Source organism: Borostomias antarcticus (assembly GCF_949987555.1).
Source record: "Borostomias antarcticus genome assembly, chromosome: 5".
NCBI classification, from domain to species: domain Eukaryota; kingdom Metazoa; phylum Chordata; class Actinopteri; order Stomiiformes; family Stomiidae; genus Borostomias; species Borostomias antarcticus.
In genome coordinates, this window is record NC_140238.1 from 17,642,720 (window position 1) to 17,785,457 (window position 142,738).

A 142,738-nucleotide genomic window follows, 5' to 3' on the forward strand; every position below is an offset into this window, starting at 1 on the left:
GATTTTGAATCAAAAGAGAATAAACAGACAGAAGTCAAATCAGATCTCATAGTCATCCCTGTACTGTACGTGTATCTGTACAGAACCCCCTCTGGTCACTTCCCCACCGATAGAGGGCAGCAAAGCGCTTTTTTGGGGCCAAGTCAAGAAAGAAGAAGAAAGGAAGGACCTGACGCTGTTTTGTGTTTTGACTTGCTCACTCTTATGTTCTTTTATCAGATGTGCATGTTTACTAGTCAGCACGTATATTGATTACCAACTTGAACTGTATTCATTGAGGCTTGCTTGACAATATGATCAGGCCGTATGAGGTTAGCTAGCCAACGTTGGCTGGTAGCTCATTCCTACATTACCTAAAAAGTCAGATGTGTTCTGTGGAGATAACTTCGGACGGGATTACTTTGATTTGGTGAGTAACAAAGGCCAGTTAGACTGATATCTGTGAGTGGATCAGTATAAAAGATGGAGCTAGTATAACTGGAAGTTATGTAGTTTTTGACGTTCATAACACATGATGGCAAATTGCACATGCTCAAAGGTGATTGTCCTTTCAATTGATGCACAACCCAGTGATAATGATCACAAGCATTACTAACCAGTTCATCATATTGTCCTCCTAACAGTTAGACCCACCATTGCTGCCAGTGAGACGGTGGGATGGAGTACCAAGAGGAAGACACAAACCCAGTTTCACCTTTCACCAGTGTAACATGGCCTAGGCCTACCTTATAGAACAAATCTGTTGGAGTTGTGGTGATGATGTCTTTTCTTGGAATGACTGAGTCCATGGAGGAGGAGGATAGCAGGAAGGATGAGGAGACCCTAGATCACTGTGTAGAGCAGACTGATAACGGTCCAGTTCCTCACGCGCCGTTGACCGGCATGTCAGAGCTCCTCCAGCGGTTGCGTTTCCATGGCTGCAACCAGAAGGCGGGCCAGAGCGTGTCGGGCTTCGTCTCCGAGCTGCGGGCGCTGGTGTCCGGCTGCGACTTCGGGGCCCAGCGGGAGTCCCTGCTGAGAGACCGCATCCTCTGCGGCGTGATTGACAAGTCACTGCAGAGGACCCTATTGGCTGAGACAGAGCTCACACTCCAATCCGTGGAGGAGATGGCCCTGGCTTCCGTGGAAGGGACAGCTAAGTCCCGCCCCTCCACCCGCCTGTCAAAAAGGAAGAGCAGCACCATTGAGGTAGAACTTAGTGATAACGATGATGATGGAGTTGGTGGTGCTAGTGACACAGGGTATGATGATAATGAAGTCGCCGGTGATGAGGAGCCCCAGATCTCCAAGAGGCGACATTACTGCTCCATCTGCCAGCGGAGCTTCCGCGGGGCCTCCAAGCTGGCGCGGCACAACCGGACCCACACGGGGGAGAAGCCCTTCGCCTGCCCCGACTGTGGCAAGCGCTTCAGCCAGACCTACCACCTGAGGAGGCACCAGCGCAACGCCCACGACCTGGAGGGCGTCTACCCGTGCCCGGACTGCAGGGAGTGCTTCCTGGCCTCCGCGGAGCTCCGTGCCCACCAGGCGCTCCACACCCAGGAGAAGAGGGGCTCCCTCCGCTGTCAGCTCTGCGACAAGACGTTCCGCTCCGAGACAGAGCTGGAGAAGCACCGGGCGGCGCACCAGAAGAGGAACAATCAGAGGAGCTACGTCTGTTCGGACTGTGGCAAGAACCTAAAGAAGATGTCCCACCTCCGGCGCCACATGAAGGTCCACGGGGAGAAGCCTCACCGCTGCTCCGACTGCAGCATGGGCTTCTGGGGGGAGGAGTCCCTGAGGAAGCACCAGCAGCGGCACCAGAGGACGCTGGAGCAGAAGCCCCACCTCTGCTCCCTGTGCAGTAGGAGGTTCAAGTCGCTCGACGGGTTCAGGAGGCACCAGCATCAGAGCCACGGCTTGGGCTCGGAGAGACCTCGTCGCCACCACCACTGCCCGACCTGCGGGAAGGCCTTCGCCCGCCGCGACAACCTGAAACTCCACCTGCTGGTCCACATCCGGGGGCGCGCCTTTACCTGCCCCCACTGTGACAAGGTCTTCTCCTGCCTGGCGGACTCGAAGGCCCACCAGCGCTCCCACCACCCGGTGGAGAGGCCGTACCGCTGCTCGGAGTGCGTCGGCAGCTTCACCACCCAGGCTAAGCTGACCTCCCACCAGGAGGCCAGACACGGGAAGAAGAAACCCTACGCCTGCTCCCGCTGTGACGAGAGCTTCTCCAGCCTGGCGGAGCTGACGGCTCACGTCCCCGCCCACCAGGGGGAGGGGCTTCTCAGCTGCGCCGACTGTGGGCGGAGCTTCCTGAGCCGGAGCAAGCTGCAGAGGCACAGAGAGCGGCACCTGGCGGCGGGGAAACGCCACCTCTGCACCGAGTGCGGGAAGCTCTTCTCCTCGGCGGCCATGTTGAGCTCGCACATGCTGGCCCACAGCGGGGAGAAGCCGCACCTCTGCGCCGAGTGCGGCATGAGCTTCTCCACCAACTCCAATTACAACAGACACATGCTGAAGCACCGAGGCTCCCAGCCCAGACACGCATGTCCCGACTGCGGTCGGACGTACAGTCGGCGGTCGGACGTCCACAAGCACCAGAGGGTGCACACGGGAGAGAGGCCCTACCAGTGCTCCTGCTGCGACAAGCGCTTCCACACGCAGTCTCGTCTCACCATCCACACGAGGACCCACACCGGGGAGAGGCCCTACGGCTGCTCGGTCTGTGGCCAGAGCTTCACCCAGAGCGGAGACAGGAACAGGCACATGAGTAGGAATCATCCTGAAGCCACTTCAGAAAAAAATTGAGAAACGTTGTTACTACAGTTTGCAGTATGCTTTCCAATGTGCAAATAATATATCATCCACAACGGCCACAATCTGTCATGGGACGTTTGAACTTGGTATGCAAGTGCTGCTACCGTATGTCCTTTGTAAATCATTTATTGTTTTGTTCACAATAAATGATGATGGTTATTGAATCTAGACTTCTGAATAGACTGGAGTAGCTGATCATTTCACCATGATGGTTATCTAGTGGGTTGTGTGTCTAATCTAACAGTTCATTGAGCCGTTAATGAAGAGACTCGTAATTTCAGACTGTCCAGACTAGATGAGGCAAATCTGTTCGAGTTGTGAAGTAACAACATATCTGGTAACGGCTCAGCCAGGTGCTAGGAATATCATGTGTCTGAATGAAGTCAAACTAATGTGAGCAACAAAGTTAGGAGTTGGCTGTGTCTGAGAGAAGTCTGGGACCAGGATAGGTGGTAAGCACTGTTCTGTGAGTGTGGTCTGTGATGATGCACATATTTCTATTTTTTTTCTAAATATTTCTTATTTTCTTGCTAAGTTAATGTAGAGATTCACTCCTGGTTTCTGTAGCATTCTGTCATATTTTAATTAGGTTCAATTCAACAGCAAATAAATCCAGGTTGACGTATTATCACTAAACATTGCTTAGTTTCTTCTTTTCATATTCTGTCTGATTTAGTTTGGACATTTTTATTAACAAAATATTATATAAAAATTATGATTAAAATGTTTTAATTTGGGATTGTGAGGATAAACATAGAGAGGCCAAATCAGATCTCATTAATGTCCTAGTCTTTAACATGGTCTTCTCCTTAATAGAACTGTAATTCTGCATGTCGGTCATATGTCGATAATACAGTTGAGTAGTTGAAACACAAGTACACAGCTACTGTTGAAATGGCAGTCCACGACACCAAAAGTCCTGTTTTCCACCATCTTCTTTGTCAGACTGTTCAGAGGAAGGCAGTGATGAGGTGATCCAGAGACGAGAGTAGGGGTGTGGGAACAGTCTGGTGGTACTCCTGTCGGAGGCTAGACTAGGGGGCGGGGGTCTCTGGGAACTGGCCTCTGTTTGTTTGTGTGCGTCTTATTTCTTCTTCGCTGCCAGCAGGTTGGGGGCCGACACTTTGACCTTGCCTGGCATGTTTCTAGACAGGTCTGTATCCTGGAACGCAAGAGGGCAAAGGAGGTTAGAACCAGGCTAGGATCAAAGGATACTATGACACACGGGTAAGAAAGGGGAGGGGGAATGGAGAGACGAGGAGAGGGGAAGTAGAGGGGGGTGAGGGGCAGGAAGGGTAAAGGAAGAGGACGAGGGGTCTAGGTGTGCTGTTCTGACTGGTGGTGTCCCTACTGGTGGTGTCCCTACCTTGACGCTGCGGAACAGGTCCTTCTCCCTGGCCGACGCCTCTCTGGCCTTCATGAAGCTGAACACCGCTGTCCTGGCAGCCTTACCTTTCTTCTGAGTCCCCGGGGTCAGCTTCACCTTGTGTCTGACAGGACAACAACAACACAACAAAACACACACCTAGTCAGCCAACCTGAATAAGAAAGACAGCAACTACAGTGTATAGTCTCTCAAATGTATAGATGATACCACAGGTGGTACAGGTTGTAGGCAGTAGACAGTCAGGTGCACTGAGTAGATTGAAGGTAGTGTGGAGTAGTAGTATGTAGTGTACACACTTGTAGTTGGAGAGGGCGGTGTAGGGGGCACAGACCGGGACAGCAAACAGCAGCACATCTTCAGGGTGGGGCTGCCCTGTCAGAGAGGTCAGCAAGTTCTCCGCCTCCTAACAACAACGGAAAACAATAAGACAGGTGTGATACGACCACATTAACATCCAAAACAGCAAACACTAACACAGGTCAGTTGCATAGTTGTGCTTAGACAGTCGATGCAGTAGTCCAGACTAGTTAAGGTTAATCTCTAGATGAGTTATAAAGTAACAATATAACTGCAGCAACAAGACGGTGTAGGAAGCGCAGAACTGCGCTGCAGGTCTACACAGCGGACCACAGCGGAACCCACCTCTGCTCCAGGGTTGTCTTGGTCCACTTCATCTCCATCCTGGAACAGAGAGAGCACAGCAGTCACACACACATCTCTCTCTCACACACACACGGTCACACATGCAGCACACACCGTCAAACACACACAATGGCACACTAATCTCAACTTTAGTGAGCTAATGAACACGGATTAACACACAGACACAAACAGTTACAACAGGTAGAGGGTGATGTTAACAGATGATTTGGGTTAGGTGTGTGTGTGTGTGGAGGGGGTGGTGGGGTGGCTATCTAAGCAGTTTGACATCCCTCGATGGGTCAGCCCCTCTCCTACCTTGTCCTCCTGCTCGGCGGACGCCACCCCCCCCCCCCGCCTCTCCCTCCTCCTCCTCCCGCCCCTCTCCCTGGCGCTCCGGCCTCTTAACAGCGGCGGCCTCCTGGGGGCAGGGTTTCTGGGGGGCTCTGGGAGGGGCTTTCCTGACCGGCTCCTTCCCCTTCTTCCCTTTCTTCACCTTCACCTCCTTGGAGCCGACAGACTGAGGAAGGACGGAGAGATGGAGAGGTGGAAATGGTGGTGAAATTGTAATATACAGGACATTCCTGGGTTAACGTATGGGTACTGTATGCTTCCCTCCTCTCCTCCTCATCTTCTCCTCCTCTACCGCTCCTCTACCCTACTTCTCTCCTCCTCCTCCTCCTCCTCTACCCCACTTCTCTCCTCTCCTCCTCTACCCCACTTCTCTCCTCCTCCTCTACCCCACTTCTCTCCTCTCCTCCTCTACCCCACTTCTCTCCTCTCCACCTCCTCCTCTACCCCACTTCTCTCCTCCTCCTCTACCCCACTTCTCTCCTCTCCTCCTCTACCCAACTTCTCTCTTCTCCTCCTCCTCCTCTACCCCACTTCTCTCCTCTCCTCCTCCTCTACCCCACTTCTCTCCTCTCCTCCTCTACCCCACTTCTCTCCTCTCCTCCTCCTCCTCTACCCCACTTCTCTCCTCTCCTCCTCCTCCTCTACCCCACTTCTCTTCTCTCCTCCTCCTCCTCTACCCCACTTCTCTCCTCTCCTCCTCCTCCTCTACCCCACTTCTCTCCTCTCCTCCTCCTCCTCTACCCCACTTCTCTCCTCTCCTCCTCCTCCTCTACCCCACTTCTCTCCTCTCCTCCTCCTCTACCCCACTTCTCTCCTCTCCTCCTCCTCCTCTGCTCACCCCCAGCAGCTTCATCCTCAGTTCACGGTCCTCCTCATCCTGGTCCTTGTACTTCTCTTTGATCTTCTTCAGCTTGTTCTGGAGAACATGACAGTCACAGACAGAACAACGGACAGAACGACAGACAGACAGACAGACAGGTCAGACAGACACCAGCACAAACATGAACACTTCAAGACTGAGTACTGGCAGCCTTTAACAACTACCACAAATTGTACAAGAGGACAGCCACTTATGGGCAGTCAGTCACCATATATTAAAAGCTGGTATTTTGAGATTGTCTACTGTGTGTCTACTGTGCCGAACACACTGCTCGCTTGGCTTGCCAGCTACCCTCAGAACCCTGGCAGCGTGTAACGGCCAATCACGGTTCAGATGATCAAGCTGTTTACCTTCTGGCCTCGCTTCAGTGGCTGCTGGGAGGGGCCACTGCTCCTGGGGGCTCCCTGATTGGCTGCAGAGGGAGCAGACGCATCAGCGTCCTCCTGAGGTTCAGAGTCGTCCTGCTTCTGTTTCCTCTTTTTCTCCTCCCTGTGGATGGACGGACACACAAACACACACAGAAACGCACACAGACACAAACAGACAGAGACACGTCGTATACAGTAGGTGACAGAAGCAGGTGTGACGTGATGTTGGCGAACAGTAATCGTTCCTGCTTCATGAAGGTGTGTGGGAGGAGTCTCACCTCCGCTGTTTGGCGGTCATGTGCTTCCTCCCCTGGGCGTCAACCTCGGCCTGGAGGGACATGCAGGTAGATCAGGTGTGAAACACACAACGCTGTAGGCGACATGCTCTATCCAGGTGCCACACCACTTAGATACTGACAATTCTATGGGGAAAGACAACCACCGCCTACCTGATTGGACACTTCTGCTTTGAATCCAGCACTCTGGGTTATCCTGGAAAAAGAGAGAGAGAAAGAGAGAGAGAGAGAGAGAGAGAGAGAGACATCCTGATCCTGGCCACACTGGGATGTAGGGAATGTTCAGGCCCTATACCTTAGAATGCCAGAGAGCGATATTACACACGTCCAACACGGGTGCAGACAGACTGACAGGACAGGTAGATGGACAGACAGACAGATGTACAGAGAGACAGGTTTCCAGGCAGACAGACATGTGTACAAGCAGACAGACAGGGATACAAGCAAACAGGCAGGTAGACAGACAGACAGACAGACAGACAGTGTTGACAGACAGACATGTGTACCTGGAGGAGGACTGCAGGTGAGAGAGGGAGATGGTGGTGTCTGGGAAACTGATCTCAGCACTCTCTTCATCACTCTCCACCTCTGCTTCCATCCCCTCCTCCTCCTCCTCCTCCCTCTCTCCTTCCTCTCCATCTTTGATACTGTCACGCTCAGATGACATAGTCTCCGGGTCGTCTGCGGTCTCCTCAGGAACGCTGGCCAGGTTTTTACCCTCTTCTTCCTCCTCCTCTTCCTCTAGCATGGCCTTGGACTCTTTCGTCTCCGTCTCTCCATTCTTCCTTCCGTCCCCTTGTCCCTGGTCCTCCCCCTCTCCTTCATTACTGCTGTTGTCTCCTGTGGAGGCAGAAGACCTGAGTTTCATATCATTTGACCTTCTCTACAGGCAGGCATGTGTGTGTGTGTGTGTGTGTGTACCTAGGAGCTCCTCTCCGTCCTCCAGAAGCTCAGCAGTGCTGGATGTGACGTCCTCCATGTCCTCCTCAATGGTTTTCACCTTCCTTTCTCCACGGTGTCTAAACACACACTGTTCGTCCACCTGCACACGCACCAACACACACACGCACACATGTTAGTCAGAGACAGAAGATGTGGGTTATGGTTAGAGTGAGGAGGGTTATGGTTAGTGTGAGGAGGGTTAACGTTATGTTACGTGCACAGACCCTCCTTATGCCTCCCCTGCCCTCTAGACTGGGTCAGACAGACAGACAGACACTTTATTGACCCCCAAGGGGGAAATTTGGCATTTCAGCAGTTGAAATTACAGCAAGGTTGGAAAGAAAAGGACACTAGATTCAGGAATGCCATAGCAGGGGCAGGCAGGCCTGTTTAAGTATTAATTAAAATCATTCATTTCTAAAATCCATATTATTGTACATAATTGTAATAGTTTATTATTGGGTTCAATTAGTAATGCCGGTGCCTTTAAGATCTGTGAGTGGGGCGATTGTCTCGTGAGCAAGACTCACTCACTAGAGGCGGAGACCAGAGAATGCGGTCAAGAGTTTGTGCTAGGGAGCAATGGGTTAGCTAGACTCACAAGTCAGTCTCTAAACGCTGCGCTCAACTAGGTCTTTCGGTGGCGGAGATCTGGAAAGTCTGGCATCGCGAGACTATGGGTTAGCTCACCTGGGGAAGGAGCGCTGGACCACTCACGGTCTGGACCAATCACGGTCTGGACACTCACCGTCTGGACCACTCACCGTCTGGACCACTCACCGTCTGGACCACTCACCGTCTGGACACTCACAATCTGGACCACTCACCGTCTGGACCACTCACCGTCTGGACCACTCACCGTCTGGACCACTCACCGTCTGGACCACTCACCGTCTGGACCACTCACCGTCTGGACCACTCACAGTCTGGACCACTCACCGTCTGGACCACTCACCGTCTGGACCACTCACCGTCTGGACCACTCACAGTCTGGACCACTCACAGTCTGGACACTCACAGTCTGGACACTCACAGTCTGGACACTCACAGTCTGGACACTCACAAAGACTCATTGACCTCATTCCTGAACATTTTCTTAAGTGTCTTCTTACAAACTTCGTAAGTCCAACCCTAAGATCGATCCCCGCCGGATTCATAAATGCGTGGAAATGTGTTCTTAAGCCGCCTGTTCTCAGCTGTGCTCCCCTTCTTTGCATGTGATGTTTTATTCGTCATTTTATTCATGCAACATACCAGTAAAATGAGCAGTGAATGTTTCTCCGCTGGCTCTTACAACGTGCACACTAAGCTTAAGCATGGGCCGCGTGGGCTGTCAGCATGCAAGGTAAGCCATCCTGTTCAGTGTCTTATCAGGGTTACTGATAAAACAAAAGCAAGGTTATTCTTGTAACTTTGACAGGTAGGAGGACACTGTGGTGCTACAGATCATCCCCTGTAGACAACATAGCCACGCCTTGTAGTGGGTTGAGAGTAGCCAGGGTAAACTCCTCAGCCACCTGTCACATTATAGTTAGTGTGAGGAGGGTTAGTGTTAGTGTGAGGAGGGTTAGTGTGAGGAGGGTTAGGGTTAGTGCGAGGAGGGTTAGTGTTAGTGTGAGGAGGGTTAGTGTGAGGAGGGTTAGTGTGAGAAGGGTTAGGGTTAGTGTGAGGAGGGTTAGTGTTAGTGTGAGGAGGGTTAGGGTTAGTGTGAGGAGGGTTAGGGTTAGTGTGAGGAGGGTTAGTGTTAGTGTGAGGAGGGTTAGGGTTAGTGTGAGGAGGGTTAGGGTTAGTGTGAGGAGGGTTAGTGTGAGGAGGGTTAGGGTTAGGGTTAGTAGGGTTAGTGTGTGTTTACCTTGAACAGGAAGCTGAATCCCATCATCAGATAAGAGGGTGGCAGGAAGTTCTTCTTCCCTGAGAGAAGAGTAGAGGAGAAGAGAGGAGGGTTAGTCTGTAACCACTTATAGAACTATAACATACAGAGATTATTTGCATGTTAGTCACTGATATACACTATATGGACAAAAGTATTGGGACACCTACACATTACACCAACAGTACAGGAGCTTGTATGACATCCCATTCTAAATTCATAGCCATTAATATGGAGTTGGATGTCATAAAAGCTCCTGTACTGTTGATGCAATGTGTAGGTGTCCCAATACTTGTCTATATAGTGTATATTCTGCTGTTGGTCTTAAAGCTCAAATGTGAAAGAGACCTCTGATCATGAAGCTGCCGGTGGTCAAGTACTCTCCTGTGGGGGCCGTCTTGGACACCTGGACACAGATAGGGGAAGAGGATAGGACCAGGGTCTGGGTTTGGGAGGAACTGAACAGCAGACAACCATCTGAACCCGAGGAGAGGTCTGTGTGTGTGTGTGACGGTAGTGATCTCTGTGTGTGTGTGTGTGTGTGTGTGTGTGTGTGTGTGTGTGTGTGTGTGTGTGTGTGTGTGTGTGAGTGAGCGGACTGACCTGGTGGTGGTGGACCCACCAGGCGCTTGTGACCACCTTGGCGTCCCAGGCTGCACTGTAACACACTGCCATGGTGCCCGCCTCAGTCAGGGTACGGGGGGGCACAGGGTCACCTGGGGGAGTGGAGGTAAAGGGGGAGAGAGAGAGAGAGAGAGAGAGAGAGAGAAAGAGAGACAGATAGTGAGAATGAGAAAGAAAGAAAGAAAGAAAGAAAGAAAGAAAGAAAGAAAGAACAAGCAGTGGAGATAAGAGAGAAAGGCTTCTCAGTTTTCCGTCAGGTAGTGTACAGAAGAACCAAGACAACAGTTTCTGGATCCTTAATGATACAGTAGTTAGTTACAGGTCCAGGGTCAGTGTTAGTTAAAGGTAGTTAGTTACAGGTCCAGGGTCAGTGTTAGTTAAAGGTACCCCAAGGAGTTTATTTTTGGTTACGAAACAGTCTCATTTTAATGTGGGTGAATCTACATTACCCACACCTGTTTATGTGTCCATTTTCGACAAATGTCGTTCCTTGTATGTAGTTTATTTTTAGATTATTATTCTGTGGTCGGGTCGTTCAGAACTTCCTTGGAATGACGAAACGATTTACTGCAGTAGCCTACGCCGCCGATAAGACGAAGAATAATTTAAATATGACCGTTATATATTGTCAAAAGTAACGTTACTAGTAAGACCTATGTAACTACCTCGTCGATGGCCATCGTTCCGTCTTCAAAACACCCGCTCAGTTAGCTAAGGTTTACGACAGTGCGGGGGGAGGCTCATGGGAAATGTGGTCTTTTTGGGCGGAAAACACTTCCGCTTCCCGAAACTCCTCGTAGGGCCTTTAATGGTAGTTAGTTACAGGTCCAGGGACAGTGAGCCAGGTGTGGTTGGTGACAGTGTTAGTGAGTGGTAGTTAGCTAGTTACAGATCCAGGATCAGTGTTCGTTCATTACAGGAGGTAGTACAGGATAGTTCGTTACAGGTCGTCAGCTTTACCTTTGGGGTTCTTGATGATACAGCTGGTGGCTCCGTGGAGATCTGCGTGGACGTAGATGTCACCTAGGAACAGACATATGGAAGACAGGAACAACACACAGCTTTGAGGAGAGCTGGGACAAAGGTTGTGTGTGTGTGTGTGTGTTGTCTATGTGTGTTAACAGTTCCAGATCTGATCCCTTACCTGCCCTTTGGTACCGTTTGACGATCATCTCGTTCTGCTGCTGGTCGCGTCCCGCGATGATGAGGTAGTTCTCTGAGCTGACGAACCAGAGGAACTTCTCAAACCTTGATGGAGCAGAAGGGAACATTTAATCCGAACGCGCCTCAGAAAAGAAGATATGCTCCTGTCGCAGGCCCAGCTGAACATGGAGGGATTAGAGTCCGTGGCCGTCTCACCAGTACACCTTCCGGGCCTTCTGGATGGTGGTGACAGTCTGGACCTCCTTCAGGGTCTGCTTGGTCTTCTTCTCCGCCGACTTGAAGGCCTGAGGGGAGAGGAGAGGGCATGAAGGCGCAGCGGGCTCCTAGTGAGCGTTCTCCTCCTCAGTAATGAGGCTGACGAGGAACTGAGGGCCTGCTGACCTTCTGCGCCGCCTCAACGGTCTTCTGCTCCTTCTTAGCAGCCGTCCGCTTGTGGTCGTAGTACCTGACAAAGACACGGGAAGTTTGATTCACGACTCAGCACCTTGACACGTCTAAACCCTTAAAAAAACATCTAAACATCTTGTGTTGTCGGTCTGCCCCGTCTGCAAACTGTTTATGAAGGACTAAAATGAGCGCCCTGTTATGTCATATTATATTATGTTTAGATTTGTTGAAATCCAATGAAATCCAGTAATAATAATAATAATAACAAGGGAGGTAGTGGCCTGGCTGAGGTCCCGCCTACTTCTTAGCATTGGCGTAAGCCGATAGGCTGAGGTCCACATCAACCAGCATGGGCTTGTTCTTCTGCAGCTTGGCCTTCTGACCGCGGTCTTTCCTCCCCTTCTTCCCCTTCTGCACCTCCGCCACCTCCTCCTCCTCCTCGTCCTCCTCCTGCTGCTCCTCCTCGGAGATGTAGGGGTTCCTGGGTTAAATTCAGCATCAGGAAACAACTCAGATGGTCAGAACACTCATTGTGGACAGGAGTCCTGAAGACCAGCCAGGTTCCTGTGCTCTCACACATATCTGACCCAGCAACATGAGAGTGATCAGGTGTAGCAAGGCAGCCTGTTGATTCAGGCTGGGCCAGCTGCATCACAGCGTATCAGTATTATAGCAGAACCGTCTATATGTCCCACAAACCCAACCCCTTACCTGACCAACACAGTGATGTGATTGGTTGGTACCTTAGACCAGGCATTCCCAAACTGTGAGGCGGGCCTCCCCTGGGGGGCCCCAAAGAAATTCAGGGGAGACGCAGAGGGATGGTTATGAAAAAAAAGTTTTTTTTGTTGTTGTTGTTGAATTTTCTATGGTTTTTATGAATGAAACGTGATTTTAAAGGTCAGAAAATTGAAATAACTAATGGGAGAGATGTATACTAAATCTGTGGATAGTGCAGAGAGAGCCTCCCCCGCAGGCATTAATGTATTGTGCTTGTGTTAACTAGCAACAGGTGCCACCGAGCTAACTTAGCTGTGTAACGTTATGGGCTATCTAACGCTGCCTTGCAAAATGGACACATTTGGGGGGGGCGCGGGTGTGTCAATGTTTTCAGAGGGGAGGCCCACATTGATGGAGTTTGGGAACCCATGCCTTAGTGGTGTGACTGGTCATGACCCCAGAGCAGTGATTTGATTGGTTGGTCACCTGAGCAACATAATGATGTGACTGGTCCTCCTGACCTAAACAAGAGCTTCTGATCTGGTCCTGACCTGAGTAGCATGGTGATGTGATTGGTCTGCAGCTTCAGCTCCTTGATGCTACAGGCCACGGGGTCGGCGGCCGCCTGAGCCTCCTTCACGATGAGGCCGATCTCCGCCCAGTCCACCTGATTGGCCAGCGCGCTGCGCACCACCTGGAGCGCTCGCTCCACCACCTGCAGGTTCATCTCCACCAGCTCCCCCCTCACACGGTCCACCTCCTAGAGTACAGTACAGTCGAGTACAACTATTAATCCGTCTGCTGTGTGAGCAGAGATTAGAAAAGATTGAAAATGTCTTACAGTCCCTCTGCCCTCAGGATCACCTCCAGGGAGCAAGGAGGGAGTTGTATTTTCAGCTCTGTTTTTACATTTTCAGTAAATGTAGAGTATTGCAATTTATTGCAATATGTACAGTATCGCAATGTATCGTGACAAAATCTTATCGTGACCCATGATTAGGGCTGGGTATCATTTCAAAAATTACGATACCAGTACCAATACCAGTACCCTTAAAGTGATACCGATACCAGTTGAATACTTCAATCGATACTTTGAATTTCTTTTCTGCATTTTTTCCATTCCATAACCATCAAGTGAATGGAAGCATTCAGTTGTGTAAAATGCCATCAATCCTCCCACATTCAAATACTTTTTACAAGAATACATTTTTAAAGTGTTTAAAAGAGTATCAAACTGCATTTATTACAATATAACTACTGTCAGTGACTGACAGTGACATCCGTGACCTTGCAGCTAGTGAACGGTGTGTCAAGGCTGCTGCTGCAGCAGTAGCAATTGTGGTGGTAGTAGGCCTAGGGAGGTCTTAACATAAAGCATAACATTAGTTAATAATGTTAGCCTAAACACATTTCGCTGCTACAGAAGTTAAAACTACCACTAAGTAACCAATGCACTAAGCAATGCATTACAGTAGGGTTGCTAATGCTAGCTAGCTATGGGGGAAATCCGGGTTTTAAGCATTTATTTTTACCATACGCCATAGGCGTGTAGTATAACCATACCTTTGAGCGTTTTGGTGGCATTTCCTCAGCGTGCTAAACTGTGTCAACAACTCGCAGTTGCAGTCGATTTCACCAGACGGATTGTAGCTGTCTGCCATAACGGGCCAATCACGCGTCGCATTAAATTGAAGAACGTTTGCGGTGATTAGACCATATTACAACGTCTTTTTTTCCTAGATCTCAATACAAAAAGGATCAAATGAAGTACTGGTTTGACTGAAGACGTTTCGATGCTAATTGGTATCAGTTTGTTTCGATCCAGTACTACAAGGTATCGAGTACCGATACCCAGCCCTACCCATGATATGCATTGTATGGTGCGGTCCTTGCCAATACCCAGCCCTAGTGAGGATATTATTCTGCAGCATCAGACTGTCTGTTCCTCTATGCATGTACGGTCTGTCTAGGGTAATTACCTGGGCCTGGTGAAGAGCCACTAGTCTCTGCTCGTGGTCCCTCTTTACGTTGTCCAGCTTCTTCAGAGCATGTTTCTCCTGCTGCAGGGCTTTCACGTCGATCTTCTGACTCTCCATCTTGGAGTAGAACTCATCCACTGCCTGGAGAGGCAGAGGGCAAAGGTCACCAGAGTTACTCCTACTATCTATCTATCCATCTATCCATCCATCCATCCATCCATCCAGAAAATCAAGTTCAATACTATATGGGCACCGTAATAATCAGAATAGATATGTGAGCCCCTTTAATGAAAGAGGTTTCAAAAATTGGTTATAACATGACATTTTTGCATTTTATGTAACCTTACTTCAATGACAAACATCTCTCCAGGGAAATCATGAAATCATGTTTGAAGAGATTGATAATCATAATATGCTTTCAAAGCAATATATTGAATATTATGGCAGATCTGACCAATTTTGTTCCAGCAAATTATGATCCTCTGTCGATGCAGTGAAGAATGTAAAACTATTTAAACAGTCACCTTATCAAATGAATCAAACTCCACATAGTGGCTTCTGGCATGTTGGGCGAAAAGGAAGGGATGGAACTCCTCGTACCTGGAGAAGCATAGGAATCAACATCAGCTGACAGTGTACATACTGTACATACTGCTCGACAAACATCCGCTTCATACTGACAGACATACAGCTGGATTAACATCAGCTTCATGTTGACAGACATACAGTACAGCTCAACAAACAGTAAACACAGCTAACATCAGGCAGACATAGGCACCCTAATAGCACACTAGCTAAACCAGTCTGGACCAGTCTACCTAGCCAGCTGGAAGGTGGGCCTGCTGGCCTGGCCTGAGCATCGAGATGACAGGCGCTTACGTGAGCAGCTCCTGGTGGGGTTGGTCTGGCGCGAGGCTGGGCTTCTTCTCACACTTCTGAATGATGTAGCCCTTCAATGGACGGGAGCAACAACGATTACTCATGCCACTTTCACTCAACTTTCAACTTGTCCGTAGTGGCAACTGATTTTAAAGCAAGTTTAAAAAAAGGTACTTTTCCACTGAAGCTGCCAGTCTTCTCCATATAATCTTCTGCCATCTTTAGGGCTTCCAGGATCTTAGGTGCACCTGGGAAGCCATATCAATCCTCTCAATTGACACTTCATCCCTGATATTTCATTTATTATTTATCGATTAATTCATTTTCAGTGACAGCGTGTGTGGTCATCCACCATTAACAGGTGCCAGGAGGACTACAGCCTGGAGCGGATCTGTTACCTTGTGCAGCGCTGAACTGGCCGTCCAGCTTGACGGAGCCCGATAGGCCCACCTCCAACAGACAGTGTTCTATGAGAGTGGCACCGTAGGCTGCAGGGACACAGAGGACGCACAGCGTCACAAACAGTGGACACACAGGATCACAGTCTCAGAGGACACACAAGGTCCCAAACAGAGGACAGAGGACACACAGGGTCACAGAGAAAGGAAACACAGCAGTAACATACAGGGACAAGGTCACAGGCATCTCATTTAAATGGAGGCCGTGTCTGTCTACGACCGTGTCTGCCTACGTCTCTCTGTACCATGAGCCCTTTTGCCAAGCTGCAGTGAAACACCAGTGGAATAGTAGTAGCTAGGTAAAGTAGCTTTATGTCCCGCCAGTCTCATAATGAACCGAAAATATTTTTTACTTCACTCCCAATCTAGGGTGACTATAATTTTAAATCCACAAACCGGGACACCCCATCCCCCCATATATATATAGATAAGCTGTAGGCTAATATAAAATTAGTATTAGTATTGCACTCATAACAAAGTATGAAAGAAAATAAAACATATAAGGTGAGCTTATTATCTTTTATGTCTGCACTCCCACCATGCGTGATAGAAAAAGTGATCTTGCAGGGTCTGCAAAAAGCAGCATTTTCATTGCCTGCTACTTCTCGAACAAAAAGGGGATACGTTTTCTTTAGAAAAGCTTTTTTCTCATGATGACAGATTCTAGAACGCTTAGCAGCGTGACAGCTGTCAGACAGCCACAAGCGTCCACAGCAACAGCTTTGACAACGACAAATTGATTGACACACATGCAGACAAATCAGTGAAATTCAGACGCGTGGCCTCAGGTTAACTCGGATGACAGCTAGATTCTAAGCAACAAGCGTCCATAGCAACACAAGTTTCAACTCGAATCGTGGTGAATCTTTTATCTAAACGGGGTTGAAGCGCCGAAAACAAGTATATTGGTATTATTATTGTAAAATTATTCTTGTAAAACCGGGACATTTTAGTGTCCCGACACATATGGGTCGACTCGGGGCAGCCAGAATGAAATCGTGACTGTCCCGGTCAAATCGGGACGTCTGGTCACCGTATCCCAATCACAAAATGTCCAAGAGCCGTCATGCTAATTTTTATGTTCTACTACGTTCCCTTATGCCAACAACGTTAGCGATCATAACAGTAGGCTAGTAGGTGTTGAATGAGTTGATCAAGCAGTCAGTAAAATCGACTAAATGTCAAGAGGTGGACATCACTGGATTCCTCTCGACATTCCTCAGGTGTTGTGAGTAGCTTTATATACATGTGCAGCCCCGCAGATTTTGCTGTATGGGTCACAGATTCAATCTCACGGATATTTGATAGACAGACAGATCTGGAAAAACCCTCGTGGATAGCTGGTTGGCATGAGAGAAGTCAGCCATGAAAGGGTTAAATTTGTTGTGTAGAGGAGGGGCTTCTGATCGTCATTTCACTGAAACGAAACTAGCGTGGCTCAACTGGAAGTCTACTTTATTCAATTTGAAAACGTGGACATTTTATGTAGACTGAATAGAGACATAACCACAACACAAATACAAACAGGTGAACAGAGAGAGAGAGTTCACACCGACAAGTGAAATTTAAACTCAATTGTGTATCACTGTTTCCCGTTGTCTGATTTAACATTCTTTGTAGACGATTGGTCAGTTGGTTAAAGGAAAATGATCTGCTAGTTAGCAGTAGTAGTAGATAGTTCTCTCACAAAGCGTTGTTGACCACTCTGAATCTAGAGGAGCTAACCGATTTTAAATGATTTAATTTATTAATTTCTGGTCTTTTGGTCTCTGTCTAGATATGGCTTCCTGCAGCAGTCTCCTGTTTGAAGAGCAGTTCCAGTGTTCTATCTGTCTGGATATATTCATTAACCCAGTCACCACTCATTGTGGTCACAACTTCTGCAAGGCCTGTATCACACAGTACTGGGACAGCATTGACCCATGCCAGTGTCCCATGTGTAAAAAGACTTTTGATAAGAGACCAGATCTCTTTGTCAATACTTTCATTTCTGAGCTGGCTGCTCCTTTCAGGAAGTCAGTGCCAGTGGAAGCTGCCAGCAGCCCAGACCAGCACCCTGCTAAACCTGAGGTGTCATGTGACTTCTGTACTGGTACAAAGCTCAGGGCCCTGAAGTCCTGCCTGGTGTGTCAGACCTCTTACTGTGAGACTCACCTGGAGCCTCATCAGAGAGTCGCACGCCTGATTAAACACAAACTGATCGACCCAGTGGAGAACCTGGAGGACAGGATGTGTAAGAAGCATGAGAGACCCCTGGAGTTGTTCTGCAGGTCTGACCAGATGTGTGTTTGCCAGTTCTGCACTGAGACAGACCACAAGACCCATGACATGGTCTCTCTAGAGGAAGAGTATGAAAAGCAGAAGGCCCAGTTAGGAAAGAAAGGAGAAGAAGTGCAGCAGATTATTCAGGAGAGACTGCAGAAGGTTCAGGAGATCAAACTCTCAGTAGAGACCAGTGTTGAATATTGTTGATTTTCAGAGAAATGCCTTTTAATATGATCCTGTTAGCTATTTCCTAATTATGATGATTGACCTCTGAGTATGGCTGTCGTTTTGAGTTTTCGGTAAGAAGTGCCCCTCTTCCATAGACTTATGAGATAAAGACATCCATGTTTGGTACACTCTGGGCCAAACGCCATTGTTGTGGTTAGAGATAAAGGCCTGGGCGCCGAGGCGGCGTAGGTTAATGGGACAAAGCAAGGCCACAGAAGAGACCAGAGAAACAGTCTTATCGGAGAAGAGACGAGGGAGGGGGGACACTCAAACCACATAAGAACGTTGCAACAAGGGCAATGCTTTGATTTGGGTTCAGACAGCATACAGAGAGGTCAACTGTACATTAGGCATGCCATCGTCTTTTGTATGTAAAACCTTCTGGAATAAATCGCTTTTGCTGAGGCTCAAATCCCGTGTTGGAGAGATTCATTTGAACACCTGAAAGAGGAGTCACTGGACTGTGGTATATTAGAGATTGGGAGTCCGTCTTTTATTGGAAACAAGAAAACACAACGCAGAGCTAATCAAGGACAATAATAAAAGACAAAGAGATTCATCACCAGCAAGAGAAAGACGGAGAGAGAGATAGCAGACTGTGTGGAGAACTTCACTGCTCTGGTGCGCTCCATAGAGAGAAGCCAGGCTGAGCTCATTCAGGCGATTGAGGAGAAGCAGAAAGCAGCAGAGAAACAGGCTGAAGGGTTCATACAAGAGCTGGAGCAGGAGATCACTGAGCTGAAGAGGAGAAGCACTGAGCTGGAGCAGCTCTCAAAGACTGAGGACCACCTCCACCTCCTCCAGAGCTCCCCATCACTGAGCACCCCTCCACACACCAAGAACTGGTCTCAGATCAGCGTCCACAGTAGTGTGGAGACAGGGTGGAGAGCTCTGGTTCAGCTGGTGGACACTCTTATAAGTGAGATCATGACGTTGTGTGATGTTGAACTGAAGAGGATTCAGCAGTATGCGGTGGATGTGACTCTGGACCCTGATACAGCAAGTCCCTCCCTCATCCTGTCTGAGGATGGGAAACAAGTGAGAGATGGAGGAGTAGAACAGAATGTCCCTGACAGCTCAGACAGGTTTGATGAATGGCCTGGTGTCCTGGGAAAGCAGGGCTTCTCCTCTGGGAGGTTTTACTATGAGGTGCGGGTTGGGGGGAACGACTGGGATTTAGGAGTGGTCAGAGAATCTATCAACAGGAAGGGGGAGATCACACTGAGCCCCATGGATGGATACTGGACTATATGTCTGAGGAATGGAAATGAGTATTTTGTGGATGACCCTGCTGTCCTCCTCTCCCTGAGAAACAGGCCCAAGAAGGTGGGTGTATTTGTGGATTATGAGGAGGGCCAGGTCTCCTTTTATAATGTGAATGCCAGGTCTCATATCTACTCTTACACTGACTGTACATTCTCTGAGAAAATCTACCCATTATTTAGCCCTTGTTATAACAAAGGAGGTAAAAGAACTGCCCCTCTGGTCATCACTCCTCCACTCCTCTGGTCATCACTCCTCCACTCAGCAGCTCAATTCCCTGTCACTCCGAGGCTCCTGCGGTCGATCGACACGGTCACGGCTCTTCTCTGTCGTGGCCCCGCAGTGGTGGAATGAACTGCCCACTGATGTCAGGACAGCAGAGTCGCTGCCCATCTTTCGTCGCAGGCTCAAAACTCATCTCTTCAAGAAGTACTACAACAATCCTCCCGCCTAAGCACTTATTGTATTTTATTGTATTATATTATATTGCACTGTACTTTAGATTGCTATTCTTGCACTTTGCCTTCAGCACTAGATTATGCTCTTAGTCACTTGTTTTAGAGGGAAGATGCACTTGTGAGTTCTAGCAAGTAGTAGTACATTGGCTCTTCCTACGTTAAATGCAATTATTGTTAGTCGCTTTGGATAAAAGCGTCTGCTAAATGACTGTAATGTAATGTAATTCAACTTGAATTATAGAGCACTTTAAAACAACCACAGCTGAAACAACAACACTGAGGACCACCTCCACCTCCTCCAGAGCTCCCCATCACTGAGTACCCCTCCACACACCAAGAACTGGTCTCAGATCAGCGTCCACAGTAGTGTGGGGACAGGGTGGAGAGTTCTGTCTCAGCTGGAAGACACTCTTATAAGTATAAGGTGGGTGTATTTGTGGATTATGAGGGTCAGGTCTCCTTTTATGATGTGGAGACCAAGTCTCATATCCACTCTTACACTGGCTGCACCTTCACAGAGAAACTCTACCCATTATTTGGCCCTCCTCAAAATGATGGTGCTGAAAACACTGCTCCTCTCATCATCAGTCCTGTCAACCTCTAATCATAACTGACCTTTCAAAATAAACTGAATGCTCAAAGCCAGGATGATTCTGAAGCTGTATGCAAACTCTTTATCAAAGACACATACCTTATCCTAGGTGTGAGGTCATTCAAATTATTACATGTAGCATTTTGAGGTGTACACTGTACTACAATATAATAATGTGTTGGATGATCCAATATTCATGACTAAGGCACCTGCCTGTATGCACATCTTAGGTTTAAGTACATAAACAACTGATATAGCTAACAATGGCTAACATAGCTAGAACTGGTATTGCTACATTCAGTTTGTAAAATGGCCAGTTCACTTTTTCTTTTTATGTATCGGTGTGCCTTGTTTTGTCATCTTTAGTGGGCACTCTTTTGTTTGTGTGTGTCTGCCTGTAGTACACATTTGGCCTCACCGCTCCTGTTGTTGTAGTTCTTACCTGGGCGTTGTATAATGCCCCCATATTAATTGAAACAAACCTATTCCACACTCCTGGTTTCTTCAGTCTTTAAATCTTTAATAAAGCTTTATTATGAAAACCCTCCTGTTCAGCTGGCTTACGTGAGTGAATTCAGCCATGAAAGGGCTGAATTCCCTTTGTTGAGGGAAGATCACTGGGGGAGAGGAGCTTCTAATTGTCATTTCACTGAAAGAAAACTAGACTAACTACTGAAATAGTTCTTCTTTGTTTCATTTCTTAAGTCATCTGTGGACATTTTACATGGAATAAAGAGAGCACTGCAATACAAATACAAACATGTGACCAGAGGGTTTTACACTGACAAGTGAAGTTTAAACAAATTTTATAGCAGTGTTTCCAGTTGTATTATTTAAATGTACTAGTGTTTATATAATGGTGCATTCCAGACAGTTGCCCCGGGAACTCAGATTTTCCAAGTCGCCCAACAGAAATGCAATCTGGAACGCCTTCTGAACTGGGATTTCCGTCTTGGAAACTCAGAGGAACCTCACCAACCCCGACCTGACCCGCCAAAGTCAACATGGCTGCTCTGCGCATCAATAATAAGTGAAAGCTGTAGTAATACTGTTTATTAGCACTTCTGTCTTATTTATATCTCATTATCAACTTGCATTGCTAACAATGGCTAACTTGGTTAAAACTGGTATTGCTAACAAAGATCAGGCTAAAGTGGATTTTTTTACTTGTTATTTCTGGAACACGGTCAACTCAGGTGTGATGTCATTCCCACCTCTAAATTCCTACTTCCTAGGCAACTGGAACGCACCATAATACCAGGAACGACCACTGGTAGAACACTCTCAAATGACATCTTAAAGCCAGGTTCAGATACAGCAGCAAACTGCTGTTGTCAAGATTCAACAATGTCAAATCTTATGGAAAGACGGGCATTCTTAAACTTGCTTCATCTGAACCCAGCTCAGGCAAACATCATAGAATGTTATATCAGTGCGTTGTAGTCTTGCATAGTCAAACCTATCTCGACACTTTGTTTACTGGAGAAAGGTCTGGCTGGACTCATTACCATTCGGGGATAGGAGGCAAAAATGCTGTATTTCTTTAAACTAACCACACTCGTCTTGGATGGTGCGGTTGCTAGGTTGTTGTTTCAGATAGTCTGGAATGAATCTGATTGGGCCGGGAATCAGATCCATCGCCACTGATTGGGCAGGAATAAACAAATGACAAGGTTTATCCCCAAAACCTACATCTGTTGAGTCAGACTAAGTGAGACGCCACTGTAAGATGCCAGTTGTCTGAGGAGAAGTGGACTTACGGAGGTGTGGATTGAGGACTCTCTTCACCTGCTCTCCGCTGGGGGCCTGGGACAGGACCTCCATCAGTCTGTATGGGACAGAAGCATCCGCAGGTTGAGGTAGAGACACCACAAAACTAATATCAGTTGGTCTTCCAGACTGTAACATCCTTCATGCTTACTGGTTACTCTGATGCTCTTCAACCCATCCCTGATCTGAAAAGACCCCCTCACTTCCTCCAAAGCCTGTCTGCTTCTCAGTAGTTTTATCTCCCCAGTGCCTCTCTCCTGTCCCCTTGTCTGGTAGGTTAGTTTGATGACAGTGTGAGGAAGCTGACCCAACACTTCAGAGGTGCTGGGGGGTGGGGGTATTCTCCTTCGGTTCCCCCAGTCCTTGGTCCTGTATCCCCTGCCCAGCCCCTAACCTGGTTAAGACTTGATTAATCCCCGGGAGGGAGGGAGGGGGGGGGGAGCTTTGAGTCAAATATAGGCTACAAGTGAAGCATGCGAAGGAAAAAATAAATATAATAATAGTATAAATATAAAAACTGTTACTGCCTCTACCCCTGTTACTGCCTCTACCCCCGTTACTGCCCCTATCCCCGTTACTGCCTCTACCCCTGTTACTGCCTCTACCCCCGTTACTGCCCCTACCCCCGTTACTGCCTCTACCCCGTTACTGCCTCTACCCCTATTACTGCCTCTACCCCTATTACTGCCTCTACCCCCGTTACTGCCTCTACCCCTATTACTGCCTCTACCCCGTTACTGCCTCTACCCCCGTTACTGCCTCTACCCCCGTTACTGCCTCTACCCCCATTACTGCCTCTACCCCCGTTACTGCCCCTATCCCTGTTACTGCCTCTACCTCCGTTACTGCCCCTATCCCTGTTACTGCCTCTACCCCGTTACTGCCCCTACCCCCGTTACTGCCTCTACCCCCGTTACTGCCTCTACCCCCGTTACTGCCTCTACCCCTATTACTGCCTCTACCCCCATTACTGCCTCTACCCCCGTTACTGCCCCTATCCCTGTTACTGCCTCTACCCCGTTACTGCCCCTATCCCCGTTACTGCCTCTACCTCCGTTACTGCCCCTATCCCTGTTACTGCCTCTACCCCGTTACTGCCCCTATCCCCGTTACTGCCTCTACCCCGTTACTGCCCCTATCCCTGTTACTGCCTCTACCCCGTTACTGCCCCTACCCCCGTTACTGCCTCTACCCCGTTACTGCCCCTACCCCCGTTACTGCCTCTACCCCCATTACTGCCTCTACCCCGTTACTGCCTCTACCCCCATTACTGCCCCTACCCCCGTTACTGCCTCTACCCCCATTACTGCCTCTACCCCTATTACTGCCTCTACCCCCGTTACTGCCTCTACCCCCATTACTGCCTCTACCCCCATTACTGCCTCTACCCCCATTACTGCCTCTACCCCCATTACTGCCCCTATCCCTGTTACTGCCTCTACCCCGTTACTGCCCCTATCCCTGTTACTGCCTCTACCCCCGTTACTGCCCCTATCCCCGTTACTGCCCCTAACCCTGTCTTCCCACCGCTCAATGTCTGTGTTCTTACCTCTCCAGACTGATGAGGGGTTCCGGGGGGCGTGCGTTCTCCACGGGGTACCTCTCCCTCACCGCGATCTTCACATCCTCCGCCTCGGCTGTCCGGAAGCGCAGCAGGTTCAGGATAGTGTACTCATGGTCCGTCAGGATGATGTTACCCTGCACAGACACACACACAGGGCTGAGGATGGAGATGAAGTACACTGGGAATCTATGATGAAGAAGAACATGTCAAATTAACCATAGAATATTTACTCTCACTGCTAATGTCAAGGTAGAGGACAGAGTGAGGCAGAGAGATGGGGGTAGAGGGAGAGTGTTTCTCACCCTGTCATAGAGCTCTACTATTAGATGGTAGGCAGCCTCATCAGAGCCAAACTGAATGTCAACGATCCTGTCGATTCCCAGCTGCTTCACCTGCGTCAAGCGACGCGACTTCAGATGCTTCCGACACTATGGAGGACAATGACCAACTACAGAGTCAGTTATCACACCAGCAAGGTCAGATACATATGGTATTGATTAGACAGCAGGTGCACAGTAAGAATAGGTTGATACGTGACTGAATATAAGTTGATAATCAACTGAGCATCAATAAAGGTAAGATAGTAGCCACATCCAATGTGGCTTCTGTCTTACCTTCATGGCGAAGCCGGAAGGCATCATGTTCTTGGGCCATTCGAAGTCTGTGGAGTGAATACGGAGTCCAGACTCCACCAGCAGTACAGCTTTGGTATCAGGCCTGGAACAGGAACAGAACCACGTCAGGCCTACAGTAAAGTCTGGCATTGCCAGACCATCTCCACATAAGGGCGGAGCAGTTGATAGGTTGTTGTTGTTTCACGTAGTCTGGATTGAATCTGATTGGTCGGGGAACAGATTCCGCCTCCACTAATTGGGCAGTAATAAACTAATGACAAGGCATATCCCCAAAACCGGTGAGTCAGACTAGGCTTACAGTGACGTCTATAACATGGCAGCCCTCAGGTACACAGTAGGCTACTGCAGGTTCAACCTCAGTGCTCAGTCTGGCAATAGCAACACACACAATACTGAGAGCTGCAAAGCATAGACTTGTGATACATCCAGATACAGAGGACTGTTATCACTGTAAACTGTGGATACTCTATTCACCTGTAGCTAGCAACGACAGGAAAAGTGCTACAATTATAGCCAGATAACTAAGGCTGGTTTAATAGTAACCCTAAGGAACTGACAGATCACCTACTTTTGCAGACGGATGAGATAGGTCTTGTTGTCGATGTCATACACGTTGTTGACTCTCATGCCAAGGTAGCTGAAAGAAGAGAGTAGGGGTGAGTGGATGAAATAATCATCCGTCCATCCATAAACATTGCACAAACTTCGTTAGCATCTGGCTAGCTAGCCTTGCCAGAGCTGCAACAAAAACTCACTTGGCATTGATCTCGGCAATGACTGCCCTTATATCCACAGTATTAAATCTGGTTTTCATGATTAATTTATGAGTAGTTCTGTAATACGAGTGTAGAAACCAGCTAGTGGGAACTCATCATCAACATCTGTGCAACACTGGCTAGAACAGTCTACCAACACAACATGCTGACTGCGAATACGCATGAGCGGACACTACGGAAGCCCGGAAGCCCCTGGAGCAATAATACAACTGTCATCGAACCAAAATTTTGCTCCCATCCTCTCTCTCTCTCTCTCTCTCTGTCTCTCTCTCCGCACACACACGCACGCACCCATGCGTCTGCGCAGATAGCGTAAAAGATGATGGTGCTTTATGTCAAAAATGTTGATATGGTTTATTTGCTTATGCTGCTAGGTGACGTGTGATGCTGTTGCCCGTCCGCTGAGCCAGAGGGAGTGTGTCCAACTACTGTTATCATAATTTCGCACGGCAGACTTGAATAACAGTATTACATCCAATATGTCCTCTGTCATATAATGATGCACTACTCAAATTGGCTTATTGGTGTGAAAAACAGAGCAAGTATTCGGCAAATATGTCAAACGCCTGACATCGAATGGAGAAGCGGGAGTTCCGTGGACAACAATCATCCACAGCCTCGAAAAAGATCTGCTGTTTCGCTCAGCAACCATCTTTGGAAAAATGGTGAGACCATTGCAAAATATGCATACACGGAAACAAAATGTAGCTAATTTTAATTCACAAAATGTGTTTTCTTCGGACTTCTGTGTGCTCTTGGGACAAATGGCGGTATATGCACGAAATTTATTCTGTATTAGTTTTTTTTTTTTTTTTTTAATCAATCAATCAATGTAGCTAATCATTGTTACATTACAACTATCACAGACGCTCTCGTTCCCATCTCGGGTCAGAGTTCAGGGTGAGGCGTGCCTGGTTACCAAGGTTACGGCCAGCTAACATGGCTAGCTGTCTCGGCTAGTGCTAATAAAGGCCTGTTTTTGTGCCTTTTACGAGTAACTTTTATCTAGCTGCTCGATCCCCTGCCATAACAAGCTTATGCCATTGAAACCATCGTAATGTGTTTTTCAAAGGTATCTATTATGGATAATCTACTCCTTAACAGTGACCACTTTGAAGAATGGATAGTAAGTGTTAAAACCCAACCGCTTGCTTTACCTTGGGCCTAAAGGCTATAGACATGTGTTCACAATGTGTCATCGACATCATCATGATTCAGGAACCGAAGTGATATTTTAAAAGGCCTATACGTTACTACACTGTCTGTAGCACTGAACATTTGCCGTGCTTATAATGCATGTTTAATTCTCATCTCTGTCGCGCAGATTACAAAATACTAAAGAAAATCGGAGAGGGTACTTTTTCCGAGGTGGTGAAAACTCAAAGCCTGAAAGATGGGAAGTTTTATGCGTGCAAAACGATGAATCAGACGATAAACAGGTAATCGGTTTACAATACGTTGCCCTGTGCTGTCTTGATCACCAGGTGTGCTGTCTTCCAGTCTAGGCTGCTTTACCTTCTTTGTGCACTATTGAAACTTGAACCAGCACCCTGTCACCCCTGGCCTTAAGTAGCCTATTAGATGACAGCCTGCCCCTCCCGTGACCTTGTGCTGGTGAAGTTGAAGTCAGGTCGGGGGCAGCCCTAGCCTTTAGTGCACTGATTTGAATCTAAGTTTGGGGTTAGGGTTAGTTACATCTCTTCCTTATTTTTCACTGGCTGTCTGTGTGCCTTGATTATTGAATCATGATTACAATGTTGACCTTTTCTTCCTCTTGTAAAGTTGAGGAAGGCAGCTTCTCCCCAAAAGATGCATGTATTTGGCCAACCTGCTTGACAACCAGCCTGCAGGGCTGAGTTTCCCAGAGGCATCGTAGCGCTATGATGAACGCCATAGCTTACAATGAACGTAGCGCTACGATGCCTCTGGGAAACTCAGCCCTGGGCCGGGTTTCCCGAACGAGTTAAGAAGCACTTAACTCCAAAGTACTTCTTAACTCCCATACAAAGGGTTGCTTAAGAAGGGTTCTTTAAGAAGGTTCTTTATCGGAAATGCAGCCCTGTCTTCTCTGCCACAGTCTGGAGCAGGCCAACAACTTGCGCGAGGTCCAGGCCATGAAGAGGCTGTGTCCACACCCAAACATCATTCAGCTGCATGAACTCATATTGTGAGTCTGTATTACACTACAATGCTCCTCTATCTCTCTGTTCCATTGTTCCTATGAAACCTGAGATACTAGCCTGTATGAGAGTATTGTCTGACCTGCTGCTCTGTGTTCCAGTGACAAAGAGACGGGAACCCTGTCTCTGATCTGTGAGCTGATGGAGATGAACGTCTATGAGTTCATACGAGGTCAGTGGAGCGGGAAGTCATTGTGGGTTTAGTCTTCACAACTCTAACCGCGCTGTATTCAAGGTATTCAGTTACTGTGTGAATGGGAAAACCTACATTAACAGTGAATGTTTTGCTTGTGTCACCTCCCCAGAGAGGCAGCATCCGTTGCCTGAGAATAAAATCAAGCACTACATGTACCAGCTCTGCAAGTCACTGGATCACATGCACAGGTAGGCGTGGTACCCTGCATTGAACTCCTCTGGTACATGCCCCTAGGTGATTCACTGTTCTGTGGCCTTTTCATAGAAAGGTAGTTGCATATACTGGAGGATCTTCATAAAGACACAAACAGGGTTCAGATACATCAGCCAAGACAGTTCTAAGCACTTTAGAATCGGAATTTGATTGTAACCTAAGTCCCAATTTAGGACATTGACAGTTCTAAAGTGGGAGTTTTTCAAATCTTGAAAAAGAAAGGCTAACAATGTGACTAACATTCTAAAACTACGGCTGTTGTGTGTCTGAACCTTCCTCACTCATGATTCTCCCCTGGTTTTCTCCAGCTGTGGGATCTTCCACCGAGACGTGAAGCCTGAAAACATCCTGATCAGAGTGAGTGAGATGCACAGTTGCCTCATGCTGATTGGCTTACAGCACACACAGTCACACCTCCCCTCACGGAAACAGATTGAGGCAACAAACTCATTTTTGTTTATTATGGCCAGTACATGGATACAGGTCATTTCCCTGAGAACATTTCTTGAATGAAATCTGTTGTTCTTTTATTCAAAAGCTAACATGGGTCCAGATGGAGGATATGTTACTGTGAACTGGAGCACACCAGTACAATATCTGACATGTACTGTATGCATGTGTTGTTGTCCTGTATGTGACGCGTTGGCCTCGGAAGCAAGACGTGCTGAAGCTGGGAGACTTTGGCTCATGCAGGAGTGTGTACTCCAAGCCCCCCCACACAGAGTACATCTCCACGCGCTGGTACCGCGCACCCGAGTGCCTGCTGACCGACGGACACTACTCCCTCAAGATGGACATGTGGAGCGCTGGCTGTGTCTTCTACGAGATCATCAGGTACCTGCTCTACCTGTCAGAGGAGAAGGACAGAGAGCGGATGTACTTAACGCTCTGCATATCTGCACAGTACTCTGCACTGTTCAGCACGGTACATCTGTTAGTAATGGTCAGCGGCTTTATCAGATTAAGGCATTATAATGTTTTCTTTGTTGGTCTGATGTTGTGGTCTTGCTTATGTTTTTCATATAGAATGTAGACTCTTTTGAAGTGGCCTGATAAGTCAGCTCAGCATCAGACTCATTGTAGGTCTGGGAAATTGACTTTGTGTATTGTGTATCTTCAATCACAGGCAGCCATAGACAGATACTAGGTTGATATCCTGGCTGTGATGTCACAGGCCGGGTCATTATCATATCATTATCATATCGTTATCATATCTGTGTTCCAGTCTCAGCCCCCTGTTTCCAGGGACCAACGAGCTGGACCAGGTGGCCAAGATCCACAAGGTTCTAGGAACACCTGACTCCAGCCTTCTGCAGAAGTTCAAGCAGTAAGTTCCTGACATGAACATAATGGACGTACACAAACTTGTGCGGCGTGCGCACATGAATATGTTCCAGGGTTTTGAGTGTCTCTCCTCTGCTGTAGGTCCAGTGTTAGGGTGTGAATGTGTTGTGTTGAGGTGTGTGTGTGTTTAGAGTTGTGTGTGTGCCCTTTCCTTAGTGTTTCCATTGAGGTCATGTAGGTCCAGGGTTAGGGTGTGTGTAGAGATGTGTGTGTCGTCTCCTCAGCCTCTCCTGTGTTGTCCTTCAGGTCCAGGGCGATGCGGTTCGACTTCCCGCCTCAGAAGGGGTGTGGAATCTCCCAGCTGATCCCCCACTGCCCCGCCCCCAGCCTGGCTCTGCTCTACCAGATGTTGGCCTACGACCCTGAGGAACGCATCAGTGCCCGCGCTGCCCTGCAGCATGCCTACTTTAGGGACCTGCGGTAGGATGCTACAGTAGTACCCATACACACACTGTTGATATTACACACACACACACTTTTATTGACATTACACACACACTTCTCCCCCCACCCCTACGGTCTGCTGTCTCAGTAGAAGCTTTTAAAAAACAGTTAAGACCCATCTGTTTAAGCAGGCATTTCTGTAACATGCCACCTCTGCCTTCTCTGCTATGTAGCATGCTCTCTTATTTTTGATGCATTCATTTTTCTTGTTTTCTTTTTTGTTGTGTTGTTGAGCAGGGAGGGGGGGGGGGGTTCTATGCTCTGCTTTTTTGTTCCTCTGTTTTGATCATCTCTCTGAAGCATTTTGTTACCATGTCTGAGAAAATCACTTAAATAAACTTAACTTACTTACACTTTATTAACATTACAGCAACACCCCAATACACACACACACACACGCACACAAAATGCAAACAGAAACCGTTTGCACTGCAAACATGTTGTGCCTCCTCTCCTCATGCTCCCTCCCCCCCTGCGTCTGTAGGCTGGCAGAGAGGAGGGCTGACGGTCTCCGCAGGGCGCTGGGGACAGTGGAGGGAGGGGAGAGCAGCAGGACCCCCAACTCCGTGGACCAGCTGTGGCGCATGGCCAGGCAGGGACGGAGGCAGGTGAGACGCAGCTGTCATCCAGTTACCACGGGGACAAGGGCTGTGTCAAATCACATCGTCTGGCAAAACGTAATGTTCCTGGCAACCACACCGTTTTATCCACGGTGTTAGGATAAAATGCGATTGTTCCATAACTGCTCGTTTGAAATGTCGAAGGTTCTAAAACGGGTGTTTGTAAGATTCAGCATCAGTCAAATATTACGGAGAGACTCGTCACGGCTGTTGTGTATGCACTCAAATAATAATAATGATTCACTTAATTAGTTTGTGGATAGTGTTTCCAAATGATTAATATGTTTCAACATGAAAATGCTGATTTAGATCATTTAATTGTGTTCCACTAATATGATCAAATCAATTTGATTAAATCAGCTCAGATAAATTAATTGCATGATCAAATCATGTGAATAAAACACTGATTAATCATTAATATCAGCAGACAGCAATCTGGCCTTCTGCATGTTTTTGTGCGTGGCTGGCCAGCCGTGCAGCTAGTTGTGTGGCTGGAAGCCAGCGCACCTAGTATAGCGTTTGTCGGGTTATCACTTCCTCCCTCCCTCCCCACAATGTTGGTCTGCATCTCTCTGTTGGCACCACAAGAGACAGTAGTCCCAGCACACCAAAATCAAGTAAGCACAAGTAGAGTAGTGGTCAGAGCATTGAACTCCCACCAGGGAGACCGGAGTTCAAGACCCGGTGGGGATGACTTTATGGGACTATACCCCAAACCTCCACATGTTCATCCTTTCACTCCAACCTTTACCCCTTGCCTTATAGGTCAGATCCTGTCCCAACCCTTATTCTAACCCCAATTAATGTTATGAAAGCTGCTGCTAGTTGTTGTGAGCTCATGAGCTAACTGGCTATCCCGCTCTTATTGTGCTGGATTGGCATAGGAAGCATTGGAAGTGATGTGTCCAGGCGACAAGACCTATCTTAATTTATCAGACATTATTTCATGTCATTTCAATTCACAGCTATTTCAGTGGCATGACTAGCTTCCGTCCTACCAGTCCTGAACAGAAGCAAGCCAGCCACGCACATAAGCCAGGCTGGACATGGTTCATATTGGGTTCTTTATGGGGGAAACCCTTGTGTACATGTGAAGAACATGCAAACTCCACACAGAAAGTTGACCAGACTCTGGAAGCTGGGATCAAACCGGGGACCTTGTGATCCCTAGCTGGCCACTCTACCTCCTGAGCTACTTGCTGTGCTGTCCTATATTGTGTCAGCAAGCAGTAGTAGTCGTTTTTCTACACCATCCTCCTGCCCAGTAGTAGTCGTTTTTCTACACCATCCTCCTGCCCAGTAGTAGTCGTTTTTCTACACCATCCTCCCGCCCACTCTGGCATTCAACTGACTGACACTCAATTGACTTTGCTTACTGAAGTTCAACAATGGATCAACTTGATGGTGGTTTTCTCTCCTTCACCAATGGCAATGAGTGAGTTTTCAGAAGCGCAGAATATTTGAAACAGCGCCCCGTTTCTTACAATACATTTGATATGACTAAATTGGTTAAATTCAACATGAATGAATCAGGTATATGTGAAGTTCTGTCACATTCAGTGACGAATGTGAAACAATTACTTTGTGACAAAACACAAATTCATTGTGCAACATTAACACATTATGATAAAGTAAAATTGAAGCACAGAAAAAAAGTTTTGAGTGTGTGAACACGGCTTTAGAGAACCATACTTTATTAGAACAGGTTTGTCCTCCAGTACAGAAAGTGCTCCGACACAAGTGTCTGATTCTCTTTTTTGTTCCTCAGCCCAACATCAAGCACGTGGCCGAGCCCCTCCTGAGATGCAACTACAAGCTGGAGCTGCCCAAACTCAGCGTGGTGCCCGCGCCGCCACTCTCCTACCCCATCTCCACCCTGCCTGCTTTGGGCATCTCCCACCGAGGATCCCTCCCCGCCATCACCTCCAAGAAGTGCCACTCACGGCTGGCTAAGGTGAACACACACCCAGGCTCGCATGTACACACTTGGGGTGTTGAGGCCGGGACGTGTAGGCCGGGGCTTGACCCCGTCTGTCTGCTCTCCTCCACAGCCCCGGGAGGAATCCCACCGCTCGGCCTACAAAACCTACTACATGCCCCCCCTGGAGAGGAAACGTGGAGGTTACTGAGAGCCAGACCCCCACAGCTATCTCTGGGGAACAGACTGAAATGTACCTCACTGTTAATACTCTCAATCCTACTTTATTTTGAGATGTTGAAGAGAGCACTGCAGCCATTTGACGAGCAGAGATAGGGCACAGGGTATTAAAGGAAGGACTGCCGTTGATCACCGTAGAAATACCTACTGGGGATACTGATTTGTAGCCCTCAGAGTGAAATACAGATGACATACAATGTGATCTTAAAGGTACAGTATAATGGATTGTGTCTTCAGTGTTGGCTCCATGAGATTCACCCAGCCTGAGACACCAGTGCCAGTGTATCACAGGTACCCACACGCTTTCTTCACAGTCTGAACTGACCACCTGGGCTTTCCAGGCTATAGCCCTGACCAACACAGCCCCCACGGGTCCAGTCTGGGCCCTATTTACCAAAGATCTCAGAGTAGGAGAGCTGATCTAGGATCAGTTGTGCATTTGGTATGAAATGGAATGAACACACATGAACTTGAACCCAGAACAGTACTTGTCCTCTGAGATGCTTTACAGGCCCTGGACCCACATTAGCCTTGTCCTACACTAAAAAGCAGGTGAGTTTTTCCACTGAAAGGACTTGGAAGTCAGTGACCATGTGGTAAACCAGCTCATGGTGCTTTATTCCTCCATCACACGTTATAAAGGCACCAGTGAATGAACCCTCAGATCCACCTAAAGAACTTAATCATTCTCATCACATCATTCACATCTGGATGGAAGAACAACAGAAACCAATGTATTCAAGATTATTTTAATATTATTAATATGTATATTTTCTGCCTTAGAAATATAACTATTTCCTTAAATGATGACAAAACATCCACTAGAGTAATGATTGGTTGCTTTTGCCCCATCAAATCACTGAATTACAATATTATACATATGATACAGAGCAGATTTTAATCTGAAATAATATTAAAATAAATGCTCAATAGATACAAATGTTATAACATCATTGTTCGACCTAGAAGTTGTCTGAGTTCTTGCACACCCAAAATGTAAAGCCATTTTCTTCTAATAAACTAATTTAAGTGCAAACAATTTTTCTTTTAAGAGACTATGATTGCAGCATCCAGCTGTATAGATTCAGATTCAAGACCGAGGATGTCAAAAGCTGAGTGCATCAAGGCAGCCCTCGCACCGCTCTGCTTTTTGTTCCATTATAGCAGTTACTGTACAAACAAAACATCAACAAAACTAACAAAATCAGTGCAAAGTTCTCAAGGGGGAGATTTTAGTCAAGAGAAACAAGATTGTGATGAGTTTGGATGGAAGCAAATCTTGGGTTGCCCATAGGCTTAGCCTTAAAGGGACAGTTCACCCAACTCTGAAGTATCTGTAAATCCTGACCTATGGCCTACATCCAAGGTAGGGCAGGCCAATGTACTGTAGTGTGACATTTGGGTGAACTGTACCTTTATACTCAAGCCACATGACTGGTTTGCATCAAACTGAGCCAAGTCTGAATTACACAGACACAAAGATGTGAAAGTGGGAAAAGACAAAATCTAATAAAACTTCTTAAAATATTCCAGAGAAACGGGAAATGTCATTGCACCACACCCCTTCTGTCCACCCGTGTGTCAGCAGACTTCCAACATACACTGATAGGCCATGATAGGCCATGCCAGAGAACCACGACAGAACAGCAGATAACCAGACCTCAGTCAGCTACTATTTGCAAATACTGTCAGAGATAAAGGTGATACAGATATAAAATAAAAAAGTAGGTTTTAGAAAGGTGTGGAATAAAATTATAGCTTTTCCCCCCAAAAAAATGATTATGAATTTATCATTTAAAAATGTTGATGGGTCTGAATTCTCTGAAATGAAAGTTTTGTTTATCTCTGTCTGAGATGTCTGAGGTTTGGTTCCCACCTCTAACAAGGCTTGTGAGCCAATAATATTCCGACCACGCGGTATCTGTCAGGAGCGTTCAGGAGAACTATTGTCTCACAAGCCTTGTTAGAGTTGTTAGTTATTTTTAACTATTCGATCTACATAAAAATGTTCTCAAGCACCTTTAAGGTTGAAGCTTGGTTTATGTCACCCAGTGCAATGAAACCAATGGTTCAGTCCCATAACTGTGAGTGAAATCAAACTGCACTTCAATTGCTTTTAAATACAGCAAGTAATCAATCGGTGTAATTGGCCCAGGCCTGCAGATAACAGAGAGGGGGGAGAAAAGGAAAGAAAGGAAAAAGAACAGAATCTTGCAGTGGTTTGCGGGTGGCGAGCAGAGTGGCCTGTCTGTGGCTCTGGGTTGCAGCGTCTTTAGCAGCAGATACAGAGGCTATACTACAGTTCCACTGGGAGAGCTGGCTGGGTTTTGGGATGACAATAACCCCTGGAAAAGGAAAACAAGGGAGATTTGCATTGGGAAAGTTTGACAATAAAAGCAACAACTTCATCGCCCTTTTCTCCTCCTCCACCTGACTCCTTATGCTCCTCTCTCCTTCTAAAAATGCCCTGTGTACCGGAGTCAGACTGGACACAGTGACTGAGGATCCCGGAGACTTTAGAACAGTTTCCTTCAGACTCAGATGAAGGCCAGTCCTGGACTACAATGTTCTTACAGTAGAGGAGCCCACTACAGGTGCAGTCTAATCTAGAACCGGCCTCATATTTACCAAGCATCTCAGGCTAGGAATGGATCATTTGTGCCTTTCAAATAAAATAAGGATACAGCATATATGAACAGGCCGGGAGCGGATCCAAGACCAGCACTCCTATTCTGAGACACTTGATAAATATAGGCCCTAAGCCTCCATCTGTGTCCAGGACACCGACCCAATGTGAGCCCTTATCAGGCTTGTGAGGAGAGTCGACAGGCTCTGTATACGCTGGGCCGGCTGAGCCTGAAGCAGGAAGGCGAGCGGACGAGCGGTGTGGCTTGTTAGGTGAAGCTGCTGTGCACTGTGGGAGCGAACCCATCTACTCCGCTAGGGTCCCGCGTCTCCTCCCCGCCGATAAGGAGGCATTCTGTCAGCTCCTACTCTTCTAAACAGTAGGCTACGTTTTTCTAACAACCTCATCTTTGTTGTTTGAACGAACAACATGGGGTGGGTAGAACACACACACACACTCACTCTTCTCTTTCACACCACTCACACACACACCGACAGTGTGAAGCACGGCTCGTGCAGGACCAGCCCTTCCTTGTTTACTACGTCTGCCTCGTCTGTCTGCGGCATCTGGTCGTGGTCACTCAGAGGGCCTCCCTGCCACAGCCAACCGGTTTAGCCTACTACGGGGTTGGGGAGAGGGGGGGGGGGTGGGGAGTTGCAGGGGCAGCAGGGGTGGGGGGGGAAGCTCCACTCCTCCTCAACACACGACGTCTCATTCAAAAGGAACTTACCACTTTGCCAGGCCTCGCCCATGTGCAAATAAATCCCTCCTGACAAGCAGTCACTATGCAGTCCTCTAGAAATATTAGTACAGTCAGCCGCTCGTGCGCAATCTTTTTACAGACGAGGGGCTCTAGCTGGGGCACGTCCTCCATGCGCGGGCAGAGCAGCGTGCCCAGGGTCTTGGCGGGGTCCGCCTTGTTGGTTTTGGTCAGCACGTTGAGCTTGTCGCTGCTCTTGCTGCTGATGTGGCCCATGCTGTGGTTGCGTTTGTGGTCCTTCTCGTGCTGCCGCTCCTTGCGGTCGTGGAGTGAGAGCGTGGCGAATTTGCTGACGCCAGTGGCGATGGCGCCGTCCATGACGCCGCCGCCGCCACTCCCTCCTCCTCCTCCTCCTCCCCCCCCACCTCCGCCCCCTCCCTTGCCGCTGCTGTTGGCAGCGGAGTGGGGCAGGCTGTTGGAGCGCGGCAGCGGCGTGGTGGCTCCGCTGGTGTTGCCGTTAGTGCTGGGGTTGGTGGTGGCGACGAGGGCGCCCCCTGGGGGGCTGCTGGCGTTCATGACGTTGGTGTGCGTCCGTGTCCTAGAGAGGGGCAGGTGGGGGAACAGGATGTCCTCCGTCAGGTCCCACAGGCACAGCTGGGTATCCTGGCCCACTGAGCCAAACCGATACGTCACGCTGACGGGCCGGCTGTCCGTGGAGTTCCTCTTGGAGAGGCGCGACTGCGTGCTGTTGGCCCGGTCCCGGCCGAACTGGACCTGGTCCTGGAAGTCCTCGTCGCTGCCGCTGAACTCCATGGGGTCGCAGCCCTCCTCCACGCTGGTGGTGTAGTGGTCGAAGGCCACTACGCTCACCCAGGACTTGTGGCCGTGTCCGCGGGCGATGACCCGGCAGTCCAGGAAGGACCAGACCGTCACCAGGTCATCCTCACCGCCGGCGACGATGTACTTCCCGTCGGGGCTCCAGCACACGCACAGCAGGCCGCCGAAGTAGCTCTTCATGGTGCCGTGTAGCTCCACCGCGTCGAAGTTGAAGACGCGCAGGAAGCCGTCCTGGCTCACGCACGCCAGGAACTTCCCGTCTGGAGAGAAAGAGAACTCATTGAGCGCGCCCTCGCCCACCGTCCACCTCAGCAGGGGGTTGCGCGTGGACTTGCTCTTGCAGGTGTGAACGGCGTAGTTCTCGCCCTGCTTCAGCAGCTGGTAGTGGGGCGCCGTGGTCCCGCAGGTGTGCTCCACGTTGTACAGGTACATGCCCCCGCTGGCGTGGGACACCAGAAACAGGCTCTCGGAACCGGGGACCCATTTCACACACGTCACCCGCGACTTGTCGATCAGTCTCTGGGGGAGGGAGAGAGGGACAGGGAGAGGGAGAAAGACGGAGGAGAAACAGAGGGGAAACAGTCAATGTGTGACTGTGAATTCTGACTGTTTGGCAACAGGACAAATCCATGGTTCAGACTCCCATCTCCAACCAAGCCTTAAGCCCCACCTCCTGTGACCTTGTGGACATCTGATTGGATGAGACTCATCTACTCAGCAAAACCTCTGGCTAGAACTACCATCATATCACTTCTACCTGTCCTGTCCAATCTCATATCCACAGGTACACAGAGGGCGGGCCATAGGAGCCAAGCTCCAGACTTACTTCCTCGTTGAAAAGCTTGCTGGTCTCCTTCTTGATGGGGTCTATGAGCTGCACTTGACCGGCGGAGAAGCCGACCAGCAGACACACACTCTCCGCTGTGGCGGTCAGGTGGTTGAAGTCATGGCAGGTGGGTTGCGTTCCCTTGTAGATCCGCTTGTCTATGGGCTTACTCAGGTCTGCAGCCTGCAGGAATCAACCCCCACACGTAGACACAGGGACCCGGACCGACGGACATACACACACACACACACAGTTAGCACAGGGGAGAGCAGTTAACTCTTCAGGGGAGAGCAGTTAACTCTTCAGGGGAGAGCAGTTAACTCTTCAGGGGAGAGCAGTTAACTCTTCAGGGGAGAGCAGTTAACTCTTCAGAGTTTCGTGATCTCTCCTGAGGAGCTAGACAGGATACAGCAGCGATAACAACTACTGACACAAAGAGAACAGTGCAACATACTGTTACCTAGAGTAGAAGCAACCTAGAGTAGAAGCAAGAAAGACAAAATACATAAAGCTCTCTCCAGAAAGCTATGGTGCTAGTCTTTCAGATCAAAAGCTTCAGATTTGTATCAAACAAACCTTGGAACAGCAATGGAAAAGCCATAGGAGTCCTTATATTTAGACCTCACAGTCTAGTCCTGTTAGAGCTCAAAGAGCCATATTATGACATGTTTCAGAGGGGTGCTGGACACCGCTGACTGCCCTCAACAAGAGCTCTGCTGTCCAAGGTGAAACCAAAATAAGGGTGAACACAACAATTTTCCACTGGGTGACGTTATGAAGTCTCCATCCCCCTCCCACCCCTAAACATTGTTTGGAAATGCCACACTCACAGAGAATAGGGCCTTTACCCCATTGACACAGCCCTGGACCTGACAGGTGTGACAACCTCTTCCACCCTCCTTCACCTGCGGTGTCATCACACCTGACAGCCGCTAACAAGATGCTTTGCTGCATTTAGATCAGCTGAGGTCACCTGGCTGGCTAACAGCCAAGTATTGCCAAATAGCACCGGAAGCGTTTAATGTAAGTTTCACAAATATGACACCCTGTAACTGTTCTTGCAAAAATAAGGGAATCATGTTAGTAGTTAGTAGCTAGGTGGGTTTATGTGTGCCGCAATTTAGCTGGTTAGTTAGCTAGCTAACTAGTTAGCTAACTAACCAGCTAAATTGCGGCACACATAAACCCAGCTACTAACTACTACTACTAACTAACTAGTTAGCTAGCTGCACACCTGCCGTTGCAAACATGTAGCATATAGCCTAGCCGGGTCCCATCAGACCGGGGCATCCCCGTTTCTTCTGTGCGTCGACCACAGTAACTTACAGCGGAGGTCACTCACACGTATATCCACGCGCATACATTCAAATGTATTGTGAATTCGGCACCTGTCAATCACGGGGCGTGGACAGGTGTTCCCATTCCCGAGCTGTCAACATCCAGCTACAGGCTAACCTAGCTAGCTGTCCGGCTGGCTGGCTAGCTTATTGCGGTGCATTCGCTTAACGTTACATACCACAACACTTCAGAGTTAGCTAACGTTATCTTAGCTAACAAGCTAGTAGCTAGCCACTTGTGCTAACGGAACACAGTAGCTGTTGCAAGCAGAACAGAAAACCTGTGGTCACCAAACATTTGGTTAGGTAGGACAAATACGTTACAAGAATGTTTTGGTAGCATGTTTACCTTCCTAACGCCTTTGTAGATGTAGAAGTAAAGCTCCCGGCCCACATTGAAACAGACTCTGTCGCCGTTGCCAGACTGGTCATTGACGTTGACGAAGGAGACTTTGACGGGGTTCGAGCCCTGCGAGTTGAAAGGCACCCTGTTGGGTCGGCTATATTCGGAGTGAGTGAGGAGTTTATAGACACCTTCCCGTGTGGTGAACTGAGTTTTAATTTCGTTCATCTCCTTCCCTCCTCCCTCCGCTGCCATCTTTGAAATTAACATTCATCCTTCCTCGAGCCCGGATCTTACGCAGTGAGCGTGCGCTTTCCCGTTCACCAGTGGAAAGTGACGAGCAGAAACCCCGGTGGGTGGGTGCTCGCTGCTATGCCTCCTCAGCCCGACTAGACCAGAGTCCCCGCCGCCTATTTTACTATCTACTAGCGTTACTCGCATGAAACATTTATTGCAATGCATCCCGACAAAAACACAGCTGTCAAATTTCGCACCTTGACCTGCCATACTATCAATCAGGCCAAACCAATCAAATGCATGTGCGGCAGGATATTGCAGTAATTTGAAACCACTGCAACTCATGTGAGTGAAATTAGCAATTAAGTTCAGTTACCAACCGCCTCTCTCCAAGCCACCTTCAAGACCAATGAGCTCTAGAGCAGAAAGCACATGTTATCTGCACCTGCAGATGAAACGGCGTAAACAGCATGGAAATGCCGAGGCGACAGCGACGCCACTCAGCTCAAGGTAATGGACTGAAAAGTATATAGGCTAACTTTATGTGAGTGTTCCTGTTGCTAAAAAGAACGCCACACTGTTTGAGCATACGGTATGCGCTCTAAGCACAAACACATCTTTTGAAATTCTTCATGTGATTCTGTAGTCTGCCCAGATAGAGGAAGAACTGTTCCAAGAAGCGACCCTAGCAATGTGGATAAACTGGCATTCAAATATATGGTGAGGAAATCACATCAAAGGCTATATCATGCATCAATAGCATCATTAGTAAATCATGTGAATTTCAAGCCAGGACATGACTTCTTGCCGTGATATTACTATTTATAGACCTAGGCTACAATACACTGTTAAGAGTGCCAGCGGGCCTATCCGCCCTCTTCTCTTTCCTCAGGAGATGTGTAAAGTGGAGTCCAGCACCGATTCAGAGTCTGACGTCAGTCCCAGATGGTCAGACACCAGCACCATGGTATTACAATGGTAGCATACCCAGTTAAAAATTAACTAGCTACTGTGTCTTTGGCCTGGTCTTCAAGCCTCTTCAACCTGTAGGCTATTCAGGACAAGTGTCCCAGAAAAATCCTGAGAAATGCCATGCACAAGCTCACCTGACCTGTAGGATAATTACACAATCAAACCCCTAGAGGTCCTTGTGCCATGTACTGTCCTGTGTAACTATACAGTGGCCTATCATGCTGCTCTTTCCAGGGCTGTGGTAGCAGTGCAGCAGAGAGCAGGCGAGTCCCGAGGAGACACAAGCCCGCCGGACGACATCCTCCGTGTCACTCACTGGTATGTCGCTGCCTTCTCTTATTCTCAAACTGTAGGATGTGTCCTGTTCATACAGATCTGTTCGTTCTGTTCTATATTGGAGATATGTACCGTTTTATTTATTTTATTTAACCAGGAAAAGGGGTCTCATTGGGATAAAAAATATTTTACAAGAGAGTCTTGGCCAAGACAGGCAGCAGCACAATTACAGGATTTCAAACATAAAACGAGCATATAACAATTAAAAAAATGAAAGTTACAGAATAATTTGTCCTCATACAAAACATCTGCAGACAGATGTAGGTCCTACTTGATTCCATATTATTTAAAAACATTTTAAAGGCATCCAGTGAGACCAGCTCTCGAAGGCACAGGTCAGGTTTTGCAACTGATTCTAGGATGCTGTGTCATCATAGTCGTTTCACATCGCACTCGTTGCGCGTCGAATTGGTGGGGTACCACAACCTTTTAGGGCACTCAACGTGGTGGCATACGATTCCGGGCGGAGGGAGTAGCATACCTGAACGCCCCTTTTCTCAGTTCAGTATGGACTCGTGGGACAGTTGGTAGGAATAAGTTCTGTGAGCAAAGACAATAACTTCCTGTACCTTTTTGGAGGATGTACAGTACAGTTGCAATCAAAATGATTAATTCCCCATTGCAAATTGGGTGTAGCCTATTGTTAAAATTTACTAACTTTCAGCTGTCTTTATTATTTAGTAGAGCACCCTTTTGCTGTGACCTGCAGCACACATGATGACCAGACACCCACTTCTGGCAGCGTTCCTGAGGAATCTTGGCTCTTTCCTCATCAATGGCCTCCATTTCACAAATAGTCTTGGGTTTGCATGCTGCAACTGCCTTCTTCAAATCCACCAGAACTTTTCTATGGGGTTCGACTGTGACGGCAACTCTAGAATCTTCCAGGACTTTTTATGTAACCAAGCCATAGTGGAGTCTGAGGTATGCTTGGGATCATTCATTGTCCTGTTGGAGGTTCCAATGACACCAACGTTTCAGCTGACGTTTTCTCCTTGAATTTCCTGATACTAGATGAGGAATGAACCAAGATTACTTAGGAACACTGCCAGCAGCGGGTGTCTGGTTATGCATCACGTTTGCAGCACGTCGTACCAGCAAAAGGGTACTCTACTAATTACTAAAGACTAAAGGGGTTGAATAATTTTGAGGCTGCAGTAGTCATTAAAAGTGGCATTTTGTGTTGAATTTTGAGAAACCACTTGTAATAGTTGTTTAGCTATTTAAATTGTTCTTGTTTAATTTTTTTTATTGGAAAACTAAAAGTAAATTTTGCCAATAAACCTATTTTGCAATGGGAGTTGAATGATTTTGATTGCAACTGTAGATTTGTAGGTAAGCTGCGAACAGACCTAGAATGGCCTTATGTTCTCTCATCCTGCTGTACCAGTGTGTGAGCACCTGTCTGTCTCCAGTCCTTAGACCCGTACGACGGGAGTTCAGAGGACTCATCCGACACATCCGACCCACCGGGGTTCCCCCGGAGACAGAGGCAGCCGCAGGGGGCGTGTCGGTTCTGGGGGAGAACAAGCCGCCAGGCTGGCCTTTACGCTGTCCCCCCGGTCCTTCGAGACCGGGAGAGGGACCCGAGCAGAGCTGTCGAGCAGAGAGACGGAGGTCCAGCCAACCAGCGCTACCAGACCCTTATCGATGTCCAGATGAGGTCAGGGAGCGACTCCGATCTGTGGGGGTGTGGTATGGAGACCCCGCCATCCTGCCAGGTGGGAGACGGGCAGAGGGAGCCCGAGGGTGATGTCATGGCTGTGGAATCCGGACCGCATACTAGATCCGGGGACTCTGGGATGCACACAACACCCTCCCCCTTCAGCCCTGTGGAAGGAACCCCTCTATACCTTCCAGAGAGTTCCTCTGAGAACTCTCCCAGCAGCCCCTTCCCTCCCAGGTGTGTGTCCAAGAGGAAGCTTGGGCTGGTGGTTGCGGCGGGAGGAGACGGGGGGACAAGGAAAAGGCTGTGTGTCACCAGGAAGGAGGCTGGAGGAGAGTCCCCCCTGGAGGTGAGTTTGAGCTGGGCCTGTATTCATCAGATGTCTTCAGAGTAGGGAAGCTGGATCTGGGATCAAGTGCCTGCCTGTGTGCGCAAATTCAGTTTGAAAAGGCACAGCTCAGCCTAGATCAGCACTACTACCCTGAGACGGGTTTAAATTCTCTAAAATGCATCCATCCTTCCTTCCCTCCTTAGGTAATCTCAGATCTAACATGATTGGATGGGTGAAAGCATGTGATCCTCTCTACAGCTGTCACCAATCCAGTCATGCCACATCATATATTTTCCCAGGAAGAAGGAATGTTGCCTTTTCTAACAGGGCCTCTATATAGAAGCCTGGGAGCGAACAGAGAGCTTATGGACCAGCAGGGTTCAGAACCAGGTATTTGCACATGTACTGTAACACCACCCCCTTCTTAGGGAAACTAGCGAGTCTTCTAGTCGACAACTTCACTGATGCACTTTACTTCTACCTCAACATTTAAGCAGCTCTCTCAAATGCATTTAGTAAAGAATATTACACATGTAATATTACAAATATAAGATATTTTTTTGTTGATGAATTGTATTCGTTTTGGGATGAGAAATTTCGGGCAGTAAGTTCTATTGTATTGTTACTGTATGCCCATACATCATGCACTTTGTGAGAACCAGTCTTGTAAGACTGTGATATGAAATAATAAACACTTGTTCTATAAAAAAAAGTTTTGTTCCATGTCATTGGGTGTACTGCACTGTGATTATAGTCCAACAGGTAGACTATGAAATTACATCGCAGCCAGAATTAGACCCTCTATGCCACCAGGGATGTAGGAGGCTGATATCCCTCTGCTCGCATGTTGTCAGAATACTGTGTTACAGTATACAATCTGTAACTAGTCACACATGAGACTTGTCGCCACACTCTTTGGGACTGGTGCCATTTACCTTCAAGATCTCATTCCACCTGTCCCATAGTGAACATTAAGGTTTGTTGCAGGCAAAACACTTTCAGCATGATCAGGTCTTGCACACTACAGCCAAGAGACAAACAAGCATTTGAGTCATGTATTTTATTATCATTCAGTTCATTTCATGCACTTTGCTATTCCATCTTAACATACAGATTCCTTCATGAAAACCCCTTTCTCATCACTTCCCCCTTCACAGACTACATTCTCAGACCTTCTCCCTTCACAGACTTCATTCTCAGACCTTCTCCCTTCACAGACTACATTCTCAGACCTTCTAGAACTTTTCCTAAAACTATCAATGGATACATAATTGATTAACTTAGTTAAATGACTCCACTAAACTACCATTCAGATTTAAGAAATTGGCCTAATGGTCTCAGATTAGGACTACACTACAGTATGTTTCATAAGTAGACTACACTACATAAAAAGTAATTAATGAACAATAGATTTTATTAGTGGATTAAAATGGACTCTCCAGTTTTAGGGAATGAGAATGTGTGCTGTGTTTACTCATTGCAGAGCACAGCCACCCCACGCTCATAGAAGTTGTGGGGATCCTCTTTGGTGGCGATGTCAAAGTCCACTGTGAAGATCAGGTCGGCTCTGGTGAAGTTAAGGTAGACCGGTAGAGTCACCTGGAAAAGAAACACATGATGAGGAAATGCTGGTTTGTACCGTTACAACACAGTCATTTAGCAGACTTACCCTAAGAGACAATAATTGCATGTTTAATGTTGGTAGTGTACTACTACTACTCGCCAGAAAGTACATCTTACTCTAAACAAGTGACTAAGAGCGTAATCTAGTGCTAAAGCCAAGTGCATGAGTAGCAAAATATGCAAAACATCCATTTATTGCCACATTCTAATTGTTTCATTCTCATGTCTAGAGACGTAAAACAGCCCAGTCTCCACGGCCATTCAGGCTACACAGGGTATACAGGCCTGCATTAAGTACTGTACTGTATTAAGTATTGTGTAGTACTTAAGCTACAGGCATGCTGGTATTGCTTAGCAAAGGCTACACAAGCGAAACTTGAACGAAAGGCAGTAACTAATTTCATTTGTAGAGCGCTTTTCAAGACACTCAAAAAGATGCTTCCGGTCAAATACGACTGACGGAGAGAGGCTGCTAGTTGCGGTCGTACCATGTGCCTCTTCTCAGCGCTGGACTGTTTGATCCAGCGAAGCTGCGTGAGGGGCAGCTCGGTGGAGATGGACGTGGACAGAGACAGCTTGTTGTTGGCGCAGGTGGCTCCCTGCAGCTTCAAACCTGGAGGAGAAGCAGGAGAACCACGTTCAGGACAGATCAACTAACTGCACACTGAAGACTGACAACTAATGGTAAATGGACTGCACTTATATAGCGCTTTTCCACCTTAGCGGCACTCAAAGCGCTTTACAATGGCCTCTCATTCACCCATTCACACACACATTCACACACCAATGACGGTAGCTGCCTTGCAAGTTGCTAACCTGCTCATTGGGAGCAATTTGGGGTTAGGCGTCTTGCTCAAGGACACTTCGACATGTGTCCCTCTCTCACTCTGAAATGTAATTTAATGCAATGTATTGCTTTATAAATGTTCTTAGCCGGTAGACAAACATACTCCTGGAGCTTGCTCGATCGCCTTGTTGAGAGGGGTCAGGGAAGAATTTTTACAGCTCACTTATCTGGCCCCCGGGTGATTACTGTTTTTTTGCTTCCCTCTGGAATATGTAGAGAGTGGGTCGTATGCCCACCTCCCTTGTTCTCTGTAAAGCGCATTGTGTTGCCTCTGGGTATGAAATGCGCTATACAAATAAAGCTTTGATTGATTGATTGATTGACAGTCGGAGCTGGGATTCGAACCACTGACCCTTCGATCATTGAACGACCCGCTCTACCAACTGAGCTACAGCCGCCCCACTAATGAACACACAACGTGTCTAAAAATGAAAGGGGCAACACATCCACCGTCAGTCTAAAACTACCAGTACAGTGACTCGGGCTCTCGTCTGCCCTCTGCTACAAACAGCCTGATGATGATGATGATGAAAGTGAGCTGACCTTTGATGCCGAAGCTGCAGGCGTCGAGGGCGGCCCCCTGGGCAACGGTGACGTTGACCTCCAGACAGAGCTCCTCCAGAGACCAGCTGTTGGCCTGCGCAACGTACTGGCGGGTGGCTGTGATGTAGGCCTCCGGTACAAACAGAGCGCCCAGACACACATGGATGTTCTGAGGAGGGAGAGGAGGAGGTCAGGACAGAACACACACACGTGTCTGAGGTGGGCGTAACTGTGGTGGTATGTGTGTGCGTGCGTGTGTATTGGCAGTCTTGGCTACAGGTGCCAACTCATCGTGCTGATCTGGCAGCCTTGGACATAATACTCAGGATGGGGATTGTGAATGCAATTTGTGGATTTAAAAGTGCAATGTGCAGAGTGTAGTGGCATCTAGTAGCAGAAACTTGGCAGAAATGGAATATAATATTCATACGTATGTTTTAATTAGTGTACAATTCCATGACAACAAGAATTGTGTTTTTGTTACCTTAAAATGAGCCCTTATATCTAGATTGGGAGCGGGTCCTTCCACGGAGGACACAGTGTTGCACCATGAGTTGGTTGCAATCTGCAACCTCACCACTAGATGCTGCCTAAAATCACACATTGCACCTTTAAATAAAGCATTTAAAATGCACGTGTACACAGTGCAGTGTACCTTGAGCTCCTTGGCGCCCCCGCTGGCGGCTCCCTGGGAGATCTGCTGCAGCTGCTTGATCCTCTCACTAAAGTCCGCCACCCACTGGATCACCGTCAGGGAGGCGGGAACCGTGTAGCGGCACCAGCTGCGAGGCAAGATGCCTGGACGTGGACACGGGTGTTTAGGATCACAAGATACAGAGGACATGAGTGTTTGCAGTTGTACTGTATTAGGGTGTATTGAGCTTGATGGCAAATCTCGTGTGTGTATGTGTGTGTGCACCTTTGACCAGGTCGTTGATGAGGGTGCGCAGGTCGTTGGTCTGCTTCTTCTTGCCCTCGCACACCAGAACCACGTCACTCAGATCCTGCCTCACGTCCTGCAGCATGCGGCCGCCCATCTTCACCTCGCGCTCGAAGAAGCGGAACAGGGGGTCCTGGAGAGGAGGGGCGTTAAGATCTTCATCTACACCGGTCCGCTCAAGTCCTTATCTGGTATGTGTGTGTGTGTGTGTGTGTGTGTCGAATAGCGTAGATACCCTGAAACCTTCCACCAGATGCCCCGGGTCTATAGGACGGATGTGTACCTACAGTACCACCGTCTGCCTGACCTCTGACCCCTGAATGCCCCCTCCACCCCCCCACCCCCCCGGTACCTTGATGTTGTCGACGGTGCGCTTGAGCGGGTTGACTGTCTGGGGGATGAGCTGCAGCCAGTTACTGGCGGTGGTGCGCAGCGTCCTCATCCAGGCGGGCTGGGTGTCCGAGGTCGACGCCGTCCGCTGCTTCTTCTCCGTCTCGTAGGCCAGGTCGTCCTCATCCTCCAGCATCTGCATTTTCAGCATCTTACCCATCATGTCGGTACCTGAGGCGGCCAGCAGGAGGGGGGCGGGGATGGCCGGGCGCGCGGGGGAGACAGCCAGGCGTGGGGGAGGAGGCGAGGAGGAGGAGGGGGGGACACTCCCGTGGTGGGGGGAGGGAGGAAGAAGAAATTAATGGTGGACCAGGTACGCAGCGTTGGGTTGCCTCAGAAAGTGTCGATATCTTAAGAAAGGTTGTTGTGTGACAGACTCTGGAGGGATCATTGACAAAAAACAGAACAGGAGATCATGCAGATTTGTTCTGGAGGGACAGGTGAGGAGGAGGGTTCCAGAGGAAGGGAAGGATGGAGGGAGGAGGAGGAGGAGAGCTGGCTGGGTGGAACTGAAAAGTGGTTGTGCAGCCAGCATATCTATCAGGGGACATATTGTGCATCAGGGATGATGACCAGGGGATGAGGTGTATCTATCAGGGATGAGGCCCAGGGGATGAGGTGTATCAGGGATGAGGACCAGGGGATGAGGTGTATCTATCAGGGATGAGGCCCAGGGAGGAAGCGACCTGATGGATGTGAAGAGTACAGCTGCTGGAGGGTGAGGACGCAGACGCGCCCCCCCTGACCCTGCTCTGGACAGAACCCCCCCAACCCCCTTCCCCAAGGCCTGCGGCGCTACGGCTACCACATCGCTATGGCTACCACATAGCTGACCAGAGAGCTGGGAACATGAGTTCCCGAGAGCTGCCAATACGCATACTATACTCCAGCCTCCAGGACCGCTGTGTGTCTGGACCTGACTCAACATAACGCGTCTCAGACCACAGAGCTGCAGGAGTGGAGGAGCTCTGCCCAGAGCTAGTTATCAGCCTGTCAACCCTGTATGAGAGAGCCTGGGGAGATGAGATCTGTTAGAGCTGGAACACACGCACACACCAACGGAGCAATGAGAGCCAATGAGAGAGAGGTGGAAGAACCAAACGAGGAGGAAGTAGAAACAGGAAGTCTCCCAAGTCACGTGACTACTACAGAGGATCCCACAGATGGACACGCCCCCCAAGGCGTCGGCGAGGAGGGACGACTGGCCGAAGCGTACCCTGAGTAGTGAGCAGGACCTTCTCCGCGTTGCTAGGCAACCCCAACCAAGATGGCGTCTGGGTGTCAGGGAGCATCTCCACCCAATGCATGAACTCCTCCCTCCTGGAATGCGCACGCGCACACGCACACGCGCGCGCACACACACGCGCACACACACACACACACACACACACACACACACACACACACACACACACACACACACACACACACACACACACACACACACACACACACACACACACACACACACACACACACACACACACACACACACACACGTACGTTACTGGGATAAAACGTGGTTCAATAGCCATCAATCTCCGTCCGTCCAGGCTCTTCCCAGTCCCTCCCCTCCCCTCTGCTCGCCAACTGACCGTATCCCGTCGGGCATCTTGATGTCCTTGTGTCCGTCCACCTTCAGGGCCAGCTTGAACTCACTGTCGAAGCTTCCTGTGGTGAAGATGCGATCCAGGAAGGTGTTGAGCAGCCGCTGGTCGAACTCGTTGTCGATGCGGCCGCCGTAGATGGACTGGGCCATCAGGGTCTTCAGCGCCGCCCAGGGGATCTTGTCCGGGGAGATGTTCTGACGACCCTGGGGGGGAAGGGAGGGGGAGGGGGGGCAGTTGAAAGGTGGTACTGTGTAGAGTATTAGTGTGGACACTGGTACAGATCCCAAGTCTGTGGGTGGAGTAGGAGTAGGTGTGTGTGTGTGTGTGGGGGGGGGGCGACCGCATGCGTGTCTCAGCAGACCTTAGCCGTGTCGTCGAGCCAGGTGTCGATGGTGTCGCAGGCGGACCGCAGGTCGGACTCCCCGAACTCGTACTTCTTGGACCAGCCCAACGGGGCGTAGCGAAGACGCTCCTGGATCACGGCATGGAACCAGGCCAGCAGGAAGTAGAGACGGGCACGCTCGTTGGGCGACTAGAGGGGGAGGGAGGTGGGAGAGAGAGAAGGGAGGGAGGACAACACGGTATTGGAGAGAAGACAGATTATGCATATTGAAGTGTGTGTGAATTAGTGTGTGTATTAATAAGCGTGTAATTGAATACATGGGTGGGTGTGTGTGTGTGCGCGCGCGCGCGCGTGTCTGTTACCTTGCACATGCGGGCCACGGGGATGCTGCTGAAGGTTCGCAGCATGTTGGCCTTGACACCAGGAGGCGGCTCGAACACAAAGATACGACCGGCCCTCAGCAGGTTGACTGGTACCTGGAGGAGGAGGAGAGACCGTCAGCCCACAGGCCGGAGGGAGAGGAGGGAGGAGGGAGAAGGGAGAGAGGAGGAAGAGAGACCGTCAGCCCACAGGCCGGAGGGAGAGGAGGGAGGAGGGAGAGAGGAGGAAGAGAGACCGTCAGCCCACAGGCCGGAGGGAGAGGAGGGAGGAGGGAGAAGGGAGAGAGGAGGAAGAGAGACCGTCAGCCCACAGGCCGGAGGGAGAGGAGGGAGGGGGGAGGAGGGAGAGAGGAGGAGGAGACACCGTCAGCCCACAGGCCAGAGGGAGAGGAGGGAGGGGGGAGGAGGGAGAGAGGAGGAGGAGACACCGTCAGCCCACAGGCCAGAGGGAGAGGAGGGAGACAGACCTTGGGGTTGATCTCCATGGTGAGGAAGAGGCGGAAGCTGGCGTGAGGCTGCATGGAGTGGAGCTTCTTCTCCAGTTGCATCAGCCAGCCGGGGGCCAGATGGACGTTCTCCAGCATCACCCACCTGCAGGATGACGACACACGACACACATGGTCTGTCCTTGGTCTGTCAAGGCTGTTCTGGTCTGTTCTAGCCTGCCCTAGTTGGTCCACCGGTCTGTCCTAGCCTGCCGTGGCCTGCCCAAGTCTTCTCCAACTGACCTAGCCTGTCTTGGGCTGTTCTTGTCCATCATAGTCTGTTGTACTCAGCTCTGTACTGGCCTATTGTAGCCTGTCCTGGTCTGTTCTAACTGCGTCCTGGTCATCAGTAGCACCCACCTTCCAGACTTGACTGCAGTGTTGATGTCTCTGTCTGCCTTGTTGAAACCCTCAGCAGAACCTGGAAGGGGAGAGAGAAAGAGAGAGAGAACATGTTTACAACGCCATCATCTCTCTCATACTGGAACAGAATGTGTGTGTGTGTGTTCTCCTTACCAATGGAGATGGAGGTGATGTGTTTGTTCTGCTCGGCCGCCAGGTCTCTGACCAGGCCGCTGGCGTCGTAGCCGGGCACGGAGCACATCAGCACTGGGGTACTGGGCTTCACCTGGAGACAGAGAGAGGGGCGGGAGAGTGAGAGAGAGAGAGAGAGAGAGAGAGAGGTCAGAGAGATACTCAACAGTGAGACAGGACCAGCAAGAAATCTGTGAGGAGCAGCAGGGCGATTCTAGTTTAGCCATCGTACACCGACAGGGTGAAGTGCAGCTGTACCTCGCTGTCCACAATGTTGGCCAGGTCCAGCGGCTGATCGATGATGGCCATGAAGCTTTCCCCCAGCACCTTGGACACGAAGATGTGGGACATGGCGAGCAGGCGGTCGAGACGGAAGGCCTGGATGAGCAGCAGCTGGTGCACCGCCTGACCAATGGGAGCTGAGCAGGAAGTAGGAGGGAGGAGCCAGCAGTTGAGGTTAGAGGTCACATCTCTGCCTGATGCCTGTCTGAGCATCTAGGCTAAGGAACTGCTGAGTGTGTGTGTGTGTGTGTCTGTGTGCGTAAAAGGACGTCATCTTCATTTCTCTCATACATACTGGTACATGGTGTGTGTGTGTGTGCGTGTGTGTGATGGCGGAGACTTACTAGACTGTTTCTCCTCGGTCCACAGGTACGGTACAGACAGCTCTGGTGAGTTGCTCTCGATCCACATGAAGAATTGCTGCATTCAAGGGAAAGTCAGTCAACCCAGTGAGACACTCTCTCATGGTTCCACCATGTCTCTCTCTCCATCCATCCATCCATCCATCCATCCATCCATCCATCCGAAAGCAAGGCTTTCATGCATCTATCCATCCTTCACTCTTATCCTCCCTCTCTCCTTCCATCCATCCCTCCCCTCCCTCCGTACCTCGTCGGCCTGGACCTTGTCCACCAGGTCCTTGAAGGCGGGCAGGCGTCCAAGGCGGATCATGGCCTCGCTCTGCTCCGTGGTCAGCCCCTTCACCTTGGGCACCGCGGTCCCTGCCAAGACGATCTCCTTCCCTCTCAGGAAGTGCTGGAACTCGGTGTCGTACGACGGTTCGCTGGGAGAGAGAGAGAGGATGATGAATAAGAAGAAAATGATAATGCCCATTGAGGAAATTGCGTTTGTGTGAGTGTGAGGGTTAGGGTTAGTGAGAGAGATCAGTAGTGGCATTTGTTTGTTTATCTGACTGTACCTGGTTATGCCCTTGAGGTTGATCCTGGCCAGCAGCATTGCAAAGGTGATGTGGTCCTGATGAAGCATGCCTCGAGCCACCCTGTTAAAGGCCCCCTACACATGTGCGCACACACACACGCGCACACACACACACACGCACGATTGGCATTATTGATTTAATTTTACTGGACCTACAGAACCAGAATGTTGTTCTGTGGAAGATAGCATTGGAGAAGTGTGTGAGTGGTTTTGAGTGTGTGTGTTACCTGGAAGAGGTCCCTGGTGATGTGTGTGAGGCGCTGTGTGTGGTCGCTGAGGCCTTTCAGGTTGCTGTTCTCATACAGGACCGTGTGGTAGATGTCCAGGAAGAAGTGCAGGGAGTACTGGTACAGGAAGTGCATCTGCAGGACAGGAAGTCAGGAGTTCAGAGGTCAGGTGACAACTACAGGTTGAGAAAAGGGAAAGGTGTGTGTGTGTGTGAGAGTGTGTATGTGAGTTAGAAAGAGTGTGTGTAAGTTTGTCTCAGTATGTGTGTGTGTGTGTGCATTGTGCATCTGTATGTACAGTATGCGTGCATCTGTGTATGGAGTGCGTGTCTGTGTGTGCGTTCACGTGTGTGTGTAGAAGCATGTATATGTGTGTGTGTAGAAGCATGTATGTGTGTGTGTGTGTAGAAGCATGTATGTGTGTGTGTGTGTAGAAGCATGTATGTGTGTGTGTGTGTAGAAGCATGTGTGTGTGTGTGTGTAGAAGCATGTATATGTGTGTGTAGAAGCATGTATGTGTGTGTAGAAGCATGTATGTGTGTGTGTAGAAGCATGTATATGTGTGTGTAGAAGCATGTGCGTGTGTAGAAGCATGCATGTGTGTGTAGAAGCATGCATGTGTGTGTGTAGAAGCATGTATATGCGTGTGTGTAGAAGCATGTGTGTGTGTGTGTGTGTACCTGGTTGAGTGCCTCCATGGTGAAGTAGATGCTACTGCAGGCAGAGGAGAGGGAGAGGTACTGCTGAGAAACCGCCTCCACCTCCGCCATGATGATGTCAGTCTCCTCCACCTTCCTTGTCACCTCGGCCGCCTCCTTCTTCAGATTCTCCAGCGTGGTGATGATGGTGTCGTCGTCTAGGATACGACCCTTGACCTCGTTGAGGGCCTGCAGGAGGGACTTCTCCAGCTGGCGCAGGCGGAGCTGGAACTCACCTAGTGGAGGGGGCAGGAGAAGTAAAGAACTAAACTTTGGGGACAATGTTGAACCAGGAGCAACAAGCATAATAGAAATGTAAGAGCACCTAATAGGCTAGTGTTATCATAGCCGCTTGAATGAGAAATGTAGAGATTCTGGCTTGGAATCTGATCCTATTGTTAATCTTTGTAAGAACTTTCCATTCTCTCTCCAGATAAATTATCAAGAACACAACAACATAGATCATTCACAGACTCCTTCTCTGTAATCAATGTGTGTCCCTTACCACAACTCTATAAAACCAGGGAATTTCCTTAGGCTAACCTCGGACCCAAACAAGATTGACTTAGTTTTCAGTGTATACAACCACATTTTGTCTTTGTGGGAAACCATCAGGGCAGCACGGTGGCTCAGTGGTTAGCACTGTCGCCTCACAGCAAGAAGGTCCTGGGTTCGAATCCTGGTCGTTCCAGGTCCTTTCTGTGTGGAGTTTGCATGTTCTCCCTGTGCCTGCGTGGGTTCCCTCCGGGTACTCCGGCTTCCCCCACCATCATAAAGACATGCAATGTATGAATGTGAATGAATGTTGGTGGTGGTTGGAGGGGCCGTAGGCACTGATAGGGGCCGTAGGCGCAGTCTGCCCCAGGGCAGCTGTGGCTACAGATGTAGCTTACCACCACCGGTATGACTGTGTCTGAATGAATACTGGGCTCTGTAAAGCGCTCTGGGTATCATGAAGGGCGCTATATAAATCCAACTTGATTGACCAGCGTACAGGAAGAGATTACATGGACAAGCTGATCTAAGGTCATTTATGGAAAGAAGGAAGAAGAGTGGATCCAGAACACTCCCCTGTGGGACACCACAATCCACGCCCCCAGAAACATGGCTTCTGTCTCACCCTGCAGCTTGAGCAGAGAGAATGACTGAATGTTTCTTAGTGTGTGTCTCTCTCTCTCACCCTGCAGCTTGAGCAGATCGGAGCGTTTCTCGTCCACGTCGGGCCGCTCGGCCTTCAGCACCTCGTTGAGACACTGGCTCTGCAGGCTGGAACGGGTCACGGTGAAGTTGACGAAGGTCACGCGAGAACACAGGTCTGGAGGGAACTCCACCTGGACCGCAATCAAGAGTTAGGACTAATACCACTACCACCACCACCATCATCATCATCATCATCATCATCATGCCTCTATGGGATCATCTTCAGATGGGTTTTCTCATCCGGGTTGAGGCACAACAGGGCGAGCGCAAAATCTTATGGCATTTAAACGTTTTCTGACTCGCTACTGTTGAAGGACGGCCAGCACAACACAGAGTTACCATGACTACTGCTTGACTGACATATACAACACCAGGATGAGTTAGGTCGGCATTGCAAGTGCTCAACTGTGGGGATCTCGTAACTAAGGAAGGGCTCACCGAGGGATCTCGTGTGGACAGGAAAATTACGAAGGAAGGCGACAGGTCGATGTCCTGGTCGCCCAAGGTGATGAGGACTCGTCCACCGGTCCTGCGCACCTCTCTGTTGAGGACGGGGTTGAGGATGGGGTCGTAGCTTTCCACGTCCTGTCGGGGGTGGGGGTAGAGAAGAGATTCAGGAAAATATAACGTGCACATCGAACTTACATGGGATGGAATCAGATGCATAGATCAGATCTTTTTCTGGTTTACTTTCTGAAGCACAGGGGCTTTTCCAGGTCAAAGGTCAGGGTTACCTGGACCAGCAGGGGGTTGCCGAAGCGCAGGGCGCTCTCCAGGTTCTTGCGGAAGGCGTCGTCCAGGAAGCTGGTCCTGGTGATCTTCCTGTCCTTGTACTCGTTCATGATAAACTCTGTGGCCTGGCCAGACGGGTCGATGATCAGGGGATATCTGGGGGGGGGGTTAGAAACTGCCATTATCACCTGCTCTACACACATCTGGGCTGAGCCGGGTTGAGTTGCGTTAAAGGAGAATGCTTGTTTTTGACAACCTGGACCTTATTTACGGCATATTATAAGACGTTTGACTCACAGAGATAACTTTGGTGTAATTCGGAGGCCTGTAGAAGAAATGTAAAATCCAGCGCGAGCCAAGTATATCCAGTATAGCCAAGTATATCCGCCGCCATTACATGTATATACTTGGCTCGCGCTGGATTTTCAATTTCTTCTACAGGCCTCCAAATTACACCAAAGTGATCTCGGTGAGTCAAACGTCTTATAATATGCCGTAAATAAGGTCCAGGTTGTCAAAAACAAGCATTCTCCTTTAACGCAACTCAACCTTCGGAGGGACCGCTCTAGAACAAACGTTTCCCTGAGAGGAGAGCGCCATACACGGGGGGCGTCACAGTGTCCAGACATGCGGGGGGTCGTCACAGTGTCCAGACTGACCTGTTGAACCTCTTGAGCATGATGGCGTTCTCAGTGCAGAGGTCGTCGGCGGGGAGGGAGCTGGCCTGCCAGCGGAGACGCTCGTCCGCGTTGGACAGATACTCCGTCCTGGCAATGTCTGTACGGAACTGAGGGGAGAGCAAGAAAGAAAGAAAAAGCGAGAGAGAGAGCGAGAGAGAGAGAGAGACGGAGAGGTGAATTAGCCATGCTGGAGGAAGGAGCAGCAACTATCCAACCATGGGGGGTGGGGTAGGAGGAAGTGAGGGGAGGGGCTAGTGGGCAGGGGCTAGGGAGTAGGATGCTGGAGGCCAGGGAGCAGATTGCAGAGGGGCTGGGGGGGTCGGAGGTAGAAGGGTAGTGGGGTGGGGGGGGGGGTACAGTTTAGGGGTGCCTACCTGTATGTTGGCCTGCTGCAGGTGGTGCGACCAGGTGGTGAACAGGTTCTGTCTCATCTGCTGCTCGAAGTAGCCGGCGTAGGCGATGAAGGCGGCGGACAGCAGGCAGTCCCCGGCGATGGTGCCCATCTGGTTCTTGAAGGTTTCGCTGGTCTTCTCCCAGCGTTCCCTCTCAGCCGACAGGCTCTTCAGCAGGGCGGTACTACGGTTCACCTGAGGGAGGGGGGCGACTGGTCAGACCCTCACACACGTGGATGAAGAGAAGGATGGATGGACAGTTGATGAAAATGGATAGATGAATACTGTTGTGAAGGTTAGTTAGTGGTCTAACGGGGCTAAGGTGTGTTTGTGTTACCTTTGGCGTACACAGTGGCCAGTTCGGTCTTGCTGTGTGTGTGTGTGTGTTGCGTTACCTTGGCCTCCACGGCAGCCAGGTCAGCCTTGATGGCCTGGGCCTCGGAGATGAGCACGGCGTACTCCTCCTTGTAGCGGGCAATGGACGCCTCCAGGTCCCGGATCATCTGCTCCACCTCCTCCGCCTTCGACTTGTTGTCCTTGGCGTCGTCCTCCAGCTTCTGCAGCTCGTTGCGCAGCGGCTCCACGCGCTTCAGCATGTCAGCGTAGTTCAGCTGGGGGGACAGAGAGGGGGGGGGGGACGACAGTTGAATATTGGCGACCGACCGCCTGGCAGATACGCGGGTACACCCCGGTTTTGCTGGTACAAAGCAACGAGCAAACTCAAACTTTATGTCTCAGCGTGTATTCATTGATTATCTATATGATCTTTTTTTATTTTAAGGAAAGATCATGAAGGGAAGAGATCAATATGATGTTGTATTGATGAGTATTATGGTCTTTTGCTGAGGTATTTAACCAAAAATAGGGCCCCTTAGTGAATTGCATAAGCGATGCTAGTTGAGCAGGGCTGAAAATTAAACACCTGCCACCGGCCAAATGCAGGTAAAATTTCCAATTGGCGACTAGATTTCAGAAGGCTATCTGAAAAAATATATATACTTGGCCGGTCGATTTTTTCATCTACAGTCCCCTTGGCAGGTGACTCACCGTGAGCCAAAAAGTTAATTTTCACCCCTGTAGTTGAGGTATTTGGGGTTTGGGCGCGTTACGGCCCCAGCAGAGGGGTGAATGGAGGGTTAGGGGTTCTCCAGCCACCTACCTGGGCAATGGCCCATTTGACCATGGGTCCACAGGCCAGGGAAGCGCGGTTGACCTGCTCGTAGTTGTAGCTTGGGTTGGACATGTAGTTCTTCTTCATCTTCTCACGGATGGAGTCACTGGAGGAGGAGGGGGGGGGGGCGGGTGAGAGGTCAGCACAGGACAGCAGATGCACGTTCAGGAACTCAGAAATCGCCATGATTGATTTTCATACCCAGAGTGGGTGTGAAAAAAGAGGATACCTCTTCATGACAGGAAAAGGGATGGGGGGGGTGGCGAGAAGAGTATTTTAGATGTGATTAAGTCCAGATGGACTTTGGGTGGTGCAGACTTATGAGAGAATAATGAAATTAACGGTTTATATATAACAATTTGTTCCATGGGTTCCAAATATGGCTCCGGAGCCACATGTTCCCGACCCATTGGTCTAGACTGATGAGAGAGAGGTTCAGACTAGACTAATCAAACACCTATGGACGGAGATCCCAAGTCGCCATCTGCTGGTCAGATCTGAACAGTGTGCCATAATTACAGGAGGAGAATCAAGCAAGTTAGAATCAGCAGACCGAATCATCCGGTCAACCCATCCTGATTATCTACAAACCCAGCCAATAAACACACAACGCAGTAATCGCAACTGCGAGGTCGATCGATTAATCAATGAATTGGATACGGATCGCCGTCTGTGGATCGCTGAGGCAAGAGGCCTGGCGGAGTCTACCTCATTTCCTCTGAGGAGAAGTTGACTATGCTGCTGATGAAGTTGTCTCTGATAATAACTTGTCTAATCTTTCTCCAGTCACTGGTCTCCTCCCCCAGGAGAAGGCAGATGGACTCTAGGGCCAGCTTGACGGCCGAGGGAGGGTTGGTCATGGAGCGCACCTCCACCAGGTGCTGCTTCTTTATAGAGCTCACCGCTGGGAGGGGGTGGGGGTGATGGGTTGGGAGGTATGGAGGGAGGGGGGGGCGGAGAGATGGAGAGAGGGGTACAGAGGAGGGGAGGGAGGGTAGGGAAGGAGGGAGTGAGAGGGGGAGGGAGAGAAAGAGAAGACACAGTTTAACGGATGAACCATGTGGGCGCGCAAGTGTTCACCTGATCTCGTCAGCCGAGAAGTTGACGATGGTGGGGATGAAGTTCTCCCTCATGATGATGGACCTAATCTGCTTCCAATCGGTGGTGCTCTCGCCCAGCAGCAGACAGATGCTCTCCAGGGCCAGCTTAACGGCCCCGGGGGGGTTGGCCATGGAACGCACCTCCACCAGGTGCTGCTTCTTAATGGACTTCACCGCTGCGCGCCACCACCGCCAACCACGGGGGGGGGGGGGGGCAAGGCCGGGGGGGGAGGAGGAGGAGTGGGAGGGGCCGATAAGTGAGCAGAAGGAGAGGAGAATATTGATAAACCTCAGGAGACTGGAGAGAACCAGGTAAAAAAAACTTGGGAGGAGGAAGAGGAAGAAGAGGAACGACAGATCAGCTGAGAGAACTGAGAGGAGAGGAGAGGAGAAGAGAGAAGAAGAGAGGAGAGTCTCCATTCGCTTTGGTCATCAACAGCAAGTTACAGTAGACACAGTATGACCGACCATCAACAGCTAGCAGATAAGTCGTAGTGAGGATGTTGTAGTTGCATGGTTCTGATGTGACAGCTGTAGCTGACGGTCACAGTGTCATACCGTTCTGGGCCTCGATCACGGCCGGCTCCACCTGGTCCAGGTCCTCCTTGACGCTCAGCTGCTTGTCTTTGATCTTCTCCTGTTGCTTGTACACCGATTCCTGGATCTCCTGGCTCATCACCTACAAAATCACGCAACACCCAGGTGTGAGAGGATAGACCTAGACCTGGGAGGAGTCTAGTGTGTGTGTGTATGTGTGTGTGTGTGTGTGTGCGCTTGTCTGTACCTTCTTCTTCTCCGCCTCCTGCTGGTCCTTGACCATCTTCTTCAGCTTGTCATTGGCTGCGGCGTTCTTCACTTCCAGCTCCTGGCTCTTGATTCGCAGGTCGCGACGCAGCTCCTCCACCTATCAGACGCAGCAGAGGAGTGGGGGGGCGGGGTCAGACAAAAAAATACGCGTGCGCAAAACACCACGGCACGGCAGCGTTCCGGCGGGCGGAGTTTCTGGCGTTACCTGGTCGACGGTCTCCTTGATCTTGCGCAGGCCGACGTTCAGGTGCATCTGCTGCTCCTCCAGCTCGCTGCGTTTCTCGTTGAACAGGTCGGCGTAGTGGTTGATGAAGTCCAGGTAGTGGCGCGGCGTGATCGCCATGGTGCGGCTGCCGCGCTTCGCCAGGCGGTTGTTGGCCTGCGGCGAGAGACGGATCAGAGAGCGTTATCAACCTCTGACCCCACCCCAGTCGAGGTCTGGGAGGAGGGTGATGTTTGCGAACACAGAACCTTATTATCAGCCGTCTCGTCAGTGCTAATAAAGTTTCGGCGAATCAAACTGAACGGGGAAGTGGCGGAGTACCTGGTGCAGCGTCTGGTGGACGAACACGCAGCCGTTGACGATGGCCTCGCGGTGGGTGGGTGGCTGGGGCAGCTTGTCGTAGACGATGGGCATGTAGTCAGGGACCTTGTAGTTGGGCTTCTCCAGGTCCATCTTGCTGGTGAACTCCTTCCCCACCTGGTACAGAGCCTCCGTGGACCAGTCTCCAAACCAGTTCAGCACGCACCTGGTGGGGGGGGGGGCAGGGAATGTCAATATGGAACAGAGTCTCCCATGTGTTTGGAGTGTGTGTGTGTGTGTGTGTTTGGAGTGTGTGTGTGTGTGTGTGTGTGTGTGTGTGTGTGTGTTTGGAGTGTGTGTGTGTGTGTGTGTTTGGAGTGTGTGTGTGTTTGGAGTGGTGTGTGTTTGGAGTGGTGTGTGTTTGGAGTGGTGTGTGTTTGGAGTGGTGTGTGTTTGGAGTGGTGTGTGTTTGGAGTGGTGTGTGTGTGTGTGTGTGTGGAGTGTGTGTTTGGAGTGTGTGTGCGTGTGTGTTTGGAGTGTGTGTGTGTGTGCGCACACCTATTGAACAGTGCAGGGGAGGTGGCGGCACGGTCCTTCAGGCCCTCTGAAGAGGGGTTCATGGTGAAGACCACGTGCAGGTTCCTGATCACCTGGCTGTTGAACCACTTGTAGAGCTCCTCGTGGGTGTCCAGCATCAGGCCCTCCTTCTGGGCCCCCTCCTTGCACTGGGTCATCAGGGTGGCGTACTCGTCGCCCTCGAACAGGCCTGGCACCTGGGGGGGGGGGGGGCGAGGAAGAGGTATATCAGTCAATAGAGCTCTTGTAGTGACATTGAAATTAAACAGTGCAGCCATGTTTCAACACGTGATGAAGCTGTGCGTGTGTGTGTGTGTGTGCGCACGTCTGCCTGTTGTTGCCTATATATATGCCATATAGTGTGAGTGTGTGTTACCTCTCCGTTGGCCAGCAGTGTGTTCATGCGCTCCAGGAAGCCAGAGTCGAGCACGTTGGACTCGTCCATGATGAAGGCGATCTTCTCGTTCTTACAGCCGGAGCGACGCAGCACCGTACGCAGATCCTCGTCGAAGTCCTCGCCCGTGTACTTCCTGTGCACCTGGGAGCCCAAGAGCAACACAGCCTTGTTCAGGACTTTGTCATCTTACATCTTCTGTAAATAGCATAGCAGTAGCACAACATAAAGCCTGTCAAACATGCTAATGTGTTCTGCCTTGTTAATCTCCTGCGTGATTCTCCTACAGCTAGACTACTGTAATGATCAGCCTGTCTGTCGTTCCATCTGTCTGTCTGCCCTTCTGTCTGTCTGCCCTTCTGTCTGTCTGCCCTTCTGTCTGCCCACCTTGATCTGGTAGACACTCAGGCCGTTCATCCAGGCCACGAAGCGAGACAGGGTGGTCTTCCCCGCTCCGCTCACACCGATGAGCAGCAGGTGGCCCTGGGGCTGCCGGAAGATTCTGGAGAGGAGACAGGTGTCGGGCAAGAAGAGTAAGAGAAACATTCTCTATGGGTCCGCTCTCAGAGGACAGTTTAGCACTCTAAAAGTATTGACTAATCTGCCAACTCCTCCAGCTTTTTGTCGCAGGGGCGATTCGTCTTAAGGAGGAGGAGGGGGAAGAGGAGGAGGAGGGGTGCGAGGAAGCTCTCTTACCGGTCGATTCTGAGGACGTGGTCGAGCACCTCGTTGAAGAGCACCAGGGGAACGTCCAGCTCCTCCTCGTAGAAGACCTTCAGCCGGGCCTTCACATAGTCCCTAAGCTCCTCCTGCTCCACTGGGATGTAGTCCTGCAGGGGGACACAGATGGTCAGTCAGTCAGTCAGTCAGTCAGTCTCACTCACTCACTCTTTTTGTTAGTACATCTACTGTATAGAGATCTACCGTTTTGTTTTTGGTGAACTACTTTTGTTTTGTTTAAGTTCCAGACAAAATAAACATTTGGTTTATTTTAAACATCTGCCCCCATGGCCTACTCATGGCCTACATCTGATTATTTTGCTCCCCCACACCCCCCCCCACCACCAATGGCCTAGCTCATCTCTCAACCTACTTTACCACAGACCACACCATCACAATATCCCTACATGACACGTCACACACACCAACACACTGTCAGACCTTGGAGAGCCAGTTGCTGTAGAGGATGGGCCTGGCCAGCCCCTTGTCCTTGTCGATGTTGGGGAAGTGTTTGAGAGCCACCATGTCAATGTTCTCATCAGTCCACCTCCTCTCCTCTCCTTCCACCAGTCTGCAGAGGCACAACAGCAAGTCAGATACAGCGCGCGCGCGCACGCACGCACGCACGCACACACGCACGCACGCACGCACACGTAGAGATGTAACGGTGTGAAAATGTCATATCACGATTATAGTGATCCAAATTATCATGGTTATCAGTATTATTGCGATATTGTAAAATGTGCTTAATTTTCTAAAACTACCGATACACACACACTATAATAATTTCCCCAAGTTTTATATTGAAAACCACAAATAAAATTAGCAGCACTATGCACTTCTTTTGCATTAACATTAAAATAATGCGTCTTTGAGACTGTTGCTATAATAATTTCACCAAGTTTTATATTGAAAACCACAAATAAAATTAGCAGCACTATGCACTTCTTTTGCATTAACATTAAAATAATGCGTCTTTGAGACTGTTGCTAGCTTTGGTTGATGCTGGACAGTATTTAGTGAGTTTTTCAAAAGCGGGGGAATCTAGCACGATTTTAATGATAAAATTATCACGATAAATTTAATCAAATTTAATGACATTTTATCATTATACCGGTTATCGTTACATCCCTACACGCACGTGCACACCATTTGGCAGTTTACATAATGTACCCCTAACTTCACTTTCTACTGAATTTGAACAATGTCTGTGACCTCCCCACATTCCAGCATCTCCCCTCCAACCTCTCCATTCCAACTCTCCCTTACCCCCCCCACCCCCGGCCCCACCCGCCGCCCCACCCCCCCACCTGTCCTGGAAGAGGCGCAGGGCCTCGTGGGCCCAGATGCGGATCAGGCCCTCCACGGGCAGCGTCTCCAGGGGGCGCAGGGCCTCGAATATCCCCCTGACCCAGCGGGTCATCTCTCTGGGAGAGTAGATGTAGTGGGGCTGGGTGTCCTGGGTGAAACGCTCCTGTAGGAGGAGAGACAGAGGGGATGAACAACCAGCTGGGTTGGGGGCTACAGTACCTTTCAGCCCTCAATCCGGTGTCGGCCATTAGGATTCAAGCCCCCTGCAGCAGAGGTTCTTTGGTGTGTGTGTGTATACGCGCGTCGTCTTGTACCTGGGACATGGTGTAGAACTCGACCATGGCGGCGGTCAGTGGCTCGGCGTAGGTGCGCAGGGATGGGATGAGGCGGAGCATGGCCCGGTTGAAGGTTCCGTAGATCTGGGTGAGGGAGGCGGGGCCGGGGTAGTCCACGTACACCACGGGAACGTGGCGCAGGAACCTGGGAGCCGTGGCAACCACAACTCTGAGTCACTGACCGAACAACGAGACACGTTTCTAGTCCTGGTCTGAACGTCTGAACCTGAGGGCTGGTTAGAGCTCTTAGAAGGATCCAGAATGTGTGGATAATTGAAGTCGACAGCTGAAATTCTCCACTCTCAAACAGTCTGCTGCATTCTGGGTTGAGTTTCTGTGTAAACTGGGCCACACTCCAGGACAAGGCCACAGTGTGTCACTGAGAAGGCCAAGCTAAGATCATGGGGGTTTGTGGGATAGGTGAGGGTGGTACCTGTGAGTGAGGGGCTTTCTGCCAGGGTCTGTGGGAGGGTTGCAGGCTCCTACAAACTGGATCCTCTCCAGCTTCACCCAGGTCTGGTCTGAGGTCCGGTAGAACCCACCATGCTCCACCATCTACGCGCGCACGCACACACACGCATACGGGAAGACAGTTTGCATATAAACTTCCAGGATTATACACCAACAATGAGGGTGAGTGTGTGTGTGTGTTTTGAGTTAATGTGTGATTGTCCAGGTGTGTGTACCTGTCCAGGTGTGTGTGTGTGTGTGTGTGTGTGATAGAAAGAAGGAAAACGGCTTGCAAACAGCTGGGCTCCAGTGTCACTGATTTATTGCGTGTGAGTGTGACCTTTTGAGCACCATGTTCTTCATCAAACTAAACATTTTAGTAGCCGTTTTCATTCTTTCTATCTGTTCACCTTCGGCTGTTTCCTCCTACTCGTGTGTGTGTGTGTTTGTTTTCGTCCCGTCCCCCCCCACCTGTCTGAGGAAGGAGATGACCCTCTGTGTCCCGTATTTGTCCATGTCCGGCAGGTTGATCTCGTCACAGAACAGAACCAGCCACTTGCCCAGCTGGACCGGGGCCAGCACCACACCGTTGGGGGTCCTGCGGTACTCGCAGTAGTGGTCAAACGTCTTCAGAAGCAGCTCCGGGGTGGTGGCGCTGGAGAAGTTCAGACCAACCACCTAGGGGAGAGAGAGGGGAGGAGAGAGAGAGGTGGAGGGGGGGAGGGAGGTGGGGTTTAAAAATCTTTGCCCTTCAAACCCCATTACTTCCAAAAAATAATCAATTGGTTGCTGAAGATTTCTTGAAAAATTCAGTTCCTGAGTGTTGATGCTATAATGTTGTCCAGCCTCCAACGGCAGCATGGACACAACAACATTAATGGTGTACGCCAGTGTGTGCCAGGCCGCCAGCCCGGCCCCCTCACCTCCATGTCGGGCAGGGCGCGCAGGGCGCTGAAGAGGGTCATGGTCTTGCCGGAGCCGGGCGGTCCGCACAGCACCAGGGGCTTGTGCTCCGCCAGCCAGGTGTAGAGCAGGGCTTCGTGGCGCACCGTGTCCAGGGTGGGCACCACCACATCGGGGGACGCCACCTTGTGGGTCTCCACCTCGATCTGGGGCACCTTGCCCTGCCAAGACTGCCACTCGCCGGAGATGCACACCTGCAGGGAGGGGGGCAGTTTCAGTCCAGTTGCAGTGTACTTTATTCGTATCCGTAGGTAGATTTGGTTTGCAGTAGAGTCATCCATACAACAAACAGACAGTAGACAAACATAATAGTAAAAGTAGAAGTAAAATCATCACTAAAACCCCTATAACCAAAAGATCGTCAGTGCAACGTTGCTACGACTTGTTCAACTGAGTGAGGGCTGCTGGGACAAAGCTAGTTTTATGACAGGAGGAGAGAAGAGTATGTGAGAAGTCGTCAGAGACGTCAGATTCTATCCAGACACTTGAAAATTGGGGCTACAAATGTAAAACAATTCGGTTTTTTTGCTACATAGAATGTATAGAGGCCTCTGTGAATGTGAGGGGTGTGTGTGCAGATGCAAGCAGTGAAAGGTCACAGAAAGTACATAACAGATCAGGAACAAAACCAAGGACGCTCACACACTAATGGAGATCACATCTATAAGGTGAATGTAACACTCTTCATGATCACAAATCAAACGGATGAGCTTTGCGATGTCAGCTAAAATTCAGTTAAATTCTAATTATTGGCTCGTTTGTGTGCAGAGGGGAGGGGCTTACCTCGTAGTCGATGATCGGCACGTTGGGTGCGGAGGGGAGCGGCAAGGTGGTGATGCGGCGGATGTACTCGCCAAGCTCCGCCCTCATCTTGAGACGTCCGTCCCCAGAAAAGGACCAGAGCACGGCGTAGATCAGGTACTTCTGGAGGCCGGGGAGGACAGAACAGGACAGGTCAGCAGGGTGTGTGTGTGTGTGTGTGTGAGAGAGAGAGAGAGTGTGAGTGAGTGCGTGTCGGACCTGCATGTATCTCTCCAGCTGGTCTATGGGCATGGGGAAGTCAGGGTGGTTATTGTTGTAGAGGGCCACGTTCCTGCAGGCCTGGTGCAGCATGGAGAACAGCGAGCCCATGCAGCGCAGCCGTGTGAAGTCCATGATGTGCTCCATCTTGGAGGCGTGCTCCAGCGCCTTGATCACCAGCCCCGTGGAGGTGAAGTAGGGCTGCAAGATGGCCGCCGAGTCACGCTGGATCTGAGGGGAGGCAGAGAACATACAAAACAATCAATTTCGTAGTACTAACAAGCGTCCATTTGAAACATTGAACGATCGAAAACTGGAGTTTAAGATTAAACAGGTCAAATCTGACTGAAAGGCTTCAACATCTTAGCGTCTCGTCTCCTCTGTTGGAACCCGGCCACAGATCAACAAGGCCTACGAGAGGAGTTTTCAGAGGTCATTTTCAGACCAGCCAATCAGGGTGGAGTACTAGAGGTCACCTGCAGCATGGGGGAGGCGGTCTCTTCCCCCTCGTCCTCCGTCCCCTTCCTCATGCGGCCAGCCTCGTCCTCGCCCTCGTCCAATGGGATGCTGCGCAGGCGGGCCAGGAAGTGATTGAACACCATGTCCGTGCTGAGCACGTCTTCGCTGAACCAGACCATGCCGCAACGTGACACCGTGGCAAGAGTGGCGTACTTCAGGTCCTGCACCTCAAACATCACACGCACCTATGGGTGGAGGGGGGGGGGTGTAGTTAAACAAGAGTCCACTACAGACTCACAGACAGGGACATGGACTTAGCTTGAGACTTAAATACAGACTCAAGAATGAATATAAGCAGGGGTGAAAATTCACTTTTTGGCTCACGGTGAGTCACCTGCCAAGGGGACTGTAGATGAAAAAATCTACCGGCCAAGTATATATATTTTTCAGATAGCCTTCCGAAATCTAGTCACCAATTGGACATTTTACCTGCATTTGGCTGGTGGCAGGTGTTAATTTTCAGCCCTGAATATAAGTGATCTATGGTTTTGGCATGATGAACTGGCACAAGACTAAATGGTATATGATGTGAAGCTCTGGTCGTAGTAAGGGAGACTAACTGGTATATGATGTGAAGCTCTGGTCGTAGTAAGGGAGACTAAGTGGTATATGATGTGAAGCTCTGGTCGTAGTAAGGGAGACTAAGTGGTATATGATGTGAAGCTCTGGTCGTAGTAAGGGAGACTAACTGGTATATGATGTGAAGCTCTGGTCGTAGTAAGGGAGACTAAGTGGTATATGATGTGAAGCTCTGGTAGTAGCATGGGAGACCTTACGTTTGGAGGGAGGCTGAGACGCTCTCCGTTGGGCAGGGTGAGCAGCTTGTTGTCGTCCAGGACAGAGTTGAGGTTCTCCACCCACTCTGGGTCCACGTCTCCGTCGAAGATGATCCACTGGCGCTTTTGCAGCTCGCCGCGCACATTGTCGATGATCCTAGAGGACACAGACCAATCAGTGCCCTACAGATGGAGGTGTGTGTGTGTGTGTGTGAGAGAGAGGGAGAGAGCATATGCGTGTGTCCTTACTTCCTGAGGATGTGTGTGAAGAGACCGTCGGTCCACTCGCGTGTGTTGGGGTCCAGTGTCCCGTAGAGGTGGTCCTTACTGATGGCCTTGGGGTCGATGATGTGAGCAACCCCCTCCAGGCCCTCCAGCCTCTCCAGGGCCTTCAGCAGCACCCTCCAGGCCATCGTCTTCCCGCTGCCGGAGGGACCCACCATCATCAGGCCATGGTTGATCTGGGTGATCTGGTACAGCTGCAGCACCTAGGGGGCGCGAGAGGAGAGGGGGTTATATAGTGTTTTCCCTACCGCTGCCCTGGAGGGGCGGCCCCCCCAACGGAACCTCCCGCCTCTCCTGAAAGTGGGATGGTGGCACAGACTCGCATAAAAACCTGGCGTGCGAAATAGCCAAGCAGATACTTGATAAAAACAAAAATGCAATGCCAAAAATAGATTACTTTTAGATCGGCAGCCTGTTTAGCATAAGTCAATAGTTTAACATTGCTAAAACTGGCATCGCTGCTAATGGACATTTTGGTGGTGGACAGGACTAACATTAGCTAGGCTATGTGAAATCTGGACAAATGTCTTCAGTTTCGAGTTGAGCGCAGTGTTTAGAGACTGACTTGTGAGTCTAAGTATAAACTAGTCCATGTATAGTTTAATAAACTAGTTTGTATATACTGTATAATATAGTACAGACAGGCTTGGGTTGAGCTCCGAGTGGTGGGTAGGAGTGGTAGCTGTGTCAGAAAACCTTTAGACATCAGCCATCCACAGCTTTGGATGAAACCACAGAAGCGACGCTCTCCCGTCTGAAGCTGAAGGTGAAAACGGAGAGCAGGCGCGTACCTTCTCCACCCACATGCTGCCCACGTCGTCGCCGTCTCCGTAGGTCAGGTACATCTCGGCGCACACCTTCTTCAGCTCCTCCCTCAGCGCCGTCATCTCGCCGCGCATGTACTGCACGCCGGGGAACACGTCGGACAGCAGGGAGAACAGCAAGGGGATGTCCTCCGCCACCAGCTTGGGGACCATGGTCTCACACACGCTCTGGATCAGGATCTGGAGATGGAGGGGGGGGGGGGGAGAAAAGGGATGCATGTTAGGGTGATGGGTAATTTGGAGTAACATTAGGAATAGAAAAATTATCTTCCACTAGGTTCCTCCAGGTTCCCAACATTCTGATTCTCTGTCAAAGTTCTTTTCTCAAAGTTCTTTTCAAGTCCCCCATCTATACCATCCAGGTTATCTACTGTCCAGATTCCCTATTGTTCAGGTTCCCTACTGCTCAGGTTTTCTACCGTTCCAGTTCCCTCACCTCCTGTTCCGGCAGGTTCTCTGCAATCTCGTTCTCGTCCACGTTCTCCCCGCGCTCCCTCTTCTCCCTCTTGATCTTCTGGATGCGCTCTCGCTTGACGTTGCCGGCGCTGACCAGCACGCTCTTCAGCGCTCGCAGGCCGAAGTCGTAGTGGCTCTGAGATGACAGCTGTTCGTCACACAGTCTGAGGGGTTGAGACAGGGGAGGGGACAACCTTACCACACAGTAATATCACAGCACAACTGTCACTGAATGAAGAGTGGATGCAGGTAAGCTAAGACACACTCATCTTTCCATCAGAGCTCATCTTTCCCCCACTGACTTCCAGTAGACTCATTAAAGAACCATCTAATTAAGTTGTCAGCTTCTGCTCCGACTTGCTCTGCTCCTCTATCTGCTCCATCTATCCTGAGCGTCCCAGCCCTTTGACGTCAGACCCTAACGGCCATCAGCCCCCATGGTGACGTACTTGAAGAAGGGCACGATCTTCTTGGCGAGGATCTCGGCGGTGCGGAAGCCCTGTGAGTAGAGCATGACCTGGGAGATGAGCTGGCGGTCGGGCTTGGTCATGGCCAGGCACCTGAACAGCTTCTTCAGGTTGTCGGGCAGGTTGGAGCGGCCGGCGTAGCCGGGGTTCATGGTGATGAATATGGCCATGTCCGGGCTCACCTTCACCTGCTTGTTCAGCAGCTCACAGGTGATGGGAGCGCCTGGGGGGAGGGCGAGACACACGGGTCAGGTCGCTGTGTGTGTGTGTGTGAGAGAGTGAGATGGTTTGAGTTGCTGTACTAGACAAGTGTGTACTAGGTAGTGTTCACAATGGGTAATATGTAGACTAGGCAGAGGTATGTATACCAATTATTATCACTTATTAACTGATGAATAGGCCCTCCAAATATTATTCTGTATATATCAGATTCAGTAGACTTCATACTTCAGTATACCATTCGGACCAATGCCAAGTGAGGAAAAAAAAAAAAAAAGTTGTTTTTTGTTGTGCAATTGTTTTCCGTGACTTTTATTTTGGAATTCCTTGAAAGAAAGCTACCGGACAAGTTTCGTTTCTGCTTGAGGGGCAACTAGTAGTGTTCTCTATCCTAATTTTAAACCGCAAAATATCCAAACTACAGCTGATCAGAGATTTCGTTAACAAGTGATTAGCTTTGGAGATATTTGGGCTGTATGAAAAAACGCTGTATGAGGAGATCCTGGGAGAAAACTTGTGCAATTGGAATGGATGTTGGACGCTGTTGACATGACGTTTACGTTATTCAACTGGAGATCAAGCAACGTTACATCCAACAGGATCTGTAGGATTTCGTCTGCTGTGGTTAGTCACTATTTCACATTCTGAATTGAATGACCCACCACTACTCTATAACATTTAGCTTGTAGCATCCAAGTTTGTACTTATATCTATGCCAAGCTAACCAGTTAGTATTATCCAATAAGGTTTATTCTAGCCTGAACATCAAACGCAGTCATTCCCCCCCCCCCCCCTTTTTGGGAAAACTCCCCGGATCTGCACGATTCATGTGAATGACCCAATTGACCAAAAAAACGGCGATTGTAGCTGAAAGGCGACTAGTTTGCAGGTATGTAGTATGCAGAGGTAGGTATACTGGACAGTGTGTACTAGGTAGTATGTCGGCGAGGAACAAATGTATAATAGGTAGTATGTCTGCAAGGAACTAGTATGTATACTAGGTAGTGTGCCAGGACGTACTGCGGTCTCTGTTGACGTTGCTGTGCTCTCTCAGGGCCACCTGGATGTACTGGACCTGCTGGGAGACGGCCGACAGCATCCTCTCCTCCAGACGGTTGAACTCGTCAAAGCAGCCCCAGGCGCCCACCTGACACAGCCCCACGAAGATACGACCCATGGCCTACAGGACAGGACGACAAGAGCAAGAAGACACACACACAAACTTTCAATACAGGTTTTTTTTCCCCAATACATAATTTCTCCCCCCTGTATTGACATCTGTACGTTTCAGAACACTAGCACGTCTGTGGATGTGGTTTTACTGCTGATATCAGATGGTGTTTTCTGGCTAATGCATCTGTGCTTGGTTGAAGCCATGTTCTATCAGGTGTGAAGCCATGTTTTAGGTATGGGTGTCTGGCTGATGTTGCAGGTGTGTGTGTGTGGTATGTCAGGGGTGTGTACTGTACCTGGAAGTCAAAGGTCTCGTCACAGTTGAAGACCAGGACGAAGCGTCCTAGTTGGTGGCCCAGAGCCTTCACAGACTCAGTCTTCCCTGTACCGGCCGGACCTGAACAACACCACCACCATCATCATCAGAATCACTAACAACATTTATCAGTCTCTACAGAGAGATAGAAAGTGAGTTAATGGGTGACTTTTCTGTGCGTCTCTTCATGTGCGTGTGTGTGCGCATGCGTGTAGTCCCTGCTCCCTACCGAAGGGGGATCCCCCAAGCCGTGCCTCCAGAGCCTGGGTCATGGTGAGGTAGCAGCGGTCGGTCAGGGGGGTCTGCACCAGCTTGTCCTGCACCCCCAGGTACTCAAAGCCGTAGTTGAACTTGGCGTTGGCCATCTGGATGGACAGCTGCTGCAGCACATCCGTCTGCTTGGGGTCGAAGTAGAACCGCATCTGGCTCAGCCACTCGAAGGACTTGGGGTTGTCGATCTTGTTCTTGATCAAAGCTCGGGTCACGTCCCGCTGGTGGACCAACTCTGTGATCTGAGAAGGGACGCAAGCATGGTTAGAACCGGTTAGAACCTAGACTTCATTGGTTAGGGGTTTCAATCTAAAACACAATCAAGCACAATTTTTGATGTGAAAAATGAATTGAATCAATACATCTTGATTGGCTCTCTGCCGTACCAGGTACACATTTAGTGATCAAATAAAGCCAAACCGATCAATAAATCATTTCAATAAACAAATCGATGGAATTGCAGTACCAGGTGTTCCAGTTTCCTCCTGCGGAGCGGTGGCTGTTCCATTAGCACGGTGTCGGCCAGCACGTTCAGGGTCGCCTCCACGTTTCTCTGCACCAGCTGCATGGGCGCCGTGTCGCTGCCGCCAGAGATGGTAGTCAGGGCTGCCTCCACGTTCTCGGACCAGGCGATCTGGGCCGACAGCACCACCAGCTGGGCCTGGGAGGGGGGGCCGGAGGAACACACGTTTACATCTGCCTTTCCTAACTTCTATATTTACGCAAAAGCATTGCAGATCTACCTGGTAGCGGTCGATCCAGTCGATGTAGGCGGCCAGGTCGATGGTTCCTTTGTTGAAGGCCGTGACCTCTGTGACGGACTCGGCCAGCAGCTTGGCGAGGGTCACCCTCATCTCCTTCTCCACCAGGGTCAGCCACTCGTTGATCTTGGGGTGCTTGGTGATGGAGACGGGCGTCTTGTACAGGATCTCCTCACCCTCGCGGGACGAGATGCCCAGCACCTCCGTGTTGTCCTCGTTCAGCATGATGGAGGCCACGCCGGCGAACATCTTCTTGAAGTGCTTCTGCAGCTTGGGCACGTTCTTGCTGTTGCCGATGATCTCCAGCAGGTCCTCGTCTCCCACGAAGTAGAACCTAGAGACGAGGGGAGGGATGAATGACCTTGACAGTTGTGTGTGTTTTACCTGGGGAAGGAGGACCCCTCCTCTGTGTGTGTGTTTTACCTGGGGAAGGAGGACCCCTCCTCTGTGTGTGTGTGTGTGTTTTACCTGGGGAAGGAGGACCTCTCTCTCTCCAGGTATGTTTGCATGTGTGTGAGAGCCATACCTTGGAAAGGAGGACCTTTCAAATAACTGTGTGTTACCTGAGGAAGGAGGACCTCTCTTTGTGTGTGTGTGTGTGTGTGTGTGTGTGTGTGTGTATTTTACCTGGGGAAGGAGGACCTCTCTCTCTCCAGGTACTCTCCCAGGGCCTTCTGGATCTTGCCCAGCAGGTCGGCCAGCCTCTCCAGCGACCTCTGGACCCCCTGGATGTTCAACACATCCATCACCAGCGGAGACTTGGTCACCTTCTTCATCAGGGCCAGGAACTCTGTACTGATGCTGCAGGACGAAGAGAGGGATAGAGAGAGACCAGATGAGTGATGTTATTAGATCTTCATTAATTTGCCATTCCATAACCTTTATCAGTGTCTCCTCCTTACCTAAGGAGAACACCTACCAACTACCTCACCATCACTATCTAATAGATGTCCACTCCAGCCCCAGGGGCCTCCTCTTACCTGGAGAACCTCTGCGTCTCGACGGGCAGCAGGTGTTTGATGTCGGCGCTGCCGGTGAAGATGCCCTCCAGGTACACCCAGCGTCGCTGCACGTCGATCCACACGTCGAACAGCGCCATGATGCGGTTCAGCTTGTCCTCCCAGCTCAGGGCGTCCTCCTCAAACACCTGGGTGGTGGAGAGAGGGGAGGCCGTTACTACTGTGGGCTCAGTGTGTGTATTAAAGTGCACCTGTGTATGCGTGTGTGTGTGTGATTCCGCCTACCTTGTAGTAAGGCGACAGCTTCATGGCTGACACGCTGTTGATGTGCTCCTTGACCTTGTTGAAGAGGTCGTCCCAGCCGCGGATCAGACGGCACTTGTTCTGGTAGTTGATCAGGTCCAGCTCGTACGCGTTCCACACCTCGCGGATCTACAAAGCCGCGGAGAACAGAGGTATTCAAGTCAGACCACAAAGAACTTCTCAAAAACGTTTCATAAGAGTACAACTGCTTTGTTGGGTGACTTGTGAAGACTCCTCAGGGCCCATCTCCCCTTGGTAAATCAGCAGAATGTCCCCAACTATGAAATTATAACTGACTGCTACTTGTCTATAACTGGTTATGTGGTATAGTGGTAGTATAATCATATGTCCACCTCTTTGAGGCCAGGCTAACATCTCTAATTGATCTTATCTCGAAAGATGACACTGGCTATTTGCAGTATATTTAGATATATGTTGCAGTTGACCTGTTTGAGGAACTCCTCCAGGGCCATCTCTCCCTGAGCCACCAGCAGGACGTCTTTCACCACCATCTCATTCTTCTGCAGGTCCACGTCCCAAACCTGGCCCAGCGTCAGCTCCGACAGGACCCAGTTCACGTGCAGACGCTTCATCAGCTGCTTCCAGTGGCGGTCTTTCAGAGCCTCTGACTTCAGCTCGATCACCAGCATGTTGATCTGACAGGCCGGAAGAGAGCCAGGCGGGTCAGAGGCAATGTCTCAGTTCGGGCAGTGAGTATATAGAGCTGTTTGCCTGATGAGAGTTTTAAGCGGTGTGAGGCTTTTTCTTGGTTTGAGGAGCTTTTCAGTGTTGAGGCCGAGGAAAAGGGGGAGAGGGATGGAAGGAGGGAGGGAGAGAGAGAGAGAGAGAGAGAGAGAGAGAGAGAGAGAGACTCACCTTCATGTACCCCTTCAGCAGTCTCTGGACATACTCATAGGAGGCGTACTGCCTCAGCCTGGCTGGGAAGTTCTTCAGCTGGTTCAGCAGGCCGTCCAGACTCTGCCGCAACTACACACACACACACACACACACACGGATTGGTGGATGTTTTTGTCGTCTCGTGCGGCTGGTGGAAGTGACTGGTTTGTATGCATGTGTTACCTTGCGAGGCTGGACTGACACCCAGGTCTGCTCCTTCATCTGGTCGATCTGCTCCCACACCTTGGACAGCTCGGACCACACCCCCTTCAGGTCCTGCAGCTCTTCAAGCGCCACCTACAGGGCAAGAGAGAGATGTACACACATGCATGTCAGAACAGATGTACTCACTCTGGCCAGGACCCAAGGCTTGGTTCACTTGAGACTGGCAGTGACTGAAGATGACTTATTGTGCTAAAATCCTGCCTGAGTATCTGCACCCCCTAAGACTAATATTTCCTGTCTGAGGTGTTGTAAGCATACCTGCACCCTCTAAGAAGACTAGTACTTCCTGTGTGAGGTGTTGTAAGCACACCTGCACCCTCTAAGAAGACTAGTACTTCCTGTGTGAGGTGTTGTAAGCATACCTGCACCCTCCAAGAAGACTAGTACTTCCTGTGAGGTGTTGTAAGCATACCTGCACCCTCTAAGACGACTAGTACTTCCTGTGTGAGGTGTTGTAAGCATACCTGCACCCTCTCCTCGCTGCCACTGAGCAGTCCGGTGTCTGTGAGCTCCAGGGCCTCCTTGGCACGGGCGCACTTCTCCCGGTCATCCTTCAGACGGCCAAACTTCCCCTCGTAGATGGTGAGGGACTGGAGGGCCTCCTCTGGACGCAGGCTCCCCTAGAGGACGGGAAGGCAAATGGGAATTAAGACCTCCAGTTAAACATTAAGTCAGTAAAATGTTAATCAGTTCCGTTAAACACCTGAATAAAAACCCATAGGAAATAACTACTAAAATAAAACGAAAAGATCAGGTCATAAGCAGATGGATATTGACAGATGGATGTCTCTTACAGCGACTGGTTTGGTCTTCTCCCAGTCAGTGAGCAGATCGGTGGTCCGGTTCTCGACAGCGCGGTCTTCCTGGACGATCTTCATCTGCAGGTTAGCCACCTGCTGCTGGATGGCGGTGTCCTTCCTCTTCATGATGTCACTGAAGGCGCCCCACTCGCCCTCGATATTGTCGATGTAGAGCCAGGAGGGGGGGAACTGGAACCGCTGCTTCTCCAGCAGGCGCTGGCCGTTACGGAACAGCTGGAGGACACAGAACACACAAGTCAGAAGAACATCGCAGAACACGGTCAGAAGCTGGAGAACCTCAATTTTCCCATTCATGGGACAATGTCTGGCGCCTCCTCCGTGTCTGGTGTGTGTCCGCACGCTTGTGTGTGTGTATGTATATATATATATATATATATATATATATACACACACATATATATATATATATATATATGTATGTGTGTATAGTACTTACGTCCACGTTCTTCTCAAACTGCTTGATCTTGCGTTTGAGTGTCTGGACGTAGGTGATGAAGGTGACGGCATCGGAGGTGCTGGCCGTGTCCACAGAGTGCTGCTCCAGCTCTTGGCGAGACTGAAGGATGGAGGAGGAAGATCAGACAGGGGGAGGAAGAGGAGGAGAAAGGGGGTTAGATAGAGGAGAAGTGGAAAATGAGATGCTGCATCTCAAGGGGCTATCCTTTCAATACATTCAAATTCAAGTGAGCCCCAAAGACAATAGATGCTGTATTGTAGATGTTATCTATGCTGTAACTGTGCCACTTTACCGTTAAAGACCAGGGTACATCTCTAGAACAATTTAAGTACAGGTGATCCTGATAATGTAAGTACAGGTGATTCTAATGATAGCAATGTAAGTACAGTTGATTCTGATGATAATGCAAGTACAGGTGATTCTGATTATAACAGATCAGAGACGGCAGTTTGAGAAGGTTGGTTACCTTGGAGATCTGAGAGTGGAAGTCCTGCATGTTCTGCCCCAGCATCTGACCGAACCTGCTGAGCACCTCCTTGTGCCAGGAGTCGTACTTCAGGTTCACCTTGGACTGGACCTGGAGAGAAACGCACATCATGGAGACTTAGAGAGGACAGGAGGAGAGGGAGTACGGAACGATGTGGGGGAGGGGGAGAGAGAGAGAGAGAGAGAGAGAGAGAGAGAGAGAGAGAGGGGAAAGCAGAGGAGGGTATAAGAGGGAGATGGAGATGAAAGAGGAGGAGAAAGGAGGAAGTGGAGCAGGAGAGGATTGGGATGGGGAGAGGGAGAAGATTGAAGGGGGTGAGGAGGAGTAGGGAGAGTGAGAAGGAGAGGGGGCAGCCGTTACCTTGCCGTAGTCGATGACCACGGGTCCGAACTCCTTGCGTGTCTCTGCGTTGTCGAAGGTTCCCCTGGCCTTCCTGATCTGGACCAGCAGAGCCTGCCACTTGGTCAGGTCCTCCCCCAGGCGGTTGTAGATGTTCTCAGCCTGCATGTCCCACAGACACTGGTACTGCAGCCACACCTGCAGACATAGACAGGAGAGGTACATGGTAGGTAGGTAGGTAGGTAGGTACTATATTGATCCCCAGGGGGGAAACTGCAGAAATGGTCATCTTCTACACCATGTGGGAGATAAATACCGGCATGTACACCTGTATAAATGAAGTATTCAGTACTGTACTGCTTATTAGTCAGTGTCACACAAGTCAAAGTATGGGCTGTTCCCAAAAACGAAACCCCACTCCCCCCACACACACCCACCTCTTCAGGTAGACTCAAGGACACTAAACGGATTTGAGATGGCATTTCCACCCAGGTCTAGTCAGTATACAGCAACACCATCAGATGACTAAAGCCGCTACAGCCAGTATCCAGCCACTAAGGCAGGCCTCTCTGTTCTTACCTTGACGTACTGCTCCACCTCATTGACGTTGTCCTTGACGGCGTTGTAGGCCTCCTCCAGAGCAGCGGGGCCATCGGGCATCCTGGTCAGAGCGTTCCTGTAGAACTTCTCCTCCTCCGACAGCTCGTAGTGGACGCCCACCTGGTGCAGCATAGCAGGGGTTAAACTAACTTTAAAAAGCTGGAAGAGTACCAAAGACCATCTACCAGGCTATACTCAAACCCAGTACAGCACGGCAGGCTTGTCTGATTGCTTTTCAGCACCTTCAAGCTTTGGGCGTAGTACGAGTTCTGCAGTAGACCCTCTGGCAGAACTATACCACCTCTCTCACGTTCCTAGCTGACTGGTATTTCTTTCAAATTAGGGGGATAGATGATGTAAGAAACCCCTCTACAGGTCAGTTCCTATGTGTAGCAGCAGCAGTAGCTGGTATCGATGACTCTGGATACAGGATAGTGACAGGATGACCTAGCTGCAGTGGTCCGTACCTAGTATCTGACTCTGGATGCAGGGTCAGTGGTCTATAGCTGGTATCTCTGACTCTGGATGCAAGGTCAGTGGTCTGTACCTGGTATCTCTGGCTCTGGATGCAGGGTCAGTGGTCTGTACCTGGTATCTCTGACTCTGGATGCAAGGTCAGTGGTCTGTACCTGGTATCTCTGACTCTGGATGCAAGGTCAGTGGTCTATAGCTGGTATCTCTGACTCTGGATGCAAGGTCAGTGGTCTGTACCTGGTATCTCTGGCTCTGGATGCAGGGTCAGTGGTCCGTACCTGGTATCTCTGGCTCTGGATGCAGGGTCAGTGGTCTGTACCTGGTATCTCTGACTCTGGATGCAGGGTCAGTGGTCCGTACCTGGTATCTCTGACTCTGGATGCAGGGTCAGTGGTCCGTACCTGGTATCTCTGACTCTGGATGCAGGGTCAGTGGTCCGTACCTGGTATCTCTGGCTCTGGATGCGGGGCAGGGACAGGATGACCATCTTCCAAGAAAACATCTCCTGGTACAGCTTGTAGCGGCAGTCCTCGATGGGCGGGTTCAGGTAGATCACCTGGTTGGTGATGCGCAGCTCATGGACCACGTTCTGTGGACAGAAGAAAATGTGTTTAAAAATTGGAGGCCAGTCATAGACCAACAACAGAGACCACAGTCCAATCAGCAGGACAGGAGTACTGGACAGTGTCTAGGTCAGTGTATATCAAGGTATTCGTCCCAGCAAAGCTCCAGGCCTCCAGTCCTGCCTTACCGCACAGCCCTGCCTCCCATGGAGACCTACCTTGATCTTTGGTTCTCCTCCAGGTTTGTGACTGACTTGCGGAGCCTCTGTGTCCATGTCGACGTCAGCCTTGTCCTCCATCTGGCCGCGCAGCACCTGTGTCCACGCCCTCAGCCCCGCCTGCAGGCGCACTCCCAGGATGCGCTCAATCTAGAGGACAGTATAGGACAGAGACACCTGTCAATCACCAATACACTTAAATGTGCAGGACACAATGTCTATGACTTTTGTGGGGCTTATGCGTCATGGCTTATCAGCTCACGGCGGTGTGACCGTCCACAGACCTCGATGTCCAGCTTGTTGACCCAGATGGGCAGGTTGGAGTAGGAGTGCAGGTTTAGGTCGTCCACGGCCTTCTGGACGCGGTTCAGGATCTCAGAAAAGGTCTTGTGCTCGTACATGCAGGTCTCCAGAGATCGCACCTCCAGGTCGATCTTCTCCTCGATCAGCAGGAGGTCGTCCACCTGGGACAGACGGAACACAAGCAGAGACGGAACCGCTTTTAGAATATGCTAGAACATGAGCCCTCTGGGCAATGATGCACACTGTATTCCAAAATGTACATCACTTCATCCGGGGTCAACTCGGAACTATTTGAAAAGACAAATAGCTTTACGACATTAGGTTAGGGTTCCTAAGATATTTTGATATGATTAATTGTTTATATAACATCTTTGTAAAAAGGACTATAAGACACTTCAGAAACGTTGATGGTTGTTGGACAAGACTAGTAAGAGCAGTAACATTAATAAAAGGGACTATTTAATGAAGACTTAAGATTGTTTGATGGTTAAGCCTCGTATGGCTGAGCGCCCACCCACCTTCTCCTGGAAGTTGAAGACCGTCTCAGCCAGCCTCTGGACGTAGGGGTCCAGCTTGTAGGACTCCCAGACCAGCGCGATACCCTCGGTGACCAGAGCCTGCACTTCCTTCTTCAGCCCGGCCACCAGCAAAGAGATGGACGAGCGCTCCTCCACCTTCTCGCAGGTGCGCTCGTACGTGCGCACGCTCTCGATGAGGGAGATGGCGAAGGGGTAGAGCTGGTTGGCCTGGTGGGCCTTGTTGACGATGGCGAGCGGCACACGGAAGCTCAGCCACTTCAGGTTGCGCACCTCCTTCGACAACGTGATGATCTCCGGCAGGAAGTTGACCTTCAGCTTGAGCATGGTGCCCGTGCGGCCGCGCGCCCGGCTGCTCTCGATGGTGAAGATGCGCCCGGACACGCCCAGGTTGCGCTGCTGCACCTTGCGGGCCCAGTCGTCGAAGATCTCCTGGGTGTTGAGCTTGGCCCGGAAGCTGTCGCCATCCTGCTTCAGCTTAAGGCCCTCCACGTGGTTCTCCCAGCCCTTGCCCAGCACGTCCTCCACCCTCTTCATGTAGGCCGTCAGCTGCCGGTCAATCTGCTTGGCCCAGATGATGGAGCCGGACACAGGCGGCAGGTCGCGGACGTGGCTCATCTTGCAGGACTGGCTCTGCGGGTACTGCACCTTGAACTTGTCGTGCAGCGACTCAATGTCGTCCTTGACGCGCTGGATCAGCTGCGTCTGGTACTCGCGGATGGCGCCGCGGATGTGCGGGCGCACGAAGAGCGCGTTGAAGCGGGAGAAGATGCGGAACATCTCGTTGGCGTTCTTGGCGGTGCCCAGCTGGTCGCGCAAGCGGGCGGTGATGCGCGTCTCCACGCGGTCGATGCGCTCGTCGTATCGCTTCATGGCCGCCTCCCAGGCCTCCACGCCCTCCTTGGACACGTCCAGGCCGTCCACCTCCTTCACGTTCTCGTAGGCCAGGTTCACCTCCTCGATGGCGTTTGCGTCCGCCGCGTCGAACAGGACCTCCACCACCTTCATGTCCGGAGCCTCCACGGGCTCCCCAGGGGTGTGCTGGGGCACGGCAGACACCTGGGGGAGAAGAGAGGGAGGGTGAGAAGAGAGGGAGGGTGAGGGGGGGAGGAGAAAGATAAGAAAAAGGACTATGGCTTGGTATGCAGACATGTAGCCACGACACAGTGAAGAGAGGGACGTTGGACCAGGTAGGTGTCGGTTTCTGCAGTGAGACAAGGCCAGATCAGGTGTGTGTGTGTGTGTGTGTGTGTGTGTGTGTGTGTGTGCGTTGCTGACCTGGGGTCGGAGTACTCGTACGATGACGGCCCTCAGCTGCTCGTGCTGCCTCCTGAAGCGCCTCATGTGGTCCAGGCGCGCCTGCAGCTTCCTGTGGGCCGGGTTGAGGCGCCACACCATCTTCAGGTTCTCCTCCCGCTTCCTCTTGACGATGTCCCTCAGCAGCACCTGCAGCTTCTCGTACTCGTCCTCCCATGTCTGGAACACCTCGAAGCACGCCACCATCACCTGAGAGGGAGGGAGAGAGAACGGACATCACATGATAGCAAACATCCCTTGAGACTAGAGGGATATCAGCAAAGGAGCTGAGTAATACGGTACAACTAGCCAATAAGACTGTGTGTGTGTGTGTGTGTGTGTGTGTGTGTGTGTGTGAGAGAGTGTGTATGTATGCATGTATGCATGTATGCATGTATGCGTGTGTGTGAGTGTGAGTGTGTGTGTGGAAAGCAGAGGGGTTACAGAAAGCAACAGAACGTCACCAGAATCAAACTCAACTAGTGCTGCGAGCAGCAGTGAGCGGGCCCTCGCACCCCACGCGTGTCGGGGTGCTGCGCCGTTAAAGGCTGTGCTATTTCGGTGTGCAGTACTTAGAGAAACTTCCTGTCACCAGTAGGTGGCGCTCTAGGCGTGACTCAATACCGAAGCATAGATGTGTTCAGGACGGTACCTTGATGAAGCGTGAGAAATGTTGAGTAAATCGGATAACGTATGTAGGAGTTATGAGGACTTCCTGTTTCACCAGTAGGTGGCGCTGTAAGTGTGACTCAATACCGACACATAGATGGGTTCAGAAGGCCACCTTCATGAAGCGTCAGCAATTTGGTGCAAATCGGATGATGTATGCAGGAGTTATGAGGACTTCCTGTTTCACCAATAGGTGGCGCTATACGTATGACGCAATACTGACACATAGATGTGTTCAGGACAGAACCGTCATGAAGCGTGAGCTATATCGGACAAATTGGATAATGTATGGAGGAGTTATGAGGACTTCCTGTTTCACCAGCAGGTGGCGCTGTAGGTATGCCGCAATACTGACTTACAGAAGTGTTCAAGATGCGACCTTCATCAAGCATGAGCAATTTGGAGTAAATCGGATAACATATATAGGAGTTATGAGTACTTCCTGTTTCACCAGTAGGTGGCGCTGTAAGTGTGACTCAATACCGACGCATAGATGTGTTCAGAAGGTGACCTTCACGAAGCGTCAGCAATTTGGTTCAAATCGGATAATGTATGCAAGAGTTATGAGGACTTCCTGTTTCACCAATAGGTGGCGCTATAAGTATGACGCAATACTGACACATAGATGTGTTCAGGACAGAACCGTCATGAAGCGTGAGATATATCGGACAAATCGGATAATGTATGGAGGAGTTATGAGGACTTCCTGTTTTACCAATAGGTGGCGCTATAAGTATGACGCAATACTGACACAGATGTGTTCAGGACAGAACCTTCATGAAGCGTGAGATATATCGGACGAATTGGATAATGTATGGAGGAGTTATGAGGACTTCCTGTTTCACCAATAGGTGGCGCTATAAGTATGATGCAATACTGACACATAGATGTGTTCAGGACAGAACCGTCATGAAGCGTGAGATATATCGGACGAATTGGATAATGTATGTAGGAGTTATGAGAACTTCCTGTTTCACCAATAGGTGGCGCTATAAGTATGATGCAAAACTGACACATAGATGTGTTCAGGACAGAACCGTCATGAAGCGTGAGATATATCGGACAAATCCGATAATGTATGGAGGAGTTATGGGGACTTCCTGTTTCACCAATAGGTGGCGCTATAAGTATGATGCAATACTGACACATAGATGTGTTCAGGACAGAACCGTCATGAAGCGTGAGATATATCGGACGAATTGGATAATGTATGTAGGAGTTATGAGGACTTCCTGTTTCACCAATAGGTGGCGCAATAAGTATGACGCAATACTGACACATAGATGTGTTCAGGACAGAACCGTCATGAAGCGTGAGATATATCGGACAAATTGGATAATGTATGTAGGAGTTATGAGAACTTCCTGTTTCACCAATAGGTGGCGCTATAAGTATGATGCAAAACTGACACATAGATGTGTTCAGGACAGAACCGTCATGAAGCGTGAGATATATCGGACAAATCCGATAATGTATGGAGGAGTTATGGGGACTTCCTGTTTCACCAATAGGTGGCGCTATAAGTATGATGCAATACTGACACATAGATGTGTTCAGGACAGAACCGTCATGAAGCGTGAGATATATCGGACGAATTGGATAATGTATGTAGGAGTTATGAGGACTTCCTGTTTCACCAATAGGTGGCGCAATAAGTATGACGCAATACTGACACATAGATGTGTTCAGGACAGAACCGTCATGAAGCGTGAGATATATCGGACAAATTAGATAATGTATGGAGGAGTTATGAGGACTTCCGTGTTTTATGGCGAAATGTCAAACTTTGGCGGGGCGCCACGGCAAGGGTGTTTGGTGAAAACTCAATTTTTTTGATAACTTTTGATCACAAAGGTCCTAAGATGAAGCTGACCCGATATGAAGTTGATCGGATGAAATCTGTAGGAGGAGTTCGTCGAAGTACGAGGCATGGAAATGGTCAAAACAAGGACAAAATGGCACATTAAGAGCAAAATGGCGGACTTCCTGTTGCATGTTGGGTATAGCTCCAAGAGACATTTAAGTGTGGCTCGATGAAATACATATGCCCTCTGAATTTCGTTCGCCTACATCAAACTGAAAGGTGGGGCTCGCCATTTTAAATTTTCCAGGGGGCGCTCTTGAGCCGTTTTGCCACGCCTATTTCCGGCACCCATGAATTATCAAATTTTTCACCGGGACTGACGTATCTGCAAAGTTTCATCCGTTTTCATCGATGTTTAGGCCGCCAAAAAGGCATTTGTTTGGGGAGAAGAATAAGGAGAACTAGGGCTGCGAGCAGCATTGAGCGGGCCCTCGCACCCCACGCGTGTCGGGGTGTGGCGCCGTTAGAGGCTGTGCTATTTCGGTGTCCAGTACTGAGAGAAGCTTCCTCTAACCAGTAGGTGGCGCTCTAAGCGTGACTCAATACCGATGCATAGATGTGTTCAGGACGGTACCTTGATGAAGCGTGAGAAATGTTGAGTAAATTGGACAATGTATGTAGGAGTTATGATGACTTCCTGCTTGACCTGTAGGCGGCGCTATAAGTAGGACTCAATACTAACCACAGATGTGTTCAGGACGCGACCTTCATCAAGCGTGAGCAATGTGGTGTAAATCGGATAACATATGTAGGAGTTATGAGGACTTCCTGTTTCACCAGCAGGCGGCGCTGTAGGAATGACGCAATACTGACTTACAGAAGTGTTGAAGATGAGACCTTCATCAAGCATGAGCAATTTTGAGTAAATCGGATAACATATGTAGGAGTTATGAGTACTTCCTGTTTCAACAGTAGGTGGCGCTGTAAGTGTGACTCAATACCGATGCATAGATGTGTTCAGAAGGTGACCTTCATGAAGCGTCAGTAATTTGGTGCAAATCGGATGATGTATGCAGGAGTTATGAGGAATTCCTGTTTCACCAATAGGTGGCGCTATAAGTATGATGCAATACTGACACATAGATGTGTTCAGGACAGAACCGTCATGAAGCGTGAGATATATCGGACAAATTGGATAATGTATGGAGGAGTTATGAGGACTTCCTGTTTCACCAATAGGTGGCGCTATAAGTATGACGCAATACTGACACATAGATGTGTTCAGGACAGAACCGTCATGAAGCGTGAGATATATCGGACAAATTGGATAATGTATGGAGGAGTTATGAGGACTTCCTGTTTCACCAATAGGTGGCGCTATAAGTATGACGCAATACTGACACATAGATGTGTTCAGGACAGAACCGTCATGAAGCGTGAGATATATCGGACAAATTGGATAATGTATGTAGGAGTTATGAGGACTTCCTGTTTCACCAATAGGTGGCGCTATAAGTATGACGCAATACTGACACATAGATGTGTTCAGGACAGAACCGTCATGAAGCGTGAGATATATCGGACAAATTGGATAATGTATGGAGGAGTTATGAGGACTTCCTGTTTCACCAATAGGTGGCGCTATAAGTATGACGCAATACTGAAACATAGATGTGTTCAGGACAGAACCGTCATGAAGCGTGAGATATATCGGACAAATTGGATAATGTATGTAGGAGTTATGAGGACTTCCTGTTTCACCAATAGGTGGCGCTATAAGTATGACGCAATACTGACACATAGATGTGTTCAGGACAGAACCGTCATGAAGCGTGAGATATATCGGACAATTGGATAATGTATGTAGGAGTTATGAGGACTTCGTGTTTTATGGCGAAATGTTAAACTTTGGCGGGGCGCCACGGCAAGGGTGTTTGGTGAAAACTCAATTTTTTTGATAACTTTTGATCACAAAGGTCTTAAGATGAAGCTGACCCGATATGAAGTTGATCGGATGAAATCTGTAGGAGGAGTTCGTCGAAGTACGAGGCATGGAAATGGTCAAAACAAGGACAAAATGGCACATTAAGAGCAAAATGGCGGACTTCCTGTTGCATGTTGGGTATAGCTCCAAGAGACATTTAAGTGTGGCTCGATGAAATACATATGCCCACCGAATTTCGTTCGCCTACATCAAACTGAAAGGTGGGGCTCGCCATTTTAAACTTTCCAGGGGGCGCTCTTGAGCCGTTTTGCCACGCCCATTTCCGTCACCCATGAATTATCAAATTTTTCACCGGGACTGACGTATCTGCAAAGTTTCATCCGTTTTCATCGATGTTTAGGCCGCCAAAAAGGCATTTGTTTTGGAAGAAGAAGGAGAATAATAATAACTAGGGCTGCGAGCAGCATTGAGCGGGCCCTCGCACCCCATGCGAGTCGGGGTGTGGCGCCGTTAAAGGCTGTGCTATTTCGGTGTCCAGTACCGAGAGAAACTTCCTGTCACCAGTAGGTGGCGCTCTAAGCGTGACTCAATACCGATGCATAGATGTGTTCAGGACAGTACCTTGATGAAGCGTGAGAAATGTTGAGCAAATTGGACAATGTATGTAGGAGTTATGATGACTTCCTGCTTGACCTGTAGGCGGCGCTATAAGTAGGACTCAATACTGACCTACAGATGTGTTCAGGACGTGACCTTCATCAACCCTGAGCAATTTGTTGTAAATCAGATAACGTATGTAGGAGTTATGAGTACTTCTTGTTTCACCAGTAGGTGGCCCTGTAAGTGTGACTCAATATCGATGCATAGATCTGTTCAGAAGGTGACCTTCATGAAGCGTCAGCAATTTGGTGCAAATCGGATGATGTATGCAGGAGTTATGAGGACTTCCTGTTTCACCAATAGGTGGCGCTATAAGTATGACGCAATACTGACACATAGATGTGTTCAGGACAGAACCGTCATGAAGCGTGAGACATATCGGACAAATCGGATAATGTATGGAGGAGTTATGAGGACGTACTGTTTCACCAATAGGTGGCGCTATAAGTATGACGCAATACTGACACATAGATGTGTTCAGGACAGAACCGTCATGAAGCGTGAGATATATCGGACAAATTGGATAATGTATGTAGGAGTTATGAGGACTTCCTGTTTCACCAATAGGTGGCGCTATAAGTATGACGCAATACTGACACATAGATGTGTTCAGGACAGAACCGTCATGAAGCGTGAGATATATCGGACAAATCGGATAATGTATGGAGGAGTTATGGGGACTTCCTGTTTCACCAATAGGTGGCGCTATAAGTATGACGCAATACTGACACATAGATGTGTTCAGGACAGAACCGTCATGAAGCGTGAGATATATCGGACAAATTGGATAATGTATGGAGGAGTTATGAGGACTTCCTGTTTCACCAATAGGTGGCGCTATAAGTATGACGCAATACTGACACATAGATGTGTTCAGGACAGAACCGTCATGAAGCGTGAGATATATCGGACAAATCGGATAATGTATGGAGGAGTTATGGGGACTTCCTGTTTCACCAATAGGTGGCGCTATAAGTATGACGCAATACTGACACATAGATGTGTTCAGGACAGAACCGTCATGAAGCGTGAGATATATCGGACAAATCGGATAATGTATGGAGGAGTTATGGGGACTTCCTGTTTCACCAATAGGTGGCGCTATAAGTATGACGCAATACTGACACATAGATGTGTTCAGGACAGAACCGTCATGAAGCGTGAGATATATCGGACAAATCGGATAATGTATGGAGGAGTTATGAGGACTTCCTGTTTCACCAATAGGTGGCGCTATAAGTATGACGCAATACTGACACATAGATGTGTTCAGGACAGAACCGTCATGAAGCGTGAGATATATCGGACAAATTGGATAATGTATGGAGGAGTTATGAGGACTTCCTGTTTCACCAATAGGTGGCGCTATAAGTATGACGCAATACTGACACATAGATGTGTTCAGGACAGAACCGTCATGAAGCGTGAGATATATCGGACAAATTGGATAATGTATGGAGGAGTTATGAGTACTTCCTGTTTCACCAATAGGTGGCGCTATAAGTATGACGTAATACTGACACATAGATGTGTTCAGGACAGAACCGTCATGAAGCGTGAGATATATCGGACAAATTGGATAATGTATGGAGGAGTTATGAGGACTTCCTGTTTCACCAATAGGTGGCGCTATACGTATGACGCAATACTGACACATAGATGTTTTCAGGACAGAACCGTCATGAAGCGTGAGCTATATCGGACAAATTGGATAATGTATGGAGGAGTTATGAGGACTTCCTTTTTCACCAATAGGTGGCGCTATAAGTATGACGCAATACTGACACATAGATGTGTTCAGGACAGAACCGTCATGAAGCGTGAGATATATCGGACAAATTGGATAATGTATGGAGGAGTTATGAGGACTTCCTGTTTCACCAATAGGTGGCGCTATAAGTATGACGCAATACTGACACATAGATGTGTTCAGGACAGAACCGTCATGAAGCGTGAGATATATCGGACAAATCGGATAATGTATGGAGGAGTTATGGGGACTTCCTGTTTCACCAATAGGTGGCGCTATAAGTATGACGCAATACTGACACATAGATGTGTTCAGGACAGAACCGTCATGAAGCGTGAGATATATCGGACAAATCGGATAATGTATGGAGGAGTTATGGGGACTTCCTGTTTCACCAATAGGTGGCGCTATAAGTATGACGCAATACTGACACATAGATGTGTTCAGGACAGAACCGTCATGAAGCGTGAGATATATCGGACAAATCGGATAATGTATGGAGGAGTTATGAGGACTTCCTGTTTCACCAATAGGTGGCGCTATAAGTATGACGCAATACTGACACATAGATGTGTTCAGGACAGAACCGTCATGAAGCGTGAGATATATCGGACAAATTGGATAATGTATGGAGGAGTTATGAGGACTTCCTGTTTCACCAATAGGTGGCGCTATAAGTATGACGCAATACTGACACATAGATGTGTTCAGGACAGAACCGTCATGAAGCGTGAGATATATCGGACAAATTGGATAATGTATGGAGGAGTTATGAGGACTTCCTGTTTCACCAATAGGTGGCGCTATAAGTATGACGCAATACTGACACATAGATGTGTTCAGGACAGAACCGTCATGAAGCGTGAGATATATCGGACAAATTGGATAATGTATGGAGGAGTTATGAGGACTTCCTGTTTCACCAATAGGTGGCGCTATAAGTATGACGCAATACTGACACATAGATGTGTTCAGGACAGAACCGTCATGAAGCGTGAGACATATCGGACAAATCGGATAATGTATGGAGGAGTTATGAGGACGTACTGTTTCACCAATAGGTGGCGCTATAAGTATGACGCAATACTGACACATAGATGTGTTCAGGACAGAACCGTCATGAAGCGTGACATATATCGGACAAATTGAATAATGTATGGAGGAGTTATGAGGACTTCGTGTTTTATGGCGAAATGTCAAACTTTGGCGGGGCGCCACGGCAAGGGTGTTTGGTGAAAACTCAATTTTTTTGATAACTTTTGATCACAAAGGTCTTAAGATGAAGCTGACCCGATATGAAGTTGATCGGATGAAATCTGTAGGAGGAGTTCGTCGAAGTACGAGGCATGGAAATGGTCAAAACAAGGACAAAATGGCACATTAAGAGCAAAATGGCGGACTTCCTGTTGCATGTTGGGTATAGCTCCAAGAGACATTTAAGTGTGGCTCGATGAAATACATATGCCCTCCGAATTTCGTTCGCCTACATCAAACTGAAAGGTGGGGCTCGCCATTTTAAACTTTCCAGGGGGCGCTCTTGAGCCGTTTTGCCACGCCCATTTCCGTCACCCATGAATTATCAAAATTTTCACCGGGACTGACGTATCTGCAAAGTTTCATCCGTTTTCATCGATGTTCAGGCCGCCTAAAAGGCATTTGTTTGGAGTAAAGGAGAAGAAGGAGAAGGAGAAGGAGAAGGAGAATAATAATCCTTCGAGTTTCAATAGGGCCTCGCACCGCCAGTGCTCGGGCCCTAACTAGGGCTGCGAGCAGCAGTGAGCGGGCCCTCGCACCCCATGCGTGTCGGGGTGCTGCGCCGTTAAAGGCTGTGCTATTTCGGTGTGCAGTACTGAGAGAAACTTCCTGTCACCAGTAGGTGGCGCTCTAGGCGTGACTCAATACCGAAGCATAGATGTGTTCAGGACGGTACCTTGATGAAGCGTGAGAAATGTTGAGTAAATCGGATAACGTATGTAGGAGTTATGAGGACTTCCTGTTTCACCAGTAGGTGGCGCTGTAAGTGTGACTCAATACCGACACATAGATGGGTTCAGAAGGCCACCTTCATGAAGCGTCAGCAATTTGGTGCAAATCGGATGATGTATGCAGGAGTTATGAGGACTTCCTGTTTTACCAATAGGTGGCGCTATTCGTATGACGCAATACTGACACATAGATGTGTTCAGGACAGAACCGTCATGAAGCGTGAGCTATATCGGACAAATTGGATAATGTATGGAGGAGTTATGAGGACTTCCTGTTTCACCAATAGGTGGCGCTATAAGTATGACGCAATACTGAAACATAGATGTGTTCAGGACAGAACCGTCATGAAGCGTGAGATATATCGGACAAATTGGATAATGTATGGAGGAGTTATGAGGACTTCCTGTTTCACCAATAGGTGGCGCTATAAGTATGACGCAATACTGACACATAGATGTGTTCAGGACAGAACCGTCATGAAGCGTGAGATATATCGGACAAATTGGATAATGTATGGAGGAGTTATGAGGACTTCGTGTTTTATGGCGAAATGTCAAACTTTGGCGGGGTGCCACGGCAAGGGTGTTTGGTGAAAACTCAATTTTTTTGATAACTTTTGATCACAAAGGTCTTAAGATGAAGCTGACCCGATATGAAGTTGATCGGATGAAATCTGTAGGAGGAGTTCGTCGAAGTACGAGGCATGGAAATGGTCAAAACAAGGACAAAATGGCACATTAAGAGCAAAATGGCGGACTTCCTGTTGCATGTTGGGTATAGCTCCAAGAGACATTTTAGTGTGTCTCGATGAAATACATGTGCCCTCCGAATTTCGTTCCCCTACATCAAACTGAAAGGTGGGGCTCGCCATTTTAAATTTTCCAGGGGGCGCTCTTGAGACGTTTTGCCACGCCCATTTCCGTCACCCATGAATTATCAAATTTTTCACAGGGACTGACGTATCTGCAAAGTTTCATCCGTTTTCATCGATGTTTAGGCCGCCAAAAATGCATTTGGTTTGGAAGAAGGAGAAGGAGAAGGTAGAATAATAATAATAATAATAATCCTTCGAAATTCAATAGGGCCTCGCACCGCCAGTGCTCGGGCCCTAACTAGTGCTGCGAGCAGCAGTGAGCGGGCCCTCGCACCCCACGCGGGTCGGGGTGTGGCGCCGTTAAAGGGTGTGCTATTTCGGTGTCCAGTACTGACAGAAACTTCCTGTCACCAGTAGGTGGCGCTCTAAGCGTGACTCAATACCGACGCATAGATGTGTTCAGGACAGTACCTTGATGAAGCGTGAGAAATGTTGTGTAAATCGGACAAAGTATGTAGGAGTTATGAGGACTTCCTGTAAGCAGTAGGTGGCGCTGTAGGTATGACGCAATACTGACCTACAGATGTGTTCAAGATGCGACCTTCATCAAGCATGAGCAATTTGGAGTAAATCGGATAATGTATGTAGGAGTTATGAGTACTTCCTGTTTCACCAGTAGGTGGCGCTGTAAGTGTAACTCAATACCGACGCATAGATGTGTTCAGAAGGTGACCTTCATGAAGTGTCAGCAATTTGGTGCAAATCGGATGATGTATGCAGGAGTTATGAGGACTTCCTGTTTCACCAATAGGTGGCGCTATAAGTATGACGCAATACTGACACATAGATGTGTTCAGGACAGAACCGTCATGAAGCGTGAGATATATCGGACAAATCGGATAATGTATGGAGGAGTTATGAGGACTTCCTGTTTCACCAATAGGTGGCGCTATAAGTATGATGCAATACTGACACATAGATGTGTTCAGGACAGAACCGTCATGAAGCGTGAGATATATCGGACAAATTGGATAATGTATGGAGGAGTTATGAGGACTTCGTGTTTTATGGCGAAATGTCAAACTTTGGCGGGGCGCCACGGCAAGGGTGTTTGGTGAAAACTCAATTTTTTTGATAACTTTTGATCACAAAGGTCTTAAGATGAAGCTGACCCGATATGAAGTTGATCGGATGAAATCTGTAGGAGGAGTTCGTCGAAGTACGAGGCATGGAAATGGTCAAAACAAGGACAAAATGGCACATTAAGAGCAAAATGGCGGACTTCCTGTTGCATGTTGGGTATAGCTCCAAGAGACATTTAAGTGTGGCTCGATGAAATACATATGCCCTCCGAATTTCGTTCGCCTACATCAAACTGAAAGGTGGGGCTCGCCATTTGAAACTTTCCAGGGGGCGCTCTTGAGCCGTTTTGCCACGCCCATTTCCGTCACCCATGAATTATCAAATTTTTCACCGGGACTGACGTATCTGCAAAGTTTCATCCGTTTTCATCGATGTTCAGGCCGCCTAAAAGGCATTTGTTTGGAGTAAAGGAGAAGAAGGAGAAGGAGAAGGAGAAGGAGAATAATAATCCTTCGAGTTTCAATAGGGCCTCGCACCGCCAGTGCTCGGGCCCTAATAATCCTTCGAGTTTCAATAGGGCCTCGCACAGCCAGTGCTCGGGCCCTAATAATAATCCTTCGAAATTCAATAGGGCCTCGCACCGCCAGTGCTCGGGCCCTAATGACATTAAGACAACAATATATGTAAACGTCTTGGTGTCAGCACCCATCCAATCAACCTGCCTTCTCAAACGTCTATGTGCAGGCCAGGGGAAAGAGGACATGCAAGTTAGTGACATTAAGATACATGCATGTAATTTCTGCCGCCATGGCACACACCTTCTCAAACTCCTCGTAGGCCACATGCATGAGCTTCCTGGTGCCCAGCACTTTGAGCAGCTGGGAGCTGAGGTCTCTGGAGATGGCCTCCACCAGCCGCAGCGCCCTCTGGATGGGGTACTTGGTGTTGCGGATCTTCCTCAGGTGGGTGAAGATGGCCACCAGCGCCTGGCGGATCTTGTCCAGCTCGGTGGCAGACAGCAGGTCATTGAGGGGGAAGTCCTTCATCAGGGGGTTGTAGTCGTTGACGGTCTCCACGGCCTGCTTCAGGCCTGGGTGTGTAGGGGGAAACACACTGTTAGTTATTCAAGTCAGTGTAGCATTTCATAACGGTTGCAGTTCCAGGCTGGCTGCGTTTACATAAGACAGTTTAATTCCCTTTTCATTCGGAATGAAAGCCCAATCCTATTAAAAGTGATCATGTAAACACCTCAATCGGAATGAAATTGGCCAATGCGATTGAAAATCTAATCCGATGTAAGGGTCTGGTGTAGTCAGATTCTCAATCCGATTGAAAGAATTTTTCGTACATGTATACGCTTAATCGTATTAAAATTAATTCCGGTCTTTCTGCGCAAACTCGTTTCCTTGCCCTTCTGGAGCGATTATGTACATAGCACACGAGAAGATGGATCTGTGCCTTGTTCTATGCAACTTATATCAATTTGTCAAAATGTTGATTAATTTTTATGTATAATGTGAGCATACGACCTTGATGCAATTACACTTTTGTAGTTATATTTTCTACAATAAATGGAAAGAAAAGAATGTGTTGCTCTGAGTATTTACCTCAGGGGGATGTAGCCTACAGTGATGCCCCCGAGATTAGCCTCACGTCACCAGTCTCTCCTCGGAGAGAAGAGCCTGGTGTCTATTTACTTCACTGCCTTAAGCTCGCCCCTTCTTCCGGCTCGAGCCTGTAGAGCCCGCCTCCAACATCCGCTTGCTTTATTTTTCCTTAACCGGTAGTTCTCCTCGCATCTTCTTTTACAATTTTTGTCGGTGTTATGCCTGGTGATGCCATCGCGAATGTTATCTACTCGAAACTTCACCATGTGCAGCCTACAGTAAAAACATTACAACAACTGTTCTTCTTCCGGTCCAGACCGGAAGATCATGCGATGCATCATCGCGCTTCTGCTCTAGACCGGCGAAACAACTGCGAACGAGACAGGCCCCAGACTTCCCCCGAGATGAGTGATATGAGGTTTTGGTCGTACTGCTGCTTCACGAACAGAAGCTAAATTAGTCCGAAAAAGGCACTAATAATGTGGTCAACCATCTTGCTTCTATCCGGAACGAGGACTACAGTGTTTTTCTCCGGTAAACGTCCCTGTCCAATCAGAAGCCTTTCCAGCCCCAAACCTTACATGGACCCGAATAAATGTGATTAAAAGTGTCTCCCATGTAAAGCCTCATTCGGAATGACTGTGATTGTACTGTGTACAAAAGCTAGATGGCTTCTAAGAGCAAGCTAGCTAGCTAACAAACGTAGCTAGCAACTAGCTAGCTAGTTGACCTAGCCACACCTAGTGTAGCAAGCTAGCTTCTGTGGCTGCTGCAGCTATGCAATGTTAGTGCTAGCTGCCTGTGTGTATGTATATGTTGTACTCACCAGTGTCAGTGTCAAAGCTGACGGTGGCGTGGAAGCGTTTGCCGTGTTTGAGGATGTCGAGGGTGAGCAGCACCTCAGGGCTCTCCCTCTTCTCCTGGATGCGGTTCAGAGCGCGCTCCAGGTTCAGCCAGAAGCTGATCTCCTGCAGTGCTGTGCCAGAGGCCGGGTCTCGATCCAGCTTGGTCACCTGCCGACGAGGGGAGATGATGTTGATGATTGACTGACACACTCAACCATTCATTCTCACTCATTCATTCATTCATTCATTCATTCATTCATTCATTCACTCACTCACTCACTCACATCGGTCCTTACCTTCTGGATCTCCCTGATCCATCGGTTGACCCCAGACTGCAGCTGGTTCAGGAAGGTGGGGTCCTCCACCTTGTCCCCGAAATCGGTGACCTTGGGCTTGTCCCCGTGTTCGTAACTCTGCTTAGCGGTGTTAGTGATGATGGGGTGAATCAGCAGGCTTATCTCAGGGATCTCAATGTTCTGCTGCAAGTGCAGGAGACCCATCTCCAGCTCGGCAATCTTCTTCTCCACGGACGGCGCCATCTTGTCCCCATCCCTGGAGAGACAGGATAGAGGTACAAGATCAGTAACTCTACAATATCTGTATTTGAGACATGAGGGAAATGGTAGAAACTAACTGGCCAAGTGACAAGTGTTCAGGAGTAGTTTTGTGGTGGGTCAGAGCGATCGCTCAATGCTCCAGACGTCCCTGCTGGTCGTACCTGTCAGCCTTGCCGGACTCACGGATGTAGGACTTGAAGAAGGGAGCAACTGCGTTGCTGATGAAGGAGTGAAGCGTCTCGTAGGGGGAGTCTTCACTCAGGGTCAGCACACGCACCTGGGTGGAGATGGGTTTGTCAGCGTCGATCACTCCGGTGCGCTTGATGAAGGCCAGGCTGAGAAGTAAACAGACGGGGAGCATGTTGCATGATCCTAACCACAATGTTAGGATCAGACACTTCCTAGAAGGCAGAACCTTTATTTTCAATCAAAGCTTTATTTGTATAGCGCATTTCATACCCAGAGGCAACACAATGCGCTTTACAGAGAACAAGGGAGGTGGGCATACGACCCACTCTCCACATATTCCAGAGGGAAGCAAAAAAACAGTAATCACCCGGGGGCCAGATAAGTGAGCTGTAAAAATTCTTCCCTGACCCCTCTCAACAAGGCGATCGAGCAAGCTCCTGGAGTATGTTTGTCTTCCGGCTAAGAACATTTATAAAGCAATACATTACATTATACCCCATTGCAAATGCAAGAAGGTTATATATACTGTGCCATCTCAACATGGCAGACACATAACTGTGTTGGTTTGTGAATAAGCGAATGATTGAGGCCTTTGGACTTGAACGTTTTACCTGTTGGACTTGAGGCCATAGTGGATGTCGATGTTGATGTTGTAGGAGATGCACTCCTTCTCTTCCTCTCCTTCATCGCCCACATCCTCTGAGAACGAGAGAGATGGAAATGTGATGCTGCTGCACAGTCAGGCAATTAAAGCTGACATACAGCTATAATTTAACTACCCTACATCATGTCTTATTAACCACAATTACAGTACTCAACCATCTGAGTCACTGTTAAAATTGCTGTCTAGCTTGCGCCAAGAATAGAATATAGATCTAGACCAAGCCTATCCCATTAGAAGAGCATGACAGGACATTCTGGAGATGACTCCATCCGCCCATCCCAGCCAGATGATGTCATTCCTGCTGCAGCTGAGCTGATCAACATCAGCAGACAAATCTCTGCACTGCAGCACTGAGAAAATACATTTCCTATGCTCGGCTACGCAGTTTCTAGACATATCTAACGCTAGCTGTCAGTTTTAGGACTATATCTAGCTAGCTGCTGCAGTGCTGTTTCTCATGTAAGACAAGACCAACGTAAACAAACAATTTGGCAAAGAAAATGTAGTCGTTTCGGCAAGTCACTATAGCTAACATAGTCACGCTCTTTCAATACGCCTGAAGGAAACTGCGTAACAACAGACTCATTGATGGTATATATGCACATGATCCAAACACTGTGGGCCAGTACAGGCTATCTAAGATAGCATATCGAACGTAAATGTTTGATTGTATGTGCTCAACTGTGTACCATATACGACTACGTTAGCTGGCAAGTTAGCTAACGTTAAGTCGCAAGTGGGAAAATACCTACCTCCGACCTGTGTGCATTCGAGCTATATACCATTATATCACAGTTACCTAGTTATATCTATATACCATTATATCACAGTTACCTAGTTATATCTAGTGCATTCGAGCCACTGGGAGCTGAGAAACATATCCGAATTTGCGACGAGGAAGTGCGAGTTCATGCGGTGTTTTATTTAATCATTCCTAGTAGCAAGTCGCAATTTGCCACCTCCCAGTTATAAACGAACCCACCATTAGTTCATTAGGCTAGCGAGCTAGCGGACTCATCAGTATAGCCTAACGTTAGCTAGCTAAGTAGGCTAACTATCACTACTAGCTAAGTTAGCTTGCTAGCATTTGACTCAAGACAGACACTGACCTTTGAGGGTGCTTCTCTCGACCAGAATCGTATGAATTTGGGGATCGGAGAGGAATTTCCTCATCTGCTCCACAGAGCTCTTCTCCTCTAGGGCGGTTTCCAAGGAGGCCGGAGCCTCGCCGCCATCTTCCAGGAGCAGAGGGACAAGTTTACGAATATGCTTCTGCAACACAGAAGTATCAGCAACCGTCTGCACGGCTGCAGACACCTCCATGGTGCCAGAGCTATCGTCTACCCCGCCGCCGTCGGACATTTTCCGAGACGGTGAACAACAGCCGGTCGTAGACTGAACAGCGAACAAAGAAATTGGGTGTGTGGGGACTGGCTAGCTAGCGCATCCACTGGGTGATGTGTCAGCCGGCGCGGTGGAGGCAAGTCCTGTCAAAAATCAACAGCGAGCTTTATGTACGCACGACATGATGGGACTTGTAGTGTCCAAAATGTCAGAATGGTTCTAAAAAAGGACAAAGTACCACACTACCCACAATACATTTCGGTCTGCAGGGAAAAGGGAGTTGCCCTGCAATTTTGCATCCCATGCTACAGTCCTTTAGAGTCAGACAATGGTTATGAACGGCCAGTAATCACATAGGCTATGGCATGTTCAAACGAATTTAACAAATTATTAGCGAACTAATGACTAACTAATTATTAGCTCAGATATCACTTAGAAGTCATTGACTGATCCCAGCCACTAGGAGGCGACATTGATGCTGAAGTATAAAGTGACTAGCAAAACCTCTCCACTGGTGCTGGTTTACTCGATCACATAGCCTACTTTAATCCAGTAAAACGTAAAATGATATCGCTTCCTCTGTGACTGAAGTTAAGGTAGCCTACATGTCCATGGTTACTACAAAGGCAAAAGGCTATGACAAGCCTTCAGGCCTATACGCACTCAGACTCTGTCACTCAAGGAGCTCAGGTGTGTGTGTGTGTGTGTGTGTGTGTGTGTGTGTGTGTGTGTGTGTGTGTGTGTGTGTGCGTGTGTGTGTGTGTGTCACATGATCGGGATGAGAACAGCTCCGTCTAGAGATGTGTTCTTCCCCACAGAGGGAGTGAAGAGAGCAGAGCCCTGAGGACTGGAGTTCCCGCGGAAGACGTGGGGGGTCCTCACTGAAAATGCCGCACAAGGGAAAGAAAGATAAGGTGAAGTTACACTTTTTATGAACTAAATATTACATTGTGAATCATGACAGTATTAACTAAACAACCCCCTTTTGAATTCTTTAAACTACACTCCATCTGTCTGTCTCTCTCTCTCTCTCTCTCTCTCTCTCTCTCTCTCTCTGCCTACTAACCCATTGTTTTGATGTTTTAGGAATCTTCCAAGCATGGAAAATCTAGCAGATCTGGAAGCAAAAATGGACAATCAAATGAAGAGGTAGGAATCAGCCAGGTGCAAGCACATTTAATGTTAATTTAATTTACCCCCAACCAACATGTTCAATGGGGAGTAAACAAGACAGACAGCGCAGGTCAGCTCTGTATAAACTGAAAGAATTCGCAGGATCAGGACTATGCCTTGAGTGAGATATTTCTCAACTAAAAAGGTCTCAGTTCTCATGGTTATCACTATGTTGGTTCAACACATTATTCTACCCATGTGTGATTTGGATTTCACTGGAGACAGAGGGTGTGAGCTCTGACAGGGAATAGACTCTATCGCAGGTTAATTGGGGTTGTATGAAGATGCAAGCAGACTTAATGGGAGATGTCAGCGTGCTAAGATCTTCTTTTGGCCTTTAGATCCTCTTTAGCCTCAGCCGCTGACTATAATAGACACTGTCAGTATCCTTCTCTGCACGGGTAGAATCACTGTCAGACCCCATCTGCATTAAAAACCACTGTCAGTCCCTCTCTGAACCAGCACAGTTACATTACCATCTTCAAAAAACACAAAAAATACAACAGCCTAAGTCAACATATACTGTATGCATAAGTTGACATAGGCCATTATAGGAACAGTGTGATCTTTTCAATTGTGGATGTAATCAATTTTACCAGAGGTGGCTAGCATCATGAAGCAAAAAAATAGTTATCCTCAAAAAATGACATAGGCCATTATTTTAAGAAGGTGGCAATATAAAAAAGAAGCATTGAAAAAGAAGCCCTCCTCACTCCCCTCAGCAATATCTGGTACTTTTTCCAGTTCACAATCTTTAACATGCTTTTCTGACTTTGACAAGAGGCTTGCCTTGGATGTCTGTAAGGTGTACAGTGTATCTGAGTACAGTGCATCAGATAAGGCTCGTTGGAGATACTGATACTCACTATACATCAGACTGCATACATAGAGTACATCATCCTATCTGTGTGCCTGCCCATGCCAGCCTGCCTGCCTGGCCACTTGCCTGGCCACCGATGGTGTTATCAGTTCCCTCTCAGAGTCTCACAGCCTGACAGCAGATACAGCACCTGTACCCGGAGTCAGGTTCCTTCCCAGGGAATCACCTGATCTGATTCGGAAAGCAACATGACCCTTAACCACATCTCCTTGACCCCCCCCCCCGCTCTCCAGCTCTCTGCTCATTTGTGTAATTGTGATCCCTGGCTTCCTCCGGCCAGGAACTGCCTCCACACGTAACAGGAACCTTACCTCTGTAACTCTTGTTTCCTCAGGGCTCTGGTAAGAAGGCGCCCCCTGCAGCACCACTGCTGAGGGCAAAGATGCCGGGCGCAAACTCTGGTTTGAAGAAGGAGAAGAGGATGAGCACCTCCCTTTTCCCACTCAGCCTCAACAGAGAGTTACAGTGTCTGTCTGCCCTGGCAGGTACACACACACACACACACACCAACATAAATAACATACACTGTACAGATATATACAACTTAACAATAACACACATAGTCCTCTCTCAGAGATGATACAAAGTCATTATCAAGTTTATTGTCCCCCACCTGATGAAATCAGGGGGAAGGGTCTTTAGATCGACTTTAGTTAGTTAGTTAATTAGTTAGTTAATTAGTTAGTTAGTTAGTTTGTTAGCTAGTTAGTTGTCCATATTAGATTGACCAGTGTACATTAGTGCATGCATGCATTCGTGTGTGCATTCGTTTGTTCGTCCCTCACACATGTACCAGAGACCACCATCTGTGGGAACTCACCACAGTTCATTTTCTCCATTGCCAAGTACATTTTGCTTTGTACATAAAAAAAACTATGCTTGATGTCTCAGTAAAAGTATAGTCTATTCTACACAGGAACCCATCTACTTTATAAATCCACAGAGTACGGAGCTTTAATAGGTCTTTTGTTGCTTGTTCTGAATGTTAGGATTCTCATATTAGTATCGAGGTTAGGTGCATTGTGGGTACAATTAGTTACAGTCATTATATTTCACAACATAGATCAGATGACTCTTATGCTTAGAACAAGTCACTGTCGACGGAACAGCGAATGAACCCCAGTGGTCAGAAGTTACATAACGTATCACTTGCTCACTGGTCAACGTAGCACTTGTTCATCGGCCTCATGTCTCAGTCAGGTCTTATCACATAAGCCTGTTCATAAGTGCATCCTATCAGTACAAGGCTGACTGTTCTGACCTACAAACACCAATGGCCGGGATCACATCAACTATTCATAACCTGAAGGGATTCTCATAACAGACGTTTGAACCTGCTGGCCAAGACTGGTTGTATAATTGATAGCCAGACGGACGCATGGCTGTGCACATTTCTCAGGCTGCTGGTCACAGCCAATCAAACCGGATCTAGACGAAACAGATATTACCTACCAAGGGCTTACCTGTGTAAGAGAACACTGATTCAGATAGAAGAGAGAAAGGGTAGAGTCAGGGAAGGAGAGAGAGAGAGAGAGAGAGAGAGAGAGCTAGAGCTAGAGGGATAGACGGAGAGAGAAACAGAGAGAGAGTGAGAAAGGGAGAAAGAGGGACATAGAAACAGATTCATGTTTTATTTCCCCAGCATACCTAGACAGACTACCTACTGTAGTCGTGTTGATAGCCATCTTGTTAATCTCCACAGACTACAGCTACAGAAAACATTGGGGGTTGTTCTTGTGTATGAGTCATGGCCTATCAATGAGACAGAAGGCATGACGTTTACACGCTTATCATCAATCTTTCATGACTTCTTTGTCTACATGACGTGTTACAGACTGGAGCTTAGCTACTGTACATGTAAATGGCTTTCTGTAATCTACACTATCGCACAGCACACGCTGTTCTGACCAGGCAGAAGGAGTTACAGGGAGACATGGGCTGGGGGACTGCTATAGGCACTTAGCTCGGGAGGTAGAGCGGCCGGTCGGGGATCGCAAGGTTCCATGGTTCCAGCTGGTTCCATCCCAGCTTCCGGCATTGTGCCGAAGTGTCCTTGAGCAGGACACTGAACCCCAAAATCGCTCACGTGCGTCACGGTGGCGTAGCACGCGTACTCTCGCCTCACAGCAAGAAGGTCTCCCGGGCCTTTCTGTGCGGAATTTGCATGTTCTCCCCATGTTCGCAAGGGTTTCCTCCCAAAGAACCCAATATGAAAAACATTCAGAAGAACAGATGCTCTTCAGTCCAGCCCCTGACCACGACCCCGGGCGCCATGAGCGATGGCTGCCTACTGCTCCTGGCTGTCCCTGGAGGAAGGACAGCTTGGATGGGAGAAATGCAGGGAACAATTTCCACCGGCGACACCTGAAAATTGCATGTGTGTGTTGTGTGCCATGTCGCCTCTCTCTATGTGTGCGATGTGTCACTCACTGTGTGGCCGAATAAAGACCCTCCCCCCCTCTCTGGTCCTGTAATTTATAAATTCAGACAGTACAGAGGACTGGCCTAGATAGAATCCAAGGATGACCCTGTCATTATGTCTGTCAGAAGAGTTGTCTCGGCTTGTCTTGTTCAGCAAATCTGTACCACCGAAGATGCAGGTTCATGTTCCTCCATTGTATTTAGTATCTTTTTTTTTTTACCTAACCTTTATTTAACCATTAAGATAGCAGAAGAGGTAGCAGACACTGATTATTCTGCAGACAGCAGACACTGAGTATATCTGTATTCAGTACAGACTGTGGGTACGCTGGAGTGGAGAGGCACAGAGAGGAGAGAGACATTGGGGATATGGGAAGAGGTGGGACACCCTTAAGTGGATTTAGGTGTTGTTATTGTTAGTGGTAGACTAGGCTGGCAATGTAGGCCAGTCTCTAAAGGACACCGTAATGCCTCAGGCTACTAATGTAACTCTGAGACCGAGACAGTGATGAAGAACATCAGGACAGTAGAGGAATATAATCCTCATGACGTCCTCCAATAGGGACTTGATATAGCTTGGAGAACCACATGGATAGAAGGTTTCAACTGAGCAAAATGTTTAACCCATCAAACACAGAACATGTATGTATTTACTGATTCATATGTGCTTCTTTTTGTCCTTGTCTTCTGATCAGTCTGCAGTATTGCTGTCCGTCTCCGTGGACTGTGGTGCCATCCAGTGGCGAAAGAGTGAACTATGGTTGTCCTCTGTTCCTCTTTTTGTGCGAGGCGTAAGCCGTAGCACCAAGAATAGCGAATGTCGGCCAACAATGCAGGTCAACAATGTCTTCCATTGTTGACCGGCAGTTCTATGTTGCTACCACAAGAGGCAGTGGTCCCAGAACATGAAAACAAAAGACTATGACACCATTAATTTTTAAGAGCTCTGGTGGCCTAGTGGTTAAGGAGCTTGTCTGCCATGCTGAAGGTGTGAGTTCAAAGCTTGTGGTGTGGATAGTTTTTTGTCATTGGATGTTATAGAAGCTATGTAAAAATGTGGTTACCTGTTGGTTCTATGTCAGTTATTGAATTTATGTGCAGTAATTGAACATATGAAATACTCCTGTTTTGAAATTATACCTACAATATGTGTCTCAGTAATTACCCATTATATATAGACCCTTTTACTGTTGGTAAACAATTAAGTGTGCGGGCGCATTTTGGCAACCGGTGGGGGCAGGTGGGTAGCCCAGAGAGAGGTCCACAGCCCCCGACCCAATATGACGCGTTGGGGCGGAGTCTTGCCACCACGCCACTGTCCACGCCACGGACCCCACAAATCAGCCCCTGAGAGGGCTAGAGAAACACGGTCTTCACCGGTGGGGGCAGGTGGGTAGCCCGGAGAGCGCTCCACTGCCCCCGACCCAATATGACGCGAGGGGGCGGAGTCTCGCCACCACACCACGGACCCCACAACTCAGCCCTCGAGTGGGCTAGAGACACAGGGTCTTCACTGGTGGGGGCAGGTGTGTGGCCCGGAGAGGGGTACACTGTCCACGACCAGCTCTGACCCGAGGGGGCGGATTCTCACCATCATGCCACTATCCACGCCACGAATCCCACAACTCAGCCCCTGAGTGGGCTAGAGACCCACGGTCTTCACCAGTGGGTGTATGGAGATTGCCCAGAGGTCACTGCACTACACCCGAACCGCTCTGACATGAGGGGGCGGAGTCTCGCCACCATGCCACGGACCCCACGGCCAATGGGCCTAGGATAAAGACAATTAACTACCGATGGAAAAGTGGTGGAGCATCCATCGGGGACCCGCTGTAGGTCCGCTAGCCTTGTGTTATATTCCGCCGGAGGACTGCCAACTCGTCCATCAGGGACCTGCTGTAGGTCCGCTAGCCTTGTGTTATCTAGGTTTATCCCTTACCTTTGTCCAAAAACAGAAGTTGAACCATTTGCAGCAAAATAGCTAACGTTACAGGATTCATCAATGTAACTGCTTTAGCCACTGCTAAGCTGCTGCTAGTTGTTGTGAGCTCATGAGCTAACTGGCTATCTCGCTCTTATTGTGCAGGATTTGCATTGGAAGCATTGGAACTGATGTGTCCAGGCGACAAGACCTATCTTAATTTATCAGACATTATTTCATGTAATTTCAATTCACAGCTATTTCAGTGGCATGACTAGCTTCCGCCCTACCAGTCCTGAACAGAAACAAGTCAGCCTCGCACCTAAGCCAGGCTGGACCTGGCCTGGTTCAAAGCTGCTGGGCAGCACTAGCACTTCAAGTCAAGATGTCCCTGTTTCATTGTCCTGATAGCCTCCTGGTGAAGGATGACCCACGTGTTTGCTGAGAGCAGGGATAGCTGTCAGTAGTAACCCTGCCTCATTTGACCGATAGAGGTGAGGTGCCTCCCATCAAGTTTGTGTCATCCAGGAGAACCTCCCTAGCCATGGACACTCCCACACACCTCCCTTGACCAATAAGAAATTGTGTCTAGGAGTCCCCTCACCCCTCCTTTCAGAGGCTGTCCTTCTGGTTGTCATGGCATTGGAATGTGTTGTTGCTCTTGAGGAGGTAAGTGTCACTCACTCAGGGAAAGAAGTATCACAAGAGAGAAGCTAGAGAGAGACGAGAGAGAGAGAGAGAGAGAGACAGAAACCAGAGATAGACAAAAGCTAGAGGCCAGAGAAAGACCAGAGTGAGAGAGTGAGAGAGAGAGAGAGACAGAGAAAGAGAGAGAGAGACAGAGAGAGAGAGAGAGAGAGAGAGACAGAAACCAGAGATAGACAAAAGCTAGAGGCCAGAGAAAGACCAGAGTGAGAGAGTGTGTGAGAGAGAGAGAGACAGAGAGAGAGAGAGAAACCAGAGATAGACAAAAGCTAGAGGCCAGAGAAAGACCAGAGAGAGAGAGAGAAAGACAGAGACAGAGAGGGAGGGAGGCCAGAACTAAAGAGAGAGAGGCTAGAGAGAGACCAGAAAGCGTCCAGTGAGAGGTTTCTGCCAGCTCCAAGATTATGCCTAATACAGATAAACTCTAATGCTCAATTCCAAATTCCAAATTTACAAGTAACAAATTCCAAAGTTTACAAATTAACAGTAATAACACAATAAGTACTCTTTCTATAATCCATCTTTCTACACTATGTGTGTGTGTGCGTGTGTGCGTGTTCTTGCTTGTGCCTGTGTAGGCTATTCTTCATTGCTATGCACATACCTGACTGAATCCTAGAGTAAGTCTGAATAGTTCTACTATATCTGGTCTATGTTTGGAGCACCCTCTCTGATAGATCTGACTCAGCAGTTTGTCCTTGTGGGTTTTTGGTGTGATCTGTACAGGATGATCTCTGGTAAATTAAGTCAGCGTTTTAAGTATGAATGTGAATGAATGTTGGTGGTGGTCGGAGGGGCTGTAGGCGCTGATTGGCAGCCACGCTTCTGTCAGTCTGCCCCAGGGCAGCTGTGGCTACAGATGTAGCTTACCACCACCGGTATGACTGTGTCTGAATGAATACTGGACTCTGTAAAGCGCTCTGGGCGCTATATAAATCCAACTTGATTGATTGATTGATTGAAGAGGAAACTCATCGGCATTCAAAGAGCAAGTATGGTATGAACTTAGAGTAGTGGTTCTGCACTTCATTTTTTTCAGTTCTTCTTGTGAGTGAATGCCTCTGAGCTGAATGGATATGGGTAAGTGGGGATGGATGTGAGTTAGTCAGTGTGGATATAAATTAGTCAAAGTGGATGTGAGTTTGTGAGGGTGGATGTGAGTTAGTCAGGATTCATGTGAGTTATTCAGGATAGATGTGAGTTAGTGAGGGTGGATGTGAATTGGTCAGGATGTGAGTTAGTGAGAGTGGATATGAGTTAGTCGGGGTGGATGTGAGTGAGTTAGTGAGGATGGATGGGAGTTAGTCAAGATTCAAGGAATTCTCAAAAGGTGAAACTTTCCATGAGAATTGAATACTCTATGGAGCACTTCTATACTGTAGGTCCTTCCTATCAGCCACCATCAGACTGCTCAATGCATCCCCTGACTGGCTGGACACTATGGATCTGAGCCAGCTTGGAGGGTGCTAGGACTCTTTGGACAGGACATTTTCTCATTTAATTGTCAACCTGAACATACATGTACTTACTTATTTACTTACTTGACTGACTCTGTAGCACATTTTAGGCATGTTTTTGCACAGTGCAGGAATCCTAAGTTATCTAAGGGTATACTCTTATTTACTGCTGTTTATTGTATTGCTCTCTAGTATATTTAGATTTTTGTATATCTTATCCTTTTTGTATATTCACTGTTAATTTGCATTATCTGTCTGTCTGTCTGTCTGTCTGTCTGTCTGTCTGTCTGTCTGTCTGTCTGTCTGTCTATCTATCTATCTATCTATCTATCTATCTATCTATTACAGTATATCAGCTGAAATATCAGCAGCAGTATGATGTCTGGTAAATTACATGTAAGGTAATGTTCTAAGAGGAAGCACATCAACATTCAAAGAGGAAGGATGGTATATACGAAATGTTGCTGGGCATTGTTATTTGCATGTTGTGTAGATGCCGTTGTTTGTGAGTTGCGTACTGTAGTTTATTGTTCTTACAAGGCAGGTTTGCTGGATTGAATGTCTTATAAATAAACAAAGACTGTTCATCATGGTTTGAGAGAGAGAGAGAGAGAGAGAGAGAGAGAGAGAGGGAGAGAGAGAGAGAGAGAGAGAGAGAGAGAGAGAGAGAGAGAGAGAGAGAGAGAGAGAGAAAGAGAGCTTAGGATAGTGGTTCTGCACTTTCACATGTTCTGGTATTTCATTCATATAACACAGCCAGGGTGGATATGAATTAGTCAGGATTAGTCTAGATGGAAATAGGGGTACACGCGCACCCCCCGGATTTTTTTATGCCACCTGATTTTTCTTTATCCTTAAAGTGTCTATTTTCAGAATCTGCCAGGTAACAAGCTGAAATAATGTCACAAAGGCTTAATTTTTTACCCTTTATTGCACCTAACCCAAACCCGAAAATTCTAACTATGATAAAGAAAGTGGCAAAACATTTGAAGTAAACAACATACACAGACAGAATAATACATTTTCCCATACAATTCTGACCCCAGGAGTTTAATGGAATGGTTATTTTCGACATTTGACAACATATTGGCTCTATTTCTGGACCAAAACAGCAAAAAAATGGCCAAAAATGTGTGTATGACCAACTATCTTTTCATTTTCAAAGTGCATTTTTTCACCACCTGTTTTTTCTTTATCATTCAAGTGTCTATTTTGAGATTATATTGGGTACCAAGCTGAAATAATGTCAAAAATGTTTTTTTTTTTTTTTAAGAGAGTCATCTAAAGGGTTAAATGGTGTGATGGTAGTGAGGTGGGTGGAGGGTGGTGTGATGGTAGTGAGGTGGATGGAGGGTGTGAAGGTAGTGAGATGGGTGGAGGGTGTGGTGGTAGTGAGGTGGATGGAGGGTGTGAAGGTAGTGAGATGGGTGGAGGGTGTGGTGGTAGTGAAATGGGTGGAGGGTGTGATGGTAGTGAGATGGCTGGAGGGTGGTGTGATGGTAGTGAGATGAGTGGAGTGGTTTGATGGTAGTGAGATGGGTGGAGGGTGGTGTGATGGTAGTGAGGTGGGTGGAGGGTGTGATGGTAGTGAGATGGGTGGAGGGTGTGATGGTAGTGAGGTGGGTGGAGGGTGTGATGGTAGTGAGATGGGTGGAGGGTGTGATGGTAGTGAGATGGGTGGAGTGGTGTGATGGTAGTGAGATGGGTGGAGGGTGTGATGGTAGTGAGGTGGGTGGAGGGTGGTGTGATGGTAGTGAGGTGGGTGGAGGGTGGTGTGACGGTAGTGAGGTGGGTGGAGGGTGGTGTGATGGTAGTGAGATGGGTGGAGGGTGTGATGGTAGTGAGATGGGTGGAGGGTGGTGTGATGGTAGTGAGATGGGTGGAGGGTGTTTTGATGGTAGTGAGGTGGGTGGAGGGTGGTGTGATGGTAGTGAGATGGGTGGAGGGTGGTGTGATGGTAGTGAGATGATTGGAGGGTGGTGTGATGGTAGTGAGATGGGTGGAGGGTGGTGTGATGGTAGTGAGATGGGTGGAGGGTGGTGTGATGGTAGTGAGATGGGTGGAGGGTGTGATGGTAGTGAGATGGGTGGAGTGGTTTGATGGTAGTGAGATGGGTGGAGGGTGGTGTGATGGTAGTGAGATGGGTGGAGGGTGTGATGGTAGTGAGATGGGTGGAGGGTGTTGTGATGGTAGTGAGATGGGTGGAGGGTGTGATGGTAGTGAGATGGGTGGAGGGTGTGATGGTAGTGAGATGGGTGGAGGGTGTGATGGTAGTGAGATGGGTGGAGGGTGTGATGGTAGTGAGATGGGTGGAGGGTGTTGTGATGGTAGTGAGATGGGTGGAGGGTGGTGTGATGGTAGTGAGAAATTATAAAATAATAAATTCACAGGGTCTCATTCAAGATTCAAGATCAGTTTATTTGCCATGTACAGGATATAGTTAACACATACTAGGAATTTGACCAGGGTAATGGCATATGCTGATGTAGACAACAGGGTGCAGTACAGGACAGGACAATGCAGACATGACAGTGCAAATGCAATTACAAAATACAGTGCAATACGAGATACAATATAACCAATAAAGAGAAAGTCACAAATGCAAAATTACACAATATATACAGAATGGAGTGTGGTGAGTGTAGGATAACAGTGTGAGTGCAGAGTGTAGTGTGGTAGATGAGCAATGTTCTATATACTGTATACAGTGAGTACACTGTCTATATATACAGTGAGTGCACTGTGTGTGTGTGCCGTTGTGTTATGTGCTACCCTCAGAGGTCAAGTGCAAGTGGTGCAAAGGGTACAGAGTCAGTGTGTGTGTTCGTGTGTGTGTGTGTGTGGGGGGGGGGGGTTCTGATGGCTGTGGGGAAGAAACTGTTTTTGTGGCATGTGGACCCGGTCTCGATGGACCCGGTCTCCTGCCAGAGGGGTATGGTTCAAAGAGACTGTGACCGGGATGGGAGGGGTCGGCCATAGACTCACAAGTCCGTCTGGCATCACAAGACTAGGTAGGCCACAGTCTTTCTGGCCCGTTTCAGGGCCCTGGAGACATGCAGGTCCTGAAGGGACAGCAGTTTACACACAGATCACCCTCTCAGCGGTCCCATGTCATGAAACATTTTTGGGGGTCTTGCTGAGCCCAATTCATAAACTAATAGCAAAAAAGGAACTGCACTTATATAGCGCTTTTATTTGGGGTTTAGTGTCTTGCCCAAGGACACTTCGACATGTGGACAGGAGGAAGTTCCTCCTGGAACCGAGGAACCGGGATTCGAACCGCCGACCCTGTGGTCATTGGACTACCCACTCTACCTCCTGAGCCACAGCTGCTATAAACTATAAAACTTTAATATAAATTATAATATATAATAGGCGAATAATACTACTACTAATAATAATGATATATAATAATAACTATAGAAAAGCTATCTCAGGAAGCTTTAAAGTGGGACCCAAATTGTAATTATTCCGGGTATGTGTATTTCTCTTTCCTACCAGTGGAGAACGATAGCAGCCCAGTCCAGCCCTCTGTTCAGTGACGTGACGTTTGACTCACAGAGGCTTGCCTGGGATCTAACCCTGGTCCTGGGTCAGATGTTAGTCCAGCCCTCTGCAGGCTGAGGCTGTGTCTGGGGTTAGAAAGATCTGATCTGAGACCAGTCGCTTGAGTCTGAACTCCTCCCCCAGCGGCACAGGGCCAAATCCCACTGCTAAGTCCCACCCCTACTGCTCTAGTCCAATCATCCCCCTCCCCAGCCCTCTGTGTGTGTGTGTGTGTGTATATGTGTGTCTGCGTGTGTGTGCGTGCTCAGCCAATGGGCTGCCTCCCTCCTGCTGACGTCACCGCCCAGCCCGTTCCCTCCAGCTCAGCTTCATTTTCTCCTTTGCTTTGTGCTAAAATGGAGTCTGCCTGCTGGCCTTAGAGGCTCCCTGCCCGCTGGTCGTTAGATGTTGACATGCAGTAAGACTGGAGAGAGGATGGTGGTGGACGCTCCCAACTCCAACGGGCCTTTCCAGCCCGTGGCCCTCATGCACTTCCGAGGTAGGTAGAACAGACCATTGTTCCCCCTGTGTGTGTGTCCAGCCACACAGCCGTTCTTTTCTGCCGGTCTGCTCGGAGCTGCTCTGAAGGAAGGGGATCAGCTAGCCTGTCTTTGTGTCTGCGAAGGGGCTGTTAGGGGAGAGGCCTGGTGGGTTCGATGCGGGGGCAGAGGACTGTCTTTCTAGAGAGCCGGAGCTTTCTAGAGCTCCAGAGAAAAGCAGGTTTTACAGCCCAGCTCTCTCTCTCTCTCTCTGCCCATCCCCCCACCAGCCTGCTGATGGGGGAGGAAGTGAGGTCATAGCCCAGGGAAGGGTTCTCTTTCTGTGTGTGTTTGTATAGTTTTCCAGTTTAAACAAAACAAGAGCTCGATTCAGCCATTCCTATGTTTCATTCCCTATCGGGTTCTCGGTCACACTCTTTCCTTCTCTCTCTATCTCCCTGTTCCCACAGGCCTAGGTTTTTTTTGTCACACTCCAGTTCATCTGGGCCGAGTGTGTTCTGATAGTAAAGCCTGCCTCACCCTCTGCAGCAGACCGCGGTCCCTTCCTCTGTTTCCCCGCCTGCTCCTCCCCTCAATAGCCTACCCCTTTTCCTCTTCATGTTGTTCTCTCTACTAAATGAGCGTGTCATTGTAGATGAAACCTGCATCTTGTAAGCTATATGACAAAAATCCTTGAAAATTTCCACGTTGAATCCCCCTCCCCCCAACGTATATAAAATAACAGTTGAGCAGTTGCGTTATTGGTAGTAGGCTAACCCTTGTAGCACATAGCGCTAGTAGCACCTCTGAGGCCCAGTTCACACCTGAACTGGCCTTGTCGGATATGCAGGGCGTCTTTCGGTTCCCTTGTTTGCCGTGAAGCCCCCGCCAGCCCAGGACCAGTAGAATCAGTAGCGATATGCCACAAGGGGGTGGTGGGAGCTCTATTGATTAGATCTTCTGTTGTAGTAGTCGACACACACTGCTGCATTGAATGACTAATTTGTTTGGTGAGCAATCAAACCCTCTCCTCCTTTTAAGGCGCCTGCACACTGCCCCAACCAAGGCCAACCAACAGCAATGTTGGATTGGTGTGCCATCTTTTTTGGTGATGACTGTTGCCGTTGGATAGATTTTTTTTGTTGGTTAACTTGTTGAATCCAACATTCTGTAGATAAGGAGTCTCTTGCACACCTGGATATAGTCTCAGAGACAGGTGCGTAGGTAGAGTACATATAATAAATGAAACAGAAGCACCATCTTTACTTGCTCAATGCAATTTGTGTACTTTAAAAGGGATTCCATTAAGTGAAGATGACAGGTGCTTCTGTTTCATTCAGAATCCAACATTCTAACAACAACTGCAACTTTAGAATGTTAGGTGTTGAGAGTTGGTTGGGGCGGTGTGGAGGCACCTCGTTTCTCCTGTCCTGTCTTCTCCTCTCACATTTCCTCACCTCTCTTCTCATGCCCTCTACTCCCTTCTTCCCTCCTCTCCTGTATTTTCTACCCTTCCCCCCTCTTTCCCCTTGTCCTCCTCCCCTCCTCACTTTTCCTCTCCTCTGCTCTCTCCAGGTATTGTGTAGCGGTAATGAACCTTACCTAATGAGAAGGTTCTGTCTTTGTCCTGACCTATCATAACAACAGAGAAACACAGTACCTCCAGCATGGTTGCTTGGACACGGTATCTGTTCAGTGTGTCAATATTCAAGAAGTAATATCACACAGTTTATGTCTGTGCAAGCTACTGTTCAGCGTACCTTCCTGGTCTTAAAGTGAACAATCAGATTTGCAACTGTACAGCTGTACAAAACGCACACACACACCCACCCACTAGGGGTGTAACGATACACTTATCTCACGATACGATACACGATATTGGGTTGACGATAACAATACGATACTATACACTAAGGGCAGGTGTGAAGCGTTGCAATAGCGCTGCTGTTCACACCAATAGTGCACTTCTCCACATTTCTATTCCACTACACTTTGCGAATTTAGAGCTTAACTGTTGTAATATCATGGATAGGCCTAGAGACAAAACACGTGTTTGTTACCAGCGTTGTTTAGCCAGCGTTCACTGATATACAATAAACATATAATGATATTGTTTTCACCTTGACGATACGTATTGTGACAATAAACATATAATGATATTGTTTTCACCTTGACGATACGTATTGTGACGTTTCTGTATCACGATATATTGTGGCACGATATATTGTTACACCCCTACCACCCACCCAGAGGTCTCTGTCTTTTCCTCAAGCCCATTGGTGGTATTTTAGGCATGTTCAGAAACTTTACCAGTGAGGTGTTATGTAACAAGACCAGTCTACTTTGTGGAATGGTCAGCTTTCCCCCTCTCTCTCCTCCTCTTTCTCTCTTTCCCGGGGAGCTATAGACTAGACCCCCAGTGAAAGTGAAACTACAAACGTGTGTGTGTTTCTGTCTGTGTGTACTGGTGTGATGTGTGTGTTCTGTGCCCTCCTCCGGCGTCCTTTGGCGTCGGTATGTCTTTATGTGGACTCTGTGAAATGAGGCCAGGTGCTGGAACTGTGAGATCTGGCTCAGCTCAGACCAGGTTGTCGACACTAGTGTGTGTGTGTGTGTGTCTGTGCGTGGGTGCGCGTGTCGGTTTATGCTGACGTAGACAACGGAGTGTAATTGCAGTTTGACTGGTCTGTCAGTCACCGGCACAGTGGGCCTCCCCTAGCTAGGCACACCAATCAGGTAGCATACAACATGGTGGACATTGGTCAGGTTTAACCACACTGAACTGTGTCACCTTCATCATAGATAGACACCGTCTTTCTGTGTATGATCACCAGTCAAGGCCTCTATAATAAGATTCAGTCTGCGTTGTGAGTCTTACTGATGCTGTTGATGTTCTTAAAGATGCACCGAAAGGGAAGTTGGAGAAGATCTTGCTTCCGTACTTTTGACGTATTTCCGCCTGAAACGGGCTGCAAGGGTGGGACATACGTTTAGATGAATTTAATTGGAATGTTATCGAGCGGGCGGGATATTCAACACTTGAGGCTGCAGAGTAGTTGACGTTTTGATTGACAGGGTGGATGTCGTGAGATTATTGGCCTAAAATCTAAGGTACCTGGTGTTGTAATTGCACGTGACCTACCGTTTTCCAGGAAGTAAGAAATTATATAATTTTGTATTTTTTTTGGCATACATCGTTGAATAGGTGAACACTATGACCAATTATGTGAACCAAAATGGGACAGAATGCTTTTTTCATTTCTGTGCGACTTTAAGGCTGAAATACGTCCCTTTGCCCATTCAATTCTAAGACTATACTGTCTATTCCGCGCGAGTCTATTTCCCTACGGGCACCCGTGATTATTTAAACCAGGAGTCGTTGTGCGCATAACCTTACCTTGTATGAGTCTTATCACGGCCATGAAGGACATCATCTTTGTGAATCTGGTTCTCTGTAGCCTAGTGTGGTAGCCGGATAATGTAATAATAACACAGTTAAACTGGGGATGGGTAGATTTTGACTTTTTGCCTTGTTACCACTCCAAATCAATACAATAAAGACTCCCCATCTTAGCCTAGCTTTCAGTCCATCCCTAAGTATTTGCCTGCACTTTCAACAAGAGATCTGCATCATCCCCTCAAAAATGATGTAATACAGTAGGTACGATGGAAGCAGTTGACGAGGTGACAGGGAACACCTGACAGACACCTGAATAATTTAATTGAATGAGGGAAGAAACAGAAGGGAAGAACACAACACGATACTATATGGACACAGACAGGAATGTACGTGGCTGAAACAGGACCTGCACAATGATATACGGTACAACCTCCTGGAAGCATCTACACGCCTATTTAAAAACTCCTATAATAAGAGAAAGGTGTCTTTACCAGCTCAGTAGAGACCTTGTGTAGGCCTTTACAGTATGAACAGCACCAGTATCCTCATCCTCCTGGTCTCACTTCCTGAAACACTCTCTCCTGGCCACACACTTGCTGCACTCTTGTCATGGGAGAAAAACAACAACAACAAAAGCAACATCAACCACTTAATGTAGAGCTACTAATCTACTCTATGCTTCTTCAAAGAGTCTATCAGTTTATCAGTGGGTCGTGCTTTATTCAGCTAATGTACATGGCAGAAGACTGCCCCCCCTCCACCCTAGAGAGGCTGGGGAGGGAGTGATGGAGCAACTCTGGCAGTGTCTAATAGCAGTGTCTGATACTATCTACCATCTACTCGTGTCTAATATCTTGTATCCACTTCCCTGCTGTGACCTGGAGGGAGGGAGGGAGGGAGGGAGGGAGGGAGGGGGCAAGAGGGATGGAGAGGGGGGAGGAACAGAGAAGACCCAGTCAGAGGAACCAGAAGTGTGTCAGATCCTGATTTAGGCCTGTGTGTCATAATGGCCTTTCTCACACAGCATCATCTTGCTATAGTCTGCCTTTATACTTGTTAACTTATGCCTTTTAACTTGAGTTTGAAACGTGCCAGAACATTCTAGACTGGGACATGCCCAGCAGACCTACTGAGGATTTAGGATTTGGTCTTTAGTGGACTGATGGGGATGGCTTTGTCACAAAGTCAAAGCACTGCAAGTTTGCTTAACTCATAACAACCAGCTAGCATTACACAGCTGCATCATTATAAACTGAAAAGGAATGTTTTCAAGGGGGTCCTAATTTACTAGAGCTGGACAGTGTAGAAGCGTAGGCGCTTGACAAAGAAACTTGACTGCCTGGACATTTAAAGCTGGCGACCAGAGAGCATCTGATTCTGGACTTGTCATCTCATCTCAGATGGCTTCAGATCTTTTGAATCTTGAGATCCAAGATTTTGAGGCCAACTGACAAAATTGCAGTAGCAGCTACAGCTAGAAAGAAATGTTAGGCCACTTCATATATCTGATTTTATATTGATTTGGAGCTGGACGCTGTCCAAAACCTGCCGATCTGTTAACTTATTTTTAACATCGAGCAAAAATAAGTTAACATGGAGATGACTTGAGTATTTTTTATGAATATCTGGCCTGTCGTCTGAGCATCTGCAGGGGGGATGTGCAGACAACCAAGAACAGAAAATACAAGCGTGAGAGAACATTGAGAAAATATTTGCCTGTGATTGGCTATCTAGCGTTCCAACAGTTGGACTGAGGTTCAAAGGCATCCACATGGAAAATCTGACAAGATCTGAGACTGACTGAGATCGAACATGCACCCAGATGCTCTCAGATCGTTTGTGTGGCCCCACCTTCAGACCGCCACCTCACCTGGTGAGGGGTTTCTGGCCACTTCCAGGGGCAGGGCCGTTGCCTAGCAACAGACGGGGGGAATGAGCGCATGTTGATTAGACAGCAGCACCCTCTGCCTCCTCTCCCCTCTCCTCCCTCCTCTGCCTCCTCTCCTCTCCCCTCTCCTCCCTCCTCTGCCCTCCCTCCTCTCCTCCCTCCCCTGCCCTCCCCTCCCTCCTCTCCTCCCTCCTCTCCCCTCTCTTCCCCTCCCTCCTCTGTCCTACCCAACCCTCTTTTCCCCTCCCCTCTCCTCTCTGCCCTCCCCTCCCTCCTATGCCCTCTCCTCCCTCCTCTCCACCCTCCTATGCCCTCCCCTCTCCTCCCTCCTCTCCTCCCTCCTCTGCCCTCCCCTCCCTCCTATGCCCTCTCCTCCCTCCTCTCCACCCTCCTATGCCCTCTCCTCCCTCCTCTCCTCCCTCCTATGCCCTCTCCTCCCTCCTATGCCCTCCCCTCTCCTCCCTCCTCTGCCCTCCCCTCTCCTCCCTCCGTTGTCCTCTCCAATCTTCTCCTCCAGTCCCCTCTCCTCCCCTCCATTCTCTCCTCTCCATCCCTCACCCCCACCTGAGCCTACTGAGTTATAGACTGGCACTCAGGAATGTGCCCAATGCTGTGTATGTACCCACCCGCTGCAATCACGCTGGCACCATGTGCCATTACAGTGTTGTGTGTGTGCGTGCGTGCGCGCGCGCGCGCGGGCGGATGAACACAGTTCCACATTGACAGCAGATAGATTAGTAGAGCTGTTTTGCTTAGTTGTTCTGTGTGTGCGTGCGTGTGCATACACGGCGAGGGATTGTGCTGTAGGGTTTCTGAGTAAGTGCTTGCAAGCAGGGCTGACGAGGACAGCCCTAAGCCCTATGGTACGGTTATGACGTGTTTGAAGGAACCGAGCACTTGTTTTATTACATGTGACTCAAAAAGGCCAAACGGCACTTTGGTGCCTGCATCCCACAAAGATCTAGATGACTAAACCAAACTACCCTATCAGAGAGCTATCACCACCGGCCTAGGCGGACTGGGATAAGAAAGAAGGCCTACCAAGTTGGGGGACCACACATTATATTTTACATTAGTCGCTGACGCTTTTATCCAAAATGACTTACAGTAATTGGATTTCATGTAGGTAGTCAGTGTGCTACTCGCCAGAACTCAAAAGTGCATCTCCTTTCTAAAGAGGTGACTAAGAGCATAATCTAGTGCTAAAGCCAAAATGCAAGAGGTCACTTTTTGTGCAGTCCATACAAATCTCCCACTGATCACAGTGTAATGGTAGACCAGACTCAGCGATTGTTGAATCATTACTCTAGCAAGAGCTGTTGGGATCTGTAGATAGAGTATGTTGTCTGAATAACAATGGGACCTAGATGGCCGTACTTGTGGAACTGTATGAAGTGTTCACCATCGTAGAACTCTGGTATTTAGAAGGACTCCACTGAATCCGATGTTGGTCTTGCTCTAGGTACAGTACCACACCTGCAGATAGTTACTCTTAATAAAGCATCATTTCCTTACAGATTGGAGCCCTGTCGTTTTCCCTTACAATGGTCATTCACTATGCCTCTTGAGTTCTCACCTGTTTTTTTTTTCTCTCTCTCTCTCTCTCTCTCTCTCTCTCTCTCTCCACCATATTACTCTCCTCATCCCCTCTCTCTCCCCCAGACGTTGCCCCTGCCGAGCAGGAGAAGTTGTTTATCCAGAAGCTTCGTCAGTGCTGTGTTCTTTTCGACTTCCTGTCCGACCCGCTGAGCGACCTGAAATGGAAGGAGGTGAAGCGGGCGGCACTGAGCGAGATGGTGGAGTACATCACCCACAACAGGAACGTCATCACAGAGCCCATCTACCCAGAGGTGGTGCACATGGTCAGTAACCAGCAAGGCACTGCGCTTGGGGCATGGAGGTGGGTGGGTCAGGTTGGGGCTAGGGCTAGGTGTGGGTTAGGGTTGGGGGTTGGGGCTCGGGCCTGGAGGTGGGTGGGTCAGGTTGGGGCTAGGGCTTGGTGTGGGTTAGGGTTGGGGGTTGGGGCTCGGGCCTCGGGCCTGGAGGGGGCTAGGACTGGCGATGAGACTTTGGCTATGGCTGGGGGTTACCAGGGACCAGGGCTGGCGTTGGGTTAGGACTGACACTATCCTGTCAGACTACTGCTTTCTCCCTAGATCTCCACTCATCTTCTAGATGGGGTCTATTTCCATGTCACAAATGATATTATCTTATCAGAGTTGGCTCGGAGTTAAATCTAGCCCATCACAGCCTAGCTTATTTGTTTTTATATTGTTTTATACCGTTTATGATGTATGCTGTGTAACCAGGGCACTGTTGTAAATGAGACCTTGGTCTCAATGGGCTCCCCTGGCTAAACAAAGGTAACATAAAAATCAAACCTAGCCTAGCGTATGTAGCCTAGCAGCAGCTGTGCCTAAGATAAGAGCTCCAGTGTTCCCTAGGCCACCTGAAGGCTCTCATGACCGGCCGGCGTCCACACAGCTCAGATGATGTTGCTGCAACTAGAGATGACGACACACGCATACACTCACCCACAGTAGGACACAACACACACTCAATCTGGAACCCAACTCACTGTAGAACACTACTGCACACTCGGTGTAAAACACAACCCAGACTCACTGTGGAGCACGACACACACTTACTGAAGGGCACAACACATAAACTGTACACACACACACACACACACACGCATGCACGCACGCACGCACACACACACTGCAGAACACTGCACACACTCACTGTAGGCCTACAACACAATCTGTGTCTCTGATGAAGCCTGCAGAATGGAGCAGTTATAACGGTCTGCTACACAGATAACAGAATAGGGCCTCGTGGAACACAATAGACCGGGTGGAACACAATGTTAATAGAACACAATGACGGAACTCTGAGTCCGTAGCAGATGGAGAACGTGTGTCACTCTCAACCCCCCCAGCTAGGAGCCTGTTGAAGGCTCACCTATGAAGTAAACAGTCCACTACGCTTTCCATTCTCTCCTTCCAGTTTGCTGTGAACATGTTCAGAACGCTGCCCCCCTCGTCCAACCCCACGGGCGCAGAGTTTGACCCAGAGGAGGATGAACCCACCCTGGAGGCAGCCTGGCCACACCTTCAGGTAGGTCGGGGTAAGGGTCAAAGGTTAAGGGGTTATGGTCGGTACATTATGCTGTCCATTCAGCTGCTCCTGTGGCTTTTATATTCAAGAGGTTGTTGGGACATGAAGTCTAAACCTGTTCATAGATTGATTGATTCGATTTAAAACATATTTTAAGTATGCTGCCCCCTTTGCCTGGAACACCCTCCAGAAAGACTTGAAATTGCCCGAAGTAATTTCATATGATGCCTTCAAAAATGTGACAATTAAAAAACACACATTACAGTCAGCACATCATGATAATACACACATCAGTACATTAAAAAAGAAGAAGAATTGTGTTAATATGGAAAGAGAGGTGGGAGAGAGAAGGCGAATCAGATGATGTTCAAACTGGAGGAATGTAGTGATTTTAATTTGTCTCCTTTGTTTATTTTCAGCTTGTCTACGAGTTTTTCCTTCGATTTCTAGAATCTCCTGACTTTCAGCCCAACATAGCTAAGAAGTACATCGACCAGAAGTTTGTGATGCAGGTAAGAACGGCCATCTCAGAAAGAAAGAAAGTATCTACCAATCACAACACCATGCTTTAGCTGTAACTGCAACCAGGGACTACTTCTTAATCAACACCTCTACAGACAGTTTGCACTATCCTAGTAATGGTGAATGGACTGCACTTATATAGTGCTTTTATCCAAAGAGCTTTACAATGGCCTCTCATTCACCCATTCACACACACATTCACACAACAATGGCGGCAGCTGCCATGCAAGGTGCTAGTCGGCTCATTGGGAGCAATTTGGGGTTCAGTGTCTTGCTCAAGGACACTTCGACATATGGACAGGAGGAGGAGCCGGGATTCGAACCGCCAACCCTACGATCATTGGACGACCCGCTCTACCTCCTGAGCCACAGCCGCCCCAGGCAGTAACTGTAAAACTAACTTCAGTACAGTAAGGTGAAGGTGCAGCGGACCCTGATATTATCTTGTACTATCCTGTTCTCCTCTCCTCCCTCCTCTGCCCTCCCCTCCATCCTCTCCTCCCTCCTCTCCCCTCTCTTCCCCTCCCTCCTCTCCTCCCTCCTCTGCCCTCCCCTCCCTCCTATGCCCTCCCCTCCCTCCTCTCCTCCCTCCTCTGCCCTCCCCTCCCTCCTATGCCCTCCCCTCCCTCCTCTCCTCCCTCCTATGCCCTCTCCTCCCTCCTCTCCTCCCTCCTATGCCCTCCCCTCTCCTCTCTCCTCTGCCCTCCCCTCTCCTCCCTCCTCTGCCCTCCCCTCCCCTCTCCTCCAGCTTCTGGAGCTGTTCGACAGCGAGGACCCTCGTGAGAGAGACTTCCTGAAGACCACCCTCCACAGGATTTACGGGAAGTTCCTGGGCCTCCGCGCCTACATCAGGAAACAGATCAATAACATATTCTATAGGTGAGGGAGAGGCTGATCAATAACATATTCTATAGGTGAGGGAGAGGCTGATCAATAACATATTCTATAGGTGAGGGAGAGGCTGATCAATAACATCTTTCATGGGGGTGGGGTCTGAGGCTCTAGGACCTTCCTGGGGCTGATCGATAATCTTGGGACTTAAAAAACACAAGTTCTGTTTAATTTAACCGTGTAAGAAAAGGCCGGCGGAGGTGCGGAACTGAAAAGAGGATTGTGTGTTTCTCTCAGGTTTATCTATGAGACGGAGCATCATAACGGCATCGCTGAGCTGCTGGAGATCCTGGGGAGGTAGGAAGAGACCACTGAGATCTGATAGGACAAGACGGGTAACAGCTGTGTAGAGGAGCACATGCTTTCACCTATCCAGATGTGTTAGATCAGAGGTCATCTACAGGAAGGCTTGCTGTTCTTCAGTCACGGCGGCATAGAGCCATGGCATGACCTGCTAACTCCTCTCTGTGTGTGTGTGTGTGTGCGCGTGTGTGTGTGCGCGCGTGCATGTTTTGTGTGTATTCTTTCGCAGTATAATCAATGGGTTTGCCTTACCACTGAAAGAGGAGCACAAGATTTTCCTGTTGAAGGTCCTATTGCCTCTGCACAAAGTAAAATCCCTCAGTGTCTACCATCCACAGGTGAGATCTACCTGTCTGTCTGTCAAGATTCAACATTCTTTTATTTGTCACATGTAATGTACAGTGTACAGTCACAGTGAAATGTTGCTGCCGGCTCTAAGATTATGCTACAGATAAACTTATTACATTTACAAGTTACTATTTACAATTTACAAAATTACAATTTTACAAATTAACAGAAATTACACTAAGTACCCTTCATATTAATATAAAATTAGCTGGGATGGGATAGATACGGGTCTGGATGGATTATGTACATGCTATATGGATTTTAATAAATCAATAAATCAATAACCTGTGGGGCATGGGTGAGTTATGTACATGTTATAAGTATAATAGCTGCCTGTCTGTTTGTCTGCCTGCATGCATGTCTGTCTGCCTCCTGTGTTGGGGGGAGGGAGGTGTGGTGAAAGCAGTAGGCTGTTATTGGACACCTTGCATTCAGAAGGCAGAGTGCAGAGTAACTATGGAGACGACAGGGCTCTCTCCAGGTTCAGCCTGTGCTGCACTAATTGTGTTGTGTGTGTGTGTTACGTTGTGTTGTGTGTGTGTGTTACAGCTGGCCTACTGTGTGGTGCAGTTTCTAGAGAAGGACAGCACTCTCACTGAACCGGTAAGTCAAATGAACTATTTAACTCTTTAGTGCTATTAGCACCACCTTTAGGTGCCATTAATACAGTAGTACTTCTACAGTACTAACATAGTGCTGACATAGTACCTATACAGCTATACTATACTAACAAAGTACTTGTACAGTACTTGTATAGTACTACTGCTGGGCTGACATACTTCTACAGTATAACCATAGTACTTGTACAGTACTTATGTAGTACTACTGCTAGGCTGACATACTTCTACAGTATAACCATAGTACTTGTACAGTACTTATGTAGTACTACTGCTGGGCTGACATACTTCTACAGTATAACCATAGTACTTGTACAGTAACGCTCCTGTCCTCTCAGGTGGTCATGGCCCTATTGAAGTACTGGCCAAAGACCCATAGCCCCAAGGAGGTCATGTTCCTGAACGAGTTGGAGGAGATCCTGGACGTTATCGAGCCAAGCGAGTTTGTCAAGGTCCAGGAGCCTCTCTTCAGACAGCTGGCCAAGTGTGTATCCAGCCCACACTTCCAGGTAGCCCTCCCAACCCTCTACTGACCTGTTGGCTGGCTAGATGGCTGATAGACTGGCTGGCTGGCTGGCTGCTAGATTGACTGGCTGCTAGATTGACGCACAGGTTGACTGGCTGGCTGGTAGAGTAACTTGCTGGCTGGCTGACTGACTGGCTGGCTGATTTACTGACCCTCCTAGCCTCAGGAACCCCTAACTGTTCTCTCTCTCTCTCTCTCTGTGTGTGTGTGTGTGTGCGTGTGCGTGCGCGTGCGCGCCTGTGTGTGTGTGTCTGTTTACAGGTAGCAGAGAGAGCTCTATACTACTGGAACAACGAGTACATCATGAGTCTGATTAGTGACAACGCAGCCAAGATCCTGCCCATCATGTTCCCTGCTCTTTACCGCAACTCTAAGACCCACTGGAACAAGTGAGACACCTCCCCTATGTCTGCTGTACACTTCAGCTTTTAGCTGTAAGACACAAGTGACCTTTCGCGCAACTGGTGACTTACTCACTGTTCTCTCTCTCTCTCTATCTCTCTCTCTCGTTCTCCTCTCTCCAACTCTTTCTCTCTCTGTGATGTGTGCGTGCGTGTGTGCGCGTGCACGTACGTACAGGACCATACATGGCCTCATCTACAACGCTCTGAAGCTGTTCATGGAGATGAACCAGAAGCTGTTTGATGACTGCACGCAACAGTTCAGGGCCGAGAAGAATAAGTATGAACCACAAGCTGGCTGTTTTTCCCACTGGTCCTATTATTCTCCTCATGATCCCTCCCTGTAGGCGATCACTAAAACTCCGGCAGCTGATATCTCTTATTTCCTGTCTGCCAATAGGGAGAAGGCCAAGTCGAAAGAGCGGGAAGAGGCCTGGATCAAGATTGAGAACCTTGCCAAGTCCAACCCCCAGGTGAGCAGATGAGGACAGGGCTTAGCTACCCTTGACCCTAACTCTAACCCCTGATCCCAATCACAACCCTAACCACTAACCTCTAACCCCAACCTGAAGTCTAACCATTAACCCTTAACCTCAACCCCAACACTTCCTCCTTCTCATCTTCATCTACTTCCTCCTCCTCCACCCCAGTTAGAATGACTGCTGTATGAACATACCGGTCTCCTCCAGTCCTCCTCTAACTCTCAGCATGTGTACAGTACTAGTATATATGGGAACATGCCATCTTTAGAGTCTAACAATGGGCATAGTTTATATACTACTTTTACTAATTTCAGTTGTAGTTTCCCACTGAACTGTACCATTTTCTAACCCATATCTCTCACAGTGTCTCACACCCCTCTGCATCCAGTCTCCTCTCCTAACACACACCTACTCTCTGATCTAGAGGCTCCACTCCAAACACACCTACGCTCTGATCTAGAGGCTCCACTCCAAACACACCTACTCTCTGATCTAGAGGCTCCACTCCAAACACTCCTACTGGCTGATCCACAGGCTGTCATGACAAAATGTATCCGGGCGGCCAAAATGTGTCCAGGTAAAAAGTCTGACTGTCTAATAACATTTTGTGACCTTTTTTGGTTGCTAGCTTGCTAGCTAACTTGCCTGTCAGTAAACACATAATATTGACGTTTCTAATTCACTTGAATGAAAAATGCGTCTATGGAATTGAAAAATCTCATCCACGAACATTAGCTACTTGCAAGCTGGTCTTGCTAGCCAGCTAGCTATCTCCCAGCAGGTTGCAACCTGCCCAGTGTTGTCTACCAGCTCCCAAGTAGCAAGCAACTTTCATGGACAAGATTTTTCAATTCTATAGACATATTTTTCATTCAAATGAATTAGAAACATTGATATTTTATGTTTACTGACATCAGACTTAGTTAGCGAGCTAGCAAAAAAGGTTATTAGACAATCAGACTTTTTACCCGGACACATTTTGGCCCGGATATTATTTGTCATGACACATGACAGCGCCGCTCCTAACACACCTGCTGGCTGATCAGTTTCTAACCAGTGTTTTTGCCTAGTACTGCCGATCCATTATTCTCTGCATGCGACCTAAAGTATTTTTTTTCCATTCTTTCTGTGTTTGTTGTGTTTTGTTTTTTCTTGTTGTTTTCTTCACCATAGTTCCTTGTGTATGTTGATTCCTCTGACCTCAATAGTCCGGTAGCTATGGAGACGGAGGTTGGCTTGATAGAAGATGTTGAGAGGTTTAAACAGACAGTTGGGGAAGGAGCCACACAGGTAAAGCACCTTGTTCTCAGAGTATGTCCTCATACTGTGACCTCCCTGACCTCCTAGGGTTCTGTTGTTAGACTGTCGTACTACTGATGTACCGTAGAAAACAAAACGGCATAGAATGTCCTGACGTGCGTGAACTCCTGTGTCTCCTCTCTCCCCCCCCCCCCTCCCTCCCCCCCCTCAGCTGCAGAGGGACCAGAGAAAGGACCGTCCGATGGTGCGCAGGAAGTCGGAGCTGCCTCAGGACATCTACACCGCCAAGGCCTTGGAGTCTCACCGCCGCGCAGAAGACATGATCACGCCCCACGACGGACTCTAAGCCCGCCTCTCTCTGTCTCGTTTTCTCCTGGCCCCGGCCCCAGAGAGGGGGGCGGGGGGGGCTATCTGGTGTGGCGGTGCTCTAGATCTGCCCCCTTCTCTCCCGCCCCTCCCTCCGGTCCTGCCCCTTCCTCCTGCCCCCAAAACCTAAGACATGATGACCACATATGAGGATCCATCTCGCCCCTCTCTCCTGCCCTCTCTGCCCCTCCAAACCCCCCCAACTCCCAACACAGCACATTTTGCGTACTGGTTCCTTTCCAGTCTTCTGCTTTCTCAGGTGTTTTTATTTCGAAAGGGGAGAGGCCACAGCTCTCTCTCTTTCTTTTAGATCCGTTTTTATTCTGCTGTCACCCCCACCTGCCCCGCCCCATTCCTCTGCTGAACGTCGCATCCTCAACCGGCCCTTCGTCCTGCGCCAGCCGTAGCCCTGTGGAAACGAGGAGCGCTGCTGGGGCTCGCCGCTCTCCGATAGCCACTCCCCACGGGGGGCGTGGTCACGGACAGAGAGCTGACCAGAGATTGGCTGGCTGGGGAGGCTCCTCCTGTCTTTCCTGTCAGAGAGATCAAACGGAGAGAACAGTGACTGGCGGCTGGCAGACAAAGACTTTGAGCTCACCGCTCTCCTCTTTCTCTCGCTCGCTTCTCGTTTCTTTCGCTAAATCCCAGGGACATCTTGTCAGTGCCAAGACTGTTGTGTTCTTTTCTCTCGTCTCTGTGTCTCGGTTTGTTCGTGGGTTTGTTCTATGTGATGTCAGCAGGGACACGACTGTTCAGACACCGGCGTCTGCAACCCTGCCTCGTTCTCGGGCGTCTGGGGTTTCCGTGACGCTGCTCCTGTTCAGTGTGCTGAGAATGATCCTGCTGTTCTGTTCTGAGAGCTCCCAGTGTCAGAGAGAGAGATGGAGAGAGAGAGAGAGAGGAAGAGGAGGAGAAGACTGTTGTCTGTGGACAATGTTAGGGGTCACTCTTACTTTGTGCCATATTCAGCTTTTCAGTGTGTCTCATGTACTCTCTGTACCCTTTGGCTGTTTGTCTGACCTAGAGGACCGACAGATGGATCTCATTGGCTGTTTTTCAGACCCAGAAGACAGAGGCAGTATATTCCATCGGCTGTTTAACTGAGCCAGTGGACAGACGGGGGGGATGGTGGCAGTTCAAACAATGGTACCTACTTCACATAGAGAAGCAGACTGGCAGCAGTAACTCCGCTTGGCCAGGCCGAGCTTGGGCTGGCTGGCTTGGCTTGGTATGGCCTGGCTTGGCCTAGCTTGTTTTGATAGTGTGAGACGGATGTTAAGGGTTCTGAGAGGGATATGAGGGAGAGCTACTGAAAGGGATGAGGGAAAGCTACATCTCTCCCCTTGTCCACAGTCATCCTCTTCCTATCTCTGAGTTTTCAGACTGCCTTTGTTGTCAAGAGGTTAAAACACCTGTTTGTTAATACCAGATACACACACACACTCGCACGGACACACACACTCGCACGGACACACACATACAGATGGTTAAATAAGCTCTCAAGGGGCTGCATGGGCCTCTTCATGGTAGCAATTCAACACACTTCCTGAAAACTTGAAAGGTGTGGCACGTTAGTATATTTTCACTGAAGTTCTTTAGCGGCGGTCCAGTCTACATGTTTAGTCTGCTCTCTCATTGAACCCTCTAAATGTACCTGTTGTGCCCCTTTTCTATGCGTACCATTGTTTGAACGTCATGAATCTGGTCAGGGTTTTCCCATTCTAGAAGTACTATTTCTCTGGTCTGGGTCTGTCAGGATTCGGTGCGTACAAAGCAGCAATGTAGGTAGGTAGGACCCAAACGCAGGATGGGGGAGACAGGCGAAGAAAGTTCAGAGAGTTTAATCTGGGTACAACAGGAAACGCATGGAACACCTGGTAGCATGGTGGGACGTGACAGGGTCTTCACATTCCAGATCTTCTGTTTCTGCTCTGTCCGGGGGAACCAGATGGCCGCTCTAGCATTGTGTAGGGCCAATGAAAAGGGCCGATACTGAAACTGAGTGACATCAAGGCGTGGCTTGATAACTGTATTAAAACTGTATTTGCTTGAATGCAAAAAGATGTAAATGATACTACCATGTTAAACATGTCTCCTTTCTCCCTGGAAGAATAGCACTCACCAAACTCTTTTGCTCTCCTTTTAAAAGATTCTAGCTTTTATAAAACAGTACTGCTTGGAAAAGATGTTTATCCGTTTGTGTCCTGTTATGGATAGTTTTCTTGTTGAGAAATGACTCATATGACATGAAAGGGGGGGAAAACTGTTTTGGTGATTGTTTTTCTCTGTTTTTATCACTATTGCTTGTATGCAGCATCTTTGCCGCTTTTTAGGTTTAACATGTTATTTCCAAACTATGATAATAACTTAACAAGTGTCCTTTTGTATGTGACCTGTACTATATGGCTTCATTTAATATTGTACATATGATTTACTTTGTTTTATGTAGTGTGATATATCTAGATTAATTTTGTACAAAATGGTCTTCTGTACAGAATAAAATACCATAGCAACTGAAAGCTGTCCATGTGGCACATACCTTTCTTCTTTTCATGTTCTGCCTGTGAGTTCCTGCACCACTAGAGATGATTCTAATATTTTCTATTTTCTGTTGAATCCCAGATGTGTGACAGAATGTCAGTCTCTAGGCCCTGTTTCCTCCTATCGCTGTCTCACCTGGTGTATAACTATATAGAATGAATAAAGAGAATATTTGAATTTATATTTTCAACCATAAATCACTTTTGGGTGTTGTTTTACTTAAATGTCAATATACATAATGTGGTATCTGTAATCTACTTCAGTAGTTTACTATATATAGTAGTTTACTAATACCAATGGTATTTGACTGCGTTCAGTAGCACTAGTAACCCACTGGTAGTGTGCAGGTCTGGCCACCAGAGGGTGCCATGTAACCTCAATGAGGCCTGTGAAAGTGAACCAACCAGGCAGAACCATCCCATGTAGGGTGCTGCTCACTCAGAAACCCTCTTTATCAACATCAGCCTGGGGACACATTTTACCTGACCTAGCCTGGATCAGGCTAATCTTAGTATTGATTTCCTGGTTTGGCTTGGATTAGACTAATATCAGTGATAATATCTGAGTGATGAGGGGTGATCCTTGTCTTTATCGCATGTCATGGATTACTTACTGTTACTTACTTACTTACCTATTTCCAGTAGGCTGTGGTAGCTTACTGTATCTCACTCAGAGGTAAGGGGAGAGGGAGATGGAGAGAGAAAAAGAGATAGGCGGGGGTGGAGATATGGAGGGAGATAGAGGGAGAGGGTGAAGGAGGGATGGAGAGAGAGGGTGTGGGGGGGAATATTATGTGTGTATAGTACACAAGGCAAATGCTGAGTGAGGAGATTGATGACCTGCATTGGTGGTATTCAGGAATGAGCAGAACTATGTTCCGCCGGGGGAGGGGGGGCTGTGAGCAGGAACGACTAAGCTGGAGAGACACGCACACGAAGCACGCCGGTGCCCCCAACAGATGCTTGGCTGCTCTTATATCCGCATCAGCTGCTGTCCCAGCCACCTCAACAAAAGCAAAACAACTAAAACAACACACACGACCACCACATGACCAGAATTTCAGAAAGTTCTTCTCTTGATTTGGCGCTCCAATGGTGCAAAGAGTCACTGCGCATCTTTCACAGGAAACTCGAGACCCGTATTTCTTCAGAGAACAGCTGGGCTCCCCCACCACTGATCTCTCCTTTTAACACTCTCTAAACAGCTCCTCCTCAACTAACCTCTCCTGGTAAAACTCCATTAACACCTGGGCTCCTCCACTGACCATTCCTTGTAAAACCATCCAAAACAGCTTCTCATTAAAGAGTGTTACTCCCCCTACCCGATTTCATCCTTGTTATCATTGGGGTTCCACAAAATCTTTCCCAAAGGTTTGTGACAAGGGGATATTTTCTGATGTGCGTGGCACCAGGTGTTCAAATGAGCAGATGTCATTGTTCAGGCAACAACTTAATAGAAAAACCTGTTATTTTGTGCCGGCCTTGACAGCAGCTGGGATTGTTACTGTTACCTAAAGCTAACGACATTGGGAGTGCGCTGTGCAATTCATACACCTGCACTATGTTGTACAATGGCAACGCTGTTACAAAATGCTTCCTGAACCAGTTGCACAACACAGCACAAAGAAAGAGGGAAAGAGAGAGAGAGATGGAAAGAGATGGAGAGAGAGCTGGAAAGCAAGGGAGAGTGAGTGGGGAAGAAAGAGAGCGATATGTTCACCCTGTTTCACCTCACATGTCAAAGCTGAGCTGGTGGTCAGAGTGCATAATGGGAGTTGGTCAAAAGAAATGTATGGGACCATTTCCTCCCTTTAATCCTAATCTGTGTTCATTTGGTTAAATCCTGGAAATATTCCTATAGGAATGAAGCATTTATGGGCCACAAGCAGATTACCCGGCCAACGGGGTAGGGCTGGGGTGAAGTGGGGGCAGGCGTCCTCGGTCATCATCACCCTACACATGGCAGCATTTGGACAGTGACTGCCACTATAGGACTCCATCATTGGATGAGAAGCGGCATTTGTATGTGATTGGCCGGCTGCGTCCTTATGCTGTGTTGAGCCCCAGCGAGGAGAAAGGAAGTGGCTCCTCTGATCCTCTGAGTGGAGTGGTTGTTTTAATCTGCTAACCCCGACCGTCCTACAGAGACCATCTCTCTCTCTCTCTCTCACACACACACACACACACACACACACACACACACACACACACACACACACACACACACACACACACACACACACATTTGTGCATAAACATGCACACATTATACAAACACACACACACACACACATGCATACACAGACACACACACACGTCCTGCAGAAACTACTGCCTTTATTCTGGGCAGCACAGCAGCCCTGACCTAGCCTGAAGGCAGGGGGACACTGCCAGCGTTGGCCTGGAGGGTGACAGGTCAGCTGGAGCGTCACGGCGGGTGACGTAGGCCCACAGCAGCGGAGTGCCAGCTGTCACTGCGGCGCGGTTCCACACCCTCACCTCGATGGCCTCCATCTTGGTTGTATAAGCACACATGACCCAGCTTCCAAAAGTGAACGCTTTTATGTGTCATTTTTAGGGCACGGGTGGGCACTTCAACCGAGGAGTGAGTTTAACCAATTAACCCCGGTTCCACACAGGATTCCAGTGTTCTCAGAGCGCCAGGCCTGGTCTCGTCGTCATTAGGCCTCTCTGGGGCCTGTCTGCTCTCACACACCATTACTGTCTGGGGGCCCAGACTATTACTCACCACACACTCAATAAACCCTCGCTTTACAATGTCAGCTAGTGATACACGAGAGCACACACACACACACACACACACACACACACACACACACACACACACACACACGTGTACACCCACACATTATTACACATGCAGTCCCAGACCTTGGTACTCGGTCGAGCCTTCCACATGGCTTTTGAGAAAAAAACGAACCGCGATCGACGTCACCGCCTGGAAGAGATCCACAAAAAACATGTCTGATGAACAGAATGCCTTGGAGCCGTCTGATTCCAGGTGAGCGCTGATAAGGCCTTGTTGTTGCCGCCTGATCACAGAGCTGGCGCCCCTGCACACATCGTCAGAGCTGCTGCTCCCTGTGTGTGAGCCCGATGGCTGGCTGTGTGAATGCCTGCACATAAAGAGCTGTTCATCTCATTGGCATTTGGTACCTACCCACTGTACGGACAAATCCATATTGTTAGAGAAACATATTGAATCCTTGAATCTGTGTTCAGGCAGTCCTCGATTACTCCGATGTTATCAACGAGCTGACATGGCACTCATTCCACATCAGACCAATCGTATACACTCCTATTATCTTGACTTGATGATGTTTGTTGGGTGGGTGGAGGGTGGGGGGGGGGGGGGGCAGTGACTTAGGAAGGGTTCATTTGCTAGACAAACACCTCATTAAGGTGCATGGTGCACTCCGTAGACATTCAGTAGAAACACAGGGGCGTCCTCAGAAGATACTCAGTAGACGCGCAACATTTCCAGACCCAGCATTTTTTGCGAATGGGGTCTAGCGATGCCAGGCTAGTAGACAGTTGAAAGACAGACTCTCCTGACTGAACCTGTTCCTGAATGTCCCTGACGGAATCCCTCCCTGACTCAGCCCATTCCTGTCCCTAACTGCACCCGTCTCTGACTGTCCCTAAATGAACTTGTTCCTGTCCTTAACTGAACCCATCTGTAACTGTCCTTGGCTGCTACACAACTGACCTGCCTTTGTCTGGGGGAAATAAAGCGTGTAAATAAAGTGAATTGGCGAGCATTTCTGAATGTTTCTGTAAGCAAGTGCTCCTGCCAAAGGCTGATTCCGCCTCCATGCCACGTTCATAAACTACGCCACACAACAAACACACAAAGAACATTGTTCTTCAACTAATTAAAGTATGAAGCGACCTAAACGGCCTGGGAGGCCCCGAGGCTTGCCGGACCCTGGACCAGAACAGTCCGGAGCTTTTGCTCTGAAGGATTATTTGAATTGAGGTCTAGAGAGGGAAATGATTGAAAAGAAAATTGTTTTTCCGGAGGCGATGCCAGCTCACGGCGGCCGGCACGTGAACACGGCTCCGAGGATCAGGGTGGCGGACTCAGCGTCTGGCCGGGAGATTACCTGAGGGAAGCTGAGTGTGGACTAAGGAGACCGGGCGGAGGAACATGTCGGCCTCGCCGTCCCTGCCAGGTGGTTATTACTGTAAAGCCCCAGCTCACAGCTGATCCTGCGTTTGGACTCTCCTGTTGTTGTTTTGTTGCTATGAATACTGACCTATTGAGGCGACCTCAGATAACCTGCAGACGTATTCACATAGAACTGTACGGACCCCCCCCATCCCACCCGTGTGCCCCCCGGTTCAGACATTTGACAGGCAAGTCCTCACTGATCAGAGTCTATCTCTTTATTTTTTACCATTATTGAAACAAATGGAATGCCGGAAGGGACAGAGAAGAGGGAGAAGGGAAACAGGTTATGGGTTGCCAGGTTTGCCAGGGCCGGGATAAGAATCTCCCATTGCGAGCGTCATGTGTAGGTGTTCACGGGCTGACCTTCCCAGCTGAGGAGTCATGACAGCTTTCACCTCTCAGCTCATATATACGTTTGACAAGACAGAAATAACTCGCATAAGTTTGATGTGCCTGAAAGACATCTCTCACCTCTTCTTTACTGTACATTCTGGTCGTCTTCAGGGGGGCGCTATCTGCTCCCCCCGGCCTGACCCTAGTTGTGGCATGTAGGAGGCACGGGGTTGCTGACCTGGTTTTGCTGTCTTACATTTCACCTCAAAGCTTGAAGGGTTGTAGCCAGACTGATAGGGAAACTGGCACACGCGCACATACACACACATACATGCCCACACACACACGCATGCACACATACACACACATACACTACATGAAACCGCACATCCTCGGAGTGAGGCTAATAATACAGGTGTACCCTGGTCTTCCCTCTCAATCCCCCGCCCCTGACTTCTGTTCACTTGGCTACCGTGTCCCCAGGGTTCTACCAGGGTCACCGTACCTCGCCATGCTCCGCTCGCTGGTCCATCATGCTGGGGTAAGGGTGGAACAGGACATGCTCCTCTTTGTCAGTACGGGGCTCATGATCATCATAATTATCATCATCTCCATCATCTTCCGCTGAATCTCCTAACGCCGGTGGTTGGGTATTTGCCAGTTGTAGACCAGACCTCCGTGCTGTGCGGTCTGGTTTCTAGTCTGTAGGGGGGGCTGCTACTCTGCCAGGAGGAGCAGGTGTGGAGGTTAGCTCGGGAGGGAGAGAGAGCGAGAGAGAGGGGAGGAAGGGGAGAGAGAGAGTGCAGCTAAGGTGAGCAGCGGGGTGGAAGTCTAAACCCTGTCTGCAGTCACAACAGAGCAGGAATCTAATCAGCTGTTTCACACTAACTTTCCTCCATCCACAACACTCAATCTCTGTCTCTCTTCATCTCTTTCTGTCGAGGACATCTCTATTTCTCTCTTTATCTGTATTTGATGCACACTTTCCTTTATATCTCTCTCTCTTTCACACACTCACAGACTCTCTCTCACTCACTCACACACACACACACACGCACACACACACACACACACACACACACACACACACACACACACACACACATACACACACACACACACACACACACACACACACACACACACACACACACACACACACACACACACACACACACACACACACACATTGTGTCAACTGGCTCTGCAGTCCTCAGTTTTTACAGGAGTGTGCTTGTATAAAACCTGACCAATAAACCATCTGCTATTCACTGCAGTGGATGACACACTCAGCTCTCTGGGGGCTTATCTGGGTTCACCGGGGACGAATTGGGTGCGTTGAACAACTTTGGCCCTAGCCTAGACCCCAACCTCAACCACAGCCAGCCGCCCCACACAACCCACACCCTAATCGAAACTCCAGCTATACCATAACGCTAACCCTATCCCTGATCCTGGGCCAAACCCCAACCCTGATCGTAACTCTCCTGACCCTACCCTATAATGACAGTTTGTCGGGAAGTATTAGAGTCATTGTGACATCATTCACATCACAGTGACCACGGGGATCACGGATCAGCTTCTCCGATCTGTTGGTCAATCATCATTGGAAGTGATCCTCCCACACGCCGCTGCAGGCCACACTGTCGGGGGGGGATCAGCTTATTGTGAAGGCGGCAAACCCAGAGTCAGCCCTCTGCAGGATTATTAACAGAGAGTGCAATTCTTCTTGTTGTTCTCTGGGAATCATGATGTTTATTTATGCGTCATTCGCTGCCAGTGACGCCAGCGGGCGCTGGCTTATCCCCGATGCCCATCTCAGAGGGACATAATGGGAATAATGTTTGTGTTCTGCATGTGGAACTGGCTGCCCCCTGTCACTGGCTCGACTACGGCGGCCATGCATTTATTGGGCATGCACTCAGGAACCGGCGGGGCCTGCCGTCATCGTGCTCGGCTCTCCAGATGGCTTTTACCTAATAGATGCGGAGACGGCGTGGACACGGGAGGTCAGCCTCGCCAAGGAGGAAGTGTTTACTTCTGAAGGGAGCGAGGAAACATTCAGCAACGCGAGGTCTTACGGCACAAATCCTGCGTGGCCATCAGCTGATCATCCAAGTAATTTCGCCCTGTTTCTTGGCCCTGTTGGACTACAGTGTGTAGAGTTAAGAAATCAAAGCCAGTCATCCATGGGTCTCTGTTATGGTCGCTCAAAAGGTCAACTTACCATACTGAGCAGGGAAATAGACCATTCTCCAACGTCACATTCATTCAAGAGGTGTCGCATTACAATGACATTAACACAATTGACACATTGGAGGATAAACACAAAAACACAAGAGATATGCGTAATCAGGAAAGGTCTTTACTACAGTAGCCTACTCTATTTGTACTGTTGGGTCCTACTAATGGTCCTATTCTAGTACTACTGCTCAGGCTTCTAACACATCTGGATCAAAAGAAGAAATCAATCACAATTGGCTGGCATCACAGAAACCTTCAAGACTTTTGTGTGTGTGTGTGTATGTGTTGGTGGGGGGGTGAGGGGCAGTTGCCATGGTTACGTGAAAGAGGAGAAAGGAGATGTTTCGTCATCTGGCCGTCATCCACATGGGTTAGATGGAAACAGAGGTCATGTTACAGTGGACGCCGTACAACAGGGAGGAATCTTCACATCTTCTGTCAGGTCTCACCAGACAGCAGTCTTTCAGACCGTCACCTGAGACTGATCAGCATCTGGCACTTACTTCCAAAAAGCTATAATGTAGTTTTAGTCTTAACGAAACCATCTGGTGCTTATTGGCTCCAGCGGTAGGCCAAACTTTTGACTTGTGAGTTAGGCGCCTGGTCAGATGCAGACATGGTGACATGGCTGGTGAAGACAGATCCTAGTTGGACTGACTATGTGGATCCTGTTTAATTTCACCTGCCGCAGACCGGGGTGCTGTTCCACTGTCGCTTGTTCGTCACACCGGGAAAAACTCGGTAACCAAGCAACAAGGTGAGACACAGGTGTTCGGGGATGGTGTCAGACATACTGGGGAAAGGCAGCACTGGTGGTGTGATCTCTGATGCCTGAGAGACCAGCACAAGTGATATGATCCTCATTAAGGGATTTAATTCTTATGAATGAATTGGGTCCACACACACAGGGGTGGCTGATGACCTCAGAGAGCACTGTAAACCCATCGCCCACTTTAACTAAACAAGTTTAAAGGCACATTTTCTGTGTGGTTAAATATATCCAGCCCCTCCTCCATTTTGTTTCAGACCTGATGTGAGGATTGAGATGGTGGACCCAAAGAGAACAGAACAGATTTGAGCTGGCAGACAGGTGATGAGCTGGGTTCTGATCTGGTCAGGGAAAACAGGTCTGGACCTCAAATCATATAGCTGTAGGGCAGGCCACCAGGGGTCACTGCCTAAACTGGTAAGAGGACGAGGACAATGTCAGTTGTGTGCGTTTTGGGAGGAAGACACAGGCAGCGCAACACCACGTTCCACTGACAGTTCCACAGGAAGGTATACTATAGCTCTATAGGCTCTATAGGCCTATAGGCTCTTATCTTGTGCCCACAACCGTTCCTACCTAGCCTCGTGATACGATTCTGATCTCGCGATCTTACTTTCAGTTTGCCTCCGCGGAGTGAAACTGAATGTGGGCTCAGGATGGTCTTACGAGGCTAGTTCCTACCGAGATTCAATGATTTTAAACCAAGACCTTATAAACAATAAAGTGATATAATCTAGATTTATATATTGAATTCTTTATATTTCCACCAATACTTTGGTAATTTTCAATTATGGAAATGTGCGTCATTCTAGTAGCCATATAGCCTAACACTGATCTGCTTTAAATGAGGCCTAATGTAATTTTCGATATTGAAATGAAATTTGATAATATTGAATTTTTTCCAACGAAACAAACGAATCTAAGTCCTGCATGTTGACATCATAATCTAAACTCGTTATATGAATTAGTCAGGAAACAGTTAACGAAGGTTCAGAGAACCAAATTTAACACAAAAACAAAATAATAGTCATCATCTTAAAGTAAGAATTACCCCATTTAAAGTTAAAGAGAAATCGTGAAGCAGCAAAATGTGTGCCAAAATTATTAATAATGATGCTTTCCAGAGGAATATAATTTATTACAAAATATCTCCATAAAAAGTTAGCAATATTTACAAAACAAAATAGATGAAAAGCTTGTCGATCACCATGGTCGCCAGTATAAAAACATCAGTGTCGATTCTCTGGTACTTGACCTTTTAAAAACCGAACTTCACAACAATACTGGCGATATTGGTGATGCCGAAGCGTACTTTTCTTCTCTCTCTCTCTCTGTCTCTCTCTCTCTCTCTCTCTCTCACACACACACACACACACACACACACACACACACACACACACACACACACACACACACACACACACACACACACACACACACGCACACACTTTCGCTCCTTAAGGAAAAGGAACACCACCAAACTGCTGACAGAATAGCTTTTGTACTTGTACTTATACAAATAAACATTTGAGGTGACTAACAACTGAGTTATCCCAGCCTACTTTATAGAACCGGTAGAGATGTAGATAAAATTAACATCTAAAACTAAAACAGAGTGCATTATGTGACCTCACTGTGTGATAAATTAACACTTATAGGCTAAGGGGTGAATGTAGGCTACTCCTCGAACACTTCAGGAGCGGGGGGACATTGAGAGGTTGCAGCATGTGAAATTACTAGCCCACAACAATGTAGCTCTGTAAAACAACATTCGTTAAGATTTGACGCCTAGGATATTAAAGAGAACCCGAATCTAAACATGAATAACAACATTTCTGGAATTTTCGATACTGTTTTTGTATTGATCAAGCCAGTGCCTGAGCTCCGAGAGACGGTAACCCTCCGGTCCCCTGCCGCCTTGGTAAACGATCTTTCCCTCTTGGAGGATGTAAAGTCTATCGAAATAAGCTCCGTATGCTGAGTTGGAAGAGTTCTCCATACTGTCCGCGACCACGACGCACCCCGGCACCTCCAGATGCATCAGTTGAGCGGCACCCAGTCTATCCTCCAGACAGCGGTGTTTGGGAATTTGGTAGGGCGCGTCGGAACTCACCCATCCGTCCGAGGGGTGCGCCTCCTCAATGTACACCACCACCGAGTCCGCGATGTCTGCGTACTGGCGCACCACCCCCTGGAACGCCTTGAGGCGTGCCATGAACGGTGGTCAGGTGCAGCTGCCAAAGTTGAGGATGAGCGGTCTGTTGTCTCTGGCATAGTCCAGGATGCGGCTGCGCCTCTGGTCTCCCAGCTGCACAACTTCACTGTTCGGCGCCACATATCCAAGGCGCGCGGTTTTTAAGAAGTCCAGTTTATGTCCGTGCCAAACGGCTTTCAGTGATTCCCAGCTAAACATGCGGTTAGAATCTGAAATACACAACGGAGGGTCGACAATACTTCCTTCTGGTTCTCTCATCTTAAAAAATATAATTTTCCTTATACATAGAAAATCAAGTAACCACAGCATCGCTGCTGCCACAATGAAGCGAGGCAGCAGAATAAGACATACTAAAGCATTTTTCAAAGCTTTCACGCTATTCATGGCCACAGATAAGCGCGGACCGGTCAGTGTGTTACTAAGTCTCGCCACGGTGGAACGTGTTCAGTCCACTTCCTCGTGCGTAAAGATCCACTGGGCTGGAGTTGCCCGTTGCTCGCAACTCCCCTTTTATAGAGCACCGGCAGCGGACTGAATGAAAACAGCCCGCCTTCGAAGACCAGTAAGAGTTCTCACATGGAGGGATTACTCTCTATCAGCTCCCACTGGGGACAGGAGAGGAGTCGACAGAGAAAGAGAGAGAGAGGGAGTGTGTGTTAGAACGAGAGAGAGAGAGAGAGAGAGAGAGAGAGAGAGAGAGAGAGAGAGTTTAGTATAGAGGAGGAGATGGCGAGAGAAGAGTGAGCGTGCTCAAAATTAGCCTGCAGCGTATACACGTTTTGGAGACTTCTAGGAAACAGTCACTATATAAACCCGCCTGGGATCTCAGGAGTTTTGATCTCTGATCTGGCGATCATGCACCTCATAAAAACGGATCCTGCAAATATCCTAGAGAATCATCTTTCCTCAGCATCCCTGGCGATATGAAGCCTATAAACAGCAGGTAAACCTGGATTAGAGCCACAGAGTCGTTTTAAATTGCACCATGATGCATTTCCGAGACAGGACATGCCTACAGATATTCTAGTTGGTTCCCGGGGTGCTTTTAGAATGATAGTCCTCCATGTAAAGAACACAATCGAGCTTTTGACCAGGTTTTATTCAAATGTCAATGAATAAAAAATAAATTAATGACTAAAAATGACCAAGCCTTGCTGTAATTATCAGTTTAACGACGCATACTGGGATCAAAACGTCTCTGTTCTGAAACGATTTAATCGTAATCCCTGTTGAGACAGAAACATATGCGCTGACGTTTTGCGATGACGCTTTACGCATGAGACTTGACATTTACGCATCTGTTGATTTGGTCATCGGCAATTTGATTCATCTTTAATTCGAATATTTCTTACTCATACAGATGTATGTATAGGCCTACCTGTTAAATCGTCCTTGAACAAAAACAATGGGGGCACTTTCAGAAAGCGAAGCATCTCAAGGAAGAACTAATAAGTAAGCTACTACATTTGGTAAATGTTATTTATTGGAGTGATAATATCCATCACCGGGTCCATCGCACTCGTGCCTATAAGATGTACACGGAACCATTTGTAACAATGTAAGAACCATCCAAAAAGGTTCCTTATCCCTATGATTCCGAATAGAACCCGTTTTCAGCTACATAAGGTGATGCATGATGTTTAGAACCCCAAAGGGTCCTTTCTGACCTGAAAGGGGTTGGACCTGACTGATCTAAGGGTTCTATGTAGAAACCTTTTTTTCCAGAGGTTTCTATCGCTCCAAACGGTTCTATATGGCACGTGCTCTTCTTTTGGAGTGCAGTCAGCGACTATGTAGAAGTATCTTATGTATGGCATTTAGATATTTTGTCCAGCGACTAGATTGCATACATTTATTAAATTTCTAACACATTTGCCAGGTGATTTATGCATTTTGTACGATTTACTTGCCTTGTGAAACGGTTACGCCCACCTTTATTTGAATACAACATACAGTAGCGAGCAAATAAGTCCTAAATCTAAAATAGGTTGGCACGGATAGGTCAGATAGTTCTCAGGTTCTGGTTTTCCCAACAAGCAATTAATACAACACAGCAGAATTAACCTACTACAGAATTATCACGACTGTATTAGCACATAACAATTAGACATCCAAGAAACATCTAGTCTTCACAGTACGGCACATCAGTTTACCAGAAGCAAAGTATTTTGCCCAATAGATGACAATGAAGCTACACTAAACACCCAAGAAATTACTATTCATAATGCAGGTCAGTTTACATGATGCATTAATTGCAATATTACACTATCTTATTTAGTTCAATAGTTGAAATGCGTTGTACGCTTCTCATCTTTCATAGTTTCATAACTGTTGAAGGCGACACAAGTTGTCGCTACCACATTTAGAAGTCTTCACACTTACTTGGAGAACTACAGACAAAGTGACATTTCCCTCAAAATCAAACTCGTGTATAATTAATAATGTAGGCCTACTAGGCTTCTTATCAAACCTATCTTTATGTAGCGTTACTTATTTTTCTAACTGGTAGAATCTGATCGAAGTTGCAATAGTCCAGCAGATACGCTCCTAAAAATATGCATCTATTCAAAAGTGAACTGGATCTTATCCACTGGACTGATAAATGAGTCTAAAGTAATAATACATATTTGGAAAGTTGATGATCGATCACTGAGCAATTGGGCCGAATCGAACCTTGAGATCCAATCGAAAATCAATCTTTCATGCCGATTGTGGCAAAATCGCTGAGGCATGAGGGACTTGAGATGTGCTCTACTCCACTTAACACTTGGATATCTTTTAGCATATTCCACCGCAGTGCATAATAATAGCCTACATCATGTATCAAAGTGTATTCACGTCTTATTAACTTGTCTCTCTCCCTCTCTCTCGACGCTCTATATCGCAGCTAGATCTCTGCGCCAGATAGGCATATAGGCTACAGTAGGCTACAAAGCAAGCCGTTCACATGTACAGTATGTAATTCATATGTTCTGGAAAATAAGACTGTTTTCAAAGTGATTTTCACAGATTTTCCAAGCCTAATCAAACGCAAATGCGCATGTAAGATCAAGGATCATAAAAATCATTTTGTAGACCGCGTATAGCCTATGCAAGAGTTAATTATTGGTTAGCCTATATACCAATAATTAACTCTTGCATGTAATCCGGGCATGTCTTCATAGCACATGAAACCGGAAGTAGGCAAATTATAATTAATTTCGCCATATTGCAGAATGAAGTGATTATGGCACTGAACTCTATACACTAACTCCAATCATCAAAATAGTAGCCTCATAACTCACCAAAGACCATGGTCTAGTTTCATTATACAGTAGGATTTGCATATGTAAACAGAATGTGTCTTTACAATAAAAAACCCATCACCAGTGTAATGTTTCACCAGTCACCATGAATTCACAACAGCAGCAAGGCTCTTTTGGCACTGGGGTTGCTGTAGCACTGGGGTTGCTGTAGCACTTGTACACTTGCAATACAGTGTTTTGTTGGCAGATTGCGTTGGCTTCAACGGAGCGGTCAAACGCTGGGGCTCGGTACTGTAAAGCCCACAGAGACATCTGACTCAACAGCACTGGAGAGCAGCTGGCCCCAACCAGAGGCAGAGGCAGCGTGACTCAACTGCTACACGCAAAGGCTTTACTGTAAATGATGGTTTGGAAGAGTAGCGTTATCGTGCCAGGAACAACAACTGATACAGTTGGACTGAGACTCTACGACCGTGTTCTGTTTCTGTTAGGTTATTATTGTTATTAAGAGACATGGAACCTGATACTGGAACTGGTGATATGTAACTGGGAGATCTGAAGTGATCAAAGGAGCTTACCGAGGCTACTGTCTACTGAGAAAATGGTGCTTCTGGTTCACTGTTCCAGTGAATGATAGAAGAATGATTGCACACTAATCTGACCGCTGTATAGTGTATGGTCTTCTTGAAGGACACTAAGACCATACGTTATAATGTCCTTTATGAAGACCATACAGTATAAAGTGGTCAGATTAATGTGCAATCATTCTTCTACCATTCACTGGCATTCATCATCATGCCAGTGAATGACAGAAGAATGATTGCACACTAATCTGACCACCGTATACTGTGTATACTGACTCTGTCTGCCCACTCTCATTTACTCAATTTCTCATACGCTCACACACTCCACTCCTCTATCCTCCTCTCCCTCCCTCTCCCTCTCCCCGCTTCTATGGCCTAAATCCTCCCCTTGCCCAAAATAGTTGAACATAAATGTATTAACAGGAAGAGAAAGCATGCTTTTCTACACTCTGAAAAAAGTTCTAAAAGGATTATTCAGTTGTCCCTGTAGGGGAACCCCACGAGAAACCCTTTAACTCCAGAGCCTTTTTTGGCTCCAAACTTTTATATAGGTGATACAGTTCTAGCGGGACCCTTTGCTTGATGAAACAATTGCACCTGGATCCAAAAGGTTTGATTTAAATAGGTTTTCAGAGGGCTCCCCTACCTACAGGATCAACCAGGGATCAATAAAGGTCCTAGTTGGCACCTTTTGTTCTCTTTGAGAGAGCACCTCCTCTCAACTGTCGGATTCTTTTCTCTGTGGCGGGCGCTGCTGAAGAACCATGCTGGCTGCTTACCTTCAAACTGAGCAGGCTTCTTGGCAGCAGCCCCAGGGTTCATCTGAGGACGAGGCAGAACAGGGAAAACAGCCGGTTCCTCTTGCATAATTATGGGGAGGGAAGGGCTCCAGAAACCGCAACATTAAGACGGACCTCCAGTCGGTACGTGAGCATCTTGGCTGGCAGGCTGGCCTGATATCTTGCTCCTAGTGTACTGAGCAATGTACACCGTCCTCCTCCCCTCTTCTCTCTCCCTCCGCTGTATCAAAAAGGAGCTGTGTCTCTGCTGGACTTGAATGAACTGCCATTGGCAGTTCATTCAAGGCTCCAGGGGGGCCTGTGTGCCTTGCACTGTAGCCCGGCAACCATAACGTCACCGTAGATTAACATGTTACATTAATCACACATCTTATCAAATGACCATAACATACCGTAGATTAACATGTTACATTAATCACACATCCCATCAAATGACCATAACATCGCCATAGATTAACATGTTACATTAATCACACATCTTGTCAAATGACCATAACATACCGTAGATTAAGATGTTACATTAATCACACATCCCATCAAATGACCATAACATCGCCGTAGATTAACATGTTACATTAATCACACATCTTGTCAAATGACCATAACATACCGTAGATTAACATGTTACATTAATCACACATCCCATCAAATGACCATAACATCGCCGTAGACTAAAATGTTACATAAATCACACATCTCGTCAAATGACCATAACATCACAGTGGATTAACATGTTACATTAATCACACATCTCGTTAAATGCGTGATCCTGATCTTGTTAGGCTCAGAACAGTGATGTGCTACTGTACTGCAGCCCTGTTCCAGTACAGTCCTCTGTTCAAGGTGATACACTGAGCAATGTCATAAGGACACTTGATCAGACATGATTCAGTTACTATTTGTTCACACTGTCAAATACATGGGATAAGCTTGATTTGACTTACCCACTGCAATGAAATCAGTGGACCAGGCAAACCAAACACACCGCTATAACTTTCAAATAAGGACTCTCACGTAATTGATCAATATAATTCACCCAAGTCTGAAACTAATTGTTTCTACTCCATAGGCTTAATCAGTTCTAATATTTGAGCATAATAACAAATGTATTCAACTATTCTGCAATTACATGTTGATACAGGGTTATTACTATATCATTGTGTGACAATACAGTTATTACTTCGTAATTACATGTTGATGGAAGGTTGTTACTCAGTAATTACACACTGATACACAGATGGCTTAGTAGGTTATGTCTGTGTAAAGCCTCTCTAAATCTCTGTGTTCTTGACACTCTGGCCAGAGGTGGTGAGCTTGGTGCTGCTCTGAGCCCGCACCAGCTTGGGTTGTTTCCTTTCTACCTGAACTGAACACAACCACAACAGGAAACTTAGTTTTTGTTCTCCAACCGTAGTTCCAAGTCTGCGGTTCATTGGACATAAGAAAGCAGCTCCCCCCGGCCCCCTCCCTCCCTGGTGGACATCGTCATTATGTAATTCTTCTGCCCGGCAACCCCTGTGACCCCCTGCCCCCCTTCCCGGGCCACCAACCGCTTCAAACAGGAAGGAGAGGAGGACTAAAACTAGTGCAGACAGACTAGTGAGACTCACAGACGTAGCAGGAAAAGATCGTATCTTAAAAATGAAAAATGTTCTGGGAATAGAGGCTGGCTGGAGAAACCTTCTTGTATATTTCCCTGAGGTGATCTCCCCTGTCAGAACCTCTGTATCTCTGTGAGTGGTGGGGCCAGTGAAAGAGGCAAGGTAGAAATAGCTTGTCCTCATGTGGCCTCTCCCCCTCCCTCTCGTTGTCTGAGAGCGCTTATTAGAGAGCGTCCTTCTGCGCGCCCGCCGATGCCAGTACTCTCAGAGAGCACCCACACTTAACAGATGGTGCAGGAGGGCGAGAGAGAAATAACGGCGCCCAGATCAAGCTCTCTGTCTGTCTCGTCCTCCTGTTCTCTGAGATGTGGTACATTGCAGTAGGGGGATGACATTGGTTCCATCAGTTTAGTGTTCCCTTTTGTTGACAAAGCCCTGTCCGTGCACAAGGTCGACACACCAAAAGTTCATGTTTATGTTGAGTCTTAGGATAGAGGATACCTTGAACCCGCCTGACTCTGTAAAATATTAGGTCATCTCGAATGGGCATGTAAAAAAATTAATATATATATTGAAAAAAGATGTGAGTTTCACACATACCATAGATCACACAGGCTGCAACTTGCTTCTTTCCGTTTTTATTGACATATAACACCTCAGTGAGTCATGGCAAATAAAGACTTTCATAGCTTCAAAAACATCTTGGATCTAATGGACGACCAGTCCTTGCATGAGTTCTGTCAAGGAATTTATACAAGCTTACATTGGTAATTTATTATGGGGAACATGAATCTGGATTGAGGCTTACGTGGAAGTATTTACTGTACATAGCGTCCAGATGCCAGTCTCTGTATTTAACTAGCAGTTGTGACATCACCGGGATGGTGTAGGAATCACACAGTAGGTGGTGTGTAATTAAATCTGTACATCAGTGAGATCTGCTGTGATGTAAAACTGTTTATCTCACAACTCACACTATGCATACTACTGTACACTACGCACTACACTTTACAGCAAGTGATACATTGGGAAACATTGCCAAGTAAGGCGCAAAGTACAGTTTGTTCACTTTTACACACACGCACACACACATGCACGCACACACACATCCGCTCTCACTCTGCACCATGTATGGAACCCCTCCCCCGTTCCACTACAGCTGAGGTTAGTAGGATCCCCTGGTGGGTCCTGGCTCACACTCCCTTTTCAAAGGAATGGATACCAGCCATCTCCACCAGTCCAGCATGCACTGTGCTTCTTTCATCTGATGGTTATTAATACAATAAATACCAGCCTATACAGCCAATGACACATCAGTCAGCCAGCCCCTAAGGGAGATGGAGTGTGTGAGAGTGTGTGGGTGTGTTTTATGAGGAAGAATGATTGCTGGGGCATCTGGGGCCACATAGGATTTCAACATGAGAAGCCTCAGCCAAGACGGGGATGCTTGAGGTCCGGTTTCTGGGCAGAGACAGTCGGAGCATACACCTTCCCTTGAGGACACCATGTCCACGTTTTTATGTGTGTGTGTGTGAGTGTGTGTGTGTGAGTGTAAGTGTGTGTGTTGTGTGTGTGTGTGTGTGTGTGTGTGTGTGTGTGAGTGTGTGTTGTGATATTAAGTGGAGATATACAGGATTTCAACAGGAGAAGCTGCTCCTCCTGAGCCAATTATTATTATCATTATTATCATCATCATCATCATCATCATTATCATCATCATTATTATTATATTAGACTTGCCTTTCTGCTCCTTTTGTATTCAGTACTTTTTTTCTGTCACTCTCTGCTGCTGTAACACCCGAACCCCCCTCCTTCTCAGGGGTTGATAAAGCATTATCTTCTCTTAACAAAGTTCTGGATCAACCCCAGACTCCAGGATACGGGACAGAACTGGAGTGAACCGGGCTGAGCAGGACAGGACAGGACAAGACACCCTCAGAGCACAGCACTGTACGGTAGCCAGCTCAGATCGGATTGTGAAACTCAACATCTTCAAATACTACATCTTCAACCTCAAAACGTCTTAGCTGAACACTAGTTGATGTCCCCTAATTACTATACCTCATGGAAAGAAAACTAGTCACAATAGTTTCAGAGGTAAAAATCCGATTAGAATTCCAAGTCCAGCTCTCGGCACAAGTTCTGTCAGTTGATGCGGCAACAG

The 142,738-nt window shown here is 48.4% G+C and overlaps 5 protein-coding genes and 2 pseudogenes across 10 annotated transcripts; 3 read left to right on the forward strand and 4 right to left on the reverse strand.

Annotated features, from left to right (window-relative positions):
* Positions 1-3,401: 3,401 nt before the first annotated feature.
* nemf (nuclear export mediator factor) lies at positions 3,402-25,421 on the reverse strand. Its single transcript, XM_084438822.1, is given in 32 exon segments — positions 3,402-3,964; positions 4,169-4,292; positions 4,486-4,592; positions 4,832-4,870; positions 5,147-5,177; positions 5,179-5,348; positions 6,021-6,098; positions 6,413-6,551; positions 6,709-6,758; positions 6,880-6,922; positions 7,233-7,566; positions 7,648-7,768; positions 9,521-9,579; positions 9,887-9,944; positions 10,142-10,254; positions 11,123-11,185; positions 11,307-11,410; positions 11,522-11,610; positions 11,708-11,771; positions 12,015-12,194; positions 12,985-13,193; positions 14,413-14,553; positions 14,937-15,012; positions 15,292-15,362; positions 15,466-15,539; positions 15,690-15,779; positions 22,316-22,383; positions 23,875-24,023; positions 24,192-24,317; positions 24,504-24,606; positions 25,093-25,161; positions 25,280-25,421. Coding segments are annotated over 32 exon segments (3,279 nt in total). The 5' UTR covers positions 25,339-25,421; the 3' UTR covers positions 3,402-3,886.
* On the forward strand, positions 17,529-20,567 carry LOC311309156 (E3 ubiquitin-protein ligase TRIM21-like; annotated as a pseudogene). The gene is made up of 3 exons: positions 17,529-18,204; positions 18,809-19,601; positions 20,418-20,567. The product of its transcript is annotated as an E3 ubiquitin-protein ligase TRIM21-like (transcript).
* Positions 25,422-25,627: 206 nt separating the features above from the next.
* On the forward strand, positions 25,628-32,485 carry mok (MOK protein kinase). 3 transcript variants are annotated; one of them, XM_084438472.1, is made up of 13 exons: positions 25,917-25,965; positions 26,373-26,426; positions 26,625-26,739; positions 27,378-27,467; positions 27,582-27,652; positions 27,786-27,864; positions 28,198-28,246; positions 28,545-28,723; positions 29,115-29,216; positions 29,480-29,653; positions 30,162-30,285; positions 32,066-32,251; positions 32,349-32,485. In XM_084438472.1, exons 2-13 carry the CDS (start codon positions 26,420-26,422, stop codon positions 32,424-32,426), a joined length of 1,254 nt encoding a protein of 417 aa, XP_084294598.1. In that variant the 5' UTR covers positions 25,917-25,965; positions 26,373-26,419; the 3' UTR covers positions 32,427-32,485. The 3 variants fall into 3 exon arrangements, with proteins under 3 accessions (XP_084294597.1, XP_084294599.1, XP_084294598.1); XM_084438471.1 differs by lacking the exon at positions 26,373-26,426 and having other exon boundaries at positions 25,628-25,965; XM_084438473.1 differs by lacking the exons at positions 26,373-26,426; positions 26,625-26,739 and having other exon boundaries at positions 25,628-25,965.
* Positions 32,486-34,707: 2,222 nt separating this feature from the next.
* Positions 34,708-39,394, reverse strand: wdr20a (WD repeat domain 20a; the record flags this gene model as incomplete). Its single annotated transcript, XM_084438470.1, has 4 exons — positions 34,708-34,800; positions 35,812-37,137; positions 37,445-37,627; positions 39,131-39,394. The coding sequence occupies 4 exons, from the start codon at positions 39,392-39,394 to the stop codon at positions 34,747-34,749; spliced, it is 1,827 nt and encodes a 608-aa protein (XP_084294596.1). The 3' UTR covers positions 34,708-34,746.
* A 4,372-nt stretch (positions 39,395-43,766) lies between these two features.
* On the reverse strand, positions 43,767-95,371 carry dync1h1 (dynein, cytoplasmic 1, heavy chain 1). Its single transcript, XM_084438189.1, has 77 exons — positions 95,108-95,371; positions 93,946-94,033; positions 93,307-93,480; positions 92,885-93,140; positions 92,570-92,756; positions 90,955-91,226; positions 79,408-79,635; positions 78,112-79,188; positions 77,575-77,754; positions 77,291-77,440; positions 76,952-77,098; positions 76,015-76,155; positions 75,457-75,633; positions 75,076-75,186; positions 74,589-74,708; positions 74,126-74,365; positions 73,796-73,951; positions 73,290-73,403; positions 73,086-73,196; positions 72,656-72,865; positions 72,192-72,338; positions 71,928-72,094; positions 71,575-71,748; positions 70,930-71,281; positions 70,653-70,847; positions 70,146-70,428; positions 69,897-69,997; positions 69,448-69,607; positions 68,191-68,431; positions 67,722-67,905; positions 67,253-67,465; positions 66,426-66,664; positions 66,177-66,333; positions 65,358-65,585; positions 64,882-65,112; positions 64,645-64,785; positions 63,822-64,055; positions 63,370-63,576; positions 62,882-63,003; positions 62,428-62,593; positions 62,113-62,276; positions 61,244-61,373; positions 60,779-60,912; positions 60,470-60,584; positions 60,065-60,226; positions 59,671-59,885; positions 59,134-59,338; positions 58,795-58,968; positions 58,567-58,686; positions 58,341-58,461; positions 57,763-57,958; positions 56,671-56,788; positions 55,907-56,122; positions 55,494-55,706; positions 55,099-55,226; positions 54,442-54,595; positions 54,146-54,292; positions 53,688-53,838; positions 52,490-52,743; positions 51,810-51,944; positions 51,563-51,657; positions 51,253-51,427; positions 50,988-51,063; positions 50,620-50,780; positions 50,344-50,455; positions 50,188-50,248; positions 49,810-49,933; positions 49,325-49,438; positions 48,981-49,151; positions 48,605-48,822; positions 48,226-48,329; positions 46,972-47,180; positions 46,599-46,752; positions 46,335-46,477; positions 45,680-45,848; positions 44,778-44,902; positions 43,767-44,265 (listed from the first exon to the last, which is right to left on the reverse strand). Exons 1-77 carry the CDS (start codon positions 95,358-95,360, stop codon positions 44,137-44,139), a joined length of 13,926 nt encoding a protein of 4,641 aa, XP_084294315.1. The 5' UTR covers positions 95,361-95,371; the 3' UTR covers positions 43,767-44,136.
* A 12,479-nt stretch (positions 95,372-107,850) lies between these two features.
* ppp2r5ca (protein phosphatase 2, regulatory subunit B', gamma a) lies at positions 107,851-124,605 on the forward strand (the record flags this gene model as incomplete). Of its 2 annotated transcripts, none has more annotated exons than XM_084438316.1 (14): positions 107,851-107,944; positions 114,875-115,074; positions 116,222-116,332; positions 116,752-116,844; positions 117,603-117,733; positions 117,983-118,042; positions 118,278-118,386; positions 118,946-118,999; positions 119,352-119,522; positions 119,801-119,928; positions 120,119-120,220; positions 120,341-120,413; positions 121,596-121,712; positions 121,894-124,605. In XM_084438316.1, the coding sequence occupies 14 exons, from the start codon at positions 107,851-107,853 to the stop codon at positions 122,026-122,028; spliced, it is 1,578 nt and encodes a 525-aa protein (XP_084294442.1). In that variant the 3' UTR covers positions 122,029-124,605. The 2 variants fall into 2 exon arrangements, with proteins under 2 accessions (XP_084294442.1, XP_084294441.1); XM_084438315.1 differs by having other exon boundaries at positions 121,631-121,712; positions 121,894-122,011.
* Positions 124,606-133,942: 9,337 nt separating this feature from the next.
* On the reverse strand, positions 133,943-134,728 carry LOC311308872 (thyroxine 5-deiodinase-like; annotated as a pseudogene). The gene has a single exon. The product of its transcript is annotated as a thyroxine 5-deiodinase-like (transcript).
* Between the last annotated feature and the right edge of the window lie 8,010 nt (positions 134,729-142,738).

Excerpts from the sequence above, each read along its gene's own strand:
- mok (XM_084438471.1), top strand. The coding sequence starts at position 25,797 with ATGATGCACTACTCAAATTGGCTTATTGGTGTGAAAAACAGAGCAAGT. Across the intron at positions 26,740-27,377 it reads ATGAATCAGACGATAAACAG|TCTGGAGCAGGCCAACAACT; the intron begins GTAATCGGTTTA and ends TCTCTGCCACAG. Across the intron at positions 28,724-29,114 it reads GTCTTCTACGAGATCATCAG|TCTCAGCCCCCTGTTTCCAG; the intron begins GTACCTGCTCTA and ends TCTGTGTTCCAG.
- dync1h1 (XM_084438189.1), bottom strand. The coding sequence starts at position 95,360 with ATGTCCGACGGCGGCGGGGTAGACGATAGCTCTGGCACCATGGAGGTG. Across the intron at positions 68,432-69,447 it reads CAACGTCAACAGAGACCGCA|GCGCTCCCATCACCTGTGAG; the intron begins GTACGTCCTGGC and ends CCCTCCCCCCAG. Across the intron at positions 50,249-50,343 it reads CATCACCTCCATCTCCATTG|GTTCTGCTGAGGGTTTCAAC; the intron begins GTAAGGAGAACA and ends CTCCCCTTCCAG.